We start from the raw sequence: 144,179 nt of genomic DNA on the forward strand, positions 1-144,179 counted from the left end.
GGAAAAACAAATGCCATAACCGTGAACATCCCCCCTTCCTTCTCCTTTCCTTGTGCTTTTATTACTGAGCATGACATCATATGGTATGAAATATTGCTTTGGTCAGTTAGTGTCAGCGACATGTGTCCCCTCCCAACTTCTTGCACACCCCTGGCCTACCTGCTGGGGGGTGGAAAGTGCAGAGTGGGAAAAAGGTTAAAAAAAAAAAAAAAAAGAAAAAAGAAAAACCTTGATGATGTGCAAGTACTGCTCAGCAAAAGTGAAAATGCTGGTGTGTGTTCAACATTGTTTTAGTCAAAAATCCAAAACACAGTTCCATATGGGTTGCTGTGAAGAATATAAGCTCCATCACAGCAGGACTCTGTACATACATTCAGACCTCCTGAGACCAAAATAGACCAGTTACAGCCTCATCTCTCCTACACAAAGAAGCCAAACATTTTCTCTACAAAACTGCTCCACAGTGTATCTTTTTGGAAGAAACTCCATTTTGCCAAAAAGACCAGGAATTCTATGATCTCTTTTAGTGAGTTGTTTTGAAACTAAATCACCTCTCTAAGATACTGAATCTGATTTTGACAATAAATTTTTCAAACTTGAATTTCCAACCATAGGTACTATAAAGTTGCCGAGATCAAAAAGCTAGATGATAGATCAAAAAACTTTTCCTGTGTAAGTGCATACTCAAGGGACCGAGATGAACTCTTTAACCTAATGGGAGAATTAGGGCAAGAAAAAAACTGGATCTAATCAGCCTTGAAGATGGAAACCAGAACAAGCTTTCTAGCCACTAGAAGATTTGTAAATTCCCAGAACAACCCTCTGAAGGGAAGACTGAGACAAAACGGAACTAGTTTTAAGATGGGGCTGATCTATTTGTAAAACGGTTTCTGCCTGTATTTTTTATTTCTTCTCTATAGTTTTGATTTTCTGTTACAGTAGAGGACTAAGAGTTCATGATCCAGTGTTCCTCCCAGGGCTCTGCAATACAAGCCTCTGAAGATAAGGGTTATTTCCCAAACTCATGGTTATTTATGTTGTCCTCCTATGGGAACTCTTCTCTATTTCCACATTCTTAGCATCAGTCGTAAGACTTGTACACAATATTTTATTTGTACAATGCTGAATAGTTAAACAAGATTACTCCTTAGACTACTTTCAGTAGTGATAATAAGTACACAAGTAGGTCATCTAGGATCAAGACCCAAATGCTGACAGCCAAAAGAGAATAATTTTCGAATGCTAAACATGTTCAAGAAAGTTATAAAGTGAAGAAGGGGGTCAGATCATCATCTAAATAATTCACAAATGTCTGATTCTATTAAAGCAGACTCGTTTTGAAGATAGAGAAAGTACATGACAAAATCTATGTTTTCAAGCAATAGAAAGATTCACATCCAAATTATAAAATGTCTGCAAAATAACCCTTTCCACAACATTTTTTTTTTTTCAGCGTACATCAGTGATACTTGGTTTTCAAATTACTTCATGTGACCTGATGGGCTTTGGCCAGCAGAACTTTCCATTTCCCAAGAGGGCAATAAACTTTATTCCTCTCCTTATTTTCAATTACAATACTATTACAAATGTAAAAAGTGGTGGGTTGACCCCGGTTGGCACCTAAGCCCCTATCCAGTCGCTCGCTCACTCCCCTCAGCAGTTGCCATTAACTACTACTGTACACTTTGTCATTATATGAAATAAGTCAAAATGCCATTTCAGCTTTTAAGACAGTTATATTGCATATCTGTTCTTCTTTCCCTTTTTAATTTTCACCATTTTTTTTTACAGAGTGTATATACTAAACCTCAAGATCCTGGCAAAACAGTGCAATGGTTGTCTATGTCTGATGTAAAGTGCTTTGAGATCCCCTTTTATGACAACTACATGTAAAAAGGTAAGACATTATTAATCATTAGAAGGGAAGTTATGAACCAGACTTGTAAATCAAGACCTTTTGGAATTCAAATAACATCCACTGTGTCAGCTTTCCGCTATGACTCATTATATAATGCTAATTACTTTTGTAGCACTGTAGGTAAGCATGACACTTCATAAACAAATAAATTATCAAGAGAGCAAATCATATTTGTCAAAAATACTACATGTAGTCTTAGTCCTTGCTTGAAACTGTGAGAGAAGCTAACAGAATCTACAAGATAAGGTACTTTCCTATTTTTAGCACATGCATTTTGAAAAAAGAAAAAAAAATGTGTATTAAAAACAAACAAACAAAAAGAGTGAAACAAAAGCCTCTATACTGTAGTCAGATAAAGACAAAAGTTAATCTATTCCAAAGCTTTCTATGGTTCTTATTAATGTACCCATATTTCAATCTTTTTATTCTGGCAGTTAGAATGAAATATCAATGTACTTGACCAAAATTTAAGCAAATAAAACCCCACCGAATAGATGCTATCAGTGAAGGCCAGGGAAAAACAGAGAAAATTAAATTATTTCAAGACTATCAAGGTGTTCTGATTAGTCAAAATCAAACTTTTTATATAACTTTAATTTGGAAATTACATGCATGTATATATATTTCTGCAAAATTACAGACTGCATTTTTGTTGTAAAGCTATAAAAGTGTGATTTTCCAATGGATTTTTTTCCCTTCATCTTTCTTTTAAAGCAGGATTCTATGTATTTTTTTGCAATGCTTTTCCACGTAATTGAAACTTTATGTCAAGGAAAAAAGGCCTTAGAGATGTTTGCACAATCATCTCTAAAATTGTATGTTTGGTTTTGAGAAGTAGTAATCAGAACAGAGAAACAAGAATTGCTTTAAGAAAAATAAAGGAATGATTAATTATCTCATCCATCATGAAGAAAAATTCTAATAATGATCCAGGATTTGTGTTGTGGAAATAACAGAGGTTTTCACGGAATTATTAAAATTTAATTGAAAGCACATAAATCTTTTTCACTATAATGTGCATCATTTTTGGTGGTATAAGCAGAACAGAGTTTCTCCACCCTAACACTCAAAAGGCAAGGATTCAGAGTTTAAACTTGTTGGTTTTAACTAAAAGAATGAGATCTGTGAATAAAATGCCCTGAGTTCTACAAACAAAACCATGGAGTGATTATACAGTATATGTTTTTAATGTTTCAGAAATTAATGTATACACCAGTTTCTGTAAAACCTACATGTCCTTCTTGAATTCATAGATGTATTGAATATTTTAGGCTGGAAGGAGGCTCTGGAGGTTATCTAATCCATCTTCCTGCTCAAAGTCAGGTAATGTTTGAGCATGTTGCCCAGGACCTTTCCAGTCAAATTTTGTATATCTCCAGGGATGGGGATACCCACAACCTCCCAGGGCCTCTGACCCTATGCATAATCACTCTTCTGAGGAAACTCTTCTTCTTCAGTCTTAGGAATTTCCTTTGCTGCAGCTTGTGACCATTACCTCTTCACCTTGCATCTCTGAGAACAGTCTAGCTCCATCTTTCCTTCAACCAAAAAATGAGGAGTTGAAGACAGCAATGATATTCGCCTTCAGCCTTCTAGTCTACTGGCTAAGCAAAGCTGGGTCTCCAGCCTCTACTACTCAACTCTGCAGGCTACCCTTGTCTTTCTCCTATTGAGGAGTCCAGAATTCCACACAGTACTTCAACCTCAGCATCACAAGTGTGAAATGGAGAGGAGTAATCACTTCCCTTGGCCTGCAGGCTGGCCTCTTGTTAATGCCACCCAGGGTGCACTTCCTAACAGAATTCTCTGCAAACATTTTAAAAATTGTTTGACCTTACAGACACCATAGGCAATGGGACCCTTCAGATTTTCTGAGCCTATGGGTGTGTTTGATTTTGTAAAATCCTTTAGCTCTAGGGATTTCATATATATGAGAAAAACTAAAACTACATGAGAGAAGATAGCAAAACTTGCATGAACCATGCATAGTCAGGCCATTGTGATTAAATTCTTATTTAACTGAGTGTTAACTATGCTTTCAGAAATCAAACTTTTAAATAAAATTAAAAACTATATTTTAAAAACAGAAAGCAGAAGCAACTTTAGCTTAGAAAAATGAGAAATATGTAAAATCTTGCCAATAGCTGAGAATAGTAAATTGTTTTGTTTCATGATAGCCTACAGCCATTCGTCATTGTGAAAGTCTATTTGATAGGAAACTTGAATTCTTTCTGGGCTAGATTTGGATTTTTTTTTTCACTTTACTAGTCTGTCACATTGCAAGTGCAGAAGAGTCTGCAGCAGTGAGTTGTGCTTTTGCTTGCAAAAATTCTTTATCACGTTTGGTGAAATCAGAATCAAGGCTTTCTATCTTTATTTCCTTATTTCTCATATTCAGCAATTATTTATTTGATAGCCCAGATACTCCTTTCATTAATTATGTCACAGTATGTTAAATGGCATATTTTCTTTATTTAGCTATTTTTTATTAAATAGAGTGTTATATACAGTATCTGATGGCATTTGGGAGATTTATGAATATTTGCATTCTGAATATGCAACTGGTAAAATATTTCACTATAATTAAATATACTAGTTGAGCAGTGAAAGGAGGTAGTATATTTTCATTAGGTCTGCTGTGTTTTGTAATTGTTGTTAATTTAATCCATGATTATTTGAAGCAGTAAACTAAGAGGATAAGCACCTGCACGGGGAATAATGGAAAATAATGTGTATCTCTATAAATGGCTAGTTACATAGCAGCCAGACACAACTCACAATTTATTCCACAAACAGGTAGGAAGTAACTTCCTTTAAACGCATGCCTAGCTCCACTTATATCAATTCAGTCATTGCAAAAGGCTGAACCTTCCTAAATGCCTACAGTAGACAGAAAAAAAGATTTTTCAAAGTGAGAGGCTATTTGAGAGAGATGACTACTTGGTCTCGCTTTTTGTCTTGGTAAATTATTAACTGCATGCAAGGTATTTATCTTTTCAAAAAAGAAAAACTTGTTCATATGGTGGGCAATACTAAAGGTGAAGCCACAAATCCTGAACATATCAGTAATATCCAGTAATACTGTCCTATGTTCTACCCACTGCTTGTAGCAACACCACAGTTAAAGGACAATTTCTTCTTGCCTTTTTCCTTATTTGTCAAAGTGATTAACATTGCTGTTAAGATACATTTATTTGATGTTATGGGATAGTCAAATAGTGCCATGTTTAATGATATAGAAAATAAAAAATATATTACTGTATATATATGTATATGTGGAAGGGTGCTTTGTTATTAGGGGGAAATAAAGAAACAGAGAAACAAATAACTAGTAGCTATAACTCAGGGAACAATCACAAAGTGGGAAATGGACTAGACGAAATAACAGGCCTTCCATGTCAAACCTTTTTAGGACTAGACAAAACAGTGGGAATAAAATGGCTATTATTCTGGAGAATATTTCTGGAGAATATTTCTTATTTCTGTATACAAATATTCAGCTCTACTTAAAAAAAAAAGAAATCCACAAACAAAACAAAGAAAAACCCAGAAAGTATTGCAGAACAGCTCCAAGAAGAAGTATTATCTCAACAAAACATAGGCATCTGTGATGGATTGACCCTGGCTGGACGTCAGGTGCCCACCAAAGCCACTCTATCACTCTCCTCAGCAAGACAGGGGAGAGAAAATATAACAAAAGGCTCGTGGGTCAAGATAAGGACAGGGAGAGATCATTCACCAATTACTGTCATGGGCAAAACAGACTAGACTTGAGGAAATTAGTTTAATTTATTACCAATCAAATCAGAGTAAGGTAATGAGAAAATAAAAACTAAATCTTAAACCACCTTCCCCTCACCCCTCCCTTCTTCCTGGGCTTAACTTCATTCCTGATTTCTCTGCCTTCTCCCCACCGGCAGCACAGGGGGACGGGAAATGGAGGTTGCGGTCAGTTCATCACACGTGTCTGCCACTCCTTCCTCCTCAGGGGGAGGACTCCTCACACTCTTCCCCTGCTCCAGCGTGGGGTCCCTCCCACAGCAGACAGTCCTCCACCACCTTCTCCAACATGAGTCCTTCCCACAGGCTGCAGTTCTTCATGAACTGCTCTAGCGAGGGTCCCTTCCACGGGGTGCAGTCCTTCAGGAACAGACTGCTCCAGCATGGGTCCCCTGCGGGGTCACAAGTCTTGCCAGCAAACCTGCTCCAGCCTGGGATCCTCTCTCCATGGGTCCACAGGTCCTGCCAGCAAACCTGCTCCAGCCTGGGATCCTCTCTCCATGGGTCCACAGGTCCTGCCAGGAGCCTGCTCCAGTGCAGGCTTCCCATGGGGTCACAGCCTCCTTCGGGCATCCACCTGCTCTTGTGTGGGATCCTCCACAAGCTGCAGGTGGATATCTGCTCCACTGTTAACCTCCATGGGCTGCAGGGGGACAGCCTGCCTCACCATGGTCTTCACCACAAGCTGCAGGGGAATCTCTGCTCCGGCACCAGAAGCACCTCCTCACCCTCCTTCTTCACTGACCTTCCTGTCTGCAGCGTTGTTCCTCTCACATAGTCTCACTCCTCTCTCCTGCTGCAGTTGCGCAATCAGCTCAATTTGGAGGAAGAAGTGTTGGCACAGACCTGAATATTTCCTTTCCTCCAGCATTCAAAAGAACATTCAGGAAGTTGGAATAAACTGTCTTGTACAGGTCACCATTTGTTTCTCAGCTGCTTTAGTTTTTCTTCGGTTACTCCTCCCCATTTCCACCCTTCATCTCAATCACTTGAGGGTAATAACCCATATTCCTTTTATGAGATAGGAGTCAAGAGTGATGACATCTCTGCATACTGGACATTGTACTATATACAGACAACTTCCTCTTATGTCCACCTGAATTGTTCCAGAAAACCACTTGCTGAATAGAATGGATACTTGTCCAGGACATTTAGCCCAAGAGGTAGAATTTAAATGGGCACTTTCCTTCCAGCCCAGCCTGAATTCATGGATATCAGGGTCAGCATGTCGAGATACTAGCCAAGAATACTGGCTTTCCATATTAAGACAATTCAAATATTTGAGAGGACAATACATTGACAATCTAAAATTCACAGATTAATTTCACCATTTTTCTATTTATGTGATTGGACTTTATCAGCTGCTGTAAGCACAGTGCTTTTCTTCCACATAATGGCAAAGCTTTTCAGACCAGGTCTTCTGGTCCATTTTGCCAAAACCTCTTTTCTAATGAAGGAATATATTGAACTCTATTAAAAAACCAACCAAACAACGATAAGAACATCAGCGAAAAACTCAAAACCTAAATAGAAAACCCCAGACATGAATTTGCTACATCTCTAAAAGGGAGTGGTAATTAGAAGGATTAATCTACTTATCTAGATCATATATCCACAGTTTGGCTATAAAGGCAGAAGTTGTGTTAACAGCCTTGTGAAGGACAAGGAAAACAACAATCGGTGTTCTTCCCTCATCCACTGACCAAGTCATCTCATGAAAGAAGCAATCATGCTGGGCAGGCATAATCTGCCTCTGATAAAGTCATACTCGCTGTTCACAGGCTTCTTCTTGTCCTTCATGTTGAAATGACTTCCATAACCTTCCCAGAGACTGAGGCAAGTGAGGCTGACCAACACACATTCTCCTTCTTGCCCTCCTTGAAGATGGGTGTGACATTTATCTATTTCAAATAATCAGGAAGGATCTTTCAAAGATCTGATATAACCCAAGACAAGAGTCTGGTGTTAGGTCTGATATGGTAGTAAAGCCAATTATTCAATCCTGTAAACAAAAATTATATCTGAAATTCAAGCATTCATTCAAACTTTCACTATTAACTCATAACGTCCATGTTTTCATAGAATGAAGCATCAGGCCAACAGGATGTGTTTCAATTCAGTGTGTCTTCAGATGACAATACAGAAAACAGCCTAGGTATAACTGATGTAATCATATTGGTTATGCAGTTTTAGTGATATAAATATAGTAAAGTTTTTGTATGAACACATTGAAATAACTCACACACACATCTCATAACAAATATTTTTTTCACCAGGTTACTACTACAAGAAAGATAGGAAGAAAAAATAATTGCTTACTATTATACCAGCTGGATGCATACAATACGGACTCGATGATCTTAAGGGTCTTTTCCAACCTTAACGATTCTATGATTCTATGAATTTGAATTCCATCTGCATTGTTTGTGCTGATTTTTAGTTCCTCAAAAAGCATTTTGTGTCTTAAAAGGAATCATAAAATTTTTCAGAATTTGCTTGCATGCTTTAGTCTCCATTTACAGTCTCAAATTACTTTCACAAAATAGTTCTTTGGTTTGTGATGAGAGTTAGATATTTTAAGGACCCAGTCTGGCCACTGTATTTCTTCCACTCAGTGCCAAAAAAAAACGCTTTTATTGTTGTTATTAAAGAACTGTAGAAAGTCTAGCCCACTTCTCTAATTCTTTTTCTAAGTATGCTAATGTTATAGGAGGATCTTCCCTTTTTTTTTTTTACATTGTCTATGGTAAAGTTCAGACATTCTGGCTTGTGCAAAAGCTAGTAAGTTCTCCAAAACAAGGAGATTTAACAAGTTGTCCAGAATCTGCTTTGAGTATGAACAAAAGCAGTATTATTTCTTGCAATTTAGACTATTTTGTTAAGAGTTATTCTAGTATGTTCCTGGATTTTCTAACACTTAGGGAAAACACCAGGCAATAATATGATTTTATTAAATAAAAGTAACTTCCAAACTGCAGTGACTGAAATAAAAGTGGTTTTACAGCGGAAGAGGGAAATTGTACTTTCCCATCACCCATGGGTGATTTGGAAAATATATAGGATATTATTTTCTTACTTGTTTTAATCCTCACAGTATGAAACCAAACATCTTTCCTTCCTTATGGAGAAATGAAGAGTTGTAATTTTTAATCTATGACAGTAACCAATGTTTTTGAGGGGCAGAACCTCTCAATTTTTATTAGAATTGTCTATCACAATTTGTACAGAAATATATCCTAATGGAAAACCAAACTAAAGAGGAAACTGAAGTTTATTACAGCTCTTTTAAAAATAGAATCAAAATCCAGCATGGGATTGTAGTGGGACAATATGTTGACTTCTTTTAGAATAAACCTAAAATAATAATAAAAATACACCACATAAAATAATTAGCAATAAAACTTCATGTCTAAATTCCTGTCCTATTTCAGTGAAGGACAATACGAGCTACACAATTTGGCTTGATGTGTAAAAATAAATATTGAAGATTTCAATATGATTTTTACATCGTACTGTTAGAAATAGTACTGGAAATAGACAATATGGCTTCATCTTTGTCAACAGGTAAACAATTGCATACTGATGAAGACGACGAACAGCAATTGCTTATGCAAGCCCAAAAGTCATTTTAAATAATATGCATGCCTAACATCAATTTAAGCTCTCAGAAGACACTTCCTGAAAATACTCTGTATTATTTTGCGGGCTTGAAATACACTTCATTTTTTTGAGAGTTGGTGGGTTTTTTCCTCCACATAAAATGTGCAAGTGTAATTTTTCTGCTAAAAGGCAAGGCTACAGAATCAGGAGAACAAAAAAAAAAGTAGAAGCAGAAACTACCATTTCTCAGAATTTTTTTATTTCATCGAATCTGGTATTTCTTTTTTGCACGTTTAATCAGTATTTCCCTCAGATCATATAATTTAACTGTTTCTATGTGTGGAGAGATTCTGGCACTGCTTATTACTACTCCTAATCATTGTAATGAATGTTTTGAAGTGTTGCTTTTAATTAGGAAGCCCCCTGATATAATTCCATTTTTAGATGGAATTAAACACTCTAAAGTTCATAAAATATTCTAATAAATGATCCATGCAGATTAGCCCTCACTATCTGAGTCTATAAAGACAATCAAGAAAGCTCATACAAATTAAACAAAATTACACATTTTAAATGGATTAATTAGATTATATTAAACATTTATTGTGACTCTCTTCTTCCCAACGAAAGTATCCTTTATTCAACTTAACTCACTTCATTTCCAGGTGAATTAGAACCCCTTTAATTTACTTCAGGTCTGATTTTGAATGTCTACATAGGGAGTTAATAGTGTTTAACTAGTCCTCCATAAATCAAACTTGTTAATTGATTTGAAGTAATTTCCCTAAGCATCTCTCTGTAGATAAACCCTAAAGGGAAATCACTTGAAAACTGGAGGTTAAATTGAAGATGAATAAAGGAAGGGAAAAGGGTTAATAGCTTTGCGAAACTTTAGGTTCTTTTCTCATATTTTGTGGAGTGCTTTCCTGCTTCCGTGTTTTTATGTAGGACTAATGAAGAACAGACAGATATTTTCTTCCAAAAAGAACTTATATAAGTTGATTTATTTCTCAATTCTGCCTCAATCTCTCACTTAACATGTCTTAGATATTCACACAAGCAGGCAAAGCCCTCTTTCCTGGTCTGCCTTTTTGATATTTTAAGATTATATCAGCCATAGATGACAAGTGTCCCACCCAATCCTGAACATTAACAATTCTCTGTAACTATTTTTATTCCTTTTTATTAAATAATTATCCCCCTTATTTAATAGTATTTAACAAATTCTGTGTCTATTGATGCATTCCATGCTTATGTTAAAAAAAAAATAAAATAAAGGTGGAAATTCTCAACCAATATGTTAATAAAATAGTGTTCAGATAATTTGAGTTCCACCAACCCAGTCATTTAATGTATATGACAAGATTTCTCAAATCTGTTTCCTAGAGACTATTTGGCTCCCCAGAAATGGGATATTTAGACCTGTGTGTGAATGCAGACCAGAGAAATTACTGCATTCCATTCAAAATAGGAAAGGCTACTTTATCTGATGTGTATATCTAATACTTTATATATCTGCTGCAGAAGATCATGCCTTTTTTTGTAACCATTGAATGACAGTATGGCTTCATCTCTCCTGCGACACTCCAGTCCTATGCTTAAAAGGAGTGATTATGTGTTAGACTTTGAGATGAGAGAAGTTTATGAACTGTTTGTCCTTGCTTTGTTTTCATTACATTATTTAATTACTTATTCATTTACTTTTTTGTGGCGACAGACTATAGATCAAATTATCCCTGTCACTTGCAAAAAAAATTAAAAAAGGAACAATTTGGAAATTTCTGTGCTCCCATAACTAAGATTTTTCACACATTGAAATAACATGAAGTCCAACTTCAGAGCATGGAATATGTGATAGCATTCTGCAAACTTGCTTTGAGGAATAACAGACTGCTGGCATTTTCAAATGAGAGTTAATCATTGACTCTATGCTGACTAACATCACTAGAAGTTAACAAACAACATTGTGTTACAAATGTCATTTTCTTTACATTTTGTATTAGATTTGCTATTGGCAATGACAGTAAATGCATCAAAAAATGATTGGTGACCTATAGTTGCCCAGCAATTTCTTTTTACTCTTTAATTCATCATGACTTCCTGTACATTGAACTAGACCTCTTTTACAGCTCATTAATTGTATCAACATTCCACTTTATTACCTGGGATAATAGATAATTTTCATAAAGTTTGCCAATTTTCACCAGTGCATTTTGAAATTTACAATTTCTGGCCAAGTCTGTAGCGTTTCAGTCACTGATTCACATATGCTGAAAATTTTGTTGAATTTCTGTCACGATTTTGACAAGGTAATGGCAATGAAACAATTCTGGACACATTTCTCTAATGAATCACTTTTTACTGATTGTGGACCATCTGCTACCTTGGTTGTTAGATTTATCCTCCCTTTTTTAGGTTACTGATCATAGGTGTTACTAGCTGTCCCCTTAAAACATATGGTAAACCTGACAGGAACAATTTTTCAGCAAATAATCTTTTTATTTCTGTTCTTAGTTATTAATATATACCCCTCTATTTCTTCTCTCAAAGCCTGATTATTGTACTACTTGCTTCAGTATCCACTATTTCAGATGACAGAAATTCTATTTTGCAACTATTCTCACATTTATAATGAACCAAAAAATGTATATATTCTTTGCTAAAATGACCTCACCTGCTAAAGTAAATTGCAAAGTTTTAGATTGTTCCAAACATTCAATTTTAGTCTACTTTCTACTTTCTTACTTTGCTTTTCTTGTTAAAACAAGATGTTTCAACATACTTAACACTTTCTTCTCTTCCTCAAAATAAATTTTTGATGAATGTTGCTGTGAATTTTTTAAATGTTGTGATGGCTGAATGTCACAGTTTTTTTGGTTGAATTCCAGTAGCTATATGTTCTGATGGGTTAATATGAAAAAAAATTACCATTATATTAAATTCCTTGGCTGTATGTTTCCTTTTCATCCAGTATGCAGGTTATTGACTCATGGTTGTCATCTAGTATACTCTGATCTGTAGTGCTCACCTCCAAATCCTATACAATTTCAGTAGACGAAGGTTGCTGACCACTCTTTTGGTGGAATAAAGCAAAAAGTGCACAGAAACAGAACATAGCATAACTTGATAGCTGGAGCCTGATTTCTTTTTCAGGAAAGATTCAGATGAATGTTCCCAAATCTTCCTTATCATCAAAGAGCTTATTTTTAAGAACAGGGAAAATATTTGTCATCTTTCACCTTATCATTTGCTTGCATATCCTTAATGATAATCAAGACGACGTGGATATTTTTGGCCTTAGATGAAAATACTTGTGCTACCAGCAAGCTGAAAGGACACAAACCCCCATTTATGCAAGCCTGCAGTTACGAACAAGTGAAAGGTTTTAGGTACACAGGAAAGTGGAATCTCTTTCAAAAAAAACCCATTTCTTTTAAAGTAGAATCATGGAGTCATAGAATCATTTAGGTTGGAAAAGACCTTTAAAGTCATCGAGTCCAACCGTTAACCTAGCACTGCCAAGTCCACCACTAAACCATGTCCCTAAGCATCACATCTACCTGTCTTTTAAATACCTCCAGGGATGGGGACTCAACCACTTCCCTGGGCAGCCTGCTCCAGTGCCTGACTACCCTTTCAGTGAAGAAGTTTCTCCTAATATCCAACCTAAACCTGCTCTGGCACAACTTGAGGCCGTTTCCTCTAGTCATATTGCTTGTTAATTGGGAGAAGAGACTTACCCCCACCTCACTAAAACCTCCTTGCAGGTAGTTGTAGAGAGCAATAAGGTCTCCCCTCAGCCTCCTCTTCTCCGGACTAAACAACCCCAGCTCCCTCAGCCGCTCCTCATATGACCTGTTCTCTAGACCCTTCACCAGCTTTGTTGCCCTTCTTTGGACACACTCCACCACCTCAATGTCCTTAATTTAATTAACCTGCCTCTCACACCCATCAAGCAAAAAGTTATAATAGGTGCTATCCTTCATTATAAATTACACACATTATAAAACGTACATGGAATTGTCTCTTTAGGGGTGGAACTATCTCCTCAAGTTCCAGTTATTGAGCAGAATGTATAAACAACATAAAAGACAAACTGCAGTATAGTAGATGAATAACTAACAGGCACAGACCACTTCATATCTCTAGATACTGCACTTGACAGATAGAATAGATAGATAGAAAAAAGAGGCAGAAAAATAGGATTGGACCCATATTTTGCAATTTTACACAAAACTTCTGCATTTTTTTAACACTTTGATTAATTTTAAAATTATTTACATCTGTAAAGAAATAAAATTAAAAGCATGAGTCAAAGGTATTTTTTACACTTAATACATTTTTCCTTGTTTATTGGAAATAAATGTCATTTGGAAAATTATTTTAGCTTATTCTTTTTTTTTCGCAGAAGTGTATCCATTTTTAATTCTTTAATTATAATGTTGAATTCAGTGATTCAGAAAAACGTTACTATGAATACCTTCCGTCAGAAATTGCATATTTGTACCTTATTCTACAAGAAATTCCATGTACCTTCAAGGCTGATATTATCCTTGCCCTGTGATCTTGAACAGTTGACTCGTTTGTTGAGGAACAACATATATGAATGCAGTAGTATCGACCTGCTGTAACTCAGCAGAAAAAGTTGGTATAGCTAAACTAAACTGAACACTCAACTACCATATTTATGAGTATGTAGGTTTCACTGTTGGCTTAAAAAATAGGAAAGAAAGAGATTAGACAAAGAGATGCACTACATGCTCTACCACTCAAAGTGCAGAGAACGACGACAATAAGTAACCTAACAGTAGAAGACTATCAAAACTTGACAAAAGGCCAGTCTGAAAAGGTAGGAGTCATTCTGCTTTTATTTGTCAGTTTTTAAACAAGAAGAATAAGATCTTTATAAGAATCACAGTCAATTCAAGTGCCATTTCCACTCCCTGCCCCCTTATATGTAAAAAGATACAGAATTCCTAAAAATCTGAGATAATATTGAAATCAAAACTAAAGTATATTTCAGTCTCTATCAATCAGCACTCTCTGAAAATCAGTACCTTTTAAAAGGATCCTGGTATTGTGTTACACACACATTCTTAGTCCTGCATTTTTGCAGTCAGTAGACATTTTTCTCTATAAAATCTCTCCTAGTGTGTCAATAGAGAGCAGAGAATCCAGTACTATTTTGGGAAAGAAAAAAGTTGCAAACATGTATTGGAGTCTTTGGAGACAAAAAAATAAAGGACCATATGTGTATAATTATTTTCAGGTTCCTTTGTTTTCTTAATGCTTTTATATGAACTGAATTCATCAAGAGGACAAAATAAAATTCTAAACTTCGAAGAAACGCTGTGGGGAAAAGCAGGATGAAACACTCGAGTTCTTTTGAATAGTTTTTGTATATTTCTATATTTTTGTCAGCTGTGATAAGAAAATAAGTTATTTGATAAGAAAGGGGACTTTTATTCAGGAACTCAAAACTGTTAACTAAATAAGTCTTTGAAAACAAGGTAACAATGTGAAGCTGTTTCTTCAATTCTAAATATATTTTCTGTATGATCTAAAAGACTTGAGCAATTAAAAGTTTAACTGCCTACTTAATTTGTGTAGTACTTTCAGTTGGAAGAGTACCACTGTACAGAGAGAAAGTTAACCTGAAGATTTTATAGAACAACCTCTTAAGAACACATTTTGCTTTTAAGAGTTTTCAGCTGTACTCTGCTCTGACTTACTCTTGCTGACACTCAGGAGGCAGATTTTTAATCAGTAGTCAATGGTGCTTTCTGAAAATCATGTCTATTTTTAAAATGTATCAAACTGGGTACCAAGAGAAGGAGAGGAGAGGAGAGGAGAGGAGAGGAGAGGAGAGGAGAGGAGAGGAGAGGAGAGGAGAGGAGAGGAGAGGAGAGGAGAGGAGAGGAGAGGAGAGGAGAGGAGAGGAGAGGAGAGGAGAGGAGAGGAGAGGAGAGGAGAGGAGAGGAGAGGAGAATACCAAGTCTCATTGATCAGTACAGCAAACTACATGTTGTAAACTATTAGAAGAAAAGTAAGTAAAAATTTCATATTCTAGCCTTAGCCATTGCTGCTAAAGCTCAGTATCAGCCAGTATATATGCAAAAAAGGCTTTTACTCAATTATTTACAAAAACATGAAAAAAAAAGACAAACAATATGCATTTAATAAACTCTGCAAATGTTATACGTAACTGTAATGATGGTTTATTTATTCAACTTCTGTCAATAACGTAGGTACTGTGACTAACTAGTTTACACTACCTTTTCTGAATTCGTCTATACGTAGCTGTGTTTACCAGAACAGTAAAGCAATCTGAAAAATACTTCTGGTTTTGTGCATAACTGCGAAGTGACATGAACACTTCAGGACTTGTTATTTCTAAAAACATATGAAATTATATATGCATAGTTTGAACATATCATTGCAAATACTGACCATATGTTAGTTTGTTACAGATTTACATTTTCCCTTCAACACTGTTAAACATTAAAGACATGTGTTTATTGTTTTTTATGTTAAAATCATAAAAATAAAAACATGCAGTTCTTTTCTCCTCCTTAACATTTTTGAAATAAAACATTGCAAAATTATGATCAAAATGGTGTTCATAAATGACAGTAGCACCACCATTTTGGGCAACTGACCAGTTTAGCATAGTACTCAATTAAATTTAAAGATTACAAGGATTTTGGGGAGTATTTTGGCTATTTGTGGTGTTTTAGCTTGCAACTGTCATTATTATTTGGTTTTAACTTAAATAGTTTTTATAAGTGAGATGGTGTTTATGTGTGTTTTGTTATTTCAACTACATAGTTTTATTAAATACTAAGGCAGAAAAATCTACATATTTCTCCCTTATTTTGTGAGAAACTGACTTTATTTTGAAACTATGTTATTAGTACCCTTATCCTTCATCTTGTATACTTCATTTATTTTGCCAGGTTCACAGTCCCTCCTTCCACAGTTACTGAAAGCAACTTCATGGCCCAGGGCTGCAGACTGCTTGAGCTCTTTGCCCTTGCAGCATGACTAGAGAAAACGTGAAAAATCCTATTGAACATTGGTGAGAAACCTCACTTGGCCTTATAAGTGTTTTTCATGTATTCACCACAACCCAAAACCCTGTTTAATCTTAATAAGCTTTTGTACGCCTGAAAGGTTGTCTTTCCTCCACCCACCCCAATATTGTGTCATTCCATCTAGTAAGAGACAGCCCTATAACCGTTATATGTATAATTATGCAAATCTGGTTCTAAGGAAGCTTCAATATCTACACATGCGAGAGTGAAAATTGTGTTCCTTCCCCACACTTACATAATCTGCCTTCATAGACTTACCATGGTCAAGGAAATGATAGTGAAATCATGACTGAGGGTCTGAATGTTGTGCTGGAAGAGAAGTAAGAGTCAGTTTCTTCATCTTTATTATGTTATTTTTTTTTTTTTTTCAAAGAAAGATGTGTATACAACTAAAATATTTAAATTTCCTATCAGGACTTGTTTTCCTGTATCAGGAGAAGATTAAGATGCTTTGGGCCTATCTACTTACTCCACACACAGTAAATTTTTCAGGATGCTAAGAAAGAGGCAGAATATAAGAACACTGTATATAGTAACCAAGATTTAACTTAATTTGAAAACCTTTCTCCTTGTTGTATAGGTACATCAGCTTTCTCCTCAGGTGGAGATAGTTCTTGTGTGAAATGTGAAAAGATAAATACTGTCATAGTCACAAAGTGGTTAAAAACAACTTCGGTGAGAAAACATGATCTCAACAATGTTACAGTGTGCTAGATATCTTTAGGTACACTTAAAATGAAAGTGTTTCATTTGAAAAGAGTGCAATGCCCTAGCAAGATATTAGAGTTTTCCTATGAATCATCAGAAATACACCTGGTTCATTTCAGTCTTACTCTTGTTATGTCTTTTCCTTTCTCAGCATCAAACTAATTAAAAAACATTCCAAATCTAATTCAAGTGACTGGATCCAAAGTGTATAAATCTTTCATCAGCTTTCAACTTCATTGAAACTGTATAAGCTAATGCTAAGTAAAATGAATAATATGAATGCTATTTTCCCGTCTTTGTTTTGAATACACTGAGATATTATAAATATAATTTATTCAATGACATAAAGAGCAATTTTAAACATTTAAAATTTACAAAAAGCCATATTTTAAGGGATATTAGAGCATTTAGGTTCATGTTCCAGATACTTCAGTTACATGCCTCAGGTGAGGTGGGATGAATTAGGTCAAGGACTCCATAAATTCCCTGTCAGTGAAAAATTTCCTTAGATTTTGTTGATATCTCATAAGGATTGTATAGACAATAGATATAAATAACATATAAACAATTACATAAGCAATAGATAACTTTAGGATTTTTCAAGTGAGGGATTGGGACTTCTGAGCTGAAAACCTACAATATCTTACACAATATTTTTAAATTTCTTTTAAAAAATTGAATGTTCAACAATTTTTCTCTAATTGCCTTGTCAGTTGTGAATTACAACAGAATTTAGCTGCACTTGCAGACAAGAATATTTGACCAGAGGGTCTCTATCTCCCTCTGTCACTTACTTCCAGAATACCATTGGCACATATACTCCAATCTGACTAACAAATTATGTTTAGAGGAATTAGCCTGAGTGAACAGTAGTGTAGGCAAAGTCCTAGAATGATTTATTTATATAGATGTTGTTTGGGTTTTTTTAAAAAATATTTCTGTGTATATATTTATATACATATACACTCAATTTATAAAAGAGGGTGGTATTTCATAAAAGCTAACAAAAATATTTTCCCTCTCAGTTAACCAGGCAAATTTTTAGCAGAATTGAAAGGCAACTTTCCGTATTTTGTCATTCACATCATTAGCATTATAAAAAAGCCTGTCACAATTAAAATCCAATTAGAACAAAGGAAAAATGTTTGTTATTGCAAGGCGCTATTAATTTTATTCTTATCATCTCAGGGGTCTGCTTTTAAACTCTGTGGGCACCTTTAAACTGACTTCTGTGTGAATTAGATCAAACCTTTAATCTTTGAAAGAACCGTACTGTACTATAGCTAGATAATAGTTTTCCTTTTAAGCATCTTTTGCATAATAAATGAGACAAGCATGATCAAAGCTATGTCTTTTGGCATCTTATACAACAGTTCCTATCAGTTCCTTCTCTAACTTGAGGCTGAAATCTATGCTTTAACCCAAGCTAAAAACTTGGCAAAAATGGGAGCCTGATAAAGTAAGAAAAAAAAGTTGGATATACCCTTGGGTCGTGAATAACACACACACACCTCTACAGTGATAACTGAATCCTCAGAACATTGGTTTTTGTTCTCCTGTTTCTTAAAGAAGGTGGAAACTGAATACGTCTGCTGATCTTTAATACTACATGCCCTTACCACCACAGAGTAAAAACCTACTCTAAATAAAGACTGACGGCTCAATTCAATTGAGGAAGCATAGATGCTCAGTGTCTTTTGAGACTCCAGAAAGTATACAGCTGGGCTCTGGATGCTGCTGCAGAAGTGTGCAGGTCTCTTGGAGGCTTGTGCCTTATCTGTTCAGCCTCTATGGTCAGCTCAGAAACTCTGAAATATCTCACATAGCACTCCCTACCTGTGCTTAGGTAAGTGAATTGCACCCTGTGTGTCATTACTATTTCTGTTTCGAGTTTCAGAAATAGACAGAATTGGTTTTGAAGCACTATGGAGAAAAATATTTCATCAGGTTTATAACTTGGATCAGTGGCACTAAAAGATAAAAGCATTTTGAGTGGATTTAACACATTTGAATAGTTCTACAGAGACACCGGATTCATTGCAGTAAATTAATCTCTACTCCCATTGGGTCTCAGATCATTCCTTAGGGTTAGGTCAGCCAAACAATGTTTTCAAACAGTATGTTGTAGAACATGGCTCAACTTTAAAATAGCTTAAACCAGCAGATAGGTTTTTCTTCAGTATAACTGCCACTTTAAAATTAATTTCAAACAGAAAAATCAAAATGGAATCTGCTATGAATTTACACAACATTCCTACCAAAGTAAAACTATGAGGTCTTCCCACATTCTTTCTGTGTAGCACCACATTTTAAAACATACTTTATATAATACAGAAATCCAATGTGACACAGAACATTGGAAATTTATATTTGTGTTCCTTCCAAGGAAGTTAAAGAATCATATTTTTAGATATCCCAGCTATACTAATAGTAGAAGCCATTAAACATATGTGCTTGCTGAATAAAGAAGCAAATTAGACATAGTTTCTTTCAGGGAACAGATCTGTAGCAGTTGTTTCATGACAGAAAAAGAAAATAAGAATTCAAAATCACTGAAGTTACTGGAAGGCTAATAAATCACAATTAGAGGCTGACTGATTGATGCTTTAATACTTTTTGCATCAAAGGATATTTTTGGAACATATTTGAGTTAATCATCATGATCAGCGATTGCAATATGTTGGACAGAGTAGTTTTAGCAAGAAATGAGTCATGTAAGGAGGAGCACTGTTAGAAAAAGAGATGTCATCTGTCTTTCTGTGTGGCCAGTCTGAGTACTGTAGAGGTCTATAGAAAGGGGCAAATAGTACATAGAAGAATAAACTGATAAAAATTCAAAGTATTAATTCATACTATTCAAAACCGACAACAGCTATAAAAGCTTACAAAAACACATTTTAAAAAGTATGCTAAAGTTTTTTTCCATAATGTTGCACTACGCTGTTCACTTGCTATTCCCTCCTGATAGGTCGGTAGTCAAGATTTCAGCTTTTGTTGCTTCCCCAATAGGTGCTCTTCAGCTCCTATAGCCAGTCATCCTTTTAAAGCCTTCTGAAAGATATGGTCTAGTTTAATGTGTTGGTTTTTTTTTTTCCAAACTCCTTCTATTTCATCCTTCAGGAGGAAAAAAATAAAAGAACCTCTTTTAATTCATTAAGAACTGTCTTAAGAGAGGTTTTTTCCCTAAATATGCTGTCAGTCATCTCCTTCATGTAACTAATTAGTAAGCAATCTTTTGTCTGCTAGAAGAATGAAATGCCCCTCTCTTTGATGAATGCTTAACATTACCCAGTAAGGAGCATATCTTTCATTCTTATCTTACATTGTAATTACAATAGATTCTACATTTGAAACACAGTGCAAACATCTAAGCAGTTTAGTTTTCTGTTGTGTATAACTGGCTTTTGATTGAGAGTAGGTACAGCAGCAATCAATTGCTTTGGAGTAGTGCCCTGGTTTCGGCTGGGATAGCGTTAATTTTCTTCCTAGTAGCTGGTATAGTGCTTTGTTTTGGATTTAGTATGAGAATAATGTTGATAACACACTGATGTTTTAGTTGTTGCTAAGTAGTATTTACACTAAGTCAGGGACTTTTCAGCTTCCCATGCTCTGCTAGGTGCACAAGAAGGGAGGTAGTATAGCCAGGACAGCTGATCCAAACTGGCCAAAGGGCTATTCCATACCATATGACGTCATGCTCAGTATATAACTGGGGAGAGTTGGCTGGGGAGCAGCAATTGCTGCTTGGGGACAGGCTGGGCATTGGTCAGCGGGCGGTGAGCAATTGCATTGTGCATCACTTGTTTTGTATATTCTATTATTATTATTATTATTATTATTTTATTATTATTATTATTTATCTTCTCCTCTGCTGTCCTATTAAACTGTCTTTATCTCAACCCATGGCTTTTACTTTTTTCCCTGCTTCTCTCCCCTATCCCACCGGAGGGGAGGGTGGAGGGTGAGCAAGTGGCTGTGTGGTACTCTGTTGCTGACTGGGGTTAAACCACAAGAAGTAGTAACTGTTAAGAGGTTTCTTCAAGTTCTTTTAAATGGAACAGAACTCCAGTGACTTCAGAATGGATCCTAAACATTTGTGTAGGTTTAGTAAATATTTCATCATTGTCATCATCCATCTAATAAAGAAGGTATTCTCAGATTTGAAAAAAAAAACACCAATCAAAAAAGCCCAAAAGAGAAAACACTATCTTTTTATCTTAGGCTTTAAAGGAAGAAGTTTGTATTAGACTTTATTCTTCCAAGAAAATTTCTATTAAAATGTTCTTTTTGAGTTCACAAATTCCATTGTAAGCATTGCAGTTAATATTTAAATTTTCCTAGTATTAAATTAACTTTTGATATTAATTGTTTTTCCCTTTATGTTAGGTTTGGATTTTTTTAATGTCATTAGAATTAATGAGCAGGGTTGAAATGTAGTAATAGAAATTTTATTGTGCAAAAATTTCCACTTTAGATAAACTTCTAATTTGTATATTATGGAAAAAATATACTTTACACAAGAAGGGAGAACTGCTCAGCATACACTTTTATTAAACTCCTATAGCATTCTTTGGACTGAAACATTAGATATCACTTAGCCATGTATGAAACAGGGCTACCTGGTGCATAAACTTGACTAAATGTACAAGTGATTGCCCGACTGGACGTAAACTAAATGTTATCACGGACACAGCACTCTAATTCTTGAATTTTATACTCTCTGGGAAGGAGCTCTGTGGAAAAGGTCATGAGTGTCCTGGTAGGCAGCAAGTTGAACATGAGGCAGCAGCAAGCCCCAGCAGCAGTGAAGAACAATATCCTGGGCTGTATTAACACAGCTGAGGGAAGTGATTATCTCCTTTTACTCTGCACTCATTAGGGCATATCTAAAATACTGCATCCAGTTTTGGGCCCCCAAGACAGAAAAGGCACTGATAAACTGGAGCAAGTTCAGCAAAGGGCCCCAGGGATGCTCAGAGGGCTGGAGCACTTGCCCCATGAGGAGAGGATGCAGGTGCTGGGCTTATTCAGCCTGGAAAAGAGATGGCTTGGCAAGGGAGAGGGGAAGGGGGGCTCACAGCATTCCCCAGCACCTACAGGGAAGTGACTGAGGAGTTGGAGCCAGGCTCTTCACAGCATTACATAGCAGGAGGATGAAACTGAAAGAAGAGAGGTTCAGAACAGAGATAAGGAGACCCTTTCCCCTGGGGGGAACAGGGCTGAACAGGGGCACAGGTTCCCAGCAAGGCTCTGCTGGCTCCATCCTTGGAGATTTCCAAGCCCTGACAGGGCACAGCTCTAAGCAGGCCGGTCTGAGCTCACAGCTGGCCCTGCCTAAGGGGGAAGCTGAAATGGAGACCTCCTGACCACCTTTCCCACCTATGTCATCCTATGATCCTATCATCTTATAACAGCACTAGCAACTAAGCAAATGAATGAAAAAAATGGATTCTTTAAAAACGAGTAGTATTTCAAGAATGCACTTTGCCTAAATACAAATATTATTAGACTATGAATTATATATCAGGTAGATCTGACAGACAACCATAGATAATATGCACAAAGCAAATTCATGTTCTACACTTGAAAAGTTCCTAAGAATTAGATTTGTCCCAGGAATCAAACCACTTCTCTATTCCTTCTCAGAGGAATCAATATCAGATGGCTTTACGTTGGCAAAATTATAAACAAACAAAAGAGGGTCATGTAATAAAAACTGGCAAAACTTAGGAATACACAGAACTACATTCTATTCCTGTAAGGAGATGCTAATACCAAGTTTTATCTTGTATTTTCTGTTAAATTTAAATCTGTTGTTGTCCTTGATTAAGAACACTCTAATTCTTTACCTATTAATGCCTCCACTGGAAGGATGACCTTATCTATTTCAGATGTAGGTTCAATTCCAAATGAAATAATTAAGGATCAAGATACGTACTGGAATATACCTTCTTAAATCCCTCTCCTTCAAGTTACTCTGCCAATGTATTTAATCATAATGCTGGATTTAATAAAATCAATATATTTTCATCTCAAATATTATTGTTTGTACAGTAAAAATAACATGACACTTTACTGAAAGCTCTTGAAGTTCTGAAGATTTTGCTATTTATTTTTATTGGTCAGGAAATGTTTATTGGATCAAACTTCATTATTCCCAGTGTTGTTATTCTGTTATGTGTATATCTCTGAGCCAAAATAAAAATCTGATAAAATTGTATTTATCTTGTATTTGTGATGCTTTTTATATTTTTCTGCTATGAAATATCATAAATTGTTCAAAACTCAGATTTCAAAGTTAAATATTCCACATTCCAATTCTATTTTAAAACAACATTACTGGAAGGGCACATTTTCATTTGCAACATTCCTCAGTTAAGTCCATACAAATTTTGCAGCTGACCTCAATGTGAACAATTTCTCAACAAAAATCATCACGCATTATAGGCCTCAAGTGAAGTCAAGTTCTACACTTAAAAACTTCCCAAGGACTACACTAATACTTTCTAAAACAAACAAACAAACAAACAAATACACAAAAAGGTTCTTAAAATAAGAAGTGTTTTGCTTTTTATGCATATTTTGTATAATTTTTGTACCTTTGAATTTCCAGTGAGATTTTGAAGCTTCTGTAGAATTGAAAGTGAATAGCTAGGCATTTGAATGGTGTGTTAATCTGCTGACCCTCAAGTTTATTTTGCATAATAAGTAAATCACTCTCTCTAATCAAAAGTATTTTCTTGCTGAGCAACTTTATTGGTGAATTTCAGTTCCCTACTGGCAATCCTTTATAATAAGAAGGGATTATTAAATTTTGATTAGCATCAGATTATACTCATTTTATCCACCAACTGACATTTCTGCTAATTGAGGATAAATGCACTAGTCTGATACCTCCCCAAAACATAGAACATATTAAAAGTCTCAGCACAAGCTGAAAACTTAATTAATATTCATTGTGTTTCCTGGAAGCTACTGGTTGCCTAAACCAGAGTCTTGCAGATAAAGTTGAAATTGCAGACTCTACAATATCACTATTTGGCACATTTTGTTTGAATTATTAAATAGAAGTGATATATCTAAAGTTATTAGCAAAATGTTAATGTAATGACTTCAGTCATTACAGATCTTTTTGTGATAAACTGTGCTCCTGTGCAGTCATTAAAGAACACCACCCAAATGCTGATTTCCTGGTCAGGAAAATTTCACACACACTTGAAAAATGGGAACAGAGTAAGGAGTACAGAACTGGGCCTCTTTTCTCGTAGTAATGATTAGCATCAGTAAAAAAATGGATGTGCTGGTTTTGGCTGGGATAGAGTTAATTTTTTTCCTAGTAGTAGTATGGGGCTATGCTTTGGATTTGTGCTGAAAACAGTGCTGATACTACAGGGATGGTTTTGTTACTGCTGAGCAGTGCTTACACAGAGTCAAGGATTTTTCTGCTTCTCACACTGCCCCAGCAGCAGGTAGGCTGGGGGTGCACAAGAAGTTGGGAGGGGACACAGCTGGGACAGCTGACCCCAACTGACCAAAGGGCTATTCCACACCATATGACATTATCTCAGCATATAAAGCTGGGGAAAGAAGAAGGAAGAGGGAGATGTTCAGAGCGATGGTGTTTGTCTTCCCAAGTAACCATTACGCATGATGGAGCCCTGCTTTCCTGGAGATGGCCTGCCAATGGGAAGTAGTGAATTAATTCCTTGTTTTGCTTTACTTGCATGCGTGGCTTTTTCTTTACCTGTTAAACTGTCTTTATGTCAACCCACGAGTTTTCTCACTTTTCCAATTCTGATTCTCCCCCCCATCCCACTGGGAGGGGAGTGAGTGAGCGGCTGTGTGGGGCTTAGTTGCTGGCTAGGATTCAACCACTACAATGAACATCTTTCTTTCTTTGACTACTTTCATCAAGCCTGAGCAGAAATCTTAGGGCAATAATTATTGCAAATGACAGTTTGTGTGTTTGTTTGTTTGTTTTGTGAAGCCACTTGCCCCAGTGCTTCATTGTCATTCTCCAAAATGGCTATATTTTCATGTGAAATATTGTTATTCCAAAAGGTTTCGATTACCTAAAATGCAAAGTCCTTCTTTAAAATCTGTTATACCTCACAGTTTAATAATCAGCTGCTTAGCTATTTCTCAGTTTAGATAAGGAATCCAGGAACTGCAGCTTTTAGATAATGACTACAAAAATGAAGCTGAAAGGAGAGCTCGCTCTTTTCAAGGATACACAAATGGATAATCTCCAATACCCTTTTTTTGTTAAGAATAGGGCAGATCACATCAAATGCACAACACTAACTTTCTCATCTAACTGCAACTGTCATAAAGATAATATTGATTTAGACAAAGGAGAAAGAGGTTGAAGAAAGCCTATGCCAAATTAAATACCAATTTATTGTGTCACTGATTATGAATACAAGTATATTACTGGATTTATTTGACCAGCTAATCTCTGGAATATGCATTTCTTAAGTAATCACTTTTTGTTTGCATTAACAATTAAATTAGAATGGAGTCCAACTGAAATATAATTAGCAATTCAAATCAGATTCAAATTTGTGAAAGGTATCCTGAACTTCAATTGTAGATGATTTGCAGGCATAGCAGGAATTTTAAGGCTTTGGAATTTTATAACATTTTCCTTTTCATATGCTAGACACATCCAGCCACCCAGTATTTTACAGTAACAAGTTTCACACCAGTCAAACAATGTGATATCAGTTCAGTTGGAAATCTTTCTTACCATTTTCTGTGCTGATTTGACTGTTACAGTATAAAATGATTGGCAACAAATTAATTAAAATTAATGGCAATCAATTTTAAAATCATAATAATACGTTTTCAATTGGCCAGGTTTATTGCAAATCCTTCATTGCATATTGAGGTAAATGTTAACAGAAAAGTTCTTATTATTCCACAAACTCAGAAATCCACTTACACACCGATTATGACTTTCATTTCATTAATAGTATTTTCACCTGTTTTTATACTTGGTCACATTTTGCTTCAGATTTTTTCCCTGGGAATTTTGTTAAGCATGGCTGGACTGAGAAAACAGAAGGAAAAAGGAACGCTTATTCATAGGTATCGTAACTTAATGAACTGAAGTCAGTATTCTGTTCAGACTGTGGCTGTCGCAATTTACTGCTACTCTCTTTGCTTTTTTTTTTTTTTTTAACAAACATGTAAGAGGAAGATGTCTTTTCTCACTGAAAAATATATGCTAATATCATTACTATTGTTATTGTAATTCACTGAAAAGCTTTAGTTCTTCGATTTTAAGAATACAGGTTGTTCTGCCACTATGGGAAACACTCAGAACATACCAGGATCTGTCCCATTGCTTTTTTTAAAGAGAAATAAGAGAATAAAATTTTAATATTGTCAATATTTGCTAGGATTCTCAGTTTAGAACCAGAGACTTGTTGGAACATAAGCAGAACAGAACGAAGGATTCCAGCTGCAAAGTTTCCTGACTAAACTACTCCTTTTTCATTGAAAGTGGACAGAACTGGTACACACATGAATAAGCTGTCACACATGTTCAAGTTGTATATTTTTCAGCTACATGCATATAGGACCAAGCATATGGAAGAACAATAGCATTATAAAAACACCCTGCATTTATTTGATACAGCTGGCTCTACATAATGTTCCTGTAGCATACAAAACACTAGCATCTGGCCTTTTGCTGTCCTTCTTTGAAGTACTATTCAGTTGTAATTGCGAATCAAATTTGCTACAATGCAGATGTGACCTGCCTATCCCAACATAAGCAACGGGCAAAGTGAACAAACTCAGTAATGCTTTCAGAAGAATTTAAGCTTCTTGTTTTTCCCCTAATGATGCTCATTTGGGAAGAAAGCAGAAGAGAATTGGTATTACCTTCAACCTAGGCATTTCAGCAAGACAACTGCTGAAGTTACAAATGTTTGAATCCCTGCAAAAAATGTTATTAACATTAGAAGAGGAAAGCAGCAATTTTGTTCAAGTTCTAACATCTTTTCTGCAGCTCTGTCCTCTCTAAAGAGGTCTGCACAATCTGCTTCCACTATTATCTAAATAATAATCCTTAAAGACTCTATCAACAAAGTCATTGTTTTCTGTTAACTGAAGAACGTTACAGTGCCCAGTGATATAGTCTCAAAATTACTGAAACATGTGGACACCAATAGCTTAACTTTGATCTGTGGTACTCGGCAAAGCTATCACTGAACACAACTGCTTGTGAAAACATGCACTCTAGTGCCTTTCTTGGCATTCACTATTTCAAAAAGTAACAATTTTGAATATTGGTACCAGAACATATCACAAAAACACATTCTCTGGTATGATGAGCTTGATTCTCAGTTATGATGAGCTTGGTTTTAATTCTACAGTTAGAATAGAAGGGATGTCAAGACCTTTTTCAAGAATAAAATAGAGTCTTTCTTAGTGAAGATCTCTTTACATATGTTTATGGAATGCAAAGAAAACACCCGGAGAAAAATGTACCTTTGTTCTGAAATTGTGTTGAAATCTTTCAGAAGCAACTACAACTTAGAATATATTCCGTTATTTCTTTTTCTGATAAAACATACACAGGCACACAATCAAGTTTGTATCTCAAATATGACGGCAATTCAACTTGACGGATGTATTTGTTGAATTAGCTTATAATACATCTGGGGAGACAGACACTGAAATATCATTAAAAGTCCAATCCTTATCCAGATCAAAATCAGTCTACAAAGAGATTTAAATTCACTGGGTTTTAGCAGTGTTTAACATTTTAGCACTCTGATTGCAGGTTAGAATCTAGAATTCCAAATCAGGCACTTGAAGTGCAGATGCATTCATAGAGCTGAGCCCCTTCAGGTAGGACTCACAGCAGGGACATGCTAATTCTCCTCAAAAATCCCAACATTCTCCAGATGTCAGACATGCAACATAGCAGAGATCCAAACCCCAAATCTTTTTCTCAATGTCAGCAAAAAAGTTTTCTTTTCTTTAAACTCCAGATGGCCTGCTTATTTAAAAATATGCAGGAAGGAGAAAAGTAAGTGCTGATAATAGTAGTAGTAATACTGTCACCATTATTACACATCTATGAGACTCTGTCCTAAGCTGAAAATGGTAACTTCTGGCATCGCCTGTTGGGATATGTGAGTATAAAAACGACTGGGTCATTTGGCAATACACAAATGAGGAAGATCTTAGCCCTGAAACCCTCTTACCACCTAAGCACATAAATACATATCTAGGTGATATCTTAGGGGGGCTTGCCCTCTCAGATTTAAATATTTGCATTCTAGGGCTAATTGCAGGACATTATATAATTGTGTGGTAGTACTGTAGATCTAGTTAGAGCCAGTCCACTGTGTTTCTAAAGGCAGATATCAATTTAGAGGTGGTAGGAGAAAAAATTATTGTTGGGGTCACAGGCATGCCACAGAGCCTGAGCAAAAGTGGGTGGGTGTGGAGACTATTAGATTTTCCAGGGGTGAACTCAGTGTGGACCCAGGGATAGGGTAAGGAGAGAATGTGAAATACTGCCTCTGTATTGAACAGACCTTTCCCTATTGCTCAACATGTTTTGCATGCAAACCCATTTCATAGAATCATAGAATCATAGAATCGTTAAGGTTGGAAAAGACCCTTAAGATCATCGAGTCCAACTGTTAACCTATCACTGCCAAGTCTTCATTATACCATGTCCTCGAGCACCACATCTATCCGTTCTTTAAATACCTCCAGGGATGGAGACTCAACCACTTCCCTGGGTAGCCTGTTCCAATGCTTGACCACCCTTTCGGTGAAGAAGTTTTTCCTAATATCTAACCTAAACTTCCCCTGGCATTTCCAAAGGTACTTCCTGTGCTTCTTTTAGGAAAACCAAAACCATTTATCACTTCCATGAAAAGTTCCTGCCTTTATCCTCATTGAGGAGAAGTGTAGCTGGACCTGCTCCTGCCACAGAGGTGAGCAGGGCAATGCCTGATCACCTGGAAGACACCAGGAGAGCATGGGCTGGCTGTTTCTGCTGCCAGGGTCAGGGTGGATAAGGGGAGTATTGCTAGAAGCAGAGCTAGTTCCAGAGAGTTGTCTGGAAGTAGAGCAAAAGAAAAGCAACACCTGCTGTATTATACATATATTTTTCTTCTCTGGTGTTCTTCATCCCAATTTCCCAAGCAGCATAAGAGTCAGGGTTCAACTAGCTAGTGTTGCACTCAGATTTAACAACCCGCCCTTGAAGGCTGGTAACCAGACCAGTCAAACACAATTAGCAAAACCTTAAACCAGTTCACTTTTGTGATAATAAAACAATATGTATGTATGTAGCAGTACAATACAGGACAGTTCTGTATAGCTCTGACCAGTTCTGATATTAATACTGATGTCTCTATTAGTTCTAACTGTCCTGATTATCTGATTTTGAATCATGATGCCAGCACAACTAGCTGGTTCTGGTATATATACACATTAAAGCAAGCTCTCCTATGCTATCAGATGTGAGGAGCTTCGTTAGGATGTCACACAATTCTGTATCAGTAATTGGTCACTTGTGTGAATAGCTCTGGGGATGCTGTTATCATTCTGTGCCTGTATTTTCTATACCTCTATTATCTTTTAATGTCAAAGTTCTCTGCTACAGCTTTGTGACTATTCACTTTTACACATATTCTTACTGTAATGTCATTGATAGCTCCCTTTACATACTAATGGTGTCTAGAAGGATATGCATGCACACACACACACAAGCATATGTATATAAAATACCTTCTTGGCTATTTATTATTAATATTGAATTATAGCAATGTTATTGGTATGAAATAAAATTTAGTTCATTTCAGTTATAACATTAGCAGCACATGCTGCTTTAATGGTCATATCCAATGTCTTTCTTCACAGATAAAAATAGTAGTGCCTCACCCCTGGTTTTATTCAATACAAATCGCTGAATACTGGACTGAAGCCTTAAGTCAACCCTGCAACAGTAATGCAAGTCCCTTCTGCTTATTCCTGGATAAATCTAACTTCTCATTTGCAATGGAGTCTACCATAAAATAATCAGAACTGGACAATTCACTTAGAGCTGTGATAAGTTTGGTTTTGTGTTCAAAATGGAAAAAAATACCTGCAAATATTTTTATAAAATGGTCATTGGAAATCGTCTCCAGATTCCCTAACAATTCTTTGCATCTAGCACATCTTGCAAAAAGCTGCTGCTGTGCTGGTTATTTTTAATTGGAAAACAAACAAACAAACAAACAAACAAACCAAACAACAAACAGATCCCATATCTTTTACTGTTCCTTGATTGGAGAAGATTTTTGGTAAATATACATGCACAATGGATAATTTATTTGTTTGTTTGTTTGTTTGTTTTCTTCTCCCTATCCTTTTTATAAACACTATTGGAATTGATCCATTTGAAACATTTATTACTCTTTCTCCATGTTCCTACTTACTAAGGAAGTTTTCCAATATAGAAAGTGTAATTTAATTTTCTCTATTTTAACAAGATGACTAAAAAATAGCAGAAAGTGGAAAACATATTACTAAGGATGGGGTATGCGTAAAGGAGAGACTGAGAAAAAATAAGTTTTGTTTATAAACAGAAGCCTAACTATCCCTGGCAGACACAAAATTTAAACAACTTTAAAAAGTGGAGAAGCTGCACACTAAAAAAAAAAAAAAAAATCAGCAACCAAACACAAAAGATCAAGAGACTGGTGCTACGATAGCCATCAGACTTCAGGTCACACTGTTATTTCCTTGCATGGTCAGTCATTAAGATTTGATCTAATTTTGAGTGGCTTCAAGTGCTTTCTTTTTGGGGCTTCCTGGGTTAAGTCAGCTGATCTGAAATGGGGTTTTTTTTGGCAGTAGCTCTTAAACAGAGGCTGTAATCTATAGCCTCACAATTGTCTTTAGGAGCTTTTGCATTAAGGAAATCCTTGTTCTGATGAACTTCAAAAGGAAAAGCTGAAAAGCTTTAAATGCCACTGACCAAATCCATGATTCAGTTGATCAGTATCAATGGCTTTCCAGTACAGATTGATTTGTTTGAAGCTTTCAAAACAAAATTTTCAAGAAGAGAAAAAGCAAGTCATACAAAGACCAAAACAAACAAAATGTTTGCTTCTTTTGTTTCAATATGTTGACAGGAAAAATGCTTTGCTTTAACTATAAATGTGTTTTTCAATTTCCTTTAGTTAGAAGAAGGACTTTTCTTAAAAAAAGCACATCACACATTCTTCAATAGTATCTTTGCTAGCTCATCCAATGGGTTCCTGTTTCAAATATCTGTTCTGTCTACCAGAAACTTTTGGATAACTAGAACCAGATTCCCAACAGGTGCTAATAAAAATACGCATGTATACATTTATACAACTAGAGTATCTGTCCCCCAGTATTTTGGAATGCTATTTTATGGTTTATGATTTAATTCTCAATTAATTTTCAACTTCAACTCTTATATATTTTAAGTATGTCATATTAGTGTAAGTGAACCTTAGATAAACACACCTTAGCTAAACACCTCTTACTCATAGAGTAGGTTTTCTTTGCATACATGTTTGATGTGGTTTAAATGTGTGGTAAGTATTCAAGGAGGTTTACAATTGAATGCAGTTCTATTCATCAGTTGAACAATTTTAGCTGTTGCTATTCACTACGGAAAGTTCTGTTAAAGTAAACTAAGGTCAATAATCCTCATTAATTTTCTCACCATCTGTGCAAGAAAGATATGAGATTGTGTGATTTTGTAATGAAACCTCACTTAGATTGCACATATATCATAAATACTGAGAATAAAAGATTCAGATTAACCAAGAAGTTTTTGACTAACGATTATTTTTTCATAAGTTACTGCACGGGGTGTCGTGCCCAGGTGTTGGCAGGGGGGAGCTGCAGGGCGGCCTCTGTGAGGAGAGGCTGGGGCAGCCCTGTGCTGGACACAGCCGGTTCCAGTCAGTTCCAGCCAACTCCAACAGACCCACCGCAGGGCACAGCTGAGCCCATCAGCCAAGCAAGTGGCACCTCTGTGATAATATATCTAAGAGAGGGTAAAAAATGCTGTGCATTCTGAGAGAGAGGAGTGAGAAAAAAACGTGAGAGAAACAGCCCTGCAAACTGCAAGGTGAGAGAAGAAGGAGGGGGAGGACGTGCTCCAGGCACTGGAGCAGAGATTCCCTTGCAGCCCTTGGAGAAGACCATGGTGAAGCAGCTCGTCCCCTTGCAGCCCATAGAGGACCATGTTGGAGAAGATATCCACCTGCAGCCTGTGGAGGTCCCCACACCAGAGCAGGTGGACGTGCCCTGGAGGAAGCTGCAGCCCACCGAGAGCCCACACAGGAGCAGTGGCTGTGGAGAGGAGCCTATGCAGGATCAGGTTTTCTGGCAGGACCTGTGACCCGTGGAGGACCCACGCTGAAGCATTCTGTTCCTGAAGGACTGCACCCCATGGAAAGGACCCACACTGGGGAAGTTCATGAAGGACTGTTTCCCATGGGAAGGACCCCACACTGGAGCAGGGAAAGAGCATGAGGAAGAAGCGGCAGAGTCAAATTGCTGTGAACTGACCATAGTCTCATTTCCCATCCCCCTGCACTGCACAGGGGGAGGAGGTAGAAGAGTTGGGAACAAAGAAGTGAAGTTGAGCCTGGGAAGAAGGAGGGGAAAGGGGGAAGGTGTTTTTAGTTTTGTCTTTGTTTCTTACTATCCTACTCTATTTTTAATTGGCAATACATTTAATTAATCTTCCTTGAGATGAGGCTGTTTTGCCCCGTGTCAGTACTTAGCAAGCTAAGTCCTTATCTTAACCCGGAGCTTTTTCGTCTTATTTTGTCTCCAAAGAAGAGGTGAAAAGGAAGGATCAAATTGCATGGAGTGCAACGAAGTCTGAGAAAGTGGAGTGGAAATGGGAGGATAAAAGGGGCTGGTATCATTTCAACGAGCTGTGGTCAGTGCACTTGTCTGGGTACAGCTGCTGCCTCATCAACACTGTTGTTCTGCCTTCTTGTTAAACTCCTTCCGTGGTCGTAGTCTCACTGTGTCATTACTTTACACTCTCTGTGTTTGGCTGGGTGCATGATTCACAATTGAAGTTGGACTCGCCGGTGAGTAGGAGGAGACCCACATGAGCACAGACTGAGCTCTCATCCTAGGACTAATGCAAAGACTGAGCCTAGGATCTGACGATGGGTGTTAGGCAGTCTTAGAACCCATGCTAATATCAAAAGATGTGCAAATGTGGGTGTGCCTGTAGATCAAAAGGGTCCATGCATGTGTCAGTAGTGAACCTCCATCCCAATCAGGTGAGAATAGGGTGGGATTACGCGCCTCATGCTCACATGCATGGGAACGTTGTTGGTGTTTACTTGGGTGCAGGTAAAGGCACTGCACGCCATTGTGCTGAACAGTGTGTCTGGCCATCTCTGTATGCATGTATGTGTGCATCCAGGCAGCTGCGTCTTTGGAGCTCAGCCTCACTGCTGGCTCGGTTGAAGGTCCAAAGGATCCAGCTTCCTTTAACACTTTGACTGAAGGCCTACTATCTATCACAATGACAAACAACTGAAACTAAGTTTTCTCAATATCATAACTTCAATGTGAAATTCATTTGCTAGGCACTGTTGTATAGGCTGTTGGTTTTAAAAATAAGGTCTTAGTCTAAAGACCATGTTATTGTCCTCTAAACTGTTGTTTCATCAAGATGTCAATGTTAGACTTTTTCAAGAGGTTGATATTGGTGTTCCCATCTCTACAAATCACTGGAGCTCCCAGTTATATTATTCCTATGCAGTGTGATTGGGCTTTTTATACTTAAGAAACTCAAAACTCTATGGACAGCTGCCAGAAGTTAAACCAATCCTATTAAACAAATTTATAATTTAAAAAGCTCCACAATAACTTTAGTTCAACAACAAAATGTCTAAGTGAAAGAACAAAAAAATCCAGCTAACATCGTAGGAATTTAAATATTAAAACTCATTTGAAATGATAAATATAATCTCCTCTGAAAAACTGTGGTCATGGGGATCCTGTGATAGAGCCATCAAAGGGTCTTTTTGACATAAACTGACAGCTTCTGATTAATGCTAGTACACCAAATAGTTATGCTTTTCCAAATAATTACTGAAGAGTAATATCTTTGGCATATATATTAAACAAGTTCCAGGGTGAATAAAAGACAAACTAGAAGTTGTTCATTAATTTAACACTAACGTTAGTCACAAAACATACAAAACCTGTATTAGTCTAAGTTACCAGATAGACGTTTCAGCAGCTTCTTCGGAGATGGTACTGTGAGAGCTCTTGACACCCCTTAAGTCCTGCTCACTACGCATGCAGCAGTGCAAGCCTCACCTTGCATCTCTTTGACATGTTCCCTTACGCTGTTCTTACCAGTGGAGTTTGGCCTCAGCTGGCCAGATCTGGATTGCAGCAATGCAGTTTCCTTGCTGCTACACAGGTGCTTTGAAGGAAGTGAAAGCAGCTAGACTGGTTGTGACTGGTTTGCAGTTCTTTTTCTTCTTTTGTACTATTCTGATTTTTAACACTCATATCATAAATGTTTAGTCCTTTGGCTATACTATCACTGAAATTCAGGCAAGCAAAGTCCAGCAGTATGACAAGTCTTACCTTTTCAAAGATACTTAACCATCAAGGAGTAGAGGGGGGACCACAGACTCCTGGAAGATGCAGCACTGCATGACACAGTGCAGCATGGGCCATGTGCTCCAGATGGTCCTAAGGATCACTAAAACAGTTTCCCTACATCCTAGGAGTATAACCAGTTTCCCAAACTTAGAAGAACAAGTTTTAATGCTAAGTCTTGCATACTTTTCTGATTCCCTCCCTAAAGAAAACTGTCATTAAATATAAAACATCTCTTAAAGAAAACCACAGATGTACGTTTACCTAAAAATGCTACCAAACAAATGTTTTCAAATCAAACTTTCAGAATTTTTAAAATGGTGAAATTTAGTTGTTAGAAGTTATGTAACACAAAAGACCACCTTGCTTTTTGCCTAACAAGTTTGGTGCTGCAAAATGTTTGTAGGGAAAATTTTCTTTTTTTTCTTGCTTTTTTCCTCCCTAAAATATCATTTGTATGTTACTTCAAATAACTCACTCTAGTCATTTTGTCAGTTTTGTAACTGCTTCTGTCCATTGTATAATTTCACGCATGACATTTTCCATTACCTTTAAGTAGGCAGTGGCAGTTATTTAGAGTTTTTCCCTTAAAAATATTTCCATGGAAACTAGAATTAAATAGTCATTAAAATGGGGGAGTCCTTTTGTTCCTGTAAAATAGCTCTTGCACAGCACTGAAATTGCTGGAATTTACAATTACATGTAGGAACCTAGAATCTATGTGCGTGTGCATGTGTGTATACATATATGAGTTGTGATGGTGATAGCCTTAAAACCATCAAGATCAGGGTTTAGATAATGACTAGTTCTATACGCAGACTGCCGCAGCTGCTCCAGTCCTTCTGAAGATTAAGACACCAATGTACTCAAGAAATTTGTGTACTGCAATACCAAATAAACCTCTCTTCATTTGTCCAGTGCATTCATCTACAACAGTCCTGAAAAACAATCAATGAACATAGGTGCTTGTGTGAAAAAAAAAAAATCAGGAATTATGCTTCAAATGTACTGTGGAACAAAAACCATGCAGTAAAACAACAAAGGATAATGGGGACAAGAAACCCCAATATTGCTGAATATGAAAATAATTTGAAAGTTAAGTGCAATTTAAAAAATACAAGACCTGTGAAAGAAAATATTTGCCTTTTTAAATAGAGAAAACATTAAATAAAACATTTTGTTTATCCTTCACGGAGCCAAGAGAATAACAGAAATGGGACAGCTGCCAGCTGTCTTTTGTGAAGGGGGAAGGACTGATAAATTTTCAAGCTGAAGGAACTTGTGAAATTTGTACTTTTAGTTAGAGTGCATTGTGAGTTTCTAAAATATTAACTGCACTCTCCATAAATGCTTGGTACTTATTTAAGAAAAAAGATAGTAACAACACAGCAAACCAACAGTTACAACAAATATGAAACCAATTGGTGATGTTCCCAAAATGAAAGTGACCAAGACTAATCATAAAATTAAGGCAGCTGAACATATTTAACTGCATTAATCCTGCCTGTAAGGTACATCTTATGGTCATTAAAAGCTTGATGGCATGTGCCATCATCATGTGCTACAATTAAAAACGCTCCTAGAAATTTCTTCTGAAGAACAATCATGTTTGTTAAAAACATCTAATGGAGTAAAATCTGTAACCACCACAAGTAAAGTTCCATGCAAAACTCAGTTTGGAATGGATGATAAAGCTTTCCCTGTTTCTGCTGTAAAGCAGAAAACAACGCTCAGAATGAACATGTAAAACTAACTTAAAAACAGGGTGCTTTTAATTTACTTTTATTCACATCTTAACTTCACATATGTTATAGCCAAGCACTCTGCAATACAAAAGACCCACTTAGTCTTTTGGTAAGTTTTCTAGACTCCCTCTCTTACATGAAACTCTCAGTATGTTGGAAAGAAAAATCTACAGCTGTGAAGACATAAATTCACATTACAGATTAAGATATTGAAAGATCATAAAAAAAGCAAACAGTAAAACAGCAGGGTTACCTGAAGGTTTCTATTTAAAAGTGTTTTTGAGGGGAAAAGTAGGTTTCCCACAACTGCATTTTTTCACAGGAACATTTCACCACAAGTATGCATTTAACTCAAAGCAAAAAAATTTTACTTGAGGAATAAGAGATGCAAACCAGAATAAAAAGTCAATTCAACTGTGTTCTGTGACCATCAGAATTGCCTCACTGTCTTGTGAAAGATGTAGGCTGGATTCCTCATGCTGTTGTCCTCTGTTTATGATAAGACTGTGATCTTGTATCAGATATCAGATGTGAGATCAGTAAGACTTGTGTGTTTAAGGAATATGTTTTCTAAATGTACCACCTGTTAAAACAGTTTGTTGAAGATATACAATAAAATTCCACAGTGCATTTTCTAATAGTCCAAAAGTCTAAATCATTTCAAATTGTTAGCACTGATATAATTTCATGTTTAAATGAGAAAGTTTTTATCGTGTTCAGAAAAGATTGCATACATATCTAATTAAGTTAATGAACAGACTCACCTAATTTAGTGAAATTACTCATAGAATAAAGTTCACATTTGCTTATGAATTTGCAATGAATCAAATCTCCACCTTCAATACACTGGGAGGACTCAGGGTTCCCTAATGTGCTTTGTGTATTTCAAACACAATGTTCTGTCATTAAAAGCAAAAAAATTAAATCCCACAAGGCGTTTACCAATAATTTGTAGGCAGTGTTTTATTTTACCCAGATTACAAAGGTACCTTTTGTTTGTTTGCTAGAAAATCTCAGGCTCCCTCAAATCTTTAAATTTAAAACAGGTATGGAAAGAAATAATGTAAACATAAAATCCAAATGTTTTCACATTCTCAAGGAGAAGTATCTCTGCCTTTAAAATGAAAAGAAAATAAAATTAATGTTATTCTTTTCATAGGTCAAAAATCTCTTTTCTTTGCACAACAATCTTACCTCGACCTGTGACAAATCAGGTACTTTGATTTCAGAGAATATTATGCCTCCTTGTTGACTGATATATCGGTAGAGATTTTATTTAGAACTCAACTAGATATATTCCTGGTTTTGCAAAATGCAAAGTAAGTTTTGTACTGAAGGAAATATATTAAAATTACAAATAGATGAAGATGATACAAATATAAAGATTGATACATAGATGATACTACAAAATAGCCCATTATCTTGGTTATTGCTATCTGGAACAAAATAAGAAAATTTTTTAATGTACTGTCCTGCATTTAGTACTACCAATTCTTATTACAGAAAATATTACATTTCTACATTATTTCTCTTTTTTAATCTTGTTTCTATGGTAACTACTGTAGCAGCAGTTTGTTAAAACATTTTACAAACATTATTCTGTTGGTTATTATAATCAGGTACATATCACAATATAAAGTTATTGACCCAAGGAAAAAAACTGAAACCTTGGTTCCATATCTAGTTATATAAAAATTCAGATGAGATTAAGAGGTGAACTTTTACCTAAATTAAATTTCTGTAGATGTTGCAAAGTTAAGAAGAGCTTTCAAATTGCAAAGATCTGCCATAACATCTTCTTATCTAAAAGAAAATTTAAAGAATGAACTTGGCCAATAAAGGAAAAGAGTGATGTTTCACTCAGGAATCTCTGATAGACCCTTAACAGTGAGACATAGAACATAAATGCTGGTAAACTAAGATGAAGCTATATTATTTAAGTGTATGATTGCATCAATATATTCAATAAGCACATCAATTTCATATGAAAATTTCATGTATCATGCATAATCTGACATTTCTTCTTTCAAAGCACTTATTTCAACTCATGATATCACTGTACGATCACATAGTTTGAATGGACAGGAAATATCAAAGCTGTTTCACAAAAATAAACGTACATCCTAGCAGATGTAATTATGACAGCATGTTATATCTACATCTGGACTACAGGCAGATCGAAGCTGCCAGTTTCAAACTAAACACTAGCACTTATTTATTTGTTTATTTGGTTGGTTGTTTGGGTATTTTTTCTTTTTTTTTTAGTTTTAATATTTTAGCTTTAATACCGTGTTAAAGGTTTGGGGTTTTGATAATTTTCTTTATCCGTTTAATTAGTCAATATATTTTAAAAATTTTCAATACAATAAATTGCAGTTTCTCCAGATAAGCGTGACTTCAGGCACTTTGTAATGATTTAGAGTATATGGTCACAATTGTGTCTTCCATCCACAGAAAACACATGTTGTAAGTTCTGAATCATAGAACTTAACTGCTTAGATATCATAAAGCATAGACCATTTAATGTGCAGAAACACACCCAAATTCTTTTCCCTGCTGCAAATGAAAGACATTTGATCTTAGAGAAACCTAACACCAATTTATAGGAGGTTGACAATACAGTTTGTCCAATATATATTATGATTTGTTTGCTGAGAATATCTATGGGACCAATTGGGTTATGTCCTTATTTACTTCTCTACAAATAGACAGGTCCAAACAAATTCTCATTCCCTAGAGGAATATCAGTTACAGATAACTTTATTTATATTAAAAAGCAAACACACCCCACCCCCAACATATTAGCTCATTGAGATTAAAAATAGACTATAGGCAATAAGCTCAGGCAGTAGTGTTTTGAATGTCTATTTCAAAATTTTAAATCTAGCAATATCAGGACTGGAAGAGCTGGACTTGTCCTCTATCAAGTGTAAATCCTAACACCTAGCTGATTAATAAAAAAGCACATCTATAGAAGTAAACAAACAAAACTTGGAAACAAAATCAAGGCAAATAAAATCTACTGCAAAGCACTTACTTTTCTTGACTTTCAGGACTTGCACAGAGGATTTAGTTATATGACCTTTTCCTTGAAAATAACCAGCAGTTTATCATTCAGCAGTGCACATCATGTTTCTCCGTTTCCTTGCCATTAGTTTCCAACTCTGACTTCCTTTACACTGTTCCCTTCTCATTTTCATTCATACAGTTTTCTCCATTGCTAAATGATAAGAGGTGAGATTTTTCTCTCACTTTTAATGTGGGAATCCATCTAGAAGGCTGCTGTTTTCTTTCCTACCATCTTTACTAATCTAAAGATTTCTCATTTAAAGAAAAAATCAGGGGAAAAAAACGATGTTCCTCTGAGGCACATTTTTTCTAAGATTTCTTTAACCTCATGTTAAGTGTAAACAAACCCTGTTCAGAATTTGAGTTTGAATATCAAATATTATCAGACAGCTGAGATATTAGGAGGCTATACACCCTATTTACTTCCTATGTAAATATCTGTTCATTCAAGATGCACTGCTATATTAAAAATGTAATTACAAATTACAAATTATTCATCCTTTTTTTTAAAATCAAGAACAATAAGAGTATTTTTGTACATTAGTTCATAAACACTTAATACCACTAGCTGTTAAGCCTGGTGGATTCCATCCAGTCCTGTCCATAAGAAAATATTCCTTTAAAAGGACATGACTTGATGTTCCCTCCCAGGAAGTTCAAATCTTCAGGCATCCTTTTCATCTCCCTTTGCAATTGTGAGAAGACAAACTTCTGTATTTAAAGATCGGGGTCAGTGACAGTGCTTCTGAATCTTAATCCCCTGCTCCAAAAGCAACTCTTATCATATCAGAGATTTTATCTGTGACATGGAAAGCTACTGAGCTTGTTATGATGTTGATCATAAAAAGGACACCTTATGCATTATAGTACATTGATGGTTTATAGGAAAAAATGCACATATGAAAATTTCCAATGACCATGATGTAAAAAGAAAATTAAAATATTTTAATTTAGTAAAAAGTCAGTTTATTTTTTCTTCTAGAACAATAATAGTTGGAAATGGATATACTTAATTAGGATGAAGAAATTCAAGTTTGGCAAAGAAATATTTTAAAAGTATATCATCAGAAATGACACAACAGCAAGAAATAACAATGAACACTTTAAAATAATGATCAGCGTTAATTAATGCTGAATGAGAATCCTCCAGAAATACTCATGACATTCACAATAATACTAAATGAGTTCATCATTGCTTTTATGAAGCCAACATTAAGCCGGTGAATTAGGAGTAAAAGCAATTATGTGCAGTATGATATTTCTATTCCTCCTTTTGTATCTATTTTGTCTTCCCACAACTTCAGTCCTCCAAACAAATTCATGAGTAAATGAGTACATGAGTACACATTATCCTTGTGCATAATTCCATGGAGTGAAATTTATGGAAATTGAGGAAGATTGTATTAGTGATGAGCCGTTTGCAAATCAGTTTTCTGGTCTTATTCTTTATCTTGTATATATTTGTAGTTCTCGCTAAGACATCTAAACTTGGAATTCTCTCCATTCCTTGCAGATGGAAATGGCGCATGACTAATTTGCTGTAAGCTAGAATTAATACAGGCAGACTGAGTCAGACTAGGGAACAAGTCTGTCAGAAAAGCTGTGGGTATCATTGTTCTTCCCTGGTGATCGTGTAGGTTGTCTTCTGATGTCCCTTCCATCTTAAGAAACTTGATGTATGAATATAAATATAAATCCAAACCAAACTATCTGATCCTTAGGACCTAGAGAGATGATAAAATATGTGGTTGTAGGCAAGAAAAAAAAAAAGTGTTCAATAAAAAATACTTCACTGAGGAGGATGAACCTTTGAAGAAAAGGGGCAAACATGCTAGGTGCCCAGCACATCACTCTATCACTGCCTTCCTCAGTGGGACATGGGGGGAAGAAAATAAGATGGAAAAAAAACCCTCATGGGTTGAGATAAAGGCAGTTTAATGAAGCAAAAGAAAAAGTCACACAGGGTTGTTCCAGAAGACCTTAATGCCTTAATGGCAAATGCCCCCCTTCCCTCTCCTCCTTTCTCTTAGCTTTTATTGCTGAGTACGATGTCATATGGTATGCAATATCTCTTTGGTCAGCTTGGGTCAGCTGTCCTGGCTATGTCCCCTCCCAGCCATTTCCTTTCTTGACCATTTCCTTTATGTATAGTATAGTATAGTCCTTAAATAGATGGAACGGTTCACTGGCAACATCCTAAGGGATGAAGAAGACTTTTCTGCCAATGTAGTACAGTGACCTTGTGGTAGTCACACATAGAGCTACTGGTCTCTCATTTCATTCCACATCAGGAGGAATGTAAGATGTAATCCCGAATCAAGCCAGGACCTCCTGATGTGAAATGTATAATTTCATTATAAACTATTATATTCTACGAATCCATTCCATTTGGACATTAACTATATAGGAAATATTTTGCATTCACAAAATGCTACATATGATGCACATTTTTAACTACAAAACAAGTAGTTCTGTAAGAACCAAACTGAGAAACTTTGTCTTCCTATAGATCTGCATACTAAACCCTTGATGTCTGGGGAGAAGTAAAGAATATGTGGGAAGTTAGCAATTATAATTAATTTCTCCCGTTTCCTCCCTGCTAGTTAAAGAAGTTGTGTTTTGATATTACAGCTAATAGTTTCATTAGAGCTATTATAATCTAGTTACCTATCTTCATCAGACTTGTAGAAATTTCAGTTCATTTTGAGGAAGGGGAAGGAGGTTTAGTCAAATAGTCAGTAAGCTGAGAAGGTATTTATGAGGATGACCACTCAAAATGTGATTATGAAACCAGAAGTAAAATTCATAACCTCTCTTCCATATTCTTATTTAAAGTTGCTAATTAAAATACAGGTATGATTATAAAAAAAAAAATAAAATCCAGGAAAAGAAGTTAGAATAAACTGACATGGTATAACTTGTTTTCCTTCACTCAGACTTACCCTCCAATAAAAAGCTTTTTCTCCAATCATAAATATAAAAAGTTGGCAGCTTTCAAGGTTGCTTTTCATTCTGGGCTTCATGAGCAAATGGTAAGGATTTTGCAAGCTTTTTCAAGCAAGCTTTAGAGGGTCTGCTTAGTTTGAATCTCTGTCAAACAGCTTCCTGCACTTCAGTATTTTTCTAACATATTTTGTGTTTCCTTCTACATATCCTGTTTTAATAAAAACTACCAGAAAAAAAGCCTAGGATAATTAGATTTAATTTGGATATAATTTATCATACAGCACAGACATTCCAACTTGTTATAGAAGCACAGAGGTAGCTGATGCCTCATTCTGGCCTCTCTCCTCTTTCTTTATTCTTGAGTTTGAAGTAAGAAAGGGGTCCTCTTGCTTTAAGGAAAGCTAATGCTTGCTCGGTGGAAAAAGAGCAATATAGCAATTTTGTCTTTGTATATGTTTCACCTTCTCTTTGCATTAATATAGAGTCATTTCCTTTTATGGAGGTGATATCAGCCTCCCTGATAGTTAATGTCTCATTTCAAATGCCTAAACACACCTGCCATCACTTGCTCTGTTTTCATGTGATGCTGGATATGTGACACAGGATCTCTGAGAGACCTCTGTCATTACAGACCTACCTGTTCAGTGCTTCAGTGTAATCTCAGATGGCACCTGGTGCATATGGTTAGGCAAGGTATACACGCCCTTGCTGTCAAATCAGCTGATGTCCAAATGTACAGGTCATAATAGAAGTCAGTACAGCTGAGGGCTGGGGAAAATTAACACAACATTTCGCCTTCCACATTTGAAGACGAGCTGACATTTGAGCTTTCATTACATGTACTCATTTTATTACTCGTTCTACTGGGCATGCATTATAGCCTAATGCAAAGAAGAGTGCTAAAATACAAGTAAATTCCTCAGGAATTGGATACAATTCTGTGTTGTTATCCCAAGAAGTTTCAAAACTAAAACAAGAGTTACATATAAAGCATATTTACCAAATATCCTATAGTCCTGTCAAAGATGTGGAGTCTGTAGCTGGAATGTGACCATAGTCAGAGGTACATAAAACTAATTTTGTGCCTTGCTTAATGATCATCGTGGTAATTTCTATTCTATTGCCACACTGATGATATTGCCATTCTAGGGTATAAAGCAAACTGTCCCTCAAAGCTTGTTCTGTACAAGTAATCACCTATTTTAATATATGATTGAAACACTATGACAAAAGTTATTCACTGATATATTGTTTTATCTTTTATTAATAAAGATAATGGATTTAATGAAAATCATCTTATATATCATATCTTATATAATAATTGAGGAATTAAATTTAAGTTTCCTCAGTGCTCTTTTAAGAATTCTCTGCCTATTTCTCTTTGATATTCTCTTTGTACTAATCAATCTAGTGCTTTCCAATCAGTGTTGCAATTTAAAAGACAGATTCAGATTAACACCATTCCAGGCCATCTGTTCTGGTTGAAATAAATTAGAGATAATATCATTCCAAATGCAAAACAATCTTAACATAATACTTTATTTAAAAATTAAAAGCAGAAAATCCACATTTACACACAAGTCATCCCTAAGGAGATAATGTTAACACTTCAACTTAGAAGAGAGTTTATTCTTGCTATATTTTCCATCCTTCCAATAGTTAGAATGTGCATCCTGATTATTATTAACACATAAAATTTTAGTCTTCCTTTCTGTAGAGAACTGCTAGTGTAAAACAACAAGATGTCTCAAACAGCCTGGTGCTAAAACCACAATGCAGAGCGACGATTGCTAGGACCCAGGACCGGACAGTACCCTGGAGTGAGGGTGAGGGAGGGAGTCCTGTGGAGACAGGGGGGCCTTGCCTCAGCCCCATTCCCCATGGTCTGTGAAGCATCTTATTCCCCCCACACACCTACTGCCTGGGGGACAGTCCTGGTATCGCTCCTCTTGGTTTGACTGGTCGCTGATGTAATTTTCCAGTTAGCAAAACTACTAACCACTTGTGCCTTGGGAAAGGAATTTGAGAGGGAGCTAAAAGATAACAAACTGTGGAAAACTAACAGCTCTAACCTTGAAAAAGAGGTAACAAGCCGACAAAAGTGAACATCTTGGCACCAAAGACTGGACAGTGGCCAGAGAAGATAAAACTGCAGAAAGTAGGTGAAAGGTAAATGTGGTGAAGGGAGATCACGACCACCGACTCAATTCAGGACCCAAAAGACTTGCCTCCCCACACCTGAAAGGAGCATGCGTGCTAATTTACATAGCAAGCTAGGCTAATTTAAATACAGTAAACCAATAGTGTATGAAATGTTAATCACTAACCAATAAGTGTAAATTTAGGCAGGTTTATACCAATCATGTAGCCTGATAAACGTGCTGTAATTTGTGTGAGTGTGTGCTCATGTGTGTACCGGTACTCGTGTTTATGTTCGTGCTCATGCTCGTGCGCGCGTGATTTGCGGAATTATTATCACTGAGCACCCTGCGCAGAATCAACATCTCTATAAGAACCTTCACTTCTCCTCACTCTTCTCCTTCTTCCTTCACCGCATACCCTTGTTGGCAGGACCAACACTGGATCCAGGACTGGTGATTCTCTTTTCTCTCTCTCTCTCTCTCTCTCTTTCACTTTTCCTAAGGTGATTAAGTTGTTACAGTTGTTAAATTGAAGTCAAGTACTGCATGGCCTACCTTGATTTTCTGTGAAACCACATAGCTGGGGTGAATATAACTGTGAGAGGGCTAGCAGGTATCGAATATTTGTACTCAGTATTTGTCTCTATAGAAGCTTTCTATTAAAGCTGGTGTTTGTGTACGGACCTTGAGTGTTGGCCCACCTTAATCCACACCCAGAGGATTTGCGAATCTTTGTCACTCCTCCCCCCTCCTCCCCAGGTAGGACGTGACACTTTCCCAACAAAATTTTCCAAGCACACAGTAAGATAAAACCCTAAAATTTGTTTAAAAAACTGAGAGCTTATTTCAGAGACTGACTTCTGCTTGATACCATGGTAAAAAAAAAAAAAAAAAAAAAAAAACAAACCCAAACCATGCACAAAAAACCCCAAACAAACAAAACCAAAAATACACACATTTTTTTCCCTTGTAACTCTTAGGAAGAAATGTCATACCAGGTTGCATTCAAGGTTTTTAATTTTGCATACAGGTTAGATCATAAAGAAGCAGTAAGTAGCATAGAATAGTTCTCCAAGTACTGATGTCTGTCAAGCCATCCTAATTTTGAGGGTAAATTCCACCTGTGAAGTACTTTATTCTATTGTAAACTATTTTCCATTGACAAAAATAAAATATCTACATCACAAATTTGGAGAAATTGTTTAGGTCCTTTTCTTTCTGTTCTTAAGAAATAAATTATCTCTTGTTCTATGTTTTGTTTTCCTATCAATTTCAGAAAGAGTAAACCAGGTATTATGTATTCTTTTATACTGAAGACAGTGTTACATTCCATATAAAACTGTAGTCACAATCAAAACTGTTTGAATTTCAAGCTGTTAAGTTTAATTTAGATGTTTCTGTGGTCCATGATACTTATTGCAGTACAGAATAGTCATTTCTTGAACTACCCCTAATACAGCTGTATCCTGCAATAGGCAAGACAGACAGTGTATCTCAAATGGCAGGGGATACCAAGTGTAGGCAAGTGAATCAAGTCCCTCCGAGTGCTGGGGTCTAGGTTCCACTAAATGTATGGAATAAATCACCCCAGAGCGTGATGGAAAACTCAGCTTCTATAATGAGTTGTGTAATCACTCTCATTTTGGTTGTCTTGTCCAGAATGGAATGCCATGTTTTGTTTCTTCCTATGATAAATTTGTGACCTCTCAAATTAGAAAAATGTTTTCTTCCATTCCCCTGTTTATCTAAGACCAAATAAAATAAATTGAAGGTTCCTCTTTCCTTTCTTCTCTAAATTATAATAAAAAAGAACATTTCAGGCTCTTATGAAGCCTGTATTTCTACTGTTATGTCAGAAAAAAATACCAGGTACTTCAAATTCCACAGAAATATAAACTAATTTCTACTTATACATTTTTTCTAGATCAAAAGCAGTAGTTTTTAATAAAAAGTTATAAAAGTAAATTAAAATTATTTTCTCATTTCTATCATCTCCTCTGTAAAAATATCAACTAAAAGTCACGTCCTTCATTTTCTTGAAGAGTGTATGTATGTTCAACCAAAAGGGCGCTTTTAACTCATCCCCAGAATAAATCTGTCTCTTATTTCATTGAACCTTCTGTACAAGTGATGTGCTAGTTACCAGTAACTATTAATCATAATATTAAGTAATAGGTCAAAAGACTAAAACCAGAATTTTTTTTTTCTTTATTATTGATAGTTTCTTTTGCTAGTTTTTCAAAATAGCAGACATCTTCAATTTGTTCTAAAAAAATATAAAACCCACTCAACTTCTGAAGTGTAACTAATTCCTTTCTTCCTATATGAAGGGAAAAAAAAAAACAGATAACAGATAACAGAAACTTTTATATTCAAATTTCATATTTAAAGTTGAGCTGATTAAGATGTTTTGAAAACATTACATCTTGACATCTAATTGGTGATCACTCCACATGTCGTTAGCCAGACTGTATTTGATTCTGATCATCACCAAAGAGAGACAGAAAAGTTGAGGGAGAATTCAGAGAAAAAAAAGAAAAAAAGAAGAAGGAACTAAGATAAAGTAAAAGGAAGAAGAGCACCAGAAAGTAACCAAGGGGATAACTCATTTAGAAAGCACTGGTAACCTCCAGTGACTTGCATTCCTGGCAACCTTTTGTGCCTTTGAAAATTTTCTTTACAAGAAGCAAGGGCAGAGATTTATTTAAGGCGATAGAAGGCAATATAAGCACATTTATATTCCTGACACAGAAACCTACTATTGTAGGCTGTGGAAGAACCATTGCTCGTGCTTTTAGAACAGATTAAACACAGCACAAGAAAATGTACTCTTTGAAACAATGCTGTATTGGCAGGAAGATGATAATTATGTAGTATGTGTGCCTACAGCTGGTGGAGAGGACATTCTTCATGTTCCAAATGACTAAGCTCCCAGAGTTCTGCTCTTCTTATTAATGTTGAGTCAATTTTAATTACTAAGCATTGGCTTGATGTCAGCCCCTATTGAAGGGCCAAAACAGTATAAATTCAATCTCTTGGCCAAAAGGCGAAGAACCTTCCCTGCATCCTCACAGGTGTTCTGAAGTTCTCCCATGCATCAAACGTCCATAAGGAATAGTTCATTCAGTACCTCAGGCCAATGAGACTAAGTCCCTGCTGGCTCTAGTGTAAAGACTGGAAAATTCTATTACAGCTTCCTCTTCTCCTGAGGCTTTGAAAAAAGTCTGCAGGGCTCTTCCCGATTTATGTTAGATTTGGCAAGCAAGGACCATGATTTTATCTTCACGGTTCTTAAGTGCTTAAGGGTGCATGGTATATAACCAGTGTGAGTTTACTGTGTGTTAGGAAAGTAATTCAATAGTCCATTTTATGACCAACCCCTTCCTTTCTATCACTGAATATGTCCTTTCCTGGGGTTTAACTTTAAACTTGAAAATAAGATGGGGTGTTCTTTCCAGTTAATGTCCTCAAATGGCACAGTTCCTAATCCTGGCTTCAAATGTATCAGTTCTGAGCAGAAATGCCTTCTGAAAGGCTGAACTATGGAATCTTCTTTCATGTTACACTACCTGACACTATGCTGCAGTTTGTGGTTCACATCAAGTTCCTTGGAAGGTGGCTTTTTCATTCTTTTTTTTTTTCCCTGGTGAGGTCAAGTCAGAGAAAACAAAGATATCACAGCAGAAGTAAATCTCAGAGGAGTTTACAGCTCCTAGAAAAAGGACTGAAGCCCATTCCTCATTTTCAAAACTACATAAATGCAAAGGAAATTTGTTGACTCAGGTGTTACTTTCCACATCTGGCAGTCTACTCAAAATATTATGTCATGTTCTCATGTATCGTCATATGTTTCTGTTAGCAATGAAGCCTGAAGTAACCATAAAATAATTATCAAGTGCTCAAAGCACAATGCCAGTTTTCATGAAAAATCACTAAGTAATTTTTCTATATCAAAATAGGCTGAGGAAGGTTTTCAGTATGCTGCTTCTCTGTCTTTGAAAGATAACTGCAAACCCATGAACCCTGTACTTTCACAGGAATTTTAGATTGTGAAAAGCAAAAGGAAAGCAGGGATAGTTATATAAGAAATCTCTCATCAGTATTAGTACCCGTTTCCAGTATCTTTTCTTCATTTATCTGGTCCAGTCACACGAGTAATTTCTATAACAATGACTTCAAGTTGGGCTGTGGTAATAAAGCTCCTTAAACCAGTGGGGGGCGGGGGAGGGAAAAAAAAAAAAAAAAAAAAAAAAGCTGTCCTATCTTATTTCATAAATAAAAAAATAGCGGTTCCATCTACTTTTCCTGTCTGCTTGATGAAGACACCATAGCACACATCTTGGTGTTTATTAGACCTTATATTCACCTCACACTGGACCATATCTTCTTCTCCAGGACATCATTCAGAAAATATCTCTGTACACATTTTCTAATTAAAGGTTTTCAGTGCTCTTCTCAGTTAACAGAATTTTTATTTCCCACAACCCCATGTCTAAATCAGATGAGCAGATGAGTATTAAATGCAAAGGTATCAGAATACAAAGTCTACTTTAATACTCTTATGCAGTTTTTATTTGCCATTCTCAGGTATCACTAATGAATGAAGATGTTGAGGAATAAAAGGAGAGTAGTGCTGAAAGAAAATAAGAAGAAAGTGAAAGAATATGATGAAGGACAGACTAGAATAATAAATATTTTGAAGAATAAAGCATTAGGGAGGAGAAAGGAGATCAGAGTAACAGTGAAAGAATTTAAAAATTGAAACAATAATTCTGAAATTCTTTTAAAGCATGGTCCATTCTGTAATAAAACCCAGCATTATTCTTAAAGGCAACTCTCATTCACTGGAAAAATCCTTTTCATTTCTAGTAAGTGACTACAGAAAAAAAAGATACAGGAAGGATAACTTAAAGTGATTGCCTCATCTCTTGTTATGCTGAAGGCGTCGTGTTTTCATGTGCTTCCTTCAATACTCCCAATGTCACTACAGCATATATGCTACTTAAAATGTTTCCAGCATCACTTGCTTGACCATGCTAAGTCCAGTAGTGTTTGGGTGCTACAAACATTATCAGCTAACCAATGCAGTTTAACTTGTCCTGAAACATTCACTTCATTTTCACTTTAGATAGAAACATTACTTTCTGATAAAGCCAAAAAGCACAAACCCAATTTGAATACATTTTATCTTCCTTCCTTTTCTCTCTCTCACCCATGTTTTAACCATACTTATAATTTAAGGACTGTGTCAGATGTGAGTCTGTGGCACAAGCAAGACATGATATCAAGTTGCAAGTCTTAAATATTTCTGACGTACTATAAAAGGATCTCTGCTAGATACATGGTTTCGTGAGTTTTGGCATACTTTCAGAGTACTGGGTAACCAATAACATCATGCCAAGACTATTGTGCATTCTGAAATCACAGAAGTATTTTTTGCAGTACAGTCAGCTTAAACAGCAGTAAAGTCTATGCAGGTTATCGATTCATTATCTCAGGCAGGGAGACACTTAGCAAGCTGTTCACCGGACATTTGAATTCTAGAACAAAAGTCCCTCACCTTCTTAAAAATAAACTGTCAAAGACTTTTGAAACCATTAAACTCCAAGTAATGAATAATTTGAACCAGAAAAAATAAGAAAAAAAATCAGGAAAAAAATAATCACATTTTGCTGTAGGTCTTTCCAGCTCCATCTTTAATGCTTAGCCTATAGAAGGAGGATGATAAGGAAGTTATTTTAGGTGCAGCCTGTAACATCCCTATAATCCTCTAATCCTTAGGACACTCTTATTTAAGCATCTTTTATGGTATACAGTCTTGAAAGCAGGACCATAAAACAGCTGATGACTACACAACAATTATCTTATTCATTGCCAATAAACAATGTGATGGGCCAGGACTAGCATAGTGTCAGCACTAAGGATGAATGTGCTCACTTTTTCTGCTGCAGTCAGCCAAAGGGTCTTACTGGTCAGGTGGTCCTCAGTCAGGGCGACAAGTGTCAGCCTCTTGCTCCTTGAAATGTGTTGCACACCAGTCTGGCTGAGCTGGCATCTTTTTCTTTTAGATTTTAAATCCTGTCACATCAGACTTTTTGTCCTAATTCTCTGGTGATTTACATCTTTATTTTAAGTTGTTACCCACTAGTATCAACTCAGCAGTCTTGGTTCTGCATTGTTTCTTTGTCCTTTGACATCTTGCAGTTCTTAGTAGCCTCGGCAATTTCTTCTTTACAGACGTCAATAGCAGATATTGCTCATCATTAGTGTCAGTTAGCAAAACTGGGGTCTCAGTCCTGTTAAAATTTGCAGTTCTGACTTGCACTGAAGGTAGCACTATTTCTCAGTTGTTTCTTGTAAGAACTGAGAAGGTCTAATGAACAAGGTAAACATGGATGAACAAAGAAGAATGGTTGTAGAAGAGACAGATGTATCAAAAAAATTCCCAATACTCAGTAAGTGTGGCAAAAAAATTCCATAAGGTAAAAAAGGAATACAGTGTGAATGAATAAATATGAGTATAGAGACTGGGTAATACTGAGGGAATAGAAAAAAAGGTCCATATATTATAATAGCATAAAAGATGAAGTGGATATTGTAGCCCCTGCTATTCCATGTAGCTTAAAACTTTCAGAATTAACTCACAAGTCTTCAGCATTCAACAGATTCGGTATTCAACATCTAGGACAGAAATCAGCAATGTCTGTTACTGAAATATTTGTAATTTAAAGTTGTCACCTGACTTGCAGATTTTCGCTTTCTTCCAAGCAATTGCCTTTGACTTAGCTTTTCTGTCCAAAGATAAACAGTGTATATAACTGCACAGATAATTACCTACTTCCTGAAAGAGTTAGAAGTGGAAATTCAGAGTATGGTATTCAATCACTTAAGACATACATTAGTATCACATTATTGCCATTTAGTTAAATCTTTCCCTTTTTGCTTACCAGGTTTGCATGGAGCAAAGCCGAACGCCACATCTGGTTTCTCTTCATTTATACGAACTTTCCTGTATTCCATTGGACGAAGGAGCAAAACACTAGGGAGACTCAATCAGAGTCCTATCTATGCCTATGGAAAGAGAAGAGGTCAGTCTAGTAGGCTGATCAGCTACACTTGGAAGTGTTGCACACATTGCTAGACATTGTGATGACTGATGCAATTAATGTATCTGCACTTTGTTTTCTCTTAAGATTTACCATTACTTACTATAACCTGCTAATTAAAATATAAGCTTTGTTATTAGCTACAAACTATGTCATCTCCTGCATTTCCTAGACCAGCCATCATGCTGGTATCATGGCCTACGTCATCTACAGCTTTTGCAGTCAGAGAGCTGTTCACTTTGAATTTATTTTTAAACATGATTAGAAAATAAAAAAAGTTTATTTTAAGACAAGCATATAGTAAATTCAAACAGAGAACATGATTTTTGCTCTACACAGAGTGTCAGTGCAGAACAAGTTTGGAACCACTGAGTGAGAAATTTTTCTTCAGATACTAAGCATTTATTGACTTATGTCCCACTTTCTCAACTACTGATTTACTTGAAATCTAGTTTATCTTTTTGCTCTGTCTGTTGGTGTTAATAATAATACTATGGCCAAATAGAATATAGGAGGACACTGTGTCTATTAGGAAGCATGTTGTTTCCGTACTGCGCAGCTACAGTAGGTATCTGAAATTGTTCAGCATCCTAAAATTAATCTCTTTTGTAAGTGCTGGACATGAGCTACTCCACTGAGATTTCATTGGCTAGTATCAGAACAAATAGCAAATTTAATAACAAGCTTGCTTTAATTCAACTCACATGGTGTGCTATGGAAATTAGTTTGGAAGCAAATAACTAAATTTCAGGACACTACCATGATATTTCAAAGGTATTTTGTTGCCCAGATGTGTTTAGTGACTTCTCATCTTCAAAAAAAATAGATTAAAGTTGTTCAGCTACAGTCTTACACACTTATATGCGTAGATGTTGTTCCACATCCTACTTGTAATCCAGGTCCTCTGTTATTGGAGTATATTCCAGAGAACTAGCTTTGACATTAACAAGAGAAAGTCCTGCTTTCAGGATCTTTTAAAGTTTAGCTTATTCTAACCTCATAGAATTGTATTTTAAATTTAACTCACTATTACCATACAAACTTTTAAATGTTTTTCATGATACAAATCATGGATTGCTGCTGACTAAAAGCTACCCACCACCACAAAAGAAAAAAAAAAAAAAAAAAGCCATGCAATTTACAGGGCATTTTTGAACTGTTCTATTCATACTGTTTACAATGGGCCTTCCCTGTTTTTCATAAAATACTCCCATGATATTTACAAAATATTTATTTACCAGCATTTATTTTGTTTTGGTTTGGATGATAAGCTTTACTGTTATTTCTTAATTGATATAATAAGAAAAAGTGCAGAGAAAGGCAAGAATAGCAGAATTTTGAGACAGGTTCTTTACAAGCAAAGATGAAGTCAGCAAAGAACCATCAGCTCCCTGGATTTCCCCAGGGACAATGTTGATGTCTACAGGTCATATATGACAGAGGTGTGATAAACTGCTCTAATAAAAACTGACAGCAATAGACTATGAACAGAAATATAAGAAAACAAATAAAAAGTAATTTGTCAAAAAAGTATCATTCAATTATAAGTCTTATTTTTATAAAGCATTACAAAGGCAAAATATGAATGAATCAAAGCTGAAAAGATATGAAGAATGGGTCCATTGATATCAGTTAATCAGAAGCACTAGCCATGGATTGCCAAAATGGTGTACTAGGGGGAACATTGTTCTGTCTGTATAAAATGTACCCCACTTGTCATATGGCACCGTGGACACCTGCTTCTTGTCACTATTGTCATTGCAACATTGGATTTTTGGTCTGACTCAGTAAAGCAGTTCTCATGTTCTCATGCAAAAAAAAAAGAAAATAATTCAAGTGAAAGCAGAACTAAGTTTTGCTATATTTTAATGAAATATATTGAAGATATCTGATGGCCCAGTAGCTTTTATTTTCTAAGAAACAGAAAAAAATTCTCATCCAGAAATATTTTCTTAAAAAAAGGATTCCTACTAGCCAAACTTTACCTTATAATAGTGTCGTGGTTTAACCCCAGCCAGCAACTAAGCACCACGCAGCCGCTCGCTCACTCCCCACCAGTGGGATGGGGGAGAGAATCAGAAGGGTAAAAGGGAGAAAACTCGTGGGTTGAGATAAGAACGGTTTAATAACTAAAGTAAAATAAAAATAGAACAATAATAATAATAACAATAATAATAATAACAAGTAATAATAGTACAATAGTAATACAAAGCAAACGATACACTCTACAATTGCTCACCACCCTCCGACCGATGGCCAGCCCGTCCCCCAAGCAGCGATCGTTGCCCGCTCCCCCGGCTAGCTCCCCCAGTTTATATATACTGAGCATGACGTCACATGGTATGGCATAGCCCTTTGGCCAGTCTGGGTCAGCTGTCCTGGCTGTGCCCCCCCCAGCTTCTTGTGCACCCGGCAGAGCATGGGCAGTTGAAAAGTCCTTTACCACTGTGAGTGCCACTTAGCAACTACTTAGCAAGAACAAAACGTCAGTGTATCCTCGACATTGTTCTCATCCTAAACCCAAAACACAGCCCCATACCAGCTACCAAGAAGAAAATTAACTCTATCCCAGCTGAAACCAGGACAAATAGTTTATTGTGTGGAGTGAAACTGTGCCACATTCATTTCAATTTACTATATATACTGTTATCACACAAATAATTGGAATAATGTATAATAATTTCATGAATCTGACATCTTCTTGGATCTAAGGTATTCAGAGGTAAGGCTGTATACATTGACTAATAGTTCATCCATAATTTATGTCTTTGAACAAAAAGAAAAAGAAGAGAAAAACTTGTAAAAGTGAACAACGCAGCATTTATGTTAATTTATAGCTTACAGTAAATTTTCATGTCTAAGCTGTAAGCCAGTAACAACAGAAGGCATATTATGGAAATTCAGATGGATTCTTAGCACTAACAGCATGCCCAATGCCCCTGCAATATTGTTTTTTTGTTTTCAGTTAATAAGATACACGGAAACCTTCCTTTGTTACAGTAGATAAAGTGCAACGACAGATACTATTGATTTGCACTTCCATGCTCTGGCACACCCTGCTTTGTAGGCAGCTGAGTGATCCTCTGCATCTGTGGACATCATGATTTTCACCTTTCTCCTGCTCAGGGTGAAACAGAGAGTTAGAATGTCACTTTTCTCAGTTAATCTTCACCATATGCCTTGTCCTGCTTCTCCTATTAGAGTTTTCATTAAGTTTTTCAAGTAAGCTACATAAGCAGTCAAAGGCAACAGCTGAATTGGAAAGAAAAAAAAAGAGTTACTTCTTAGTTCAGTATTTTAATTAAAACCAGGAGGGGAAAAGAAAGAAAGAAAAAAAGAAAGGGTCTAGTTTAATTCCAGAGAAGTCCATAGAGAATGCAGGGAAGCTGAAGCAATTTCAAGGGAGCCAGAGCATTATTTACCAGGAAGGCAATAGAGTCAGTGCAGACAGAAACAGCTTCCAAATGTGACCAGTGAGGCAAGTTAGATCTTAAATAACAGTTGTGCCTTGCTGCAGAAAGACTTTCCAATTCCAAATGTGACTGGTGAGACAAGCTAGATCTTAAACAACAGTTGTGTCTCTCTGCTTAGATAATAAATTAGTGCTTAAAGGAAACTTGTTTACAAACCTCAGTGTGACAGAATTAATTGTAGTAACATTAGCCTGTAATTCCAATCGTATTTTACAGGGAAATACTACAATATTGTTGTACAAAGACCTGAAGGTTTCCAAAGCTTCAGAGTGGAATCCCTTTTCTACCAGTTCTCACCTGTAGAAAACAAATGACTTTAGACTTCCCATCACTTAAACTAATGTTTTATTAGGAAGTGAAGTAAAGTAAACCACAACAGGAAAAATTGTTAAAACCAACAACACAGGATTGATAATCCAGACAGAAGTAAACTAAAGATTTGAAAGGAAATCTGTAACCTGGCCCTAGACTCAATCTTAATGGAGGTCCTTTCCTTATCTCCACACTCTAAGTCCACTCAAATATCCCATGCAAAATAGAATTCCTTCTCCAACATCTTAACTTAGTCCAGTGTGCAGCATCAGTTTCTTTCTTTTGTATCTTGAGGGAGGGCAGGGGGGGCTTTATCACTGCTCACCTCGCCAAAAAGCTTTAAGTTCCTCTCAGTAAACTCTTACTCTGGATTTGTGTTACATGAACTACATATTTGGCTCTTACTAGTCATTGGTTCTTGAATTTTAGAACAGTCTCCCACTCTGAAGAAACATGCCTGGTCTTCACGAGTGCTCCTCTCCTCCTCTCTTCCTTCACCTCTCGAAAACCCAAGGACTGGCACACAGCAGTCCGGGCAAAACCATCAGCCTGCTCTCTCTGCTGCCCACTCATGCACCCAGCTTCTTTTAAATAAAAGACTTACTTAGAAACAAGCAAATTAAATTTTCCTATAATCTGTCAGAAGGATACAAGTGCATTTGCACCCAGGGAAAGTCAATTCATATTACTGAGAAAAATCTCACTAACATTACTTTAATGTGAGAAGTCATAGACACAGACAGTATAAGTTATATACAAGACATTTAGGTACAGAGAGTATTTATTTGAATTTACAGAGTAACTATGGTTGCAATACTGCAGATTTAACTTTTTTATTTAATTGTGAAAAAACAGCATAATACGTTCCTGTAGCCAACCCTTCATTTACTGTTAAGTCTATTTTAGTAAGTGCAATGAAATGCATACTGCAGGTTTGTGAGGTTCTGGTTTTGTTTTTTTTAATTGCAGTACATTTCTGAAACCAGAAACCAGCCAAGACATTTTCTGGAAATTGCTATAGAGTAATACAAAGATTGGAGAAGATACTTTGTAAGAGCAAGAATCAGATATAGAATATCAGATACTTAAAATGAGGCCTCTTCTTCCTCCTCCTTTTGTCTTTAATACTGTGTATTATATGGCAGTCAACTCACTAAATATTGGAAATACATATATTTGTACTGTATTGCAATATCTGAAAAATGGTACCTTTAGGAATTATTTCACAAAGATTATAACATATACCGTGATATGCAGAAATCCAATTTACAGTGATACAGTGCCTGTAAGAAAGTCAGTTCCAATACACTTAAGGGTTTTAATCACAGAAGTAGAGAATTTCAACATACACCCTATTAAAATGCCTTATTTGTGTACACATAAGGAATACACACTGAAAGGACGCGGTTCCCCCCCTATTTCCAATATATTGCAGGAGTACTTCATTTCTGAACAACTACTTTTTTAAAAAAATATATTTTTTAGATCTCTTTTCTGAATTATTTCATATGTAGAACTCCTCTGAACTGCTAAAACCTGGAAAGAGCCTGAAGATATTTTAATAAAATCCAAAATTGCAGTCACATGAAAAATAAATAGAAAATCTCTACAACTTTATGCATTGCTGAGAGACTGTTACTTGCATTAATTACATCCAAATATTCCTCAATATGCCTGCCAGCATGACACTGAGCTAAAAAAGGTTATAAAGGGCATTACAGGTCTACAGTTCACCAAGATATATCGAGATTATCAGTAATAAATATAGAAATAAATAAAGAACATTAATAAGCATAGAAAGCACTTTTTTTCTGTGGACCAGATGTCTCACAAAAAGAAATTGGAAACTGTTTCAGGAATATCATTACAAGAATAAAGCACATTTCTAGTGGTATAGGACACTAATAGCATAATGAGAAAAAAAGGTTATTTTCTAGAATTCAAACTAGCTTAAAGTTAAGTTACCTAAAATAACACATTCCCATGTGCTCATTAGGTCCAGTAATTTATTGAAGTTACTTCTATACGTTCATTAGCTTCTTCTCAAACAAATTTTTAAATAATTTTTTTTCAATAGACAGAAAAATAAAAAAAAATAGGGTTTGATACTTTTATTGAATTCAATATAAATAAATTATTGGGTAATGGGATTGTTTTCTGTAGGTGTTTTCTTTCACTTATTTTCCTGCCTTCTTTTTCATCGTTTATAATGTCATCTCACCTGAGTATTACTCCATCATAAAATAATCCCTAAAGCCAAGTGTGACAAAACAATCATACACTTTTTTTTTTTTTTCAGAAGAGCAAATCTGAGAGTATAACATACCATGGAACAGAACGGAAATCTTGCCATTATACTAAGTCCTCTTATACTCAACTGAAGGAAAAAAAAAAAAAAAAAAAAAAAAGGGTGTTTTTTAAGCAAAAGAGAGAGACCACTCTTACTGTCCCTTCTGTGAATGCTAATGATATAGATTTATCCCTATATATTTTAAAGGACCCCTTACAAATGCAACATCTGAATTGCACTTTCAGTGGATTCCTATTTCCTGGAATAGTCTAACAAAAACATAAGGGCATAGGGCTGCAGACAAAGCACAGATAAGGCTTACCTTTGCTTTTTCACCCTCAAATACATTTTAGCTGCTTTGCTACAAAACAAAGAGGGCTGAATATCTTTTACCTTTCTTTTGCTGATCTGTGTTTTCAGGTTGATCCCTTTATCTAGTTCAGAAAAGCTGGTTGTGCAGAGAAGGTCTAATGCAGGTCCCTTTCTTTTTATTCGCTTTGTCTCCCTCTCCCCCAAATCTTGACATAGAGCACAGCCAGCATCAGTTGGGATTCATGTGAGAGTCATTGGGGAACCGTCAGCAGCTGCTGGGCAGTTGTCTGCAAGGAGAGCTAAGGGATGGGATAAAGTCAATCACCTCTGGGAGGGCCCTAACGAAGGACGTGAGGAAGTCATCGTTCTGGAGGAGACTGGCAAGCAGATACCTTTCTTGGCCTTTTGGGGAAACAAACATGTCTCTGAAGGAACTTGGTCCCATGCTTTGTTGATATTTTTTTTTTCTTAACTTTAATTAGTGTCTTCTCTGTATGTTTCTGCTGCTTATTTGCTGACTTGAACAGCTTTGTGATACCAGGCACCGAGAACAATGTGAAGTAAGAATTATATTTTATAGCTGAATGTTATCTTTACCCACTGTTAGGTCTTTGTTTCTTAGCTGTAGAAAAGAAAACTTTTGCTCTCCATATATTGAAGGATGAGTGCTAATGGGCTGATTATTTTATCCCACACCAGCTGAGGATGTTAGGATTATTGGTTTTCCTAACAAATTCAGCTGTGGCTAAATTTTAATGTTAATACTACAAAGCCTGTTTGCACTTAATATGAAAATACTGCATACTGACTTGCAAACAGTTTGGCTAAAGAATTATTTTCTCTAGCTGAAGCAATGCCATTTTTTTCCTTAGGTAGATGAAAAGTTGTATGGACTTGCTCCAGTTATGCGGCTTCCTTATTTCTATTCCAGTGAGATCCCTCATGTTTATCTGTAAGCTGCAGTCCCAGTGATTTGTTGGTTTATCAGCATTTTGTGGGTCTATATATCTAATACTAATGACAAAAAGATAGTTATTAGAGTATGTGATGATCTTCTATAAAAAAAAAATTGTGTTGTAGCCACACACGCATAGAATCATAGAATCGTCAAGGTTGGAAAAGACCCTTAAGATCATCAAGTCCAACCATTAACCTAGCACTGCCAAGTCCATCTATACCATGTCTTCGAGCACCGTATCTATCCATTCTTTAAATACCTCCAGGGATGGAGACTCAACCACTTCCCTGGGCAGCCTGTTCCAATGCTTGACCACCCTTTCAGTGAAGAAATTTTTCCTAATATCCAATCTAAACCTCCTCTGGCGTAGCTTGAGGCCGTTTCCTCTTGTTCTAGCACTTATTACTAGGGAGAAGAGACCAATCCCAACCTCAGTACAACCTCCTTGCAGGTAGCTGTAGAGAGCAGTAAGGTCTCCCCTCAGCATCCTCTTCTCCAGGCTAAACAACCCCAGTTCCCTCAGCCCACTCCTCATAAGACTTGTTCTCTAGACCCATCACCAACTTCATTGCCCTCCTCTGGACACGCTCTAGCACCTCAATGTCCTTCTTGTAGTGAGGGGCCCAAAACTGAACACAGTACTTGAGGTGCGGCCTCACCAGTGCGGAGTACAGGGGCACGATCACCTCCCTGGTCCTGCTGGCCACACTATTCCTGACACAAGCCAGGATGCCATTGGCCCTCTTGGCCACCTGAGCACACTGCTGGCTCATGTTCAGCCAGCTGTCAACCAACACCCCCAGGTCCTTTTCCGCCAGGCAGCTCTCCAGCCACTCCTCCCCCAGCCTGTAGCATTGCATGGGGTTGTTGTGACCCAAGTGCAGGACCCGGCACTTAGCCTTCTTGAATCTCATACAGTTGGCCCCGGCCTATCGATCCAGCCTGTCCAGGTCCCTCTGTAGGGCCTTCTTACCCTCCAGCAGATCGACACTTCCACCCAACTTGGTGTCATCTGCAAACTTACTGAGGGTGCACTTGATCCCCTCATCCAGATCATCACATATATATATATATGTGTAGATGTAGGTATATATATGTGTGTGTGTGTACATGTGTATATATATACACATATATCACTCAATTAATTAGTGCAGAGGTCTCAAAAAGGATGTGTGTGTTTCTGTATGTGCATGTACCCTAGGGGGTGCACAAGGCAATCTATTGGAGTGTGAGAAGAAAATATTAAAAATTCAGTAGTACAGGTTTATATAATTTATGAATCAATAAATATATGTGTATTTAGGGTACGTGGTCAGAAATTTTTTACTAATAGGATGTGTGATCAAAAAAGTTTGGAGACTAATTTAAAGAACGAGAAATATCTGCAAAGGGGTTGTTTAGAAATCAGGACAGTTTTATCATTTAAAACAGAACTTTCCTTGACTGACATGCATATCCAGTGCATCTAGTTCTTAACAATCCTATCCTAATTAATTATTTATTCTAGTCATTGGCTGAAGGAGTTAACTTCCATGATGGCTGAAAGAATTAACTTCCATGATGAAACTGAGCTTGGTCAATGTGACTTCTATTGCAATGGTTCCTACCTTGTATAATTTGGCTGATCTGCTTACTGTCCTTCCCAGTCGCAGAACTGACTTTTTGGTCTGGTGCTATTAGTTGACCAGAACAAGCCTAAGCTTTCTGCTTTAGTCAGTGAACGGAAGTGCTTGACAATGAAGCACTGTATAGGATTGTAAACAAGGCACTATGTAAAGATGCAGGACTACATCAGAACAGAACTCACGAACAAAAGACTGGAACCTAGAAACCTTTTCATTTTAGGAGTTTCACTCAGAAAACAGACCATGCTGTGGATATAGGAGCACATGATGATAATTGCATTTATCATGTCAAAGAATATTTAGTGAACAGTGCAGACATCAATGTTAGAGAGTCTTCTCTGTCTCTGGTAGAATCTCATGATGAAAGATAAGAGATATTCCTGTTTTGACATTTTTTAAGCCAACTAGATTAATTTTCATAACTAAAATGAAACCCTTGAATAAACATTTTACAAAGTGCAGTAAACTTCTCTCTTAACCAAGTTATTCTTGTCAGGATAATTACATATAATTGACCACTTTTCTAAACAGATGTTTGAGTGAAAGACATCTTATGCAAAGCTTTCTTGAAGAACATAATAAAGTTATAGCAATAATAACAATTTGGTTTGCATGTTAAAATATGTTTTTAATTGGCAGTTTAGTGCAGATGGCTTGTCATGTATTTACACACTACATTGTCTTACTAGGTCGGCGTATGGTAAATAAATTCTAACTGGTGTATGCCCAAGGAACATCCACAGCTGTTGCAAAGATCATCAGCTCTGAGGAAGATACACAGAAATCTAGGACTGGCTAAAATAAATGTCCAAACAGATTTTAAAACTGGATAGCAAGCATTTTGTTCCTAATTATATATGTCACACTTCTCTCAAGCTTTGAGACATGCTCTGAAAAGGCTACACCTTCTTATGTAGAAAGAAGACTTTTTAAATTGTAACATGGGTGTCCTATAGATATAACGAATCAGAAGAATTGCATAGGATTCTTCTTAAGCAAAATTAAAATGCTGGTTTCTTTTCCATGAAATTAGAATAGTACTATTGTATATTTGCTTTAAAAGTAAAAATTAAAGCTTTTTCAGTAACTTTAGTTTTTGAGGGAGTTTTAGTAAGGAAAAAAAAAGTTGCCATAAACCCACGGAACATACATAAGCTTTGGATAATATGGAATAGCTGCTGTTCAAAGTCTTCATGGTTAGCTAAGGCATAGTGTGATAAACTTAAAATTCACAATTTGAAGTCTTGAATTTTCATCTTGCATAATGAAACTAGTTAAAGAGTCAAAAATTAAATACAGTACACTCTAACAGTTTGAAAAGAAGTAATTGCTATGATTTCATAACCTCATTGTAGTAGTTCAGATGAGAGATGGTGTGATTCAGTGTACAATGATATTTTATTTCTCACTCAAGTGAATAAGAGGATTTTATAGACAACAGGTTCTCACAATACATCTGACAAAGATTTTAATGGTAAGTCTATGATTTCTCAGTATTGCTATTGTGCTTTTGCATGTGATTTTGCCGAGGCAAGAGGGCTTTGAAAAACACCAAGTAGAGTGAAAGTAGTTTTGCAGTGAACCTGAATTCTTTATATCCTTCTATTCTCCTGTCTTTATTGGGCAAACTCCCTGGAGTCAAAAAGTATCTTCTCTTACTGATTTTTTTGAACAGAAACCAGTAGATCCTCTTGAATCTAGCCAATATTTCTGTGGCTGTATTGCTTTGCAGGTGTGTGGAAGAAGATCCTTGGCCAAATGCCTGGTTTACCTGCTATTAGTAAGGGAGCTGAAGTTAGGTATTCTGCAATCCAAGTGAGTGTGTTAACTACCCTGTTAAACATCTCATATGAGGAAAGAAACTGATTTTGTGGTCTGGGGCACTCACCAATGTTAAAATATGTGCAAAGGTGAAATGAAGGAGAGCAGACATCCGAACCTACTCATCCTAAAACCATTATGACTATCTTACCACAAAGGAGAGAAATACTGTCAATTCTCAAAGCATTTTGAAGATATTGGGTTCATCATGTCAGATTTTCTCAAAAAAAATGAAAATTTTCTTGGGATGGAAAAGCTTTTTCACATCCTTTTATATGTCAAACGTGACACATTTGTTTGTTCATTGCCATAACATAATTCCTTTAGCACAGCGAGTCATAACATTATCTAATAAATGATTCCTAATGAAGAGGAGTGTCTTTGCTGTGTTTTGCATCTCACTCTGTTTGTCCAAATCATGTATGTGAATAGCTTACCCATTTTATTTTGTCAGAAATGTGTTGGTTTTTTTTTTTCCATCATCTACTATCCCAGACTGTAAGGACCATCTTTTGTGACCAGTAAAACAAAAGACGTATCTGGCCTGGAAGACTGAAGTGGAACATCTGTACTGTCTGTTTTTGTAACGCCTTGGAAAAACAGACACACATATATTATTCTTGTCTCTTCTACCTCCACTCATCATTCATGCCTGAAGACCTGAATTTGGGTTTAATATAGTTACATTTCATTTATTGTTTAGCCTAATTATTATGCAAAAGTATTATCCTCCAGTTCTTTGCCAAAATTTTTCATCTACGCACAGATCTAGTGACTACATCAGTGGACGAGGGAAGAACTATGGATGTCATCTATCTGGACTTCTGAAAGGCCTTTGACATGGTCCCCCACAACATCCTTCTCTCTAAATTGGAAGGATATGGATTTGATCGGTGGACTGTTCGGTGGATAAGGAATTGGCTGGATGGTTGTATCCAGAGGGTAGTGGTCAATGGCTCGATGTCCAGATGGAGATCAGTGATAAGTTGTGTCCCTCAGGGGTCTGTACTGGGGCCAGTGCTGTTCAATATCTTCATCAATGACATCATAGACAGTGGGATCGAGTGCACCCTCAGCAAGTCTGCAGATGACACCAAGCTGAGTGGTGCAGCTGACATGCCTGAGGGACAGGATGCCATCCAGAGGGACTTGGACAAGCTTGAGAAATGGGCCTGTGTGGACATCATGAGCTTCAACAAGGCAAAGCACAAGGTTCTGCACCTGGGTCAGGGCAACCCCTGGTATCAATACAGGCTGGGGGATGAAGGGATTGAGTGCAGCCCTGTTGAGAAGGCCTTAGGGGTGCTGATAGATGAAAAGCTGGACATGAGCCAGCAATGTGCTCTCACAGCCCAGAAAGCTAACCATATTGAGGGAGGTGATTCTGCCCCTCTACACTGCTCTGGTGACACCCCACCTGGAGTACTGCATCCAGCTCTGGGGTCCTCAGCACAGGAAGGATATGGACCTGTTGGAGCAAGTCCAGAGGAGGGCCACAAAAATGGTCAGAGAGCTGGAACACCTCTGCTATGAGGAAAGGCTGAAAGAGCTGGGGTTGTTCAGCCTGGAGAAGAGAAGGCTGCGGGGAGACCTTATTGCAGCCTGTCAATACTTAAAGGGGGCTTATAAGAAAGGTGGGGACAGAGTTTATAGCAGGGCCTGTTGTGATAGGACAAAGCGTAATGGTTTTAAACTAAAAGAGGGTAGATTCAGGCTAGATATAAGGAAGACGTTTTTCACAATGAGGGTGGTGAAACACTGGAACGGGTTGCTCAGAGAGGTGTTAGATGCCCCATCCTTGGAAACATTAACGGCCAGGCTGGACAGGGCTCTGAGCAACCTGATCTAGTTGTAGATGTCCCTGCTCATTGCAGGGGGGTTGGACTAGATGACCTTTAAAGGTCCCTTCCGTCCCAAAGCATTCTATGATTCTATGATCTTCCCCTCAGAAAAGCAGTTACCCTAACAATTAGTTAATACCTCTTTAAAAGTAGTTGACATTTTACAGCGAGGGATATTCAATATAATAAATTAAATTTGGTTTATACACAATATTTAACTTAAAGTGAATTGTCTGGGAATGCTACCACTATTCCCTTTATCTTTTTCTGTATTTCTCCAGTACAAAAATTAAGAGACAAGAAAATGTGACCGTGACATAAACTACAGAAGGGAATTGTTTCATTCGTCAGTGAATCAGAGTGTCTTGCTTTATCTCTTGGCGGGGGGGGGGGGGGGGAGGAGGAGGGGGCTGGAGATAAAGAACATAGGTCATCTGCTGAACTTCAACGTCATTATATTGTTCAGCTTTTGCAACAAAAAAATACTACATTACATAATGTTTGGAAATAAAGTTACTGTCATACTGTGAATAGAAATCAAGTCTGATTTCTTTACTTCCCCTCAAACGTAGTAATATTTCCAAAACATAACATAAAATTTCATTTCCTCTGTAGATATCTTGCATACCTGACATGGGAATCTCCCTATGTGTCTCCAGAGCAAACATAGGAGCACTAAATAATAATTTAAAAATCCGTTTTCCTTCATTTTACTTTTTTTCAACCAGTGTTTCACTTATATAGTGCAAATGGGATTTAGGTTCCTCGTCACAATAACTAACACTACTGACAGGTGGAAATAATATTTTTTGTTTGATTTTTTTCTTAACACTTTTCTGATGTATTTTTCTTAAAATTAGAATTGTCATCTTCAAGATATTCCATCAATGTTTTGAAAAAACTGTTGACTGCTTATGGTATTTAAATTTCACCAAAAGATATAATGATACCTTCCAGATTATCATAGAGACAGAAATCCAGAATTGAATCTTCTGTTTTATTTAACAGGCAACTTTCTATACTAGGAAACTGAATGCAATATTTGTTTTTTGCTGAATGCAATATTGTTTTCATGACCAGCCCATCCTTCGTGTGATCAGCATATGAGATATACATTAGTCAAATATATGTCTTTATAACCGCTATTAAAACAAAAAATTAAAAATTGACAGTATGAGAGTGACAGAATGACTTTACCATTACTTTTATATGTAGACACAAAGATGCAGTGAATCCAATTTTCTATGCCTCCTTGTCCTGGTTTCCACTCCCTTACACTGCAGTAACAGCTTGATTTATAGATAATGTCAATATTAGAGACTTACTCCTATTATGAAGTAAAATATTGAAGAATATGGAAATACTAAATCTGCTGCTCTGGAACTAGACTTCAAGAAAATAAAAGGTATTTTTTTGAACTGAAATTCAAGTTGGTTGATTTTAGGACTGAAAATACCGAGAGATTAAACAATGCATCCCAGTTTTAACTTACCATGTACAAATTGTTCATTTGGGATTTGAGCTTGGAAATGTTAAATGCTACTGTGATGCAGTTATACACATATTCACTGGATCCGATAGTTAGTAAATATCATCATTGCTTTTTTCCCCAGTGAATTCAAACAGCTTTGCATCAGTCCCCTAACCGTAGTGAAGGCTTCTTTTCCTATGTGTTCTGTGGCTAATTCTCTGTCTTCATTTTAAGTCAGGACAGAGCTGTGTCTTTGTTCTCTTGATGTTTCCATGTTTGTCTATTCACTTCTTCCTTCTTCTAGGGACAAAACAACTGTTTACCATAACCCCATCTCAAGCAGATTGGTGCGAAAAGCAATTTGAGGACATTCTTGAGCTGAATGTGGAGATTTTCTTGGATTTTTATCCACTTTCTTGCATTACTCATCTTGTCTTTGAGTATGTGGGTTTTACAGTACATGTCAATTGTGCACAGTGTTCCCCAATTAGCCAAATATAAATTTAGAGAAATATTTTTAATTGCATCTATCTCTACAGTTCTCCAGAACTACAATAAACAGATCTTTAATATCAAAGCCAAACCCTATTTCTTTTTGTAACTTGTTGTGCAGTTACAGAATTGATAAATGGAAAAATACAAAATATACGTTGTTACCATTGTGTTAAGAACTGGACCCATTAAATATTAGGTTAGTATCTGGATAAAAATAAATTTAAAAATAAATCTTTTTAAAAAGATTATGTCCCATAAGACTAAGGTAAAAACTGTAGTACAATAGAGGAAAGAAGTTAATTAGCTTTCTGGGAATTCAAATAGTTTTCTTGTATATGAACATGAAGCTTACTTATATTGTTATAGAAACTGGAGATTTTGGAGGAATAATAAGCATGCCCCTAAAAGGACAGCAGTAGTTTTAAACTAAATTGTCAGGAAAAAATAATGTCCAATATCAACATATTTGAGGAAACAAAATGTGACCCTGGATGGTGTGTAAAAAGAAGAATATCAATGTTCTCTTGAGATATGGAAAGAAAGTTGTCTTTTAAGAGAAGTAAAAATCCTCAGACTGGTCTATGAGTCTCTCTCCTTAACCTGCAAGAGGTTATGTTCCTTTATTGACATCTAGCTGAGGAATTTGGTCTTCCCTGACTGGTGCAGGAAGAGAGCATGGGTATATTTAAGGAACCTAAGGTATACAGACTTAAGCAGCATACTTGAAATTCATAATTCTGAGCAGCTGAATAGCTGTCACTACTGGAGTTTCCTTGGCTCCAGTTTCTCTTTTATTCAGGCATGATCACTTTGATGCTAGTAAAGACGTTAATGACAAGACAGTACTGGTTTATGTTTCCCTATGTAGTCATTGCTAACTTCTGTCTGGTTTTATTGTACTCTCACTGTCATAAACTAACCATATGGAAAAGTAGTGTGCTACATTTGGAAGAACTATCTTGCAGTCCTATGTCATTCCATTATATATCCATTAATCAGAAATACAGAGACTGGACTTTAAAACTACTCTGTAGCTATCTTGCTATGTTAAAATTTCCTCCATTGCCACAAACTGATTACTAGAGTTTTTGCGAAAGCAAAATCTCAAATTTGTGAAGTTTAAAATTGGAAAATGAAGCTTGACTTGAGAAAAAAGAAGGTTCAAAACTCTCATCTTTCAGCTTTAAATGTTATTTTGAAGAAAATATTTTTAATTCCATGGTTTTATTATGAATTATGTCTTTTATACAGTAAAAAATCTTGAAATGAATTAATTTTAAAATAAAATAAATATTTTGTCCTGAGAATACTAAATTATAGTTTTCTAGCATGTTGCAGTTTTCCTGCTTTTATGACAAAACAAGTAACATCTAGATCTTAACATTGGTTTCCTTTTCAAAGTAACTGTTCCTTTTACTGACATATGTCTCTACTGAAGTTTATTCAACAAGCTGTGCTGAAAATAGACCTGTTATATTACTATTCCACTGCTGTCCGTACTGGTGCAACATTAATTCACCAGAGAAGAAAGGCCTGATTTACAGAAAATAAGCCATTGTGCTAAATGGAGTGAATCATTAGTAGCGGTGAACCCTGAGGAGATTCAAAGCTGGATCGAGATTGACTAATGAGAAAATGAGAGGAATATGGCTCCCATCCTGACTAATTAATCAACGAGAGCCCCATGCCAGAGTTTTGAACAACAGGGGAAGGCTACTGTATGTTCAAAGTCTTGCTTTTTAATGCTTATTTTTTCTGTGTTGCCCTTTATTTACTTACTCATGTATTGGCAAGCCATTCAAGCCATTGTGCAGTTCTCTGCAGTATGGTGAAATAATCTCCTATGTAAAATACATGGCATTTTGAAATTTAAGCCGTATTTTTGTGGTATATCACAATTTCAGACCCACTGGTTGCAATAGGTTGCTGTACCCCATTATGCTGCATGCAGGTTTAAAATTTTAACATTGTTACTTGGAATAGTTTTACCACATAACCAAATTCTGATTTATATGGTTTCTGGCAGTAATCTAGCATCTAGCTATGTGGCTTTGTTACTGTTTTCCCGAACATCTTGCATGAGGTAAATCTTGGAAAAACAGTGCACAAACACGAAGTGTTTTTACATTGAATTCATACTCAATCTGTTGCATCCAAATTGTATTGCATTTATCAAAAATGTAATGTACAGTCAGCCTGCACCTCCATGGAGAACCTACGGTGTGCTGGAAACGTCAAATTTTCTGAGCATGCACAGAACACTGCAAATATGCACACACAGTAGGTCTGATATTCTGGAGGCACTTGTTGATATGAGCCACTCTTTTAATACCACTCTTTGTGGGCTTCCATTTAAATCATTGTTTAGACCACATGAAAGCAATCTAAATGTGACAAAACCAGAATGATGTATGTTGTGTGCAAGGAGTAGCAACACAAGTATTCCTTAGGAATCCAGTCCCACCGAGGTTTTGAGCCAACTTCCCATACATTCAGTAAGGGTTTATGACTTCAGCAGGTAAGAATTCTACTTTCTATATGATATTCATTGCATTGTTTCAATTTAATTTTCAAAACAACCTGACAGGATGGGAATAGTTAAAGAATTCACTTTATTTTCTTTCAGTAACAGCATTCTTGAAATAAGGCAAAGTGCTCTCCAGACATTTCTTTCAAGTGCATGGCTACTAAATAGCAGTGCCAAGCACAAAGTGGTATCAACATAGATGAAGAGGAAAGCAAGAAACCCAGTCTGAATGCGTAGAAAGTAGTTCTTGCCATTTTATTCACTTAATACTAGGAGCAACTTTCACCCTGCATTCATGTTCAAGTATTATGCAATATATTTTCACGCAGATTAAAGTTAAACTGTGGGCAAGCTCTGATTTACCAAATAATAACTCTCTCAAAATCTCAGCTGCAAGTTGTGTACATTCAAAGAGATAACAATAGACTAAGGATTCAAAATCTTTTATCTTTTTGTTGTCCCTGTGGATTGGGGGTGATGTTGCCTGTCCTTTGTGTCAGGGAACTTGAGTCGTTATGCTTCTGAAAAACAGACCATCAAAGAAAGAACTGCTACTGCTGTAATAATATTAACTATGTATGCAGGATACTTCTGCAGGAAGCAGCACAAATTTACTGTAGTGTTATCATCTCAATAGAGATTTTCACTTATTGTAACATGATTTCATAGCATTAATGAGGTTTGTATTCATTTTCCTCGCAGAAGTCACTAACACAATAGTTAGGAGTGAGTCATCTACTTCCCATGCAATTATCTCTGGATAAGAATTTTGCAATGTATTTATGATTCATTTTCCTATTACCTTACCACTTTGCATACTTCATGGCATATTTATTATTTATTCAGAATAATCTGAAATCAAATTATCAACATGGAAGAAAAAACAAGTAGAAACCTACATTTCTGGAAAGGTGTATAGGCTATCAAAACAAGTATTCTTAATTATTTTAAAACTAAATTTTAACTCTATTCAAATATCCAAATTGCTGACAATTTCCTTATCACTAAAGAAACATTTAAGGTGTTAATATTGGCTTGAATCTTATCCTGGGAGTAAATTTTCTTCATTTTTTTTAAATGAACCTCTGGGTTTTGTTCTAAACAGTATCATAAATGCAACAGACGCTTCACAGCACATGTTTTCAATCAGCACGGTTATCTTAATGTCAGCTCTGTTGACACCAGAAATAATACACTGGAAATAAGTGTTTGTTGAGTATATATTTACTGAGTGCATCTACTTGGGATTAGGAGCATTTCAGGGGATTACTAAGGGTTATAAAGGTGAATGCTACAGCAAACCCTGTTACAATGTATTACTCCATTTGACTCTCCCCAACAACATGCAGAAAACTGTCAGGGAATTTCAGCACATTATTACCATCCTTTACACCCTAGAGAAAGAAATAATTTGCAGTAAGCGCAAATCCTTTATAATGGGCAGCTGAAGGACATTCACATGCCACATATTTGTAATAGGCATAGGCATCCTATCTATGAGAAGTAATGAGCACATTAACAGTGTCCACGGGACAGTTTTCTATTACATTTCAAATTGTCTCTATCACAAAAAGTTTTTCAACTCGTTTAGCATTTTTCTCCCTCACCAATTTTCTAAAAGCTAATGTGAGAGGCAAGTACAGGAAAAAGTTCTAGGGATTTCTGTATCTTGTCATGGACAGGCTTATCACATTCTCTAATAGGAAAGTGCAATGCCTACGTGTCAGTCTGAGCTTTTTCTCCTCTATCAAACAAAAGTGCATTCTTGGCTCCTTGGGGAGTTCTTCTGTTTGCTGTTATGCTTCCAGATCAACACATCATTGTAGGTCAGGTTTTCTGTCAGCTGGAAATACAATACAGCGACACCCTGAGGACTTACTCTCTTATGCAATGGACTAAAATGATCCAATGTCTTTGCAATAAGCATGGTGTAAGTGTCCTGGTTTGTCTGCCAGGAGAGTATCCTGAGGGTGAATTCAAAGCTTTTCCACCCCTAAACTTCATGCTTGCATTGAAGGTATCTTTAAAAACAAATGCAGTATTGGGTACATTTTTGCTCAAGGTCAGAGGCAATTCTGTAAGATTATTTAGTGGTTTCTTTTTATTGGTATACACATTAAGCTATTATCAAAGGAAATTTTGTTTCAAAATATGCATGTTTAGATACAGACATAACCTCAAAGGCACTTATATACTTATAATAGAAATTATAGTCTAACAGTTAAGTTAGTTAAGAGGGCCAGTGAAGTTCAGGGAAAGTATGTGTTTCATTCTCATGTTCAAACATATACTGACATTATGATTAGATATTTACCTTACAAACTATATGACTGAATAGCCAATGAGTATGATGGAAGTTTCACAGCTGGGTCTGTGTAGCTACCCATATGATAAACACTAAACTTCAGGTGAGTTAAATCCCACTCCTGCTAGAAAAGGTATATATCAGAAAGCAGAATCCAGGAAGATTGTGAAATACAGGTAGAGCAAGCAACCTGAAGAGAGGCTTGTCTAGATTTGTTTCTAAACACTAGGGAGTAGCTGGAAGAGAAAGCAGACCCTGAAGGAGAGCTGGGTGATGAGGGCCACCATGAATGGCCACATTCATTGAGGATGACTAACCATCAGAAATGGAAGGAAGGAGAGTGACAGACTGAAAATGATGGATTTCAGAAAAGGCAGACTTAATGAGCATAGAAAAGTGTTAGATGAGAGGTCCTGGGAAAAAATAAGAAGCAATGGCAGATAAAAGGGAAACATTTAATTCTATAACTGTCCTCACACATTCTTCTGATCAGCAGAATTACAAGCTACTAAAAATGATATCGTGAAGATGAAAGTTTGTAATACGTTGTTTGATTTTATCTTCAGTAAAAAAGTAAACTTGTCGAACTGCATGGGTATTTCTGTAATAGAAAAAGAGATAAGATCTCAGACTGCACTAAAGGAAGATGTTTTAAAGTACTGAGAAAGTTTAGGTATTTGTTGGATAACCCAGGGTTGATGAAATTCACCTTTGGGTGCCTAGGATACTGGCTGAAATAGTATCAGCAACATTATCAATTGTCTGTAAGAAGCCACAGAGGCAGGTGTCTATTTTTTTAAAAAGCAAGAGATTAGAAGCCAAAATGTTATAGAACTTCAATTAACTTTAATGTCTTTCATGCTGTAAGAACAATTAACCCAAATAGTTGTAAAGACATAACAGAAAACAAGTAACATTAGTTACATAAAATGGATTGCTATTTAACAAGAAGTGCAAACATCTACGCTTAGGCAAGAATACTCAGCTTTATGAACAAGGTCTAAGGAAACAAAGAGCTAAGCAGTATTTCTGAAGGAAAGCATCAAGGATTATGTAACATGACTCTTACAGAGGAAAATTAGTGATTTCTAAATAGCAGGATACTCTTAAGACACACTGCTCCATGTAGGCAAGATCTCACTTGCAGGCTTGTGTTCAGTTTGAGGCTCTGATCTTCAATGAACTTTAGATGAAAACAATTAAAATGCCTAGAGCTCTGGCAATGTCACTGATGAGGAGAGGTTAAAAGAACAGAAGTTATTCAGAGGTGAGAAGGATGAGGAATTATTCTATATTAGCCTTTTAACAGATAAAAAACTGCAACAAAGGATAAGGAAATGAGATATTGTCTTCTTTTTTTGTCCATAATAGATACTGCAAGGGAGACTAAGAGCACGTACAAAATACCATGATCCTCTGCTGGATATGAGGCTGGACTATACGACCTTAAAAGGTTCATCCAACTCTATTTTTCTCTTATTTTACATAGAAAAATAAACCCAAAATGTTCACTGTATTGCTTAAAGTAGGGAAATGGTTGGGATTGAAATTTAAGTGCTTAAGATGTGGATTAATTCCTACAGAGAAATGTTATAGTGAATTGAGGAAATGTAGAGTAGTCAGGATAGTAAGGGATATAATTTTGCATATGCTTGTGTATGTTTGTATAAAATTAGTTACTGTTGTATGTGTCTCTAAGATCTGAACTTTTGTGTTAACGACTTGAAATTGTATCTAGGATAAATGCCACAAATCTGATCAGTAGCATAAATTTTCAAAGCAAACCAGCAAAGATGAAAAGACACACCATTGTAAGACTTGCATGTATATGTTTAAAAATTCAGAGATACAAACTAGTTCATTGTCAGACTGAGATATTAATTCATGTTGACAAGAATGAGTTACAGTTAGGTCTTACATTGAAATGCAAACCAATATTGCAGGTCAGAATGGAAGTCAAAATTACTGTTGTAAAAATGCCTTTTCATTGTACAGTCATCCTCAAATAATTATTTATCATTTTTCCTCTTTGAATATAGTTTGTTGAAAAAAAAATGGGATCTCCACCTGAAGAAAAAAGAGTTATGATATTAAGAATGACTATTTTTTTTTAAGTGACAGAAGTATTCTAGGTACTTTATGAATTATTAGAAAATGGGATTGATCCTGAGGGAAAGCCGTAACTCAGAAACAGAAGTAGATTGAAGAAGAAGTTATGGCTTATTCATTACTGCACAAATTTCCGAGATAATTTCAGAGGCCCTGAAAGAAAAGCACGTGAAGAGATGAAAGACATCAACTGCACAGGGTTACCAAAAATAAATTGTATTGTTGTTTGTTTTTTTTTTTTTAAATTATGTTCATTGTTGGTTTATTTATGACATGCACACTATTCAGCTTTCTTTAAAAATCATGCTTGAAATCCATAAAGATGTTTTCAGATCCATTTTCAAACTGAAATTTTAATATAATTGGAATGTAAGGGCAAACATTCTGTTCCATGAAATCAGCCTTCAAATTCTGAGGAGGTTGTATATGCATATAAAAGAAAATCAAGTACTCTTTGCTAGAATATCTATTATCTAGGCTGGTTTACATATCCTGCAACAAATGTGCTCCTTTGAATATGTGTGCTCTGAATTTATAGGTTCATATAACAAAATATTCCTGGAATAAGTATTTCAGACTTTATATTCTCAGACATTAATGCACCTTTTTTCCATTTAATATTGGGCTGCATAAACAAAGCCAAGCATGTGAGTTTCAAAGAACAGTATACTACTTATAACAATGAAATATTCCAGCAAAATAGAAAAACAAACATAAAGCCTAGAAAAGTTGTTCAAGCAATTTTTTAAATGCTTTGGTCATTGCCAAAATATTTTTGCAAAACGATGACTGATTCCTAACAGAGAGATTAGGAAAAGAGAAACAGAGAGACTGGGACTACATTCAGATGTAATCACATAAAAATATTGGGGCAGAAGAGTCAATAACAGGAGTCCAAGGTTAATAAAATGTCCTGATGTAGAGCAGATATGACAGTTGCTGACCTTCTAAATGGATTCAAGCAGTAGTGCTCAAGGATTAAGAGTGTATCTAACAAATCACCTCACACAAGTATTCCTTTTAAAATGGAAAGATCCCATAGTCCCCAAACAAAAGATATAGCCCTCCATACCTTTACAGATGCATTACAGGAGAGAAAAATGTTCTTTACTTCTATTCATAAAAATGTTTAAAATGGAGGTGATGTAATAAAAACAACCCATCCACTGTATTGCATAAACCATTGGAAGCATATTCAAGTTAAATAAAGATGAGAAGAGCATGAAGCATGAAATTTAAGCAGAAATCTTTGGTGTCTTTTTTTGTCCATTGTTTTAAATAAATTGATCAAACCTAGTCCTCTTCAGTGGCAAAACTAAAGAAAACTTAATTGCAAAGGAAAAATTGTAAAAATTAATTTAATCATAGAATCATAGAATAGTTTGGGTTGGAAGGGACCTTTAAAGGTCATCTAGTCCAACCCCTCCTGCAATGAGCAGGGACATCTCCAACTCAATCAGGTTGCTCAGAGCCCTGACCAGCCTGACCGTTAATGTTTCCAAGGATGGGGTATCTAACACCTCTCTGAGCAACCCGTTCCAGTGTTTCACCACCCTCATTGTGAAAAACGTCTTCCTTATATCTAGCCTGAATCTACCCTCTTTTAGTTTAAAACCATTATGCTTTGTCCTATCACAACAGGCCCTGCTATAAACTCTGTCCCCACCTTTCTTATAAGCCCCCTTTAAGTATTGACAGGCTGCAATAAGGTCTCCCCACAGCCTTCTCTTCTCCAGGCTGAACAACCCCAGCTCTTTCAGCCTTTCCTCATAGCAGAGGTGTTCCAGCTCTCTGACCATTTTTGTGGCCCTCCTCTGGACTTGCTCCAACAGGTCCATATCCTTCCTGTGCTGAGGACCCCAGAGCTGGATGCAGTACTCCAGGTGGGGTGTCACCAGAGCAGTGTAGAGGGGCAGAATTACCTCCCTTGACCTGCTGGCCACACTTCTTTTGATGGAGCCCAGGATATGGTTGGCCTTCTGGGCTGTGAGCGCACATTGTTGTCTCATGTTGAGCTTTTCATCCAGGAGTACCCCCAAGTCCTTCTTTGCAGGGCTGCTCCATTCATCCCCCAGTCTGTATTGATATTGGGGATTGCCCTGACGCAGGTGCAGGACCTTGCACTTTGCCTTGTTGAATGTCATGAGGCTCACATGGCCCCACTTCTTGAGCTGGTCCAGGTCCCTCTGGATGGCATTCTGTACTTCAGGCATGTCAACCACACCACTCAGCTTGGTGTCATTAATCTTAATCCGACAATGCAGTCAGATTAATAGCCTAATGGTTATTAATACCACTGCTACACAACGGGTACTGATCCATCCAAACAACGAAACTACGTGAGCTAAAAAATAAGCACATACATACTTGATAAATACTTGTTAAATCCAGATTTTAATTATTTTTTCCCCTTAATTTATATATTTGATGATTTCTCTTTAGGTCAGTGTTTATATTTTTGAAAGTTTGTAATTAACTGGCACTATTTAGGTATTTTGCAATTAAATAATGTACAGAAACTTCACTCAAAAAAAAAAGGATAGGAAAGAAAAAAGACTACAGTTAATACAGACGGTAGAGAATTATGCATAATTGTACAGTTCATGATTATGTTAGTCTCAAGACGTGCTTAAAGATATGATGCTTATTGAGAAGCAATCCTACTGACTGTTACTCTGTGCCACTTGTTTGGTGGTGTAATCTTCAACTCTCTCTTGTGGATTGCAATGTGTTTCTGTACTGGTTGAAATCATGGCTTTGCTTATTCCACAACTTCTTAATCCATTTATTCTAAGGGAGAAACATCTCTGTTGGATATTTTTCATTCCCGGGAACCTGGATTTGCAGTAAGAAAGCTTTAAAATGTGTCATTCACAGGTTCTCAGGTACATATTACCTGCTGTGTATTAGTGGAACCACAGAGGTCTAAAGCGCAATTTAGCTGTTAGATTAGTTAGATTAGCTGTTAAATAGTACTGTTTTATGTGCTTTTCGAAATAGTCATATTACTTGGGAAGAGCATCCCTCTGATTTGTTTTTCATTCCAAAGCACGGTGACAGGGTGATTTCTTTATGTACATAATACTATTAACAAAGGAAAAACAAACAAACAAACAAACAAACAGAAAAAAATGTTTGCTAGGACATGAAACTGAGATAAGAGAAGAATCGTCTGAAATTGTGTTGAAATCATTTAAGAGTATGTGTTATGTTATTAATCACCACATTTTTCATTGCAGAGTATTTAGAGACCTCAGATGGATTAGGCCCCAATGACAAACATTGTACAACCACTTTTTAAAATCTTGAAAGCTAACTGATAAGATATAACAGATAGATGAGACATGGGCATAAAACATCAAAAATGAGAGGAACAAAAGAAATGTTGTCAGGTTAATTTTCAGTAATTTAATATGTGTACACTGTTTTTGGATTTGGCACTGAGATTTTATATCTTCTTCTAATATGTTTTCCCTTTGGATTTCTCCTCTGAAGGACTTCTGTTACAGTAATTTTGTGAATTGTCTTACAGCTATGTACAGAATATCAATATTTTATGAGAGATGGGCACAATGTCATAATGAACCATACACTTAGGGGTGATCTGGCTCTAAGATAGCACAGTGTCTTCAGAGCATATCCTTCTTTCTTCATTCCCCTCTCACTGTTCTGGAATATCCTTCTCTGTAGCATCTTCTGCAGACAGCTGCTGAGAATCACAGCTTTCATGGATGTGATCAGAGTGTATATGCAACAGACTCCACCCAGAAGAGTTTACATTGCCTAGTTTACATCTCCTGGTTTAGTCACAATTCCCTAGTGAATGCATCATTTTCAGATATGCACCTAAAAGGGAGAAAAGCAACTCTTGGATTGATTGGTACAGTTTGTCAGGAACTGCAGCAGGTCCTGTTGCACAGATACTTCTGCTCTTGTTGTGCGGACACTTTTTTCCGTGTGATGATCCACCCAGATAAAAAGTTGAGTGATCAGCTGCACAGAATAAGAAATGCTCTGCCGGACCACAACACTGGTCATAGTATTAGTTGTATCTCAGCTTCATTCCTGACCAATTATTTTTTCTTTACCTCTTTTTGTTTAAAAGTGTCAACCCAGAAACTAACTGCCCTGAACAGGAAAAGCAGGCAATGTCCTTGTTTTCTCCTACTAAGGTCTGTGAAACTTCTGCCAGACGTATCTTATGGAAAAACAAACAAACAAACAAACAAAAATTCCATTTCTCCAGAAAGCAGCATCATAGAGGTGTTTCAGATTGAATCTTTTGTGCTGTTATTGTGCTCATTATTGCTTGTATTAACATCAAGAACTGGAAAATTGAGAATAAACCTCACTATTTTCAGTTTCTCTTGGAAAAAACTTTTTCCACAGTGTCAGCTGCCAGCACTGGAATCTTCCTCCCACCCACCCACCCCCCTTCCTTTTTTTAGCTTTGTCAAGAGGCACTTGCCTTTTTAAAATAACACAATATAGAAGATCATTATAAAATGAAGCATTCAAGTTTTGATGATCTGTTTCCTCTTAATTGAGAACTGTGAAAAGCTATAGTAGTGCAGCTGTCATACTCGGCAGTTAGTTACCTTCCAGAAAAAGAAATCATTCCATGATTTCCACCATGCTAGCTAAGTAGTTTTCTGGGGACGCAAATGAGGAAAAGGCTGCAGTCATAGTTTCTTTCAACTTTGTGCAAATAACTTTTTGATCAAGGGAAAAAATAGATGAAAAATTATTCATTAAGTTGAATTTCAGCTGATGCTTCTTCCATACAGCAGATGGAGCAGTTTTGTCGGAAAGTTCTATTTCTTATTGTGAGCAGCGTTAATAGGTAATTGGTTATTACTTTAATTAAATAATGGCTATCCATCTATTAGAAAAATTAACAGCTGAATGACTCCTGAAAACTATAGAATATTCATGTTGGTATGCACCAGTATTCAGTTTAATTGGTATATGTAACTTTCCTCCATTTAATTAGAATTTAGACTATGTGTAATGTACTTATTTAGCACAACTCCATTTATTTTTGATTTTTTTTTTTAAATGGAGTAACTAACTCCTACATCCTTATTTTGCAAATCAAATAGCTAATTGTGATTCTGTTGCTGTTTGGTGAAGAATACTGAAGACCAGATGCAACTTTTGAATGAATAAGGGGTCCACAAGCAACGAGTCAGAGAAGAATTTATCAGGTAGTGTCTGAATGAAGGTTCATATTTTGTGTTCATGAAAAAATGTACACAAAATGCTCTAAATAAAGGGTTCAAAATGTAAAAGCATCCAGCTCACGTCATGTATTATGTCCTATTTGCACCCTCAGATTCTGCAATGGCTTTTTTAAATTTATTTGATTTCTAAAAAGACTAACCATAAAAGCAAGATTTCCAGGTGTGAACTGGGTATAAATAGATGTTATTACTACTGTGGAACACTGTAGGAAGTTGACTAAGAGGAATTTAATCCCCGTTCTACACCGTACTAATCTCATTGAAGGGTCAAGTTTACTGGCCACAGAAGACACGTCTATGAAACTATAAACTATTCAGTTGCTGATTATTTTTGCAGATAAAGTAGAAAAGACGAAATGAACAAAATCCTTGAGAAATGAGGCTTGAGAGTGGCAGAATGAAAAACAGAACAGAAAAAGGCCGCAGTAACTGACATGAGTAAGGACTGCTGAATGTAAGAAAAACTAAAATAAAACTGAAAACATGGCACTAAAGGGACTAGGATTTCTTTGTGGAGAGTCCCTGCACAAGCAACTGAAAAAATAATAAATAGAGACACACATTTTCTGACAGAAAGATATCTGCATTTGTTCTACTATTACTGTTTGAAGCTATTAACTATATTACTGGAAGTCCTATCATTGAACGATGAATGTGAAATCGTAAACTTATATGCTATCCTACAGAGCTCAATTAAAAATAAATCCTGGATGATAGGCAAAAATCTCAAAATAATATGAGAGTTAAATTTTGTAATGTCATTATGTCATAAAATGGGTCAGAAAAGAATTATCAGCCATTGTAAAAGAATAGTTCAGAATCAGTCATCTCTTCATTCAGCAAAAGGTGTCTCTGCTTGGGAGGCTTAATGCCAGGTGGAAAAGACTTAGGGAGAGTAGTTTCTTCCCTTTCCTGTTGGAGGAAGCCTGTACATAACATATCATGTATGTCTGAACAAAGAAATTTAAACAGGGTTAATACAGTGTACCAAATTTTATTTTTCATTTTATAAATAAAATGAATAGACAATGCAGTAATGATGATATAAAAAACAGAAAAATCAAATAAATAGAAGTTGTAATATATATGTAATGGTCACGATTTGTTACACTTTCATGAGCTGCACTATTCTAGGCACACCATCAATTTAAGTGGTATACGGAGGCAATTTAAGCTCTCAGAACCCACTGGCAACTTCTCAATCCTTGAGACACATTCAATGAAATTTAAATAATGGATAAAAGTGGAAAAGATAATTAAGTTCCTACAAGTTATGTGAACACTAGCAGATAGTGTGAGTGACTTGGATTAGTGGACTGAGGGAAAGGAAATATAATTCATTAATAATAGAGTCTAAGTGAGATGGCCAGCCAGTGAGGGCAGCCACAGCAAATGCTATTGCCTGCTTCATGGGACCACCAAAGAAGACACAAGATCAGCTGGGGTTAATTTGGTGAGAGGTAAGGGATAGAGGACGTGAACTCAGAGGCAACCTGAATTAATTATTTTCCACAGTTTACCAAGCAAGGCACTCTTCTTTGAAAGAATAAAACCTGTGGTCCCTGAGAACAGATTGCTTTTGCATCTCTGAGTTTACACTGAAAAGCAGCTTTACTTTCTATATTATGAACCGGAAAGTAGGGTAGGGGATCTTGACGATCATATCTCATTTGGAGACACTATGGCTGCTAACATCTGCAGCTAGAGGAGGAGCCTGGACCCCTCTGTGCCTGGCTGCAGAGTATTTGTCATATGTTGTCTCCTCCTTTCGCTGCAGGTGGTAAATTCAGTCATCATGTGGGTCAGACAACCATAGGGATTTCTAGCAATACTCTCTTACATTGCAAAGGAGTGTGGAGATGCAAAAAAAAAGAATGGGGGAAGCACCACAGCTAGTAATAAAAGCGGATTTCTGAACATTTCCTGTTCCCTTAGTTTAGGATCCAACAGTTTGATTCAAAGCTCACAGAAAACAGGCAGAAATCTTCTTTGAATTTTAGTTTAGTTTGGAGAAGCCTGGTGCTTCTTACCAGACAATACGTCTCTGGTTCCTGGATCATTGCAGAAGAACATCTTCCTGTTTCCCTTACAAAAGAACCCATCACTCTGGAAAACTTTTACTACTGATCAATGCCATTTTCATCTCAGAGTATTCTAGTCATTTTCTACAGTTAGAATAAGTGGCTTATTGGAAATCTGTGATTTCTACTTGTGATTGCACATTTATTTGAACAGTTTGAAAATAAAAGCATTTATTTATATTTTGAAAGTCCACTTGCTTGGAATAAATTATGGTATGAACTGTTGTATATGAAGAGATTTACCTATGGAGCATGTGTTAAAGTGAAGAAATCAAATTCCTTAACACTGAATTATTATAAATTTATCTCTTATTTATGGTCCTTCTGAGACCACCATCTTGAATCCTGTAGGAAATCCACCTTAATTCTTGTCTTTCTATGTTATTCTCCTGGTGTGTTACCTGTCCATTTGGTAATGCAGTCTTTTAGAGAAGAACCTTGTTCATGTTCATTTTACAAACAAGATTAAACAAATTTTTACCTTTAAATTGAGTTCTTTTTGCTTACAGTTTTGTTCTGAAAGTCTTTGGTGCATTGTGCAGAATCATTGTAGAACAGTGTAACTAAAATGCTAATGCAAACATACTCTTGAATAGTAACCAGAATGAATAATTTGCTGTACTGATAACCAGACATATACATTTGCACACTCAAATCTACCGCAGCAGTATTGGTGATGTAATTTCCCAGATTTTTCTGCTTAATAGCTTCTGCCAGTCATTCCTCCTGGGAACAGATACCATATGGCTTGGGTATCCAGTGTTTCAACACTTACTAGAAAAATTAACAAAGCCTCCTAGGTACAAACTGACATGAAGAAACTACATGAAAATAAAACCTGAATGTGAATCCACCGAAGTAAACTTTAAAAAAATGGAGTGGCTAAAAAACAACTGTCATAGACAAAAGAACTGAGCTCTTGAATTTTTTTTGTTGATGTTCTGAGAAAAACAAAACACAAAACAAACACAAAAAACCAAGCGCCAAACATCTCAAAACTTTTAATCAAAAAAGAAAAAAAAAAAGTCTCACACAATAAAACAGGAGTAGTAAAAAGATTAGAGGATAGACACTTCTTATGACTGCCAAAGATTCAGTTTCAGGTAAGTATTGTAATTTCCAGCTTTAATTGTCTCTCCTATTTCTCTCTCTCCTGGAAGCTTTTCTTAACCTGAAAGCTTTCCTGAAGACATTTTCATTGAAACATGAGCATTTGTTTATTTAAAGGGAATATAATTTCTGACAGAAAAAGTTTATTTGAATAAAAAGAAATGCAAGCAAAGTAATAATCTATTGCTCCAAAAACCAGCACTTGGTACATGTTCTCCGGCAAAATGTTAATGTCCCATTGCAGTGCATCTTTAATGATCTTCTATGGATGTCTTAAGCATGCTATTCTTTGTAAAAAAGTTATCTGTTTCAGTGTTAACAAAATTGCAGACAAAGATTCTTCATAAGGTAATAATTATAAATACATTATTACTAGTTAAGAGTTTCATATTTACCCTTATTTATAACTGAACGCTCCAGAACATATTTAAGTTTAATATACATGCTGACTTGATCTCATTCACTTGTAATCATTAAAATAAAGATGTTTTGAAGAATGTAGAAAACGTCTGCCACTTTTGTCTTTACATGCCCTCCTGATTAGACTTACTTTTAATAAACTTTCTTCTTGCTAAGAGAAATCATCAGGAAACAATCAAATGGGATCCACTGCTCTGTCTTCTAGTCATGTTTTTTCCAATAGAAATATTTATGGTAATTCACTGGGTACTTTAATCATGTACTGACAAAACATCTCTTGAACATTTTAAAACTTTTGATGTAGAGCATTCACAGTTAGGAAGTACAGCAATTAGATTTTCCTGGGCAACCTTGATTAAACTCTACTTCTATGTCTACAAGGAAAATTGTGATGGTGCTCAATGAGCAAGGCACATGCCCATATATTCAACAAAGGAGAGAAAACTGAAACTGAGCGGTTGTCGAAAAAAACACCATATATTCTCTACTGATATTAAGCCAAAGACTTTATGGAGAAAAAAAGTAGCAAAATTATGTTTGTTGTTAAAATGTTGTACAAAGAGTCATAGTAGTATAAATTCAATCAACACTACCATTATCTAAGCAAGCACTTCTGCAGGTGCCTAATTTTGGGTGATGATAATATACCTTTGTATGTCATCAAAGCACCTCTATATGAATAAATATCATACTGTTTGTGGAGTTTCATAGACTGACAATTGAGGAAGCTACAGTATCTGTGTGTGAAATCCAAGTCATGTATAGTTCAAGATTTCACACTAACTTACTGAGTTAAAATAAATATCTGTTTATCTCCTCACTGTCATTTTCCCCTGTTCTTCCTCTTTTTCCTTGCCTCCCAAGACTGTACTGTTTGATCACTGTAAAAAGAGAAAGTTGTGTAGAATGAACACTCTTCCTGTGATGTGACTGCAATGTTACATGTTTTCAGGTCAACAAAAGACGATAAATTGTTCAACAGTATGCCACAGTATCACTTTCTGATTAATACTATTACAAAAGAATCCTGTCTTTTTTTCTGCTGTGAGAAATGTAATAGCTATGCTGTCAATTGCAAGTGGAATTTAAAGATCAGAAACAGCACTGACTTGGATCTGTGTCTGATTGTAAATAACATTTTAAATAGAAAGTTTGCAGCAGGAAGTTGCAGTGTTGATGCCGACTTACATGTACAAAAAACTATTTTTAGTGCACATCTACAGTGCCGCTTTCACCTTTATCACATAATTGTGCTAAGGGTGAAATATCTGTTGAGTGAGGTCCTTATTCACAGCAGTTTTAAAAATTCTTATTTACTTTACAGTTGAAACTTACTTGCATTTTTTACAAAGTCTGTCATTCAAAGTTAAAGTGGATTGCTTTGTAAGTAAGTTTGACGTTTATAGTTCTCAGAAGTCTCTACCAATGGTCGTGTCACATCACAGCACTGGCTGCTGACTGTCCAGGGCAATATTGTTCACTTGAGGTCAATCATATATTACAAATTTAAGAAAAATTTTAATGTTAGGAAACCATGCAAAAGTACTATTTAAGATTACAAATGCACTTCACCTTTTCAAAATGAAATGCAAAGAAAAATGAAAGTGAGTATATTCAAAAGAATATGAAAGGTGATGGACATACAACTTGATCCTACTTTCATTATCTATGTGGATCAAGAACAATATAGCTGAAATCAGTTGGATTATATCACACTTTCCAGCCTTCACATATCAGATAGATATTTTGGCTTGATTATGTTTCAGTAGGGAACTCAAAGGATTTGACCAGACATATATGGTCAAGTACATCTCTATGAAATATTCATAGTTTCATATAGTATTAATGTTCTTCAGGGACTGAGTGAGTAAAAAATGGTTATACACTTCAAAAAATTCTCTAGGAATGTATTCAGAAAAAAATTAGAAATTAAGGGACAAAAATTCTAATCTGGAGTTTAAAACATCATAATAATTTGCAAAAAGATTTATAAACTTCCATGAAAAAAATAAAATGTTTCAATTTATGTTCAGAAAAGAGAAACAGCACAGTTGCAGCTGATCCTGGAGCCTAGTTAGCTTAAAGACAAAAAAAAAAAAGGTACCACTTGCTGAAGAAAAAAAAAAAAAACAAAACCAAACAATGAACCAAAGACAAACAAACAAACAAACAAAGAAAAACAACTCCAAAACACTTTAACATTATAATTTACTCTAATATTTAAAGGCTTTTTTTGACAAGTATATTTGCAGGGAAACCAACATTAGTGTTGATTGTTTTTTTGGGAGTGGTGGTGGTGGTATTAATCTTGGTCTTCAAAAGATATCTGACTATTTATATCTGATATCATTCTGAGCATTGTTCATATTAGGGGTTTCTTTATACCTGTACAGTATGCAATTGGTCAAATATCCAATTTAATATGAACTATAACATAAATCAAATCTACCTAACAATATTTTTATTAGTTTTTCTTTCCTGTTCTCTGACTGCTGTCATCTCTGCTGGAGTCTGAGGCCGCAAAACAGAGCAGCAGATGTGATGAGAGCAAATTCAGGGCAATCAGCAAACTATCTCCCTCTACATACTGCAAGGAAATGCCCCTTAAATAATTTTTTTTTTTAAAAATAAATCTGTGTGGCAGAGAAGACTGGAGGAAGGTGGTTCTGTCATCCTTCTTCTTTTAAGTCTTAGCACAGAGGCAGAGTTGAGAAACAAGTAAATTGGAAATACAGGCAGAGGAAAAACAGACATTAAGTATAAATGGCCATTCACTGAAACAGAAGAAAAGCAGATAAAACCAGAAAAATATGCCACAAATTTTTCAAGAGTCCATGAAAACGGTGAAGACTTCTAGTTCAAGACTTGTCTTGATATCATGAGGTTTTTCAAATTACTTGCACAAAGTTTACAGAGATGATTGGAAGTCAGAGGCAAAAGTAGAGGACAGCAGACCATGATTAAACAAGATTATGCATGTGTTGTTCTCCTCCTTTGTTCTCTGCACTCTGTGGAACAGGGAGAAGAAAAAAAGGACTTTGTAGGAAAACATGAATTGTATTTTACTACAGTGCAAACCAACCATATCCAACATATATTTCTAAAGCTAACATCTTTATGGAGTATGAGTTAATGAATTTTCAATGTTTTAGTAGCATTTCTGTACAATGTCTATAACAAAGAAACTTTGCCAAAATAATATAAATGAGAATATATGAAATTGCAATGTCAATGTACCAAGGAAAGAAAACAAAAAGAGTTCAAGAACTTATCAAGGTGACAGCAAGTCAGAATTTTTTTTCTGCTAATATAGAATCTATTTTCTGTAACTCCATGAAGAATTTGCGTGAGCTGTTCACTGCTAGATTTTTTGTAATACATAATGAGTTTTGTTTTGCTGACTCTGTTGACTGAGCCCACAGCATAATTAGAGATTTTTTCTGCTGACTGAGTAGAAGAAAGTAGTATCTGGAATCACATATAGCTCTAAAGCAGAAGTTTAATCTGTACTCATGCAGAAGCCAGCTACAAAACTGATGAAATTTATGGTTAGTAAGTGCTGGAGATTTACAGACGTCACCTTCATAATGTGGTATGATGAGCTTACCAAATCAAAGCTGCATCAAAGAGATACCAGGGGAAATCTTAAACTTTTTCTATTCCCCTTCAGCCTAGCAAGAAGATTTTGCTGAAATAAACATCAGTGTAGAGCAGCCATCAACTTGTCAGTGTGAATCTGAGGAATTCTAAAGTGGAAGTGAAGGTCTATTGCAGTAAATTACAGGTATGGGATGCAATGCACTTTTGAAACTATGGTGGTTCGTAAAATTTCAATATGCTAAACAACAAAAGAGTAACTATAGATGTAAGGTCCCACTGAAATTCAGGAAAAGCTTATACATGTGGGCATGCAAAAGTGCAAATGTACAGACAGCATGCTGAGCTGTGTTACAGTTCCAAATAGTTTCCTACTCCATATCATCTCCTAAACCATAACAGGAAGACAGGTTGAGAAAAAAACTTTTTTTTTCTGTGAATTTTAGTTGCCACTGATTTCACATAATTATACATTTATGTTCTTATGAAATTAATGTTTCAATTTGGACCAAGTTGAGCAGATGAGGTTCCTTATTTCATTAAATGTGAGGAATATTAAATCCTTCTAAACAAATAGCCTTCCATAATGAGAAGATTCCATTTCAGTTATTTTCATGAAGTATGAACAACAGAGACCAATCCTCAAAATTCTCATGGATATATATTTCTATGTATTTTTAATTCTAAGATCACATTTAAGAGAAAATAACTCCTGAATTATCTAGATCATAGATATGCACTCAAAGGGCATTTTCAAGGACAGAGTATAGTTGAAGATTCTTTCTTCCCTAAGTCATCCATTTCACCCTAAACTTGGCTTTATGCACACACTAGAGAGTGTTGTTAGTCACTGAATTGTACCTGAAGCCTGGTCTCTGTTCACCGCTTAAAATAGAGTATTGATTTTGCCATTCCCAATTCTGTTGCTCTTTGTTTACCACAACTGCCCTTTCTCTATCTTCTACATTTACCTTTAGTTTGTTCTTTATTTCTTTTTTTTTTTTTTTTTTTTGTATTCTGTAGTTATCCCTTCCTTAACATAAAGATTTTTGAGCATAACAGCAATATCCTTTCTGGATACTAATAAAAGGTCAGTATTTTTCTTCCTGTCATGCAACTATGAAGGAACAGATAAACCTGATAATTCCATCTCATACGTCCCAAGAATTTCCACACAAAAAGCCATATATTTCAGGGCATAAGCAATTCTTTGAACTCTAGCTACTTACACAGTTCGATACCGCGTACAACTTAGTAAAAGCTGTGAAAATGCTATCATTATAAGCATAGTCAAGCATGTTGGTGAGGTAATGATTACTGAATAATATCTAGACAAGGAAAATGTCCAGACTTGAAAGAAAAAAACTCAAAGCCTCTTTTGACTCTTGCATGTTCTGTGACCTTCATTTAGTGATACCTTGTTCTTCCACTTCATACCCAACATTTTGCAGATGCTAGTCAAAATTGCATTTAAAAGATAATTTTGTATTGGCATAAAAACATTAATATCCGGTTAATATTTTGCTCATGATGTCTTAGCCCAGTACCCCCTAATAGACACTAACTCTTCCCAAATGATGTGCAACCGAGTACCATTTACATTATACCATTACGTTGCTGTATATACATCTTCTCTAGACCGACCTTTAGGATTAATTGTTTAGATGAGGCAGGAGTATGAACTAGATGAATTCCTGGGAAATCATCCTTCCTAATTTTGCCTGAGGAATTTGAAGAAAGTGAAAATTGTTTTAGTCTAGCATTTAGATACTTTGCATTTCAGCTTTATGCAGTCCTACTCAGTAGTAGGAATTAGAAGAAAAAAAGAACATATAAGGCCCAGATCCTCTGGACCACAAGACTTTCTTTGTGCCATTTAGGAACCTTAGACTGAACAGTGCTTCTCTTGGGAAATTCCATTTTTGTAAGATGAGGCAGAAGAGGGAAGCCAACACGATGGTTGGCAGTTAAGAGTTAAATCATGTTTGATGCTCAAGACCCCATGAGGAGCTCATTGTACACATACATTGAGTTACATCCACAGGGGGATATTTTGAAACTATATGCCTGTGTACTGAACGACTGGAGAGTTACCAATTAATGTGCATTATTCTCCCTCCCAGTTCACAAAGCACATAAATCTAAACTAGTCTGATACACAAAACCAAAGAACAAACCTACTCCTCTTCAAGAAGGAAACAATTCCCTTCATCTGCCTCATCCAACATGTCAGAATGTTCCCTTCGAGTTTACAGATGCATAACTGGTAAAGGACTGTTTAAACAGACCTATTCTGTGAACAGCAGGAGCTCTGAATGTGTCTCCAGTTTTGCCTTCCCAAATGGTTGTGCACTGCCTGGAATATAGATTAACCTGCAGTGTATTGCATGTGTCACTCCTGACTTTAGATTTCCAGTTTTTAGGCAAACTTTAGATTTCCAGGCTTTAGTCAAACTTTGAAAAAGCCTTCTTGCTACATAAGCACAGTTTTTTATGACAAAGTACAACAACCAAATGATGCAATGTATGACCTGATTTTGTAGACAAAATGTCCATTTTGATTTTATTCTTTTTTTGTTGAAGCCACACTTGGTTAAGCACACAAAATACTTTAGCAAATGTCATAACTAAACTTTCAGAAAAGTAATATGAGGTTCAGATAAGAATGCATAGTTCTGTTGTTGCTTGTGAGCAATCTATGTCACATGCAGCATGGTTTTAATACTCCTTTTTGTCTTTTTGTCAATGAAAATTGAATTCCAGGGAATTGTTAATGGAGGAGTTTATTCTCTTCAAAATGTGTATAGATTTATACGAATAATTCCCATTTATTCAGATGACAGTCCTCATGATTTCCTAAGGAAAGGTGTATTCTACTGTGAAATATAATTTATCTGAGACCTCAAGATACTCTGAAAGTGCCTAAGCACCAGGTTAGGGTTGCAGGTAAATAACCACACCATTGACTAGGCCCTGGCCTGAGGTTTACCTAAGAGAACAGACTATTAAAAGCTATTGGATATGACCTAAGAAGCTGCTGAACATGATAGATAACAGTGCAAGAAGCAGGCAACAGTTGTAGATAGCACCATGAGGGAAGGCCGGGTTTTACACATGGTTACCAGGGAGGTATACGAGAAATGGCTGAACTTCACAGATATTTGGAGGGGAGTACTGGGGATCTTTTGAGGCTACCTGTACCTAGGTAACCCTGTCAGTTGCACCATATGAGGCTGAGATGACGTAAGTAAAGGTATCAGAAATACTAAATTTGGGTATGAGTATTGCAAAACCGGGACCAATAGAGAAAAAGCAATTGTATTGGGTAGTTTATTTGGGATGAGACTAGGGAAGAGATAGGGAGCCACAAAGACCTAGAAAAGGAGGGTTGAGAAATGGGAAAAGGGATAATAAGGCATGCAAAAGTTGTCAGGGTTGCCTATGAATATCTGCTGGGCAGCCCTGTGCTTGATCATGACATCCGGAAGAGGACAATAAACCAGATCTGTCATTCTGAGCCCACCGCTAGAGTCACCCTGCTTTTGTGATCAGGAGGATGGGTGGGGGACAGGCAGGGCAGACAAAAGAACATCCAGACAGTCAGAGAGATGGATCGATCAACCTGATATTAATGGGTCTGTGCCCACTCCCAGCCTGGTGGCATCAGCAGCTACCTGCTGTGTCATAACATCCAGTGTAGATGCTTTCTAGCACTTTGGCACCAAGGCTTGAGCATGAGTCAATAAACAAGAATCCCAGGGTTAGCTATCAGTAGGAGAGCTCTCAGCAGCACACCCTGCCCCAGCACAGATATGGCATGTGCTCTGCCTTTCCCAGAGGCTGGAATATGAAGGGACCTGCCACATGGGATGGATATAATTCTGTGACATCCACACAAGAGGTTAGCAGCCCTGAAATTCATCCAGTAAATGAGTCCATAGGAATTAAGAAAATGGAGAATAGGGAGAGGAGGAAGGCTAAGGGTTATTTTTCACTTGAACAAAATGAGCTTCTAAAAATATCAATATCAAAATTAGTTTAATTCAGTCTAACACTTCAGTGAGTATTTATTTTGAAATTGGAACCTGGATTTATCTAATGACATTTGCTGAGGTTTTATCCACCGTTTTGTCTTCCTTCTTAGAGACTGCCTATCATGTTTTATATTTTCCCTTAAGACTTGAGTTGTTATGCTTCTAAAAGAGAGAAACTGAATAAATAATCTGCAACCATCTCCTTTTTTTCATTTACATGATATTTTAAGACTGCAAAATGTCCAAAACAATAATTAAAATCAATCAAAGTGTTGTTCAAAGTACTGTAAAGCACTATTTCCTGTGAAAATTCCGTGTACGGAGGAACACGTGTATGGATGAGGAAAGGAGTTCACATTCATTTTGCATAACCCACAGGCCTAGGGCTGAGGCACTTAAATCCTATTAATGTGGCTTCAAGCTTCTTTGGTCCAAAACATAGATTTTTCAAAGCCTCATTTGGCAGACTGTAGGGAGTAGATCCTAAATGCACACACCTAAATTAGACCATAGGTAATGTTTAATACCCACTATATCTTACAAAATCTTCTCTTGATGAAGCTATCAGGATCTATATGTTTGCCAGCAAAGTTACCTAGGAACTTTACGTTCTGCTGCTGGATGTACTTAGGACTATTGCCATCATGGCAGAGCTGAGGATTTTGTCAACTTTATTTCAGTTTATTAGCTGAGGTTCAAAAGAAAGGTTTGGAAGTGGGCATAAGAACCTGATGGTTAATATGCTCCTCTTTTTCATGTGCCACCTGCTCCTCTGGCTGGCTGCCAGGCTGACCACTGACAACCTGCCCATCAAGGAGGCAAAACACATGACAGATTGCAGCACGCACCCAGCCAAGGTCTCAGCTGAGCTACAGGCTAACACAACTCTGGTGCTACTTTCACCTCTAGCCTGGAGACCTCACCAGGCTATCTGGGGGTACGGAAGGAGGGCAAGGAAGAGGAGGACAACACCTTGGAAATGAGAGAGACTGAACTTAAAATGGAAAATTCTTTACTCTAAAGCTATTTTCTCCTTTGGCTCCAAAAATTGAGATCCATCTCTGTTCTCACATGTCCTACAGACCTACCAGACTCACATTACCCAAAGCAAGGAAGAATTTGAGTGATCTTTGAGGGAAAGCACTACTTCTACTAGAAAACCCAAACAACCCAGACCAAACTGGCTTACAGGAATGTGGAGAGTTGCTTCAGACCAGGCAAGTCTTCCCATGCAGAAAGCACGGTAGAATATGACCTCTCCAAGGGCCTTCCTCCACATAGCCAGGACAGCCTGGCTGTGCACTGTGAAAGTGACAGCCTGCTCCTGACCATAACCAGTACAACCCAGACCATTGAGGCATTCCACAGAGAAAACACTAGTCAGTCATGGCTGATTTAAAGCAGAAGGCTAAAGTGTGAGGGGGCCCTTTTCTGGATTCAGTTTCCAGACACGGCCAGATAGGAGGCTCTCTTCTGTCAAACCTTTTAAGACCATTCTCTGAACTGTTGCTCAGGGCATGTGTTACTGAGATGAAACTGGAGATACTGACCAAATTGTAATATCTTTATTATTCTGTCAATTGTATTATCACCAGTACAAACCATGAGTGAATGTCCCTATATGAAAAATGCATGAGAAAACCCAACACAGTTGATGTATAATCTATTTTTTCCTCTATTTTTTCCTGAACAAGTCAGATTTCTATAAATAAATGACTGAGGTGGCTCAATATCCTTCAATTCTCACTCAAAATTCTTCAATAATTACAATTCAAGAATTCATTAACAGACAAAGCTTTCAAGAGTCTTGGTCCTAGTTACTTAAAAGCTACAGCTTTTCTTAATTCCTATAGTAAAATGGAACAATGAAGGTGAAGTCTTAGACCTCTAAGCACAAGAGACTGCCTTTCTCTGAATCAAATTAGTGGAATTCATTTAGGCTATAAAAAAAGATCAACCACAGATCTAGCTTAATTTTTTTTATCTAGCACCTACTACTTCATAAATGTTGTACAATATTTACAATTGGGAACCGTAGGTCAAACAAAAAGCAGAAAATAGCCCTCTAACTTGCAAACAACCTGGTCTTAACAATGAGTCAAATGCTGTATTCATGTAGACATGCAAGAAAAACATGCATGCTCATTTCTAAGAATTTAAAATGCCACAAAAATAAAGAAAGTTGGATTGAATTTCATGGACTATTTCAATGTCAAGCGTTTCTTATTCTCTTCATACGCTGATATTCTATTTTTAACAAAACAACATATTCATTGCTATACAATTATTGCAGCATTTTCAAGATGACAAAACTTAAGTATTCCAAAAATTTAGAGTATTGAGATAAGATAATTTATATTCTTCCTAGCTGGCGTATAATAAACCACATGTCATTACTGAGTAAATCTAAAATGTTTTTCTAATAGTCTTCATAGCCTTTTCTGACATTCACAAGTACTGTAATTTGGAAGAGTTGTCTGTTTACTTAATATGCCAAGTGTAAATTACTGTTGATTGTTCCCTGGGACCATGATACTTCCATCACATTCGTATAATACTATGACATTTTTTGTTTTGTCATTTTTTTCTTTTTCTTTTCCTCTTTCTTTTCTATTTTCTTTTAAAATTCTGTTAGGAGAAAGAAATAGAGAAAAATGTTAAGGGGGGTGAAAACCAGATCTTTTCTACTGCACACAGGAGCAGTAAATAGCTTGCTTTGCCATTTTCAGCTTTCACTTACGTATGAGGAGGAGGTACTGGATACTTAGGTATGTTATGATCCTTCTGTCTTTGAAGTCAAGGAATATACTTAATAAACATCTGTCAGAGACAGTCTGTATAGAATCATAGAATCATTTGGGTTGGAAAGGAAGTTTAGGATCATCAAGTCCAACTGTTATACATAACACTGCCAAGTCCACCACTAAACCATGCCCCTAAGCACCACATCTACCTGTCTTTTAAATACCTCCAGGGATGGGGACTCAACCACTTCCCTGGGCAGCCTGCTCCAATGCTTGACAAACTTTTCGGTGAAGAAATTTTTCCTAATATCCAACCTAAACCTGCCCTGGACAACTTGAGGCTGTTTCCTCTTGTCCTATCACTTGTTACTAGGGAGAAGAGACCAACCCCCACCTCTCTATAACCTCCTTTCAGGTAGTTGTAGAGAGCAATTAAGTGCCCCCTCAGCCTCCTTTTCTCCAGACTAAACAACTCCAGTTCCCTCAGCTGCTCCTCATAAGACTTGTGCTCTAGACCCTTCACTGGCTTCATTGCCCTTCTAAACACTAGAATGCACTAGAACTAGCTCAGAGCAGAAGAGTAGATCTCTTGAAATCCTTATATTTCAATGAAATATATTTCTTGCAGAAGTCCAGTCAAAACTATAATGCAAGATTGATTAGACCAAACTCACTGAATGTTGCGCTTGTATAGACAAGCTCCATTTATTCAGCTATTTCATTTCCTAAGGATGATGCAACACCAACATGCAGAGAAGCATGATGAAGAAGCATGCATACAAATCCAACAGGCATTCAGAAATCCTAGGTTTAGCAAGCTCTAGCTACTCATTACACAGCGTCTTTAAATTCTTCACAAGAAATAATGAATGTGGACCATTGAGGATAGATGTTTGTAACTTCCCATCATTAGCCAGACAACACTTTTACTCTGGAAAAATTCTTCTGCTCAGGCTGCTGCTTTATGCAGAAGTGTAGGACCAAGCCAGCACTTGCCCATTGTGGAACAGGCAGGAGAAAACAGAGAAGCAAGTTCTTGCCTACAAGTTCCAGATCCTGAATTTTTGCTCTAGTTTCTAACTGAGATCTCAACTTTGCATTTACTTTGAGCACAGTAAGGTCCTTCAGGATCTTAATAACTTAATATAGGCCTCTTCCCTGACTACTGTAATGGAGAGTAATCCTCACAATATTTGTCAGTGGAGCAACATGAATGGAAAAGTGAACTACTTGCAGTGTGCACAGTAGCAAAATGGTAGTGACCTGAGAAATAGTTCACAATGTTTGGCCAGTAGCTTACGTGGCCAAACTGTAAGACCTGTTATTAGTCCATCACCCTGATGGTAAAAAAACCTAAGCTGGTCCTGAAAGAAGCAGGAGGTCTCTGCTGCACCCTGGAGATCAGAACTGTTAGACTTAAAATAATTTCTCTTGTCCTAGGCTTGGCCAGAGTTCTTACGAGCACCCCAAATAAATCCCGCCTTCCAAGCTACTCGCACAGTACCTCTGGCTGAGATCTGGGAAAGTATACATTTAGGTCCCTTCACTAGATATTTATGTAATCATTACTCTTGTTATATGTGTTAAATCATTCATTTTGATGTTTGGTGATAGATACGCTCACTTTGAATTTTACATCTGTGACAAGCTGATAATTTTTTTGTTTTTAAATTTAAGTCTGTAAGGAATTCCTGCTTATTTGCTTTGCTATTCCAATCTGTACTTAAGCACTGATGTATCTATAAATGGTAATATGCATTTGCTACTTCTTCCTGCATATAACCCATTACTAATAAGCTAGAGACTTAGTATATGGTTTCCTCAGAACAGTCCTATCCTACAGGTGTTGGAAAATGCATATGTCTCTTATTTGCCTTCCCAATGGATGGGAGAAGAACAGAATAAAAGACTCAATTGCTAAGGGTAGGTCTCAGTTCTGTAACTTCAAGGAAGCTGGAAGTAAAGATGTGATTATATAAAGATCAACTATAAAGATGATTTATTTTAAAATAATTCTGGCAATAATAAACTTCTGTGGAAAGTAGAATAGCCTGAAATAGGGGGTAATTTTCAGAGCCCAATTTATTAGAAAAAGAATCTAATGAAGCTCGTCTAACCCCATTTAGGAGATATAACACTAAATATAAACACTAAAAATAAACTTTTAATTTGGTGGTAGTGAAAACCCAATTTAGTTTACTAGTTATTGTTAAGATGTAATAAATTGTCTTCTGAGACTGTCTCAGTATGTAAAGATCAGAGGGTATTACACATGAGTTCTCAATTTATGTTGCTGTGTCTTATTTGAGCAAAATAATTTCTTTGCTGTAGTCAGTGACAATAAAATACAAAACTTCAATTTTCTCTCTGTATTTGTCTGGGTGGCTTGTTTTCAACAGCTGATTATTTTTTGCTATCTCCTTCTTTCATTTTTTTTTTTTTTTATAGCTGTATTCTCATATTGTTCTATATAGCTGGTCTTTATTTCTTTCTTCCATTCTGCCATACTCTAACTCTACTAATTTGAAATCCTCTTATGCATAGAGATTCGTTTCCTACTCCTATTTCTTCCATCTTTTTTCTTATGTTGCCTTTCTTTCTCATTTTATAGATTACAGAAACCTTTCTGTTTCCTAGTTATCTACATTTCTTCTATATAGTTGGATTTAAAATCCTTTAACTCAAACTTTCCTGTTCCCTCATCACTTCCTCCTACTTGCCCATCCCAGCACATCTCTCTTCTGAATCCTCTATCAAAATTATTTGAAGTAAATGAGTTAAAAGACTCATTATTGTAGACTCTTTTAATTCATTCACCTGACAGTTGCTTCAACTAAGCTTCGACTAATAGATTTTCAAGTGTTTTGTTCACTCTGGCTTAGAATTTCCCAAGTGGCTGAGACTCTGTCATTCCCTTTGGGACAATGATCCACAGCATGATAAACGTCCATTATTTTCATGGTCGTCTTTAATTTGTTTCAGTCTTTTGCTGATGCCCTATTAAAATAAAGCAAAAGTGTCACAGAATTTTTCTCAGAGACCTTTTCTCTTGAAAGGTTGACTTTGCTCATACTTGCTAAGCATGCTCTTTCATTTAGTGTGCCTTGTGGGCAAATTTGATGTCCAAGGTCTAAGGACGTTCAGACAATGATAGACCTGACCATGTGAAATAACTTTCCTTGAAGTTGACAGTCTCTTCAAAGGCTAGTGTAGTGCAGTCAGAGCTATGCCTTTCACAGTGTCTTCCATCCAAAAAAGACCCAGCAGAATCCATGCGCTCTCTCTCTGGTTTCACCCCAGTGTCCCAGATTCACAAGACCTATACACAGGTGCACTGTCTTGCTTTTTAATTTTTGTGCTTTGGCACGTCTTCATCACATAATCCAAAATTACGACATTCCTAACTCCAGCGTCCTTCCACACCTTTCCTGTGATTCAGTAAGTAAGATCCTATGCATTAGGAGAGAAAATAGTTTATTAATATGCATAAGATTGGTGAGATGGAGACAACAGAGAACTCAGTGACAGCTATCTATAATGTATAGTGGTGTGCTATTACTTTATGGGCTTGAGAAACAGACAGTAGTCAAGGGAAAATGTGTGGCCATTCATGAAAATGGTGTCTGTACTTTGTATAAAGGGCAGCGAATGACACATAGCAAGGAAGAACAGTCTTCTGGAGCTATGTGTCAAAAAACTCTAATAGCTTAATTGCTGAGCCAGAAATGTTCAAAAGGGGTATGGATGGCTTTTCTTACCTCACATGTTCCTGTTTACACAGATTTCCATATTATAAGTCACTCAAGACTAGGACATAGCCAATGCTCATGGCTTGTCTCACTAGCCAAGTTACTATAAATTCCAGGCATTTTGAAGCAGTAACAGTAATAACATCCACTGTGACAAAGTCTTTTGGAAAGAATGGGAATAGAGATGAGCAGGAATCCCAGTATGTTATATTTACATCGCATGTCCCTTGCAAATGCCAACAAAGATCTGATGAAATTAACGCTGACTCTTAGAAATTATTCCATTAAAAATAAAACTAAAAGAAAAAAATACTATAGTGATGAAATCACCCCCCAAAATGAACAAATTTCTTTCAAAGAAAGGCTGATGGTGATCTTTATTGTCCTTCCTACTGCCATATTCACCAAAACAACTTCTGATGACTCAGGAGTATATTATTAACGTTCAGAACAAAATATTTTCTGCTCTTTCCTAATAGCCCAGATAGATATACAATCTATCCAACACACACATTCATTTTGACTAGAAACTGCATATGGACCAGAGCAGCCTTTACAGACATAATGCTTGGCCTACGCCATACAAAGTTACAAACCGAAATTTTACAACCCACCACTTTTTCCTCCGTACTAGAAACTTATCTCCTTCCTTTAACCTCACAGGTCCATTTTTATATCTTCGAACTGCTGAGCATTCCTATGGCAAGCAGGCACCCATATAACACTGTTGACCCAAGCTACCCCATACAGCTGAAGTGAGATATCTTGGATTTTTTCAAGGACGCATTCTTATTTTCACTTTAACTATAAGTATGACTTTTAGGTAGAGGCAATCATTCCCATAATTTCTTGATTTTGCTCAGGTCACCTCACAACACAATCACAGCTCTCACAAAATGCTTCAACTCATTTTATCATCTTTCAGAATATTTATCCAGGCCATGCTAATATAAGTGGAGTGTCTACAGATAATTCTGTGAGATGACACCTATCCAGCAACGGAAATTCAGAACCTCTGAATTTCTAGGTGTTGAGACTTTTGATAATGAACAATTTAGAATAATCCAGAACAAAACCAGGACTATAACTGCTCTAAGTAAGTGATAAAATATATCACTGTCCCCATCTTCTCCCATAAGGCAGACTGGCTTTGTTATGAAATCAGGGTTTGGGGTATAATAAGGAGAGTAAAGATGAAGTAAGTATTCCCCTAAAACTAAGGAGTCCTGTAAATGTTTGACTAGACTGAAATTTTGCATTTTTGTTTTTTTATTGTAAGATCCTAAGAAAAAAAATCTTGTTCCTATAAGTCAATCTATTCCTAACACACAAAGTAATTGTCATGTTTCCCTGAGCAGGATCTATCTGAAGGATAAAAAAAAGCCCTTTCATTGCAATTCAGCCTTTGTCAGGATGGGCTGTAGGTATGAGCCATGGGCTTTAGAGATGGGATTGTATTTCCATCGCTGTGTAAATCCATTAGCCACACCCACCAGCAGAGGACAAACCCAACCTGACATGGTAATTTTGACTGAACCTAATTGACCATAATTTATTAATCAACTTGTGATGCAGTTTTTCCTTCATATTCTTTCTACTTCACCAAAGGCACATCTTCTAGCACTGCTTCCAGGATCTCTTCCTTCACATTCCTTTGTGAACTTCAGATTAAGGAAAAAGAAAAAAAATATTATTTTTCAAGGCAAGGTCTACCCATATGGGAGATTACTTGTTTCTTCAATGTTTACAATATATTGGTTCTTTCTTAGCGATCTTTTGAATATTATGTAATTAGGAGATATGATATTATTTATCTGAGCTCTGATGTACTTTTTAATATTTACTACATATGTTTCTCTCATCAGCCTGTTTACCCTTCTTAACTTTATTCTTTAATCTTCCTTTCCATATCAGATGCACTATACCTCCCACACTCAATTGCCTCTGATGATAGTTTGTTTTTCAATTTCTTTAAACCCATCTTGACATTTATTCGATCCACTTACACTTATTACTTTATGACACGCATGTTTTTCTAGCTGTACATTAACTGGAAGTTTTTAATTTCTTTTCTGGCATGAATATATATAATTTATGTTCACTCATCAACTAGTCCCTGCATTCTTTTTTAATTCAGTCTGTTTAAACAGTGTAGAGGAGGAACTAAAGAAATGCTGAAAGTTTGGGATGAAATCAGATATGACAAACGAAGGAAGGGAAAGCACAATATTATGCTTTGTGTAAATCAGATCAAAGTCAAATATTATTTATTGTCTAATTTCCCCTTGTACACATTGTGCCAGGAAGGAACGGTGTGCTGTGTCAACAAATCTACAGATTAATTTATTCCTGAGACTAGGTGTGACCCTGTTTATTTCAAGGTAGTTTAAGTGTTCTCTTTTTCATAATGATAACTAATCTCTAGAGGCTCAGCTTCAGCCAATCAGTCTTAGCCTGATTAATCTTGCCCTAACTTTCCAACCGTATTTTCTGAGAAAGCCTTTCCTTTTTCATTTAAGACAAACATAGGGAAAAGGATTTTATTTGCAGAATCTGTGATATGGGCAGAATCCCCATGCACTCTCCTCCCTAAAAGCCCTGTTTATGACATAAGACATTTTCTTGCAACATCAGTTTTTGGACTAGAAAGCGTGCAGTACCCCTTGAGTATGTTATTGAGATTATATTTGAATGAGGCAGCTTTCACTTTCATGAAATCGCCACACAGTGGAAGCATTACCAACATGCATAATTTTCAGGTTTACTTGAAGGTTCCACATATTGATGTTCTATGGGTGAATGGTTCTAACAACTATTTTATGGACCAACAACTACTGTCAACTCTGCCAATAACTGCAGTCTACCAGCAGTAGTTCATGAGTTCACACCCAGAATGGCTTTCTGAACCATCAACAATTTATTGCTCGTCCTAGGCTATCGATTGTTGATACAATTCTGAAGTTTTGAAGAAAAAGAAAAAATCAGTGTTGAGCAAAAAAAGTTTTGAAGTCTTCCAGTTTTAAAAACTTGCATTCATTTGACCTCTGTAGAAAAATCATTTGGAGATAATACTTCACCTTGATCAATGGATGTTTTATAGGGAGAGTATTGCATCAAATCTTCCTTCAGACTGTAAAGTTCTGTAAGAGGACTCTATGCACTAAGCAAACAATCTGCCACATGCCGTGCAACTCATAAAATGTGTCAGAATGTAGGATGGCTGTGGAAGAGGTATGTTGCAATACTTGCTACTATCTAGTTTCAAGTAGCAAGTGCGTTATACTGGACTCATTAGTCTGTCATACATTGCTGTGTCCACGCTGTGTAATTTAAAGTCATCAGTATTAACATTTCTGTTATGAGGTAATATCACAAGGACACAGACACACAAGCTGTGAGTCAAAGAGCACCACCTACACAGTGCTAACACCTTTTCCAAAACAATAATTTCCCCCCCCCCCAAAAAAAAAAAGAATCTTGAATGCTAAACCCTGAAAAGCAGACTGGAAATATTCCAATACCTTCACCAACAAACCAAGGATAACCAAGACTTCACTTTCTTCTGTGTCTCTCTAGTAAAACCTTAAACTTTATGGCTACAGCATGTCAAAGAACTTTCTTATGCCAGTCTAAGAGCAGAGGTTCAAAGGAGCCTCCCTACATCCTAAACTTCACTGACATTCTAAAAGCTACTTAAAGTTGATGCGCTTTGGACACTGGTTTAGGTGTTTGCTGTGAGACATAAGCCCTCATAACAGTCCTACCTAATAACTCTTTAAAATTCTTTGCAGGTCTCACGAAAGATCTCTAGATTGATTCTTTGGCCCCAATCTATCCTGAATGAAAGAGCCTCTCTGTGCTGTTGCCTGAGCACATACAGGAAAAAAATTTAGCACAGTAGTCTTTTCTTTAAAGAATATTTTCCCACTCTTTCACCAGCTATAGACGAAAGGTCACACACTAGGCACAGGGCCATATTTCTGCCTTAAGGTAAATACTTTTCAAGCACTCAAGGCAAGCACACAGGTCACATTTATAGAAGTCTTTTTGGAGGCCACAGGAGATCTGGGCCACTTTACTGTCTGTAGAATATATCTATGACAGGTAGAGATTGAGACAACCTGAAGAACTACTTTTTAACTTACTTAAATTGTATTGAAAAGTTATTAAAAAAAAATATCCATCTGGGTGAGGTTATGGACACTTTAAGCAGAGAAGAAAAGACAGTGCTTGGGAAAAAATGAGACCAGTAATTCAGCATGTGCCAAAGAAAAGCATAATAAAAACCAAAATAAAGAAAATCTAAAAGACAGAAACAAGCAAACAAACAAACAAAAACCCTTAAAGAAATGCTTTGGCATGAATCACTGTTGGCAAAGAAACAACATCAAAGAATAGATAACCTCTCCATTCATGTACAAGGTAAGTTATTCAATCAAAGGCATCTGAGCAAGACAATAGTGCTGCACAGAGCAGACAGAAGAGGAAAATAAAACAAAAGAAAACAAAAGTTGTCCAAGAGAAAGACAATGTTTTTACAGGTAAAAGAGGTTGATGCTGGTGGCAGTGGCTTCAGCCATTAAGGAAAGAGCACTTTCCTCTGCCAGGCAGAATTACACAGTTTCTTATGGATGGGAACACTGAGGCATTGAAAGGTAATTTAACCATTGATGCCTGAAAAACATTAAAATAATTGAGAATTATGAGAGTCTGTTCTGCAATATTGAGTTGGGATCCTGAGAGCAGATATCTAGTCAACTTAATCAGGTAAAAAAATAACAAGGCAAACTCTAATAAATAGTGAAAAATATAATCATTACTAAAAATGGAATTTCTGTAGAGTGTTGGTTTCTCTGCACCAGCAGAAGACAGGTCTAGATGAGACATCTCTGTATCTCAACAGACAGGGGACACTTGAAGCAGTGACTGTAGGACATTGGCTTGAGTTATGTTCATTAAAGTTGGTAATTTCTAAACAAGTAAATTAATGTTCTTGTCAACATCTGCCTTTTCTTTGAGATTTGCTAGAGAGGTGAAGAGCAGACGAGTAATTTTTAATATGAACACTGAGCTGATAACAACTGCACCTTGTATGTCTACAAAAAAGGAGGGGAAAGGTCTTATGTTAAGAGCAATTTAAATCTTACTTACAAAGTAATAAACTGGTAACTCATTAGATCTTAAGGATATATTTATGAGATCCAATATAAGTGCTATTTATAAAAAAAAAAAAAAAAATTGCATATGGTCCACATCTAATAGTAAAACCACATGGTCCACATCTAATAGTAAAAAGTAGTTAAATCACCTAAAAATGAAATGTTGGTCATCTAGGCTTTCTTTCTCTAATATGCTGTGCATAGAAACAATTCTATCTATAGCACATCTACATAGAAAGCTCAAAAGAAAGAGACTCCAAATCTCCTTTTAAAATTCTGTCCAAATGCTGATCCTTTTAACCTGTAAAGTAAACAGAAGTCACAGTTTTCCTGTTAATGATTGATTTGAAACTCTGAAGATGTGTTCTGTGAACATGGTTAATTATTTCAGATCAGCTGCCATGTGAAGATTTTAGAGAGATAGTGAAGGACCTGTGAAAACATGGGGTTTTTTCATTAGTTTAAGGAGGAAGCACCTCTAAAAAAAAAAAAAAAAAGATTTCACTTCATGTCAAGCACTGTCTGTTATTACAGTTTGCCTACAGAAACAGGAGGTTTTGTTCATTCAAGATTTGATTATGCCAGTAACACAGCAGGAAATCCAAATTGGTATATCTACCTCCATAGTTTTGTGCATAATACCCTAATATATAGTAACTTCTGACACAGAGATTGATTCGTTCATATATGGAGCTTAAATAATTCTCCACTGTTTTTTACACAGCCCCATGAGCAAAATGTGATGTCCGAGTGGGCACGCACAGCAGTGTTCATGTGGTTCAAAGACGACAGCCCTACACTTCAACTCTCAGCCTGAGCTGAAGTGGTGGTGGACCATTACAAAGAAATGAAGAAACCAAGTCATGCTGGCTGGTGGCTGGAGGTGGAGGGGCAATGTTCTGCCCTACATGGCTCAGGTGGTCACTTCCTCTGCGTCTCCAGCTGTCCTCAGATTCTGCAAGAGAAAGCTGCAGTCGACCCTGCTCCATTTACTAAAGGCAGACTCATGAAATTGTGGTTGCATAACAGGCTACTGAGATTTTTAAAAGGATCAGTATACACTCAAAAAAAAAAAAAAATTAGGACAGTCAGGGACATTTTTCTTAGTGCCAGTTGTTCCGAGAGGCTACATTTTTCAGAAAGGATATGGTGAGTTATCTCCAGGGTTGACAAGGCCAGATAATGTGTCAGTTATTAGGAGCAGGAGGATTAATGGACATCCACCAAAAATATCATGTTCGATACATTGGTTATTCAGGGATGAGGATGATTGAATTTGGAAGGAAATTGTTAAGGTAGCTGAAAAGTTAATTTGAAATGGGAGGAGATACCAGGCACTAGATCTTATCTGAAGGTCTTATTTGAAGCAAGAGTCCAAAGCATTTATCAGTTCTACAGATGCTCTAATGTGTGATTAATCAGAGTTGGAAATGGACAGAGATGAAGGGATACCCCAGAGCTGAGAAACAAGTTTAATTATGCTGTCTGGAGTAACAAGAGTGGATTATCATTTCTATGCCTTTTAACATTTCTGTAAAAGGGGCAGGCAGTTGGGTGTGAGTAAAAGAAATATGAATAGGAGTCAGGAATAACGGAGAAAGGATGGCTGATGATATACCTCTAGTATGTGAAAACAATTAAGGAAGGTGTCTTGATATGCACTGTACAATTTATTGCCAGAGAGTTCCCACAAGAGCTGAGCTAGTAAATTCATGCCCTAATTAAGCCACGGCCCTTTTATCTTGTTTTTCATCCTAGACACAGAGAGAAATCTCTGGTGGATGATAACAAACATGATATTTGCATCCAATAGTTTGTAGATTCTAGTCCTCCCAATGCTATGGTTTGGTCAGTTTGTCCAAATGTTCATTTATGCACATTCTTTCCTCATATGCAATGTTACATTGCCATTGAATTCAGCTAGTGACGGTGATGCAGCAATTTTGGTAGAACTAAATTGTAGCTTCTATATTCTACCTTCTCTTTTTTTTTTTTTTTTTTTTTTTTTTTTTTGAGTCAGGTCATCCCCTACTTTCTGTAGAATCACCTTACCACCTCTAATCTTATTTTCTTTTCCCTCTATGATACTTTACCCTATTGTTGTCCCCTCTTTCTTACTTGCTCTGAGTGGATTTCCTATGATTACACTGTATCATAGAAACATAGAATCATAGAATCGTTTAGGTTGGAAAGAACCTTTAAGATCATCGAGTCCAACCATTAACCTAGCACTGCCAAGTCCACCACTAAACCATGTCCTCAAGCACCACATCTACATGTCTTTTAAATACCTCCAGGGATGGGGACTCAACCACTTCCCTGGGCAGCCTGTTCCAGTGCCTAACAACTAACCTGTCAGTGAAGAAGTTTTTCCTAATATCCAACCTAAACTTGCCCTGGTGCAACTTGAGGCCATTTCCTCTAGTCCTATTGCTTGTTACTTGGCAGAAGAGACTGACACCCACCTCACTACAACCTCCTTTCAGATCGCTGTAGAGAGCGATAAGGTCTCCCCTGAGCCTCCTGTTCTCCAGGCTAAACAACCCCAGCTCCTTCAGCCACTCCTCATAAGGCTCGTCCTCTAGAGCCTTCACCAGCTTTGTTGCCCTTCTTTGGACACGCTCCAGCACTTCAAGGTCTTCCTTGTAGTGAGGGGCCCAAAGCTGAACACAGTACTTGAGGTGCAGCCTCACCAGTGCCGAATACAGGGGGACAATCACATCCCATCCAAGCCACGAGCAGACAGTTTCTCCAGGAGAACGCTGTGGGAAACAGTGTCAAAGACCTTTCTAAAGTCCAGGTAGACAACATCCACAGTCTTTCCCTCACTTATTTGTTGGCTTACCTCCAAAATGCATCATTTTCATCCTTTCTCTTTCTCTGTAGAGTATATTCTGTAACCTTTTGAAGATTTTTGTCATGTTTTAGATTTTCTCTAGTCAATGTCCTTTTTTTACTACTGAGTTCAAAAGCAATTTTAGCCCGGTAGCTAGTGCTTAACAAAGATGGTGTAAAAAGACTGTGATGTTCCCCAATTATAACAAATTATAAAAATATTAAAAATTACAAAAATTATAAAATTTACTTTTACTAATGTATTCAGTGCAATCTCTCAACTATGCAGACAAGTGTAGAAATAGCTCATCACAATCTTGCTTTTCTTTATTCAGTTTCCTCGTATTATTTCCCTAAATACTTTTAATCAATTCTATGCAATTAAACCATTCTCAGTTTTCTGACTACTCCTAGTTCCTTCTGTCATTTGGATTTGTTGCCTCCCATGATTACACTCCACTTTAATTTGCCCTGAATTGACAGAGTGATGACTTTCTATGTGAACTGCTTAGTTCATTTATGAAGGGAGGAAATAGTATGGACCCATTATAAATCCTTAGGGCTCAGCCTAGTTCTGCAAAATCTCCTGTCTGGCATCTGTGTTCATATTGCTATCAAGTAGCTCTAGGACAGCCTGTAACCTGTATTACAGGAGCAGCAGGAAGATCCACTTCTGAGTTGGTATGATACAGGCAAGTCAGGAAATAGCAGTCCATGTAGGATAAAGCAGTGTTTTTAACTCATTATCATCGACCTCACAGTTAGGGTTATTATTACCAACACAGTAAATACGAAATGGAGCTGGAAGCTCCGGTTGGAAGTTGCTAACTTTTGAGGAGGAGTCTCTTTGGACACAAATATGCATGTATGGAACAGCATAAAAAGCAAAACGAGGTACCAGCAGGGCAGGAAAACTAATACTCAATTAAGACTAGCATAGCTGACAAGGAAAACAGAGGGTCCTCAGGTGGGCCGATAAATAAGAAAGGGATCTGAAAGTCATAAACACATTAAAAACATTAAGTACTTTTAAAGAAAAAGACATTGTTCTGTCTGACTTCTCACAGTTTAGATATTCAGAATAACAGTTTTGCACTTGAAGTCTGCAGGGCAGAATTTGACATTTGTAGTCTGGTGCAGTAGGATCTTAATCCAGTAATCACAGTGAAAATGCAGAGGTTGTTCAAAGAACGTAATATTCAGTGTGAGTGAGGGTATCCATATCTGTCTCCAATTCTTCTCTTTCTCTGACTTACCTTATTTTAACATGGAATAATTCCACTGAAGGATAGAAATACTGAACTCTGCAAAAATAAAAAATGGAAATTAATATTCAAACCTGTCAATAAAGAAAAAAAAGCAATTTATCTTTCATAATTTGTGCCAATCTCATCTTAGAAAGAAATAAAAATTAAAGCAACATAGAGACAGTCCAGCTATATTCTGAAAATGTTTTTACTTCAGCAGCCAAGGAGATTATGAGTTAGATGGTGCAGAAGGCTTTGAAGCTATTGTTGTTGTTGGGGTTTATATTTTTAATAACAGATTAAGTAGACAGTGCCTTTTAAGAATCAAGGTGTGGTGGGATGCTGTGAACCAAAATATCATTCAAAAGGCACAAAGCTGCACTCCCAGTCTGATTTATGTTGGTCGACAGAAGATAACTACGTCATGTCTACTTTTATAGGAAGCACTTGATATACTTGATGAATTTTACTAAAGCTTAAATTCCAGCTTTGGACAATGGCACATTGTTCCTGTTCTATTACTTGCAGGGTAGCTGTAATATATTACAGCAGAATAGCATCCCTCTAGTGTCCATTCACCTGAATCATTTCAGTTCTCATCCATTATGCACCTAGAGAAATGAAACAAGCACCTTTTTCTCTACACAGTCTGTAAATTATGAAACATTGTACAGTCAGCCAATGTGAATGATTAACTGAGATCAAGAGATATTTCACAAAAATGGCTCATTCTTCTCAATCAGAACCACAGCTTGGTATACCAGATCAGAAAATAATGTCAAATGTGAGTATTCTTATTCTGATCCCTAGTAAGAGGTATTGTCATTTCTCATGTAACAGCTTGCCATTGCAAGATCATAAAAATAAAACTATTTTAAGGATATTTTTGTGTATATAAAAGACACCTCCTGTATACAGAATAACGTTCTTTTTTATTAATATATATAATGTGAATGAAAATCTATAATAAGGAGCTTTCATAATGAAAATACAACATTTTGTGAGTTTTAATCTTGTGGCAAACTTAAATCATGTCACTCATTGAAATAATAAATATCTTTCTTGATCATTGATCTTGTTAATATCTAGCTTAATCAAACTTATTCATTATCCTAGATTTTAAAATTGTGAGGTACAAGTCAAGAAACATTTAGCAGCTTTAACTGGTTTCCACTTCACCTTTCATCCTTTGCAAGCCTGAAAAAAAAGTATATTTTTCAAATGGGTCCTCCCCTATATCCAATGTTAGTTATAATCTCTTTGTGAATGTGTCACTTTCTGCATTACAGCAGAGCATTTAATTTCAAATTATTGTCTACCATTAGTAGTCTGCTACATCTTGTGTAAACATGAGCTTCATCTTGTGAATATTTGTCTTATATTATTAATAAAATCTTAATTTTACTCATATAAATTGTGTCACTGAATTCAATAAAATTGCTCAGGTATTAAAAGTCATTCACTTTTTCAATTTTTGCTGATTCAAGACCTAAAAAAATAAGCTTACAGGAGCTGTAGTGATCACTGCATGACATGATTTTGTGCAGCTCTTGACACTTAGTTGTCTTGATCCCTGATTAGGTTCTGTTATCCCACTGGGCAACAATTTTTTTTTTTTAAATGTTACTCACCCAGAATTCAGTGTTTACAGCACCACATAACCTATCCTTGATTATGAAGGTCTTCTAAAAAGTCAGGCAAATATGTAATTTATGCAAATCTATACATGAAGACTTTTCTTATCAATGTAGTTCTATTTTGCTTTTAAGCTGAGTTGCATTTCATCACTTGTACATAAAACCTCTCAAAGTGTGATGTCTTAACAAGTATGAACTTTTCTAGTCTGACTAATTTAAGTATCCTCCTCAGATTAGAAAATGTTTAAGTAAAACTTTTTTTGAACGCTTGTCTTTGGCTTTTCTAGCAATGCAATGACATTTTTATTTTATTTTATTTTTTTCAAAAATTCCATGAACTTGCATAACTAAGATTTCAAGAAAGTTGTAGGGATTGTCTTTGAATTGTGCTCTATGGTGAATTGGAAATGTTTTCTCTCTAGCCATTCAGATTAATTGTTAAGGGATTTAATCCCTGACTTTCTTGCCTGGTCACAGTTTTTAATGTCCAAAATAAAGAAAGTAATGATTGTTAACAATAGCAAGCCACACCACTTTATCAAACAATAGTTGTCAGTTAATTCCCATCAGCCTTTGAAAGACAAAGGTGAAGGGCAAGAAACAGAAAAAAAGGTGCAATAGAAGACTGCAAGAGACATACATAGTAGAATAAATTAGAGCAAATCATATAAATTATGAGCAACAGATCAGGCAAGGCCATAAGTATTTTGTGCATGATCTCTCTTGGGCAATAAAAATGAGTGGCACATTACATGGCTCATCATGCTTTATTATATTTACACCTTTTAGATTGTTTCCCTATTTGAAGTCAGCTTCAACAGCACTGCAAAGATGAAGTTTTGAAGGAAAAATAATGCTTTTACTAATTACTTTCCTATTCATAATACATTCTTGTCAAATATGTCCATATATCAAACCATATATGAGACAGTTGGCTAGGCACAGATGTTCTGAGCACATGCTTTTATTTGTCATGTTCCCCTATTACTTACAAGCTATTTCTATATGCATTTTTTTCATCTGTACATATCACTCTGTTGCTCAAAACTAGGTGGGTTTTTCTAGTTTTAAAAAAAAAAAACAAAAACAACCAAAACCCCCACCAAACCTGAAAAAAAGAAAGAGGGAAAAATACAGTCTTTTACTTTGTTATTGAAGAATGACATTGCAAAAAGAGTTTTTTTCCCCGAGGAAAATTATTACTTTGAGATTCCTGAAACCTAGGAGCATCTACTCATCTATCATTTGAAACAGCCATTCTGTAGCATTTTTGTTTAAAATAACTCACACACTTATTACACAGTAGCTCTGCTCAGAAAGATGGCTTTATGGCCCGTAGATATTTAGTAGCTGAACTGCAACTGATCTGTCTGATGAATAGGGCTTTTAACTACATTATGATTTTTGGAAGATTATAAGTGGAAGGAAACTAATTGAATTGGCTTTTGAATTGGCTGGAGGTTTGCTGATATTTGACAGATAATGAAAACAATTTAAATCACCTTTAACAGGAGAATTTCTTTGACTCTGGGACTATCACCATGAATTCACATACTATTCCCTGGGATACTAGTGGAAACCACACTTTTAATTGCCAATGTTACACATATATGAATCATATTGTCAGCAGGATATGTAGCAACTGTGCAGGGCCTGCATAGTACTGTAGAGGGAAGCTGTTAAATTGGGAATGTCTTTGTGCCAGACTAGAACAAATAGCTAGACTTTGGCAAAGAAAAAATCATTCATCATTCATCTTAACTAAAACAAAATCTTTTTCAGGTGCATTGCATAAAATTTTGTGCTCAGTAGGAAAACCAGCCCTTTAAATTTCTCGCTGTCTAAAATTCATGAATTTCTTGCCCAGAAAATATGATCTCTAAGGTGAAATTCCTATTCTTCATGGTGGATAAGAATAAATCTTAATCAAAAGCCCAGCTTGAAACAATTAATTCCACTACCAAGTTTGGCAGAAGATAAGTCATTAAAAACAAGATCGACTAAATTGCTATTGCATCCATCTTCCTGGAATTTTATGATGTTCTCATCATCATATCTGAATCTTTACATATTTTATAAGTAAACACAAGGGATCTAATTCTTTCTTTCTTAAGATTCATCTGCAGCCCTTTTCTTTCTGCTAACTTAATGGTTGCTTTTAAAAAACTAATCTTTATCATTCTCTGTGGTACTTCCATTCCCTTTTATTACATTAGTATTGTCCTTTGTAATACTTTAGGAATAGTATTTATGCACAATAGCACCTATTTTGTTTGCTGTATGTAAAACTGGTGGGCAGTCACATAGAGAACTATCACCCGGACACAAGTTTTATTTACACTTCTTGTAATAGTTAAGACAGAGTTCTCTTTCAAAGAAGCTACTACTACGTATTTTCAAAAAGATTTTAATCTACAGCATTGGATCCTCAAATGTGGTCATCTGTGGGAGCCCTTTCATATTTTACTCTGCAAAAAACAACTCTAGAAACACTTACTTAAAGCTATACCTGATTGGATGACCTGAGGGATTAGTCCTGTGCACTTACTGCAAGCAGTTCAACTCTGTCTGACATGGATCTGACAGGGTTAAAGGTTGTAGATATCATTCTATCTATTATTCTTTAACTGCAGAAGCAAGAACATATTATTCTTCCAGGAATTAACTTAACAGACATTTATCTCTTCCCCAGAAGACTTGAATGAGAGAGGCAAACCTCCTCCTGATTCCAAGAAAAATGTGAGTCTGCTGAAAATTTTATCATAGTAATATATGACATAACACCACGTTTCTCTTATTGGCAAGTTATTGAGAAAACAATATATATTAACTTTGCTTAACAGAATGAAAGGTTTCTCTGCTCAGTACTGACTTAAAGCCACTGGAGTGTCTGTACAAGGAGAGATCTCCAGAAATTAGGTTGAAACTTTGCAATGTCTGGTCTTGCTAACCTAGTAGGAAATAACACTAGGATATTACCTAACCTATCATCAAATTACCTGACCCATCAACAAATCAGCATCCTACAAACTGAGATTATAATGGATTTATGAAATGACCGGACAGAACTTTACAGGGATAAGTGCGAGAAAATCTCTCTGGGCATCTGCAGCAGGGTCAACCCTGGTCATCAACATGATGAATGCTATTCATGACATGCAGCATAGGAAGGAAGATTATGCATCAATGTGATTCTGAAGCAAGAATGCCTTAGTAGAACATATTCAAGGACACTCTTAGCCATATTGAAATTTAACACAGAAGACAGGATTTTTCCATTATTAGTAAAAGCCCACAGGCATTGTGTTGACATAACAAAGTCTCAGGACTTTTCTAGACTTGTATTGGCTTGACCTAATTTTATCTGTAATAGCAATTGACTAGTGCTCAGATAGTATTGCCTACATTTGCTTTCACTTTAGTTTGACTTAATGCAGTTTTGAGTTACAATATTTATTGTTAATTAATAGACAGTAATAACAAGTAGTTATTCTGTTTAGACTGATCTATGATCCAAGAAAGAAAACGTAGCATAGAAGAAATCAGGCTTAGGCATGAAATCACACTGGTCACTTCAGCAGTGCATCTTCATGAATCAGATGAAACTACTTTTAAGAATAATAATAAGAACAGTGAAACAGGTATAATCTGGAAGTTAAAACCTGTCAAGACAAAACAAAGAAGCAGACTGTCCTTATAAATCCAGGACTGAGAAAGAAGAAAGCCCCACCATGAACATCGTACCCTCCTTGGTGAAGACCTCAATATGCCAATGACATATTGCAACTCCCAAATCCTCCCATCATTCTGCAAAAGGTTTTGTTGACTGTAGGACCCAGAGAGACATTGAAAGGTTGAGTGTTACATCAGAGAAAAGGGGTAGATACTCATAAGTTCATGTATAGCAATTTTTACTATTATTAACAATGCTATCTGTAATAATTAGATCATTTGGACTGTAAGTGTAGGTATCACAGTAACTTGTCAATTAATAACTCTTTGTTGTGTTTTGATTGGACTGTTAGAACATTAATTACTCTATGACAGATTATTGGCTCCTTACATAAAGTGTGTTCCCTTTTTGTCGTTATAAACATTTTGAGTGTAATAAAAATGATTGACCAACGCAAACCTAATGAAACTGTTTTTCTGAAAAAGTATTTTTCCATTTTTTTTTCAGAAAATGAAGGGTACAAACAAGAACCATGTGGAATTCCCTATGCTACTAATCTTTCAGAATAGGATGAGTCTAGTTGGGAGAAAAAGACACTATGACACTTCTAATAAGAATTACCATTATCAGTCATAAAATATCTATAACCTAACCAACAAAATCTGGGTTTGGAGAATTCTGTGCCCACTTCCTGTAGTGCATAGTCAATCAAGTTGGCAAGCCAGTGGAAGTAAAGCAGAGGGCAATGTTCAAAGCAACTGATCCTGAAAATGTTGGTGAATATTGCCTGACTCTAACCTAAGGGTTTTTCTCTGAACATTGGTACCTGGAATATCTATCTCTTCAGTGCTATATGTATTACCATGCTCCAACTCAAAACAGTAGACACAGAAACCAACAGGGAGAAAAATTAAGTAAGATCAAGAAGATCCTTTGCTCTATTTCATATTGACCTGAAAAAAACCCAGAAATATGTATTCTCACATTTAGCTCAAAGTGTAGTTCATACAGATTAAAGATGTATGAAATCAATGCATGTTGATTTCAATTTTTATTTTAGGCTCTTTCCTGCTACTGTGTCATTTGTGCCAGTGACTGGTCTCTTCCTCTTCCAATCACAGCTTGAACCATGAATAAATATCTGGCAAAACACTGCTAAGAGTAGCTCTGTAAAGAAACATCACACTTCAAATGTCATTTTGCCTTTTCAAAGGATAAGATGTGTGATATTCTAGTTTACGATCACCACAGCTAGAGAATGTGAGAGCAGAAGTCTCGCTTGAAGGGGATTAAACATACAGGTCAGAGGCTAGTCAGATAGGTTTTTCTCATATATTCAAGAAGATCTTGACCTCCTGGCTAACTGTGGGTAATTGGTAACAATGGGACTCTTCCAGTAAGAAAAAAAAGTATAAACTGAAACAAAATAAATATGGAAGCACTGTCCCTACAAAGCTATGCTAGAATTTCTCTGAGTTGGAGTTATAGCTCTGTGTCAAGGTCAGACTTTTATAGTCTGAGACTAAAAACAGGGAAGGACAGGCCTATCCTCCAAATATCTTTATGTGAAGATAAGGGATAATTACTTAATAGCCATCTCTGATGACAGCATCACAAATAGTTTAAATATCATCTTATTTGTAACACTGTGTCCCTGCTGTGTTTTCATAGATTGCCCTTTGAACTAAAAGAATGGCAGTGTGGTACCTGTTGTCTTTCCATGCTCATCTGCAGATAACTTAAATGCTTTCAGAGTGGTGTTGCCAGCAATGCCTACCATAATGCACTGTAATGTACCAAGAGTTCTTAATATTTCCATGTTACTATGTTATTTGTTATATTCCTAGCAAAATATGCAGGGAACTAACAGAATATTCTGTTAATGTTGTTTTTCCAATCAATCCAGTACACAACACACATAAATTCTGGTATATCAGCTCTTCTGTTTTACAACAGCCACAGACATTTCCACTGTTGAAGAAGTACTGTATCCTAAATATTAGAAGATTTTCTGGAATTATGTGTCTAGGCATATGCTTGACAGCCAAATTTATTTTTGTAGACATTTATAACTTAGTTTTTATTAAGGTTCATCGTAAGAAAAATCCACTTCCAGTGTAATGAGAACTTCAGGCACTCTACAAAGCTGTGAAGAATATTCAAAAGACAAGGCATTGTTCCTTTTATGTCATAAATGTAAATGTATAGTTTACTCATTAAGCTAAATGTAAGAACAGTTAAGGATTTTTGATAGTCTTTAAGGTGTACAAACTGGCCTGGGGACGTGGGGTGAGGAGGGTGAATTGCAATATCAGTAAGGAAAGCTTTCTCCATTATTGGTTGTTCCAAAATTGAAAAAGAAGTAGCTTTACAGATTTTAATCTCAGAAGAATTGTTGAATGAAACATGATTTTCATTACAAAATGGAAAATATTTGGCTCAGAAAAACAGAAATATATTTTACACTATGTTTAAAAATGCTCTATTTCAGCACTTTTATTAAACCAGTTTCTGTGTTCTTTGTTTTAAACCCTTTTGCCATACTCTCAAAAATTACTGATGGATCTTCCTGTTTTCTATTTCTGTAGGTCATTCCGTAATATATACAGTCACCCTTGAGAAATATCTTTTTGGATATTCTAGAAAAGGCTTCTCTCTTCAAAAACTTTTTAAAGTACTCAGTCAAGGAGAGCAACTTAACACAAAACCAAGTGAAGGTGCTTGACAATTATGTAGACCTGAGGCTGTGCCTCCTAATATCTTGTATGAATGTAAGGTGGCTGAAGAACAAAAGCCATAATAGCAGGACGTGTATTTCTAATGAGAAGACAGCAAAGGGGACTGTACCAAATTATTGGAGCTTCATTCATGAAGTGAAAGACTCCCTTTCTTCCTTTCTGTATTGCATTGTCTTTGCCCAGCAACAAGACTACAGGCATATTATTGTATCCTTTTCTTTTTTGGCCAGATATTCAATGTTGTATGTGGTACTTAGTTATCACCCACCTTGGTTATTGTTAAATCCTCCTCTTCCAGTCTCTTTTAAGTTGATGTTGTCTTTTAAATTCCCCAAACTCCAAAATCAAAGAAATAAAAGTTCCAACATGTTTCTTCGAGGCCATTTTTCAGCCTTTTAGCTGATATATTTTTTCCAAAAGAATTTATTTGGGTTTGTACATTTGCTTAATGTCCTCATACAGACATGACCAGAAAAAGAACAATTTCATTTTTGAAAAATATTGATTTTGAGATAAATTATGCCAATGCAGAAAAGAAACATTGTAAAAATACCGATGCTCCATGACAAAATATAAAAGAGGATTAGCTAAAAATAGCCTACAACTCATTTTCAAAATGACAGCCCCAGGGATGAATCTAGGAGAGATTTAAACATGCATTTCCCACATGCCAAATTCCTCAACTCCTGGCTGATCTGGGGATTATCATTGTTTACTTCCTTCTTCATCTTTGAAAGCAAACAAACAAACCCTCTAATACAGGGGGTTTGTTCCAACAAATTATTTTTTTAAGGCCTAATCCAAAATCAAATGAGTTAATAGGAAGACTCCAGGTGACTTTAATGGGATTTGACTTAGGTTCTTAGGACAGAAGACAGTCTACTGGTATATATTTTCCAGCTGCATTTGGTATAACACAACTCTGATCCTGACTGAGAATGGTGCATGCTCCAGCAATGTAAGAAATGAATAGCAATAATAATGCAAACATAGGCAGAATGCACAAAAGTTTAAGCATGAAAACTAGGTGTAAAGACACTAGAACTGAAACATTTATGTGATGTCAGTAACCACATTAGACCCAGAAGGTCTAAGTGATCTTCCCACTATCCCCCTTCATAAAAGGTATTCTTTGCCTAATGCTGGACTAGAATACGTTTCTTTCACCCTAATATTATTTAAATTTCTTTGGAAAACTGTACCACATTTTTGAGTAATAGATTGGAATGGAGTGCTTTAACACATTCTAGTTACTTTTGGGTCCACTCCTCACACAGGCTCAGGGTAAATTAACAATAAAACAGAAAAAAAAAAAAAGAAAAAGAAAAAGAAAAGGGGAAAAAAGAAAAAAAAGAAAAAAACGTTGTCAATAACTGACGGATCACCTTTCTCAGATTGCCTTGCTATCACACTACCATGCATGATTTAAGCATGACTGGACACTAATTAAGTAAAGTAACCAAGAGATGTTTCACCTCCCAACTGGGTATCCAGTTCTTGTGTAAGCCTTACAATGTGAGTTTGCCTTCATAGAAGACAATGGAATTTTTCACGCCTCAGCAACCTCCCCACCCAAACCTTCTGGTCTATATCTGTCCCATTCAGGCAGAAACTTTATCAGCAAGGGAGGTCTTTGAAGATAGCATAAGAGGATGTTTGGAATGGAATAGACTATTTCAGTTGGAAGGGACCTACAATGATCATCTAGTACAACTGCCTGACCAATTCAGGGCTGACCAAAAGTTAAGGCATGTTATTAAGGGCATCGTCCAAATGCAGCTTAAAGTTGACAGGCTTGGGGGATCGACCACCTCTCTAGGAAGCCTGTTGCAGTGTTTGACCATCCTCTCATGAACTCACTATTTCCCAAAGACTTACTACTTAACTTTGTCCAACTTTTAGAACTTTTGCTGCTTAGGTTTGGTTAGACAAAATCAACTTCTACCTTATTCAGGCAGTAAATACAACTTCTTAGATAAAAACTCAGGGTTAAGTAACCACAATCACATTAGTAAACTACTGCAAGAAATCCTGAGTCCTTCTGCTCAGATTACAACTTTTTTTCATAGAATATTTTTTATGCAAAAGAACATATTAATAATTATGATTCAAATATATTCACAGAAATCATTTATGCAGTTCCTTACTGACTCATAACTAAGATCACAGTTAATGCTATAGTGAAAATATTAAATTATAATAAAGAGGTTTAGGGTAATTGATTCCCCCCTCAATCCATCCCTTCTGTCTTTAAGGGACACAGAGATATATTTTAACTAGAAAAAAATAATTCTACTAATTTTTTTAAAATTTAATTTTCTTTTACTGTTATTAAAAAATCAATAAAAATGGTCAAAAGAGCCAAGGCATACTCACTGGGGAAAAAAAATGCAAAACTGAAAACCTTTGTGTTTAAATACACTGTGTATTCTTCTAGAATGAAAGGTTTCTTAATTTATTTGACCTGCTTTGGAACATTATTTTAAAAGAGTCAGCAGAGGGTTGGTTCTATTTAGTTGTTTTTGGAGCACTACCACAACCGTAACAGAGACAGAGTAGCACACCGTGGTTTGACATGAAACCCTTTTTTGGAAATGTGGTAATATGTCCTGTTTGGAAAAAAAAATGTTACGACTCCTCAATATAGGTGGTAGGCATATGAGACTTAATAGGTTTTGTGACTCAAAAATAGTGTTACAGAAAGAAATAACAATTTTCAAACTAAGAAAATATGTAAACGTGGAGAAATTTACAGAAGGAGAAAAAAAGAAAGTTAATGAGGAAATTGCAATCAGTCTTCTCATCATCAACCAGAAATAATTAGCACAGCATGCTACCATTCAGCTGTTGATTAAAGGTATTTGCTTAATATATTTGAAATAATTATGCTCGTTTATAAGTCTCTGTCAGCACTTCTATTAGGAACTGTGTCCCTCTGGGTTTTGTACCTTTAAAATTTGTTCAGGGATGCATACAAAATTTCATTAGTTTGAATGATAACACTTTTAGTCAGATTTGATGAAAGTCATGTATGTATGTACTGTGGTATGCTTAAAAACCCAAAGCTCTTCTCTTGCATCCTTTGCACATTCTTAGTCCCCAGTGAAGCAAAAAGAAATTACAGAAGCACAAAAGAATGCAAGAGTGCTCAGAAAAGACACTTGGGATTTATATATATACAGTGTATAAAATATGTAAGGGCCTCTGCATACAATTATCATTTATCAGTTAATGATTATGAATTAATTTTCTATTGTGCTTGAAGATGTTCACTTTTGATTTATAAAATCTAAATGATAGTATTGACATCAACTTTTTGCACAGAAATATGATTAACTTCTCTATGCAAAGTTGCATTCTTTATGAGGAGACTTAAAATCAGCTAGGACTTACTTTAATTCCCAGTGCTGACATTTGTTAATATTCCATTTCATGCTGCAAAGGCTATTAAGAACTTCCTGGATTGTTTTCAGAAGGGCTGGACAGTTCTTTATTTAGTTTGTGGTTGTACTAATGACTTGTGGAACACATAACTCCGTCTACCAAAAAATTGTTTTGCACCTGCAGTTGGGAGAATTTATATGAATAGATAATGTGTTAGAATTCCAAAATACTGAGCACAAGTAATGAATAAGATTTTCATTGACTTGCTAAGATATTGGAAAAACAACAAACAAACAAGCAAACAAAAAAAACCCACTTAAACTTATCTCTCCACTATTCCTCTTAATGCCTCTAATTGTTAATGAGACCATTAGTTTTCCCCCATTACTGTTGATATCAACACTTTATGCTCAATCAATGTTACAGTAATAATGTTCAATAGGAATGCACGTTCAGAAATCTGAATTCAACCTTGGTGTCATATATTTATCACATTACATTGTAGGAAATATGTATAATGATGATCCTGCAGTCTTATTCTGGCTGCAGTGCAACAGACTTTTTAGCTGCCTCTTGTCTAGAACAACTACAGGCAGACTATATCTGTATAGCTTTAGGACTATGGGCTGTAACAGCTATATATTGTATGGGATATACATCACATGGGGTGAGGATTCAAACATATCCTCGTACCAGTTGAATCAACTATCCCGTCATCATAGCCAAGATCTTCAGTCATCTTTATGCTTAGTCACCTACTACTTAGCATCTACAATTCCTTCTTGTGCTCTACCGACATCCTTGTCTACATCCTTTGTAAGCCTCTAACAACTCAAGTGATACATTAACTTCTTATGACAAATATGACATTACCTAAATTCTTTTATTTTACAGGTTATTTTACAGTTTATAACTCAGATCAAGTTGAAGCTTGGACACTTGAACTCATGGTCACAAAACAGACATGTCTCTTCCCGATCTCTGAGACGTTATTTGAGTACCAACTCAATGGAAAATAAGATCCACATCCACTCCATTCCAAATTTACATAGCCCTTACAGGGACCTGAATCTCAGTTTCCCACATTTTGGATTAAAGTCCTAAATGCTTCAGTTACTGACACTCAGAAGTAGTGTTTTGGCAATTGGTCCTGACTTACTACTTAAATAATTAAGTATTAATTGGGCTATTAAAAAGACAGACTAATAATCCAGAGAGGTGGGAAACAGCAAATTGACATGAAGGCTTTCTACTATGTGACATCTGTATGATAACATATCCAAAGTGTGCTACCCAACAGGCTATTCCCCATTCTCAGGTGCAGGCTGCTTTACTTCTAGGAGTGTGTTTATAGCTCAGTATCTAACATAGAAGAGGGTGTCTGCACAGAAAAGACAGCACCTGATGGGACAGCAATGGGAAAATTAATTCATCTTCCTTAGCTTTTTGGTCCTGTCTAGGTCAACTGCTTTTCTCCTGAGCTGAGTTTTGAATATAAGTTCTTAAAGGCTTAAGACATTTCACTTCATAAGCACCCTTAGCACCCAGCTCAGGGCTAAGCAGGAGCATGTTGAGTATTCAGTATCTGAGCATTTTTGGTGACCTGTTCCTCTGTGCGTCTTGTAGATCTAACTTAGTTGTGCAGGCCTGAATTGTCTTTGCCATGGTCGCTACATCTAAGCCCTGATGATGTGCCATGGAGAAGAGTGTTATTTTCTTTTTTTTCCTGAACAGAGATGGTGCCTGGGAAGGATTGTGTCCTTTTAGAACAATTACACTTCTTCACTGAAGACTCATGCCATTTAAAATTCCTGGGTCTCACTCATCTCTGGGGTAATTCCACTAAAATTACTGATCCTGCAGTGAGAATAACTGCTTACATATTTTTGCCCTATGAGTTCAATGCTTAAAAAGTCAAAGTTATTCAATTGGCCTGATACTGAACATGTTTTTCCCTGCTGGCAAATCCATCCTTCATTCATATATTATTATACTATGAACAATATATTCCCAGATGTATATTCAGCCAGTCAATAACAAGGTATAATAATCATAATCACCTCACAGACAAAGGTTCCAACATGCTATGAAAAACGTCATAACTTGGTTAAAAGTAAATATGTGCTATAAAAACAAACAAACAACAAACCAACAGATATGTGGTTATAAGAAAATCATATTTTTTCTTTAAAATGCCATGGCTTTAACACAAAATATATTTCAGATCAATAGCAGAAAATTATGTCCAATTTCCTGTTCTGTTCCTCTTGCCCTGTGTTTCTGTATGTGTGTGCAGATGCAATAGAGGTAATAGAGTATAAGAAAGTGAAGATTCAGTTTATAAAAAGAAAATTAGTTACCTAAGTTAACGATTTTAAATTAGGAATGTAAACATCATTGTTTGTCACAAAATATCTCTAACAGCATCTACCCTTCCCCATAATCCACAATTATTGACAAGAATGTGCCAGAAAAACTAAGGAAAGTATTTAGAATGATGATGAAAACATTAATTTCTCGCTGTTATTGACTCTGTTTTTCCTTGAAAATGGAAAGAGAGCATAAAAGTTTTCTGTTACATGATGTTCACTGTTAACACTCTACTAACATTGGTCATATAATAAACATACCATTTTATTTTCATGAATAGTCCATCAGCAATATAGAACTTTCTGTCTATAAATCCTGTCCACATAAGCAGTTTAAAATCCGCCTTTTCAAACTTCAAAGCAAAATTGCCTTGCTGTCCCTCTCAATATTTCTGACTGACATCCCACGGGTTGCAAAGGTCTATGCAGACACCTGCCCAGCTACAACTGTGATCATCCTGAGTAGGTAAAATAAAGTTGCCTTTATTTTCTAATCTTTTTTTTTTTTTTTCCTAATGTCGATACAAATGAAATTACACTGGTGTTACTGAAGTCTGATCAGTGCCTTGTGAAGTTTTGGAAGACCATTTTTGCTTTTTTTTTAACATACTCATGGCCAGATTACAAATATTCGTAAAGTGTGTTAGGCCAGCATGCTCATTTTAGGGTAGGATTTCAGACTTGCCTTTAAATTTAGCAGGAATGAATGCTGAATTGCTCTAAGTCAGGAGAATCTTCTCTGCTATTGCACAGACATGATCATGGTGTTACTCTAACATGCTTTAGCACCTTCCCTTGGCCCCAGCTAAACTCTCCCCTTCTCCAAAGCCAAAGCAAAGGAAGAGGCTGAACTTGTTTCATCAAGTTACCTACTGTATCCATATCTGCAGCATTTCATACCTATGCAACAAACCAGCTGTGTGCTAGTCACACAGCTATATGTTCCCAGAGAATCATTTTGCAGCCTTTGAAGGCTCTCACATGTGATGATTAAAATGGTAATTATCTTCTTTATTGGGAGTTAAGTCCTGACATTCTTGATGCTCTGAGGATGCACTGTATTGTTTATTCAGGATTTTATGCAAAAATTCTTCTCACTCTCACTCATTCTAGAGCCTTTTTTTTTTTTCCCATATTAGGCTATGTGTTTATTTTTAGCTGGCTGTAACTAACTTCCCATAAGAGATATGCCTCTTCTGTTCATTGATGATTTCTTGTGGAGTCTATTCAGGTAGCCTATATAATTCTATTGATAAAAGATGTATTTGTTTTTAAGAATCTATAAGATTGCAATCTTTCTTAATGTGCATGACTCCAGTTCCACTGCTTCTTCAACTATGAGGCTAGTTATACAAGACAATACGATGATCTTCATTCTTTTCTTCATGTAGTCTCACAGGGATTCCTTAGTAATCTTGCTAAATTACAATTATTCATGTCTTTTCCCACCTAGATGATGTTGAGGAATTTTTTGTTTCATTCATTCACGTCTTGTCCATGTATATGTCACACATGTATTTGCAAAATCAGCTTAATTGTAAATGGAACAAGAACACATTAAAATATACTGTAATGTTCTGATTTCACTCTGGTTCATCTGTACTACATCATAACTTAGAGAGTCAAGCCATCACGTTTGCCAGTAGCTCAGCATGAGTTTCTCAGATAAGAGAAAAAGAACATGTATTTGAATTCTGTCGAACTGTTCATGTTTATATGAAAAGAAGGGTTACAAGGCTAGTCAGTCGTCAGTAAAACTTTACCGTTCCTATTTACATTAAAATGCCAACTCCCAGCTTTAAAAGGTCCATTAGAGAAGAGTTTTCTTATAGATAGATTGGTCACTTTTCTGATACTACTACATCATATACACCAGTATAAACAGATATTTTGTAGACTTCAAGCCTAAGTTTTAAGGTAACAAGAACTGCCATAATGTAAGTGATGATTTGTCATTTTTTTATTGTTGATATTGTATATCACTGTCAAACCTGTCTCATACTCTAAACTGATAGTGGATATTTTACCTGAAATGAAGGTAGGAAATGGAGAACGAGCTCACTGCCAAACATGTACAGGGTCAGCTGTAGTCTGCTGACCATCCTTTCAGTATGTTCAAAACAAATTCTGGAAATATAGAATTTGGAAATATCTGCATATCTTAGCCTTTGCTCATCCATGGTACTAGAAACAGAGTAGACGTCCAAATACCTTTAAATGTGTATAATCCACGATTCGCTGTTTCAGCTTTATTCTCTTTTTTCCCAAGAGAAAAACATTTCAGCAGCAGATGTACCTAGGAGTGTCTGTCACAAAACCCAAATGCTTTATGTGTTTAAAGATATGCAGCCACCTAAGTTTTCATCAATAAAGGCAATCAAGCATGGTACTGAATGTGCTTATGTTGACATTGCTGTGAAGGAGAGCTTCTCTTGTAACCTTCTTACACCTATTTCCAGCTGCCCCACTTAAGTTTATTGTGTGGTCCAGGCTGCTATGCATACAAAGACTATGCCTTTATATATTAATAAATTCACCTGTATTTATTTCATCAAACATGTTTTATCTTTAATGTGCAAGCAGTCCTGAGAACAGAAACTAGACTGAGGGACTCCTTGCTCCAGGAAAGATGGGGAATGATCCCTGTCCCTGCTCACACGCTCTCAATGTCAGGAATGCAGAGTTTCACAGTGACAAAGTTTAAAGAAAGGTTTCAGTCTGCCCTACATCTCACTGTAAAGGGCACATTTCTCAGAAGGACAGTCAGAAGTCTAGCATCCTTTATTTATCTGATGAATTTTTGGTTACTATGTTATTCAAAAAATATTCTGTCAAAAAAGACAGATAGCAGCATCAAAACATACTGAGAAAAGTTGCTAGCTGGTCTAACCTCTCCTATCCAAAGAGGTGATTTAGAAGCATCTGAGTTCCATCCATGACAGAGAAACACTTCTAGTCATACTCTATCTTTGTTATTTCCAATAGATTGGCTTAAACTTTCCATGGCTCAGCACAATGACTGATGAATTTTAGTCATGAGTACCTCAGGTTCCCTATGAATTGTATAGGAGGTGCATATATATATAAGATGCCTATCTATTTAGACCATAGATAGAGAAACCATACACAACTTGTTGTGATATGAAATAGTAAATATACTTGTAACTTCTTTGAGCATGCTGAATAATTCATTCTAATTTTGTGACAGTGTTATTAATATGGAAATTGTCAACATTAAAAAAAATCTCACATACAAGTGAGTTCTTGAGTTACTTATGTTCCTGAATATTTTTTAATAAAAATCACAACTGTGTAAAAGTTACTAGCAGAGTATTAGCATTTTATGTTGTATAGAAGGATAATACATTTTTCTGTAGTTTCCATAACAACCAGAGTATAAGGTAATCTTAAATAATTTGCATTTCACTGCTGTCTACATTATGGATGCCTAACATTGTGTCAAAGAATAGATTCAAGAGGAGCACTTTCATATTTTATTATTTTACCTACTAAATGAACTGCACAGTCATAAAGAGGTGTTATTTCTGTTAAATAGCAGGTCTGAGAAATAACAAACTTTCTATTTACGTAAGCAGGCATCTAAGTTGCTTTCAGGAAATGTAAGCATCCAAATATCTGCCATCAGGTGCACTCAGACTGCCACCATTTTGGCAGAGCAGAGAGTCATGGACATATAGCAAGCAAATTTAAGTTGTAACTTTGGTTTTGTCTAGTACTTTGGAACTTATTTTGTAGAAATCTCATAGACATTTTGCTTCGGTATGGTTTTGAACAACTCTTCAAAAAATTGTCTCATAGTATTTTGTTTATTGGATACTGGAACATGTATTACTTGTATTTATTTGATAGAAAAAGATTTGTGTCTTGACTTCAGGTGAAATCAATTATTTGCAGCATCTATTCACTAGCTGGTTATCTTTTACTAAAGTATCTCATTTTTTCTACAACTGAAAGAAATATTCTTTCTAGTTTCATTTTCTTTTCTTTTATGAATTGCAGTATCTCTTAAATCTGTGTATATTTTTTTTAATCCACATTATTTTCTTCTTTCTATTGTATTCTTACAACTGAGTTGGTCTTTGAACCTGTATAAATGCCTTTCATTGTCTGAAGTGAAGACAAATCTTTCCCTCTGTGCTATAATCAAATCTTTTTTTTTAAAAAAATACCAACATTAAGAAATGTTTTGCAAGTGCTTTCATTGTGTTTATAATGCAAAGAAGGTAATTGTTCTACCTTCAGTGTGACATCTCTGCTCACACTGTCTATAATGGGCTTTCAGCAATAAGATTTACCATGAGGCCAGCCATGGAGCTATTGTTAACTGTACCAACACTGGTTCAGTTTGACTTTACTATCCGGACTCTAACAGGCACATGGCATTACTGAAGACTTTTATAACTGTCAAAATTGTCACTCCACATTTTTAGCCTGATGTAAACTAAGAAGTTACAGTTGTGCATAGTTGTCACTATGCTACAGCTAATAAAGTTATAACTCTTGGTACTGATCGATACTATTTTTTTTTTTTTACATATACAAAAATTCATATCAAAAGCAGAAAGAATGATAGTGCTTGCTATGTTAGAGCTTCTTAGTGTGTTGGCTCCAGACTTTCCTGGATGCATGATATCATTCATAGAAAAGGCAGATGAATTACCAGCTCTGAGCCTGGGTGAAGCAGGAAAGGGAACTTTCCTTGTTCTGCAGTGTCTCAAAATGATTGTTCCAAGAATGAGGGACAGTTCCAAAATATCTCTTCATCATGGCATTCTTGGTATGATGCAAAGGAAAAAACTTAAAAAATAAACTTCCCTTTTCTCATGTTACCAAGCAAAAAGAAATCATTTGTGGTAGGGCAAATGAAAAGACAAGGGACATATTTAAGATAGTAACTTAATTTTTGAAGTAATACTTCTATAATTGCTCTGTAATGATCATGAGGAAAGAGTTAAAAAAAGAAACATAGAAAAGCAAATATTTATTTCTAAATGGTACTTTCACTCCACATCACAGACAACTGCCATGACATTAAAGAAATTAATGAATTAATAAAGACTGTTCCATTTATTTAGCATCTTCGTCACTGGCTCTCAGAGTATTTTACAAAACCAAGATGACTTTCCAACCTGGCACCTTTGGGTTTGATGCTGACTTTTACATACATTAGCAACAGGCCCACCTTACAGTGATAGGCAATCTCCGCACTGGTAGTTGTATGAGATAGAAACTGCATTTGTTCAGTTAAGTATTTATGGTGAGAGAGTAATTTTAATAGGAGATTTCCATACAAATAAGTAAAAGATCAAATAACGGCATTATCATCAATAGTGCATGTTATCCGATCATGCAACAGCCCCATGCTAGAGGAGCCCAGTTCGTAGACTACGATGATGGTGTACAGCAAAGCTGTGACAAGCACTGGCAGTTACCTGGACATTTCTTCCTCTGGGGCTGTGGCAGCCATGCTGGGAAGGAAATCTACATACAGTGTGGGTAACATTAGGACTACACAGTTACTGCTTTGCACCTTGTTCAATCATCTGAATTTGAAGAGTTTAAAAACTAACAAATATGACTGAATTACCCACTCCTGCCTTTCTTTTCATCTAATCAGAATGTTATTTTTAGAAGACTGGCTTATGTTTGTCATCAGCTTGAGAAAAATGCTGTCTTCATGTGTAGAAAACTATATTTATGGCATAGATGAATGCTATCCCTGGAGCAAGCATTATCTTCATGATAATAACATCAGTAATCAACTCTAAAGAGGAAAAAGAAACCTGCAGCTGTAGGGTGGAGAACACGAGAGGAGGCAATTGTGGGTGAACGCCTGCTGCTGCTGCTGCTCTCGTTCGTGACTCTGATATTAAGAAGTAGATCAGAACCATGAATATTTAATGCATCAAATGAACCTAATCTCGAAGCACAATTATTTAGATTTGTTTCAACTCATGACAATAAGAGAAATATCATGGAATATACCATTAAAATGAATGAAGACCAAAACACTACAGGAGCGCTCTGAGGTGTACGAGAGGATGTATAAGATTTTCTTTCCAGTTTTAACTATAAAAAGCAACTCAACTTTAGATACAGTGCATTTATTACATGAAAAACAAAGATAAAGGTCTTTGACTGTGGCCTGTCGGCATGGAGGCTCAGCAATGTAGGCCCGGTTAATGTGAATATTCTCTACTCAAAAGTCCTCTTAAAGAAATCAGTTTACTAAAGGGAGAGGTTTTATAACTCCTTGAGAAGATTATGAGCAGTCATACTGCATCAGTGGGTCTACTTCTGATAGTGCAAGACAGCATGGGACAGGTCACCACCACGTCATTCCATATGTCTAAGTACAACTCACATGAGTAAGGGCTTGTCTGGTCAGACATCCATTAGAATTGCATGCCAGTGGAATTACCAGAGTTCAATATTTTAGTTGGTCATTTCCCCCATCTGTACCTAAATACTATCTAAAGTATTGCACTTTTCCTCAACACAGGTGAACAGGCCACAATCATAAAACATAATCAAGCTGTATAGAATATTTTCATTTTAACACTGTCATAGCAATAAACCACATGTTTTTGGAAGCCTTAAATATTGATGAAATTAGGCTTATTACTATTTTTCTTACTCCTGATTTCTATTCTCTAGAAATAAATCATATTCTATTTAGTGATTTCTTTACCCAAATAATTTTTGTTGCCTCTTCAAATTCCCCACATTATTGAACCAAACACCTTCTTTTTATTATTATGTTCTGGATGCATTTAGCCTGTACTTATCTAAGCAGGGAAGAATTTTAAATATTTCAAATGAAAGTATTTTGCCTTTGTGTTTATATCTAGTTTTTTTTCCCACAACTTACAGGTTTTATAGAATAAAGCAAGGAGATACAATATAGAGAACATGTTTGGCAGATAATAATGAAGAAAAAATGGCTAATATAATCTAAATTACTAGAAACACGCAGATAGAAGCACAGAGATACTACTTCTGAACTCAGGCCATTAATGACTGTCTCACACCAAGATTTCAGCCATAGCTTCTGTAGCACAGGTACAGGGGCATGATCATACAAACTATAAAATCTACATAAGTTTGAGAAGTTTTCAGAATAACAAAGCATAGTCCCTACAAGTCTTTCTGATTTTTAGTTGCTGTTTATATCCTATAGCCGGTCTTTGTAAAGCTTATAAAGACTCCAGCTGAGATGAGACTAAATTCAAATTCTACCCTCTTATCTACGCTCTTTTATTCACTCAGATCTTATTTATTTAAGCAGGAGCAGCACTTATGCATGTGTGTGAATGTCTGTGTGGATTAATACGAATGAACACAATTTTCATATGACAGGATTTCACTGTATTTTTCCCTCAGGATTTTTCAATGGGCTCTACTGAAGTTAAGGGAACTTTGACCTCTGTAGTCATTATGGCTAATAAGAAAACAGTAGAGAGGTTCATTGATTCACATCTCAGAGGGGTACAGTCTCAGTTCTCATGCTGCTGCTGTAGTGTACTTCTACGGGAATGCTTTTAGAAGTGCTATCAGTAGAACTTAATAATCATTCTGAACTGCCATGTTCACTAAAGCTACAGAAAGCTTGACCTTTAATCAAGAAGAAGGAGCATCACAAAACATCACTTTATTGTAGAGATAATGTGAAATTCACAGTACTGCATATTACGGCTTCAGTTCTTTGATGATTATGAAACTTGTTTTTCACTCAGTTGCCTCCTGTTGTAATATTTTTTATTTTTAGTTACTAATATATTACTATCATATTTAGAAAGCAAGAAAATGAGCTATACCTACCAAAATTTTTAATTTAAAGGATCATTAAAAATATGTCCATCTATGGAGGGAAATTTTTCAAGTATTCAACTTTAGCCCTCTTATCAGACTACTTACAGATAGTAAGTAGTGACTTTTCTATATTGATCATCTAATCTGGTGGCATTAGTCATCCTTTAATTTATGGCAAAGATATCTGCCAGGCCCTGTCCTCATTTTATGTTCATTCTTGGCTATCATTCATGTATCTTAGCATTCAGAAGTCTCCAATTCCATTTATAAACATGACCATTTTTAGTTATGACATGTATCTTGCTTCTAGATACATGAGAAGAACCTGGGTGACAGGTAGGGCAGGGGACAGTTTGCCAAGAGAGTGTGAAATAAGCTTGGTCCCTTTCTCAATTATCATTCCCCATTTCTTTTCTATGACTGACCTTAGAGCAGTTCTGATCCCATGTTTTCACACTCACTGATGACTACATGCATGTACACCTAGCATAGTAACAGTCACGGACAATAATGTGAAGTGCTGATAAATGAGGGACATTATTTTAATTAGATATATAATCATTCTTTCTACTTTAATTTATAGTAGGATTGGGTTTTACGTTTTTCCAGTTTCTGGGGGAAAAAAAAAGACAGGTTTTATGTGCTTTGTGAATGAAAGAAGTCACATAAATTGAAAAATTGAATTCACTTTTAAAGATATCTCTTCATGTCTATACATTACTAAAGTCACTCTTTGGTCAAAATCTATTTTTAATTTTCAATTCTCTTGTTATAGAAGATAAGCCAACATGATTAAGCCTTCTCTGAAAAAGTTATTCTTTCCAGACATACCAAGGACACAATCATTCAAGAGCATAGCTATCGGTCACATGAAGTTCTGTCTGTTTAGTGTTCCACTGAGACTTGGACTGGTTCCATGCCACCCATGAGAAGAATCCAAGAAAGGTTTTCTGCATATGTCCAATAAGCTGTGCTCAGTTCAATATTTAAAATATGTGATTGTGCAAGCAAAATCTATTATTGAAAGTATTTTAGTGCTATTATCCTTTCCTTGGAGTTTATTCAGCATTACATGTAAAAATTACGTGATGCTGTCCGGGCCCTGAACTTGCCACTGGGGAGCAGCAGGAGGGGGCTGCTCCACTGAGGGGAGCAGCGAGCTGGGAGCCACAAGGGGAGTGCAGGGCTGGCAGGACACCATCCCACCATGTCCAAAGGAAAGCAGAGCAGGACCAGTGGTGGTGATGGTGACTAGGGTCAGATGCAGACCAGGGATAGCCAGTTGAGTCTGTAGAGATGAATCATACCTGAAAGTCAAGCCCACATCAGCCAAATACAAGGCGAGGCGCAGCATAACTGCATTCAAGCTCCAGTCCTTCACCTCAGTCCTTTCCTGGACTTTGCTGCAGATCTGCTGTACATGGCCTGCCTAGCTCATCCCTCAGCTCCTGCCTCACCTTCCCCTTTGCAAACCAGTCCATACCTGCTGCTGCCTGACAGAGATTTTATTTCAGAAAGTATTTTCTGCTGGTTTTGGGCATTATATAGTACTACTGTTCCAAAGCAACAACATCCACAAAAGAGATTAGGTATTAGGATACTCAGCCTGGGAGCAGAAAGAAGTTACATTTTTCTCCTTACAAATGTGGCCTCACACCAGGTGACAGTCATACTTAGTCTCGCAGAAGTTCTCTCCATCTGTCTCCTGCCTAATGAATCTTTAATCGCCTTTCTGTGAATCACTGAATGTTTAATTTAATTTTAGTATACACGTTTCACCCGCAACTGCTGAAAGTTTAATACAGGAATGATCCTCCTAACAGGAACTGCAACTCATGAATCCTGCTTTCTGTCTCTTGAGTCCTCAAGGTGAGTGCTTTAACCTCAAGGTAACCCCATAATAGGAACATTTTGTGGGCTGCTGGATGGTACAAGTTTGAATTTCCTCAGGAAGTAAAGGGAATTAAAACCATATAAATCAATTCCTGAGTGAGTGCTCTAGCCTAGGCTATTACATGAAATGGAGTTGCTATCACCACTTCTGGAGATGTTTTAAAAGAATGTTCTGCCCACAATTGCACTTTGGGAAAAGGCTAATTCTGCCCTGTACTCTGAGAATGTCTTAAGAGTGTCTATGAACCGGAGATCCTGAGAGGTTTTTGGTAGAGGTAAACCAAGTTTTTGTTATTAGATGTACAGGCAAATGCATTACTTCTCGGTACAGTGCATCTTGGAGAAGTGTAAAGCAGAGAAAAGGATTTTTAGGGACAAGGAAAGAGCATAACCCAAGGAAATGAAGATCTGAAGGAACAGTGTCTGTCTTGCTTCCTTTTTGATTTTTCCCTCAGGCTTGCTGATGATTCATGCAACTGCTATTGCTTTTCTTTCCCCTGCTGCATGCCACTGTTAAGAAAAGGAAGGATATCACATGTAATAACCAGGGTCTGGTCTATGCAGTGTCTCTTATCCTAAAGAGTTAATAACAGCTATTACCCAATCCAATGTGGTGCCTATGACACATGAGAAAATCTGCTGCATTTGGTTGTCATGGGCAGGAAAGAAGCGTCAAACTGTTTGATCCAATCCTATTCTGAATGTTGTAAGTCCTTAGACTAGATGTGATGATAGGCATTTTTTTCAAAAGTAGTACTGCTTAACACATCTATTTTTTCAACATTTACGCTATATCCAGTAGATTTGTTTTGAAAGCTTTTCTTGAAGGGGATAAGAAAGGTTTGACTAGCTGATGGCCTGTGCATTGGTCTTTGGGCAACATTACAAAGAAACAAGAAAATGCCCAACTTTTGGGCAGGTTCATATTTCTTCTGTCTTACCTCCTTCTCAGATGGTATTATCAGGTGGGAATGCAGAATGCAGAATGCAGCTCTCTTACCATCCATATTAGCCCTTAGGATGACGACGAATCATAGCTTCCACAACCTTTATCAGTTAAGACCCTCAAGGAAGGAACATAGCTTCTAATTTTGGATTAGTTACCCTGATTAGAAAATGTTTTTTAATGAAGATATGTTCATTAAAATAAACTACATTTTAAGTACACAAAGAAAAATGTTTTCCAAGTCCTTGTTCTAGTTTTTAAAAGCAATGAAAGACATAAAAAAACAACCTGGTGTCACTTGTCTCCTGCTATATTTTGGTGTATGAATTTCTTTTGCTCTTTCTCCACTTTGATTATTACACCAGTTTATGATCTCATTTCAGTTTTACTTCTTCCACCTGCCCTTAAAGAAAGTTTCTCAATTCAGTACTTTCAGTTATTGATATATTCATTCTTTTTCTCAACAATACTTCATTTTAAAAGGACAATATAGTGTAATTCTCCTCTTAAGATTCTGTAGAAAATAAACCTGAAACATAAATAAAAACATAATATATGTATAGGTAATCTTAGGTTATTGCAAACTTGTCTTTATTGGATTTTAGGAATACTTACAGTTATATTTCTAAATACGATGCTGAAAATAATATCTCATGTTCCATTTGTTACTAATGAAATGTTCATTTTCATTAACTTGCACTTAATCTTTTGTTCAATGACAGACATTGAAAGTGTTGACGAGAAGAATTAGACTTTACTTTGCAAATCAGATGTAATTGAATAGTCTCGAATTTTTTCCACAGTCTAGAAATCCATCTTGTTTTAGCATTCTGGGTTTTTTTTTGGACATTATATAAAATCTGAAAGACATAAGTGTTATTAAATTGTTGTAAATTAAAAAGCATATGTGAGGAATCTTGAATAACAATGCAAGGGTGAAGAAAACCTATATATTGTATTATGGCAATTACTCGGAGTTGATTGGGCAGAAATATTCCCTTCTATTGTTAAAAAATGTGGAGATACAGTTTGGGATATTACAAAAAATAGGTTTGTATATCAGTTAATAGTTGTATATATTCAGTGTGTATCACTGAAGTGACCAAAGCTAACAAAGAAACATCTTTGATACTCCTCCTCAAAGCAAACACACTTGAAAGGTTCATAAAATATTTTAAATATTATTATTTTAAATTATTGTTTGTGGTGTGTGCTTTACCTCTCTAACATCTATATTTAAATGTAAGAAAAATATGGGACTGGAAAGTATTTTGCTTACGACTCACATCGTGATTCCATTTAATGAGTTAGACCTCTCTTTATTCCTGATTAAAACAGTTTAAGTTTCTTTTTTCTGATAATATGCAATGATCTTGCATGTAAATCCAATCATAGATATAACTTTTTAACTACATGAATAAGGAAATGTTTTACATACAGAGGTGGACCCGAGTGATCCAGCTGAAAAAAATTAATATAACAATAAAAATATTGAGCATACTCTGTATGCACACACAAAAGTTATGTTTTAAGAGAATATTCAGGTTAAAAGTCAAACACTCAAAAGTTAAGAAAAGTCAAATCTGCATTTGTGTGGTGCATACCGACTACAATCAAGTCATCTCTTGCCTTCTTTTTACTAAAAATAAAGAAACTGAGCTCACTCGGTCACATAATATTCATCATGTTTCCTTGTTCTTTAATGACTCTCAGAGCTTCTTTCTTTGCCCCCACTGTTACTACAACTTCTTTCTCAAACTGAATTGGACAAAATATTGCAATGTTATGCACATAGCCCTCCTCCTATTTAAGTGGTCTAAATGGTTTCAATGGTCCATGGCTGCATTAGTTTTTTTAGCTTTATGTTTAAACTGCAGTTTAGGCTAGTACATCATAAATTAGACCTGCTGCCAAACAAGTTCTTCCTAGACATTTCTCCCCACATCATCTCATTTTTGTTGGCACAAATGTTTGTGCGGCTTTGTGATGAATTTTGTTAATGAAATAATCCTGGTAAAATCAAATAATTTTTTCTCTAGGCCACAGTTGGCTTAAAGTGTATGTTTCCTAGAAAATCTACTGTGTGGTTCTGTAGATCCTTGCTTAGGCAGAAGAAAGGATAAATATAGGCAGCCGGCCAGTGGCAGAAAGGAGGACCGAAACATTTGTTTAAAAACAGGATCAGCTTATGTTGACTTAAGCTGGTTTTAAAAGTACCAGTTTTAGTTTTTCAAGATGTCTGAACCAATCCAATAGCTGGTTTCTGCCAGAAGGGATGGTTCTTCCTCCTTTCTTTCCTAAGTTCTGATGCTTGGCTGATCCTTTCGTGAGCTTTTCAGGTCACTAAACCAGCAAAAAACATTCTGAGGGGGTCAGATTACTTTTGTGCCCGCTTAGCGCGTGGCTTCACTGAGAAGATAAGCACAGTCCAGGTAGTGCAAAGGAAGTGGTGGGGCTGTGCAAATGGAGGCATGGGCTCCTTGAGCCTCTTCTAGAAGACTGTGCATTTGCATAAGAGCAGCCTTCTCAGGAAACCTCACCCTTACTGCTGTGCTGCTGGTTAACACACGACTTGTGTTCATAACCCAGCCCTCAGAGGGTTTTCCAGAGTCACTACTTCTCAAAATAAAGCATGCTTATCCCAGATGTCCTAATCCTTTCTCATGGGACAGCAATACAGTAACAGCACAAGCTGGAACAGAGGACTCTGAAGTGCTAAAAATATATCTGTGTGGATATGATGTTGTTTAACTCAACGAAGACATCTCAATTTAAGGAAAAGAAAAATGTATCATTTTCCTGCTTTCAGCTTACTGAGTCAAACACTATGTGTCAGTGGGACTTGTCCTCTCAATGATTTACCTCCTCTTGTAATTTTACGAGTAATGTTTTTGTGGCACTATCAGCTGCCTGTGAAAAATTATCAATAATATAGACCCAAGAACTGATCCTTGAATGATGGTAGTGGAAACACAAGTGAGCATTTCCCATCCAAAAGGCAACTTGGAGTACAGTTTACTGGATAACTTCCAACCGAAGAGTCTTCCATAGAATCTGTAAAAACTGAAATGTTTCCCCACAAAAACACCCCTGTTTTAAAACTAGTCTGCCCAAGTCGTCCTGGTGTTTTAGCTCTTTGCTGATCTGTCCAGGTCTTAAGCTGAGAGGCAAGTAGCCTAGCAAACCATTCTAAATATGGGTAACTGGTGGCTTTTGCATTCAGAAGACATTTTAGAGGGCCATACTTCATCATAAAACATTGCAAACTACTGAAATCCACCATGAGAAAGAGTTTCTTTTCTCTTCTAAGCTTCAATTTTGAGATTTCCCAGATGGCTAATTAATATGTGTTATGTCTACTTCAATCAAAACAGAAAACGTGACGATACTACTCAGAGCAATTTTATTTCCCTTTTCAGGAAAATACCTACAGCTACCACTGTTAACATTATTTTCTTATACAACATTTGTTCTAGTTTCGTTGTTTTTTTTTCTTTCATGACATACAGTTTTTAAATACTCCGCTTGACTAAAATTGAAAATTACTGTTGGACAAATCTTTCTACAATATCAGTCTCCCTCATCTTGTGACAGGTGTTATTCACATAAAGGAACATTTATTTCTTATTCAAATGCACATGAACTTCACTGGGGAAAGGATATTTGCACATGAGTAGAAAATACCAGGCACCTCTGTATTTTCTCTATGACAGATTCAGTCTACCTGCTTGTGTCATGCTAATATGATACAAATAATATTTATTAGACCTTCTGAATCAGGGGAAACACCATCTGTCTTGTTAGATACAGCTTTCTATGAAAGAATATGCAATGAATAATTTGTGGAGATTTTATTCTTCATGACTTAGCTAAATAAGGAACACTGTGTTTTCTTCTCACAATTTATAACGAGAACAAAAAGACAAAACTGTTGAAAAAAGACATTTATGTTTTTTAAATGTACTACTTCAGCAATTTCTAGGGAGTATAAGTGTGAATAAATGCAATAATTTAAGTTCACAGTGTTTACTGTGGCATAATAACACTGACATTGAATGAATTTGGTAGGAGAGACAAAGGAAATAAATTGCTGAAAATGCAATTAGAAATGTGACATGGTGTTTAGAATAAGAAGCAAAAAAATTCAGTGTGATGGTGAACATAGTGATTTTCTTTGTGACACCTTTTAACTTCAGAATAGATTATAGCATACTTGCAATTATACAATATTTATGAGATTCATTTCTTTTTCTAAGATCCAGTGCCTTTGACTTGTTGTGCAACAAACTACGTGACGTCCATGCACAGTTGATGCAGGGCTTCTTTTGCACAATAGGCATGCGTCCTTAATACACATTTCATTGATCCAATACTAAAAGAGAATTAGTCAATTTAAAGACACATTGTCAACCTTTCACTTTGCAATTTAAGTCTTCCCTTATTGGCACAAATATCAATTCAGTATAAGATTTAACTTAAGAAGTTATTTTTGAATTGCATTTCTCAAGTCATAAGCTTTCACTTTTCTTTCTTCACTTACTAAAAGTGACAAGCATAATTTGTCTGCAGAAGAAATGAAATCATGTATTGAATTTGGTATCGATCCATTATCAGTACAGGCAAGAAGAATGCAAAGATTTTTTCCATTAAAATTCTGGGTTTTTTTCAAAAGCTCTGTAAGTTTTAGACTCCTCAATTTATAAATATACAAAATTGTATTTGTGTGTCTGTGTGTGTGTTTCAACTGGGGGACTCCATCAGGAAGGGGAAAAATAGTAATCCTGAAGAGATAGCAGCTGTCTGAGATGTAGAAATACCTGTTGATTGCATTAATAAATAATGTTTCATGGGATGTGCCAAGATAAAGATCATCACTTTAGAACAATAGTTTAACTGGGAAACACAAAGAAGCAGATTGACGGAAGTATGTTTCTACATTAAGTGGACTATTCTGAGTAAGGCTATTCAGAATTTTCTTCACAAAATTTATTTTCCTCAAGGGCAGACATTTTTGGTGAAATTTATTCATTTCCTTCAAGTTTTCATCAGGATGTGCTTTTTGGTGCATAACTTTGACCAGTAGTAACAAGCATAGAAGTTCCTACAGAACAAGAAGTTTGCCCTGGAATTTGTTTTCTTTCAATTCAGTGAAAAATTAAATGAATGTTGAAATCTCAAAAGCTGCTATAGAGTTGTGCCTGTAGAGATTTAATTTCTAATAATTACCCCTGAATATTTCTAAATAGTAGATTTCACTATGAAATCGAACATCATCACAGAAGAGACATTATATAACAGCTGTTTGGAACAGTTACAGAAGGAGGGACACTAGCCTCCATTCACAGTCTTCATAACTGCCTTTATGCTTAAAAATGAGAGAAAAGATGGTCCAGAAGGCGTTGGGAGTGAATAAATCTGGGCCACAGTGGCGATAGTGGACTGAAGAAGTGAGTGAACTCAGTTCAGGTTGAAGGATGACCTGTGGCCACAGATAAGTCCACACCATGAACTAGGACTGATTTTATCAGTTTCTGGTTCTGTATAAAGACTCTTCACTGAGAAAAAGCAGGCTGAGGTTTAATAATGTGAATCAGAAATGTTTTCGTCCAAGCACCCCAAACACACAGGAATTAAACACAGGGGTACATATGTTAAGCTAGTATAGGTCGATTTTTTTCAGTGCTTTGAATGGTAAAAGAAATTATTTGCAGTAGCTTTGACATTGAATAAAAAATGACCTGTGAGACAAACAAGTAGTATCACACACAGGTAATGTTCTTTAAGTAGTGTGCAAAGTGGTGTTATACAAATTGAGTCGGTTTTTTTGGTACATACTTAACAATAGAAATAAATGCCTTTATCTCTCATTGCTTACATAGATAAGATTTAATGAGAAAAAATAATAATAACACAATGAAATATGTAAACGTATACACAATGGAACGTGTCTTCCAATCCTTGCATTGAAAAAGCTCCCAGTGAAAACGCTTGTTGTATAAAGACCGAGCAATAACTCTTGAGGTTGACTCCAATATCCAATATTTATTTGAATAGGGCTGAAGTGCATAGAAGAAAACTACTGAAAAAGAGAATGGGATAGATTGTCCTTTTTTATAGGCCCCAGTGAGAATTTTTCAACCGATGAGTAGTGACTTTAAACTACATCTACAGTTTTTATGTGTTACAGTCTTTCGAAATGTATTTCGGTTCACAATGGGCTGCAGCATTTTATAGGTATTGGTATATTACTATACAACATCACATGGTTTTGTGAGCTATTCACGTGGATGTCTCATTAAAAGTGTGTAACCATTTTAGTTAAATGGAGGAGAAAAATGTATTCACTTCTGTTCTGCTCCTTAAATTTAACATTTGATTAACTCAGACGGTTTGTAAGTTCACATCTCCTAGTGCCTTTGGGAGACTTGAGAGTGTTTATATTTACACTTGATGTTTTGTCATCCTTTCCACATTATTTCTCTGTGTTTGTTTCCAATCCTGTGTGCTTAACAGGCTGCAAAGTTGCAAAATGACATGTCCCAAGAGCTAAGTGGGGACTCAGTTCAAATTTGTCTACGTCAAAGTTTTTAAGTGGAAAGGAGTTTGATATACATACAGTTTTGTATTTTAGATTACACTCCAGTGGCATGTTTTGGTTGTGACTGACTTGCACTAAGCATTACAAAGATGTAAAATGTGTTGATTAAATAATCTAATGACAAAGTCAAAGCAACTTTCATATATGAGGATGAATAAGCACCTCACTGGCTGCCTTTGCCGGTAGTTTTACCCACGGTAGCTTTTTGAAAATTGTTTGCTTTGACTACGTTATGTATTATTTATGTTCTTGGACATTTGTTCTCAGTATGAAAAGTCTCCATAACTGACCATCTATAATGAGCAAAAATAATAACTGTTTTGCTGCAAATTTCTGTAATAAAGCAAATAACATTTCTTGCAAAATTGAATTTACAGCAACAACACTGGAAATTGTTGATGGGTTGAGACAAATTCTTTAATTACATTGAATTTGCTTATGAAATTTATTTCGTCGCTGCAGTCAAGCTACATGATAAATAACAAGTATATCTAGCCAAGAGCTCAAATTCTGTGAGCTAATCTCAGAACCTTAGTGATAGGGACGGGCTTTTTGCTTGATCACACTGACAGGTTAAATAGTTTCCTTTGGGTACAGAGAGTTTGAGATTGCTAAAGGCTCCCCCAGCTACTGATAACTCAGCATTTGATGCTAGAAATGTTTGGGTTTTTTTCTTGAATTGTAAGAGGATTTATAACAAGGTAATAAATGATTGTGTTTGACATTTAGAAATGTACATTGAGCAATCAGTGACTGGAAGTAAGATTATACAGAAGATGGCGAATATGTCTTAACTGTATTGTACTAACCAAAACACAATAAAAATACCCCGTCCCCTGCTGATTTTTTTCTTGTCATCTGGTAAAAAGCAGAGCAGTGTGGCAACATATAACTCTCCCTTCTGACCTTACTTTGCAGTAAGAACCATTCAACTAGGATGATAATGATAGCATAGGTACAGAAGAGGAAAGTAGGGAAAAAAATCATAAAGCAAAGGTAGCAAATGTCAAACTGACAAGACTTTTATGTATCACAAAGCCCACAGAGGAAAAATGTCTTGTCTTACTAAAACTGCCTCTTTCACTACAGCATATATCTCTAAAGAGCATTGACTGCTGCTGCACACTGGTCTAGCAAAGGAACTCAACTGTAACTGTACCATGTAACTGAAATTGCTCATTGCAAATGAAAATGACTTTCGGTCAGAAAGAGTGATAGGTGTGCTATCAAACAATCTAATAAAATCTATTCCTTTCCTTCACCAGCCCAAGATTTCTGGGAAGTAGCTTCATAGAATGCAAGCACAGTCCTGTCTCTCACATCAACTAAGAAATCAATTATGGCTACTCATTATGCAAAACATGTTGTATTTTAAGATGCCTTGTCAGAAACAAGGAAGTAATATTATTTGATTTCCAAATATAAAATGCAAGAGAAAAAAGTGCAGTTGAAGTAGCAGTATAATACACTGTTCTATAGAGGTCATATAATGCAATTTGACCCTGGTGTGTTCTACACCAACAAATTAATTTCAGATTTTCAAATTCACAGTTACACAAATAACTCTATGGATGGTGTTAAATAACATCAGATATAGCATTTCCTGTTGTGGATATTTGTTGGAAAACTAACTTTACAGCAGGTATTCTCCATGTTCACCTGAAGGCCATCTGTGTGCTCAGGGAACTATTTTGTTACATTATTTCATCACTAATGTTCTCGATCTGATTATCTTCCAAATGTAAGCATGAGATATATTTCATGGAAACCAGCTCAACAACAGTATAAACAATATCTGCAAATTGCAAAGAACATTTATTTTTCAATCAAAGACCCACCAAACACTGATGTGTACTCATATATACAATCCTCCTGGAAACCTTTCTTTCATATTGGAGCAAAAAATACCAAAGAGAACAATTCCAGCATTTCAGTTTTTCTGGATGCTTTTCCCTAAATGAAAATTAAATATATATATATACATTTTCCCATAAAGCTGTGGTTCCCTAGTTCTGAATACTCTGTACTCACATATACATGTGAAAATTGGTATAAATAATATCTACTTCCAGCATGAGCTTTTTTTTTTTTTAATCAGAATATTCGCTTTGATGGGAAATGAGAAAGAAACGCCTATAGATATCATATTAGAGATGAATTTGAAACTCATGTTTTTGGGGCATCAATTTATGAGAAAGGATAAAGGAAACTCTTAGATGGCCATGCAAATGCAATGCTTGGGAGTGTTTTATTGGTAGTTGAATAGTTGACATGGCTTAAAACACTCTCCGTGTTTTATAAAGGAATCTGGCCAAACAATGTATTCGTTTTCTCTTCCCAAAGAAGCACAATAACTATTGGGTCACCTCTTCCATCAGGGGTTAGAGAAGTGGTGAATGCCTAAAATAAGACCTTAAGTAAAGGGACACAAACCTGGCCTTAACCATTGTGAGTCCTCTTTGTAGACAGGTTCCTTCTTTTGCTTTTACCATAAACATGCTTTGCACTTAGCATTACAGGGTTCAGAAACAGCCTTTTATGTAGAAAACACAACAGAAAATCCTCAAATGGTTTTGCCTCTCTTCCAGGCTGTCATCACATGGTTTCTGTTCAACTTTCCTCTCCAAAAGAATCTTTACTATGGCTGTGGCAATTTAAATAATCTTGAAAGGTAACCATTATTTAAGCAAAATCTCTAGTTTTAACAGGAGACATAGAAAATTCTTACAATTTACAAACTACAAGAACTGGACAAGAATCAGATTTTCATTTCCCAGGAATGCCAATATTTGATTTTAGAACCATCCAAACATGGTTTTTAGAACCAAAAAAATGCTTAAAACAATGCATGAATAGGTAGCTTTCTATACAATGTGGAAAGTTTTTTTGTACAAAAGTAAAACCAAAGTAAATTTCAATGCCACTATCATAAAAGAATATGGACATAAACTTGGAAACAGACAGACTTTCCTAATTAAAAAAAATGTTGACATACACCAGTACAAAATATTTTTATCTTATTAATTTTAATAAGGAAAATGAGGGCTGTTTAAAAAAAATTGAAACAGTCTATCATTTTGAGAAGAATTCATTTCCGTACTTGGACTTCCATGCTGCAGCTTGCCAAAATTTCAAGCAAGTTTCCATAGCTCTCTTTCAAAATTAAATTTTCATGAAAAAAATTATTCTCAATAGACTTTTAACAGTATTAAATACATTATGCCTAGTTAGTGAGACCCATTATTTGAGGAGAAATTCTGCAGCCTATTTTTAGTTACCAGTTAAATGCTTCGTATTTTTCACAGCACTCCTTCCTGACTATTCACTAACATAAATTAATAACTCAGGTAATGCACACTTCTACTTTTAGCAAAACACTGCCTTTCAAGCTTTACCTTGCAAGCTGCTCAGGTACTACCAGTTGATACCATGAGACTTCCGCTAGTCACAACCTCCTTTTCTGAAGTAGGAAAAAGGTTCCAACCCCCTATGTAGTTCAATTATCTGGAAAGTTATTGTGTGTCTTTCACTCCTAGTGATTTCAGTAAAAACATGAAAGAACCTAGGAGGCATTTTAACAGTGGCTGTAGTCAGGTATAGCAATGTTGCCAGATATCCTTTACAGTCATTGGAAGCATTGTGGGGTTTGTGTTTTTTTTAAGAGGGAGAGTGATTCTAAAAACCTTAGTTCAGGTGCTCCGAGAAGAACCTCCTTTTTTCTCTCTATTGACCACAGAAGAGCCTAAGGACATTAGCTTTTACAGTTCAAAAGTACTTCACAAAAATTGCCTATCACTTCACAGTACCAAATCTGACACTAATTTTCATCATGTTTGTTTATCTAGTTTGATGCAAATGGAAAAAAAAAAAAAAAAACTATAAACATGTTTTTGCTTTAACAAAGATCTTAAACACCTGCATATCTTCACTCTCACTCAAGCAGAAATAAAAAGAATTTAGGTTACAGCCTGGGGCCAGTTCTATTTAATATTTTTATCAATGATCTGGACAAAGGGATCAAGTGCACCCTCAGTAAGTTTGCAGATGACACCAAGTTGGGCAGGAGTGTTGATCTGCTGGAGGGTAAGAAGGCCCTACAGAGGGACCTGGACAGGCTGAATCGATGGGCTGAGGCCAACTGTATGAGGTTCAACAAGGCTCAGTGCCAGGTCCTACACTTGGGTCACAACAATCCCATGCAACGCTACAGGCTTGGGGAAGAGTGTCTGGAGAGCTGCCTGGCAGAAAAGGACCTGGGGATGTTGGTCAACAGCTGCCTGAACATGAGCCAGCAGTGTGCCCAGGTGGCCAAGAGGGCCAATGGCATCCTGGCTTGTATCAGAAATAGTGTGGCCAGCAGGGCTAGGGAAGAGATCGTCCACCTGTACTTGGCGTTGGTGAGACCACATCTTGAATACTGTGTTCAGTTTTGGGCCCCTCACTACAAGAAGGACATTGAGGTGCTGGAGCATGTCCAAAGAAGGGCAACGAAGTTGGTGAAGGGTCTGGAGCACAAGTCTTATGAGGAGTGGCTGAGGGAGCTGGAGTTGTTTAGCATGGAGAAAAGGAGGCTGAGGGGAGACCTTATTGCCCTCTACAACTACCTGAAGGAAGGGTGTAGTGAGGTGGGGGTCGGTCTCTTCTCCCTAGTAACAAGTATTAGGGCTAGAGGAAATGGCCTCAAGTTGCACCAGGGCAGGTTTAGGCTGGATATCAGGAAAAATTTCTTCACTGAAAGTGTTCTCAAGCATTGGAGCAGGCTGCCCAGGGAGGTGGTTGAGTCCCCATCCCTGGAGGTATTTAAAAGATGGGTAGATGTGGTGCTTGAGGACATGGTTTAGTGGTGGACTTGGCAGTGCTAGGTTAATGGTTGGACTTGATGATTTTAAAGGTCCTTTTCAACCTAATTGATTCTATGATTCCATGGTCCAAGCTAAAAAGCATAATTTGTCTTCAGTTCTGATTTTTCATGTCTGCTCTCCTCATCAAACCCAAGCAGCTCAGGCTCAGGGTTCCAGTTTAAGAGAAAAGTCACCCACCCCAGATTCTTACATTTAGAAGCAGATTCCCTAACCTTTAGAACGTCTCCTGAGTTCAGAGACAAAGTGGACTAGATTTGAGTTTTCATCTTCAGTTCAGAGATGTTCGTTAGAGGAACTGGCCAATTTAGAAGATCAAGGGACAAATTCACTTGAATGTTAGCAGGAGCAACTCCATTGACTGTAATGAATTCAAATTACTTATGCCAGACGTGTATTTGGCTCCAGAGTCTAATAGAAACAGTAAAATATATTATTAAAAAAAAAAAAAAAATAAAAGATATAGCTTAATGTCCTCATGTTATCATTTAATTTTAATTAAGGAGAGGAGTTTATAACTCTTCTACTATGTGACACATTTAACAGCTACTTTGTAGCTGACTGCGTCTCATTTTAAAACCTTCATGGTCCTTTATTCTTTATTTTTAAGTGCATTAAGTAAACAGAATGGTATGATATGGATCACCAGTCATCTTGTATTTACTATTTTTTTTTTACTTCAGTCTGTGTACCAGGAGCTACTGGACTTCCTCCACAGTCATTCCTTCATCCTTTTCACTGAAATTAGCACTGTTTTCTTTTCCGACTTCACCTTCTGGCTAGCAGGCACAGTCTAAAAATGTTTATTGCCACAACCAAGAGTTATTTCCATGCTCCAGAAGTAAATCTTTGGTGAAGACGGTGTGGGTCTGGAAGGCTACAGCATCATCCTGAAAATGCAGTGAACATGAAATGCAGTGAAATGTGACACCTGTACCTAGGTGTACCCAAGAAATCCTGCTACACACCCTCCCTCACAGACTCTCCGTACACTACCAAACTTCACCCTGCGGTAGCTGAATTTCTACTAGCGACAGAGTTAGCCAGGTTAGGGTTAATCCAAACATTTATAACATTGTTAAAGCTGTGGACATGTCTGAAATATAGCAGAGTAGAAAACATGCCAGAGGTACCTGGGACAACAAAACAGCATAGTCCTAAATTATCCCAGGTAGTTAACACCTTTGATATCCATGAGAGATACATGCCTGATAGCTTCGTGTGTTAGGGCCAACTGTGGTCTAAAAAAATGTTGGATTAAAAACAAGGTTCACTGAACAGTTGGTGTTAAATATATTAAAAAGAAATAAAGTTAGTAATTGAAATAATTTTAAAATATTGTATTATCATTTACTAGTAATAAGTATTTGTGACTTTATTAGTAATAAAGTTCATTAGTTTTAGTGGTTAATTGCACTTTTTATCAGTATATATTTGTATACATATCAATATATCCTGCCAATACCAGATCACATTTTCTCTCCTTGCAATTTTGACACAGCAGTACTTGATAGACATAAAAGGCTAGTAAAATAATCTGTGAAAGATTCAGATTTTAGTTTTCAAATTTCTAGAAGTTTTAATATCAATTCCTCGGTTCTTTTTCACACCAATAATTTCAAAATCTTATGCATATTTTTTGTAACATTTCTGGATCTCTCACTTCCATAAAATGTCTGAAGAAGCTGTTTGCTTACTGGATGTACAGTGTGATAGGTAAAAGTTTCATGGGATAGTCTAAATATATTTTGTCTACTGCTCTCAAAACATAGAGCTGGTTAGCCAAATCATTTTCAAATACAGTTTTTGCCTACAGGTTGTTGAAGATTTATTTTGTCCACTGTACAAACTATTTCTTAAAACCAAGCTGTAAGTCCTAACAAAGAAGATGGTCACAATTTTGCTTTACTTTCATTAATTTTCCATACTGGTGTAGATTACAGTTTTAACATCATTCTTTGTTCTTTTTGTGGGGATTGTTTTGTGTATTTTTTTTTTCCCCTATTACTTCTCATACATTCTTCATATAGCTAAAGCTTAAATTGTAGTGATATTAACAAGCTACTTTCTATATTAGAAATTTGCAAGCAGAAATCTTTATTTCTAAGGAAAAAGCAAACAAAAAAACAAACAAAGAATTACCTTAAGTAGAGAGTATACTTTTAGATAAAATTTCCCATTTCAATTTCCCAACCATTTCAATCTCTGTATTATTCAGATAAAGCAGCTCCTTACACTGCCATATATGCAGTAATATCCTTTTTATTACAAATGGCTATTTTTAACCATCTTAAAGATTTGCTTATGGTGACACTTCCTCGATTTGTAAATTATTTGTCATATTGCAAGTCTTGAAAAATATAATTTTTTGCAGAGTTTGAAACTGAATTAAAAATATTTTCAAATTAAGAGATAAACCTCAGTTAGGATGGAATTATTGTGGAGACTACACTTAAAATAAAAGAGACAATGACAATGCTGCACATATCCCTGGATATAACAAACTCAGAAATTCAGAAATAAAGTTGAATTTAAAATAAACCCAAACACATTGCACTACACAAATACATAGGCATCAAACAGTTTGAGAAAAGATCTGAACGACATACTGAAGATAACCCTGTTACCATGATTAAGACATTTTTGCATTTGCAGATCCACATTAAGAAAAAAAAAATTTTTGAAACGCAGTTAATTTGCCTTCGCTGCACTTATTCCATTTTATCATTGTGTAC

Source organism: Platalea leucorodia (assembly GCF_965183815.1).
Source record: "Platalea leucorodia genome assembly, chromosome: 1".
NCBI classification, from domain to species: domain Eukaryota; kingdom Metazoa; phylum Chordata; class Aves; order Pelecaniformes; family Threskiornithidae; genus Platalea; species Platalea leucorodia.